General features: G+C 42.2%; 5 protein-coding genes across 7 annotated transcripts; 1 reads left to right on the top strand and 4 right to left on the bottom strand.

Moving 5' to 3' along the window:
* The first annotated feature begins 20,684 nt into the window (after positions 1–20,684).
* LOC146712812 (NACHT, LRR and PYD domains-containing protein 12-like) lies at positions 20,685–48,520 on the top strand. Of its 3 annotated transcripts, none has more exons than XM_085443800.1 (10): positions 20,685–20,744; positions 22,060–22,296; positions 26,371–26,502; positions 26,759–26,860; positions 30,782–31,017; positions 31,127–33,110; positions 34,042–34,215; positions 43,840–44,013; positions 45,176–45,349; positions 46,183–48,520. In XM_085443800.1, the coding sequence occupies exons 2-10, from the start codon at positions 22,187–22,189 to the stop codon at positions 46,190–46,192; spliced, it is 3,096 nt and encodes a 1,031-aa protein (XP_085299926.1). In that variant the 5' UTR covers positions 20,685–20,744; positions 22,060–22,186; the 3' UTR covers positions 46,193–48,520. The 3 variants fall into 3 exon arrangements, with proteins under 3 accessions (XP_085299926.1, XP_085299918.1, XP_085299934.1); XM_085443792.1 differs by having other exon boundaries at positions 31,124–33,110; XM_085443808.1 differs by lacking the exon at positions 20,685–20,744 and having other exon boundaries at positions 22,229–22,379; positions 31,124–33,110.
* Positions 48,521–56,294: 7,774 nt separating this feature from the next.
* LOC146712811 (nuclear factor 7, brain-like) lies at positions 56,295–57,885 on the bottom strand. Its single transcript, XM_085444300.1, has one exon. The coding sequence runs from the start codon at positions 57,871–57,873 to the stop codon at positions 56,476–56,478; it is 1,398 nt and encodes a 465-aa protein (XP_085300426.1). The 5' UTR covers positions 57,874–57,885; the 3' UTR covers positions 56,295–56,475.
* A 9,716-nt stretch (positions 57,886–67,601) lies between these two features.
* LOC146712810 (nuclear factor 7, ovary-like) lies at positions 67,602–69,852 on the bottom strand. Its single transcript, XM_085444017.1, has one exon. The coding sequence runs from the start codon at positions 69,799–69,801 to the stop codon at positions 68,410–68,412; it is 1,392 nt and encodes a 463-aa protein (XP_085300143.1). The 5' UTR covers positions 69,802–69,852; the 3' UTR covers positions 67,602–68,409.
* A 16,773-nt stretch (positions 69,853–86,625) lies between these two features.
* LOC146712809 (nuclear factor 7, brain-like) lies at positions 86,626–88,587 on the bottom strand. The gene is made up of 2 exons (XM_085437071.1): positions 87,613–88,587; positions 86,626–87,414 (listed from the first exon to the last, which is right to left on the bottom strand). Exons 1-2 carry the CDS (start codon positions 88,585–88,587, stop codon positions 87,004–87,006), a joined length of 1,386 nt encoding a protein of 461 aa, XP_085293197.1. The 3' UTR covers positions 86,626–87,003.
* Positions 88,588–100,686: 12,099 nt separating this feature from the next.
* On the bottom strand, positions 100,687–102,654 carry LOC146712808 (E3 ubiquitin-protein ligase TRIM35-like). The gene has a single exon (XM_085443969.1). It carries the CDS (start codon positions 102,652–102,654, stop codon positions 101,068–101,070), a length of 1,587 nt encoding a protein of 528 aa, XP_085300095.1. The 3' UTR covers positions 100,687–101,067.
* Between the last annotated feature and the right edge of the window lie 5,682 nt (positions 102,655–108,336).

The raw sequence follows: 108,336 nt of genomic DNA, 5'->3' as shown, positions 1-108,336 counted from the left end.
AGTCGTTGGTATGCGCATGCGCAGACAGAGTGGCGGGCCTTGACCTTTCGGGGGAAAAAACTCACGGACGGTGACAGCGAAACGGATAACAGTCTTCAGTACCTGCTGGACTTTGAAGCTCTGGATTCTGGACTGTTGGAAAAGGTAAAACATTTTCATTGAAACCTTATTACTGTTTTGTTTTTGTTACTCGTCATTGTAGCTTGCTGTTAATGTTGTGCTAACAGTAGCGATTAGCTAGATACGTTAGCCGTTGAGGTCAGCGCAATTTAGTATCTGGTATACAAAAACTGTTTTCCTAACAAAACCACTGTTATAATTAAGTGAAGGTGCTCCCAGCTAATTTGAACCTTTGGCTTCTAAAATATGTGGTTCAATTGCGTGCTGCGTACATAACCTAATGTCAGCTAGACCGAAATTAAAATTTAATATATTGTTAAAGTCACTAAAATGGCGCCTGAAGCCTGTTGTGACGTGAGCTCTGTGTCTGCTCTAGAAACTCTGAAAGTCTGTAGATCTTGTAACAAACCTTTTGGGTTATAGCACCACTAGGGGGGGAGTCTCCTAGGGGGTGTGTGAGTATAGCGTGGCAGCCATTACATGCTGCTCGTGTTCTGTTCTCAGGATAGACCTCACCATCGTAACGGCCTGGCACCGGCGACTATCGATCCCCGCACATGTATGTACGGACAGTGTAGAGCCGTGGAGACCTGGCTTGTATGGTCTTATGTTGCTGACAAGGAATAAAGGTCTGTTGTTTAATTTAACTGACCGGCTCCGTGTTATCCGGCTAACCTCCTCCCCCCATACCGCACCTCCCCTGCAAAGAAACAACTCATTGAAGAGCAGGTCCAGAAAATGCTGGAGGATGGCATAATTGAACCGTCCATGAGCCCCTGGGCCGCACCTGTCGTGATTGTTAACAGGTTGGGCGCTGACCCACGGTTCTGTGTGGACTTTAGGGGGCTGAACCAGGTGACTCGGAAGGACTCATACCCCTTACCGCGGGTCGATGAGTCTCTCGACTTCCTAGCGAGAGGTCGATTCATTTCAACATTGGACCTGGCGAGGGGTTACTGGCAGGTGCCGGTTTCAGGGGACTCACGTCCTAAAACAGCCTTTGTTTCCCATTGTGGGCTGTTTCAGTTTCGCGTGCTCCCTTTCGGCCTCTGCAACGCACCAGCCACCTTTCAGAGGCTGATGCACAACGTCCTCAGCGGCCTTGTTTACAAGACATGTGCTGTATATCTGGATGACATCGTGGTTGTGTCCCCAACCTTCGAACAGCATTTGTTGGACCTGCGGGAGGTCCTTGAGAGACTTAGGTCTGCGGGTCTCTCGTTGAAGCTTAAGAAATGCCAGTTCTGCCTGAAGGAGCTCACCTTCCTGGGCTACCGGGTTACCCCGGATGGCATTAAACCGGACGATGACAAAATCAAGGCTGTGATGCAGTTCAGAACTCTGTCCTCAATGAGACAGGTGCGGCAGTTTCTCGGTCTGACGGGATACTACCGCAGATTCGTAAAGGAATACGCTCGCCATGCAGAACCTCTGCACGCCCTGACAAGGAAGGATGTTACCTTTCAGTGGGATGACAGGTGTCAGGAGTCCATGGACTTCCTGAAACAGAGCATTGCGACAGCGCCTGTCCTGTCACTCCCTGACTTTTCCCGGCCTTTCTTCATCCATACGGACGCATGTGACCTTGGCTTGGGGGCGGCCTTAATGCAGAAGGATGCAGAGGGTAGGGAAGTAGCGGTCGCTTACGCGAGTCGAGCTCTTCACAAGGCAGAGAAACCATACTCTACGCCAGAAAAGGAGTGTCTGGCCGTGATTTGGGCTTTAGAACACTTTCGTCCCTATGTGGAAGGGCTTCATGTGACGGTCTTGACTGACCACAACAGCCTTAAGTGGCTGATGTCACGCCCAAACCCTACTGGCCGGTTGGCGCGGTGGTCCCTGCGCTTGCAGGACTTTGACTTTACCATCGTACATAAGGCGGGGGTGCACAACAGGGTGCCAGACGCTCTGTCTCGCAACCCACTACCTGCACCAGAGGGTCCTCCTATTGAAATCTTGCCGGAGCATGCTGTCATGTGGGGCATGGATCTTCGTGCCCAGCCTCCCCTTTTGTTAGAAGACCGAACACAACTAAGGCAGCTGCAGTTAGATGACCCAGGTGCAGGTCCAAAGCTCCGAGACCTGGAGTGTTCCCCCAACCTGGGTTCGGACGCCAGTCCTTCACCGTCCTTGGTGGTCAATGACGGCCTACTCTATTACCGAGGTCCGAAACATAAGCGCAATCTTCGCCCCCAGGAGGAGCTGAAGCCGGCTCTCCGGGGTACCCTGTGCGGTTATTATCATGACCACCCTACAGCAGGTCACCTGGGGATTGCTAAGACACTAGCGAGAATGCAGTCTAGGTTTTACTGGCCCAAGATGGCATCGGAAGTTAAACGCTACGTCTTGTCGTGCCCAGTATGTCAACTCACAAAACCCAGTCAAAGAAAGCCAGCGGGCTTCATGGTCCCCATTTCGCCCCAGCGACCCTGGGAATACGCAGGGGTCGATTTTGTCGGACCACTACCTCGCACCGCTTCGGGGAACTCGTACATACTGGTCTTCGTAGACTATTTCTCCAAGTGGATCAAAGTGTGTGCGGTTCGGGATGCGACGGCTCGAGTGGCAGCCAGTAAGTTCATTAACGAGGTATTTGCTAGGCATGGGGCCCCTAGGTACCTTATTTCGGACAGGGGCTCACCTTTTGTCAGTGAGCTGTTTGATTCTGTTCTCTCCACTCTTGGGTCCACCCACCGCCTCACGACGGTGTATCATCCGCAAACTAATGCGACCGAAAGAGTGAACAGAACTCTCAAAACGGCCATCCGCGCATACGTGGGCGATAAGCACGCGTCGTGGGATAAGTTCATGTCCCAAATCTGTTTCGCGCTGCGCTCGGCCCCCCATGAGAGTACAGGACTCAGCCCTGCTATGATGTTGTATGGTAGGGAGCTGGAGACACCCCTTGACTTGCTTACTGAGCCGTCCGGGGAGAGCGAGGAGTCATCCATGCCCTATCCGGAGACCCTTAAAGCGTCGCTTCAGGAGGCCCACGATCGGGCCAGGGAGACACTGGCTCGCAGCCATGCTAGGCAGAAACGCTACTACGACCTGAGACGCCGGCCGATGACCTACGCAGTCGGAGACTTGGTGAAAGTCAAAGCTCATCATCAATCGGACGCTCAATCTTGCTTCACGGCCAAGCTGGCACCCTTGTTTACAGGGCCCCTCCAGGTTACTCAGAAGCTTGGGGAGGTCAACTACAGATTAGCCAAGATTGACACTGGTGAAGACGCAGGAGTCTTCCACGTCGTGAACGTTCAGCCATTTTACTCCTGGGACTCCACATCTCCTTCAGGGCACCGGACTTCGGCCCAGGAGAGTCTGGATGAGACTGAAACGGGGGAACAGCCCTCATTCCCGAGTTCAGGGGATATCGAAACAGGCGGGCACCCCGCCGAGGGCGCCTCTGAGTCGCCACCGGCCGAGGGGGAACACTATCATTTGAGACCCCGCCGGTGCCCCAGAATCACTGAGGGTTGGACTGCTACCAGGTGGACTAACCGTCATCATACGGACAGACTCAATGTTGACTGAGGGTTGGTTTCATACATGTACATGCTGTAATTGTTCTGTTCATAAGGGGTGATTACTTGTTCTGTTCCACTGAGCCCTCGTCATCGTGGCCCGTGAGAGCCTTTGTTTGGTTTTCGGTTGTACTGATTTGTGTGACTGGTTGTGTTGTATGTCTGACTGTTTCCCTTGTCTATGACCATCTCTGGAAGATGGATTGGCAGTAATACTGCATGTTCTGTATTGTTTGCTTCAAGCACTAATTTTGTTTATTGACTGTACCAATGCATAAGGTAAGGGTGTCTAACAATTCCTCCACAACCTGCTTAGTACCTAATGTAACTATGTATAGTGAAGAAGGGTAGCGGGAGGAGGGTCACCTGGGTCCGGCTGAGGACAGCCTGCGAATTGCCGGGGGGGTGATGTAACAAACCTTTTGGGTTATAGCACCACTAGGGGGGGAGTCTCCTAGGGGGTGTGTGAGTATAGCGTGGCAGCCATTACATGCTGCTCGTGTTCTGTTCTCAGGATAGACCTCACCATCGTAACGGCCTGGCACCGGCGACTACCGATCCCCGCACATGTATGTACGGACAGTGTAGAGCCGTGGAGACCTGGCTTGTATGGTCTTATGTTGCTGACAAGAAATAAAGGTCTGTTGTTTAATTTAACTGACCGGCTCCGTGTTATCCGGCTAACCTCCACACCACATGCCCGCTGGACCGGCTAGCCGCTCCTTCCTCGCCAGACTGCTGTTACAATCTGAGCCGTACATTAAATACTCACATGAACCTGTACTTTGAATTCTGTATGAGCTGTATAAAATACAGCTATGCATAAGTGTTTTGAATGAATAATTAGATTAGATAACTCTTTATTGTCTAATCTAATTATATAGAAATGAATAGAAATGTGACATGAGAAGGTGTGTCTTTGACTGTTCCTGCATAACTTATTTTCGGACTAGTTGACAAGTTATGCTCCGGTCATTTGATGTTTCCAAGATAGATGTTCTGTCAGGGCTCTGTGTGTGGGCAGGCGGAGAGGAGGATCCAAACGCAGGACTCAGACACTAACGTGAAACTCAAAAACCTCAGCTTTATTGCTGGTACGAAAACAAAACATGAAGTGACCACTGAAACCAGAGAACAGGAACACACAGGCATAATCTGAAGGTACGACACGACACCAAGCATGGGAAAACACAGGGCTTAAATACACAGGGTAGTAATGAGGGAATGGGCCACAGAAGGGAGACACAGCTGGGTGAGATCAGGGCTAACGAGACGGGGGAGCTAAGCTGCACACACTAACATAAGACAAAGACTTTCACAATAAGACAGGAAACAAGAAGTACTAAACCAGATGCAGACATGACACTGAACAGAAACTGCAATACACATGAGAACCCAAAACCTAAGAACTGATCCCTCACCAAGAATAACAGAAACAGATCCATAATGATAATAATAAACAAAGGACCAGAACATCAGAAAACAATCCATAATGCAAAAATAAACCAAAACATAATAAACTCAAAATACTGGGTCCAACGGGCCCAGAACCGTGACATGTTCTTTTGTAATATAGTTATTTTTTAGTATATTTCATTTATCCACCATCATACATCATACATACAAGCTAAGAAGAGGTCGTTATACTAACAAGAGGTATCAACGGTGGGCCAAAGTTCAGCAAATAGTTAAAGTTTGTAATCCAGCCAGGGTATAAATATCACTCAGCAGCCAGAGCTGAAGCAGGTAGCATCAACAGATAAATCTACTCTACCCGGCTTAAATCACAAGAGCACCTCTGACCAAAAAGCTGCAGATTTTTCTTGTTTGCACAAATTAATCCAGATTCACATTAATTGTGTTCACAGCTCCAACAAAATGAGGAAGAGGAGGGGGAGAAACACAATTAGGTTGAATTACAATTGGATGGAAGGCGAGGACAAGGAGAAGGAAGCTTAGGATGAGGAGGAAGAGAAGCAGCAGGAGCATCTTTAGGGATCCCTATGATGTCATTGAGGTTTGTTTCATTAATATGGTCCTCTCACAAAGAACGATGACTTGTTTTAGTTCACCTACTTCCTGTATTAAATAGTGATGTGCAAAATGTTGTGAAAAACCATGGAGCAGGTGTTAGGTTTTGTATTGTTGATTTCCATTTATGCTTAGAAATATCTACTTATATATGCTTAGAGTTTTGTAATTAGTTGTAGATTGGTAGAGGTTTTGATCCTTGATAGTCTGCAAACTTTGTGTGCATTAGAGAGCACTTTGGGAGCATGAGAGAGGTCGTACCTTGTCTTATTGTTTTATGGTAGGATTAACGTAGCTACGTCTGTTCTAGTCTAAGTGCTTTTGGTTTGATGAACTGCTGGACTTCCTCACCGTGTTATCTAGGGTGAACCATTTAGGGTGAGGGGGAGACTACCCTCTTCCTGACCAAGGATGTTTGCTTTTGTGCTTTCATGTTATAGGACCCTTTGATCAGCAGTACCACACACACACACACGGTACTCTTTGTGTGTATGTAGACGTCATATGTTAATGAACCTATGCATATTCATGTAACCTCAATAAAAGAGCAGTGTTACGGGAGAAAGGACGAGAGCAACTGGGGTCAAGCGAAGGAATGGCGTTTGTCCGGTTCTCTCCCGTGCACGAGAAACATGAAGAACTTTGCCTACTCGTGTCTTGCTTTGCTGTGTAATTATATTGTCTTCAACGTTCCAGCAAATAGGTTCAAGCTAGAAAGCTATCATTAATTGGTCCTTCGAGAGCCGGAGCCCTGGAGTCGACATTCACCGAGGGGAGAAGAGACACGCTGAAAGACTGACGTCAGCCAGGAAGTTCCTGTGGATTAACTGTCTGTCTTTTCTCCTCGATGAATGACAATCGGCGGGATCCGAGGCTGATATTACACACTAAGCAACACCAAGTAAGTCCCTAGAGCCCGACTCTATAACCGTGTGGTTGTGAAGTCTCCGCCACTTTGTGAGACGTTGAAAAGTTCGCTACTTTGTGGAGCGATAAGTGAGTTCTTCGCTACTTTGTGGAGCGAGAGGTGGGTTCTCCGCCACTTTGTGAGGCGTTGAGAAGTTCGCTACTTTGTGGAGAGATAAGATAAGAGATAAGATAAGATAGAACTTTATTAATCCCTCGGGTGGGTTCCTCTGGGAAATTCGGTTATCTGGGTTCCTCGCTACTTTGTGGAGCGAGAGGTTCCTCGCTACTTTGTGGAGCGGGAGGTGAGTTCTCTGCCACTTTGTGGGGCGTTGAGAAGTTCCGCGGGGTCCAGACTGTGCTGGACGATAGGCCTATTTTGTGTTGTTGTCGTTGTTGTTTTCGTTGTTGTTGTTGTGTGAGTGCGTGCAGAGCGGAACACGTGGTCCGTGACACTAGCTGTTGTCGTTATCATGGATTCCTAAGCAACCAAGAGTGTGTCGGAGGGTAACAGACGTTTATGCTGGACTTTGCTCCTGGCAGCACAAAGTATTTAAATAAAAAAAAAAAAAGAGAGCGACGGCTCCTTAGCTGCGCGGGTTCACGTGAGCACGGTGGCGCGGGTTTCACGTGGTCCTGAGCCGTGCGGTTAATCGCAGGCTTATAAATGAAAGAGATTCAAATGTTAGAAGTTTTCAGAAAACACACCAGCCTTGAAGAGCGTGTGGAGAAGGCCAGCCCACATCAGTAGCACTTAAGATATGCTCTGGTGAATGGCTTTCCCCCACCCCCTTGCTGACACAAAATGTTTATTCTTTAGCTTGCCCTGATCGACAACAGCCTGTGTTCAAGACCATAGATTTAATTGAGGTGGATAATTGCTAAAAGTAATCTACATTAAGCTTGTGGTTGCTCAAATTCAGTACAATGACATATGACATGTAGTAAAATAGGCAAATATTTAAACTAATGAAGTGCATAGAGGCACTTGACCTGTGTGAAAGACTGCCGTCTTATTATGAGCCATTGTTGAGATATAGAGCACACCTGTGAAAACAACTAATATGCTGAACCCTGTATGAAACATCTAAAAGTACATGATGGAGAAGCTGAATTGAATATGAAAGTGTAAGTCTTTGCCACTGTGGGCAAAGCATGCAACCACTGTGTGAGGTTACGTTGCGGTTTTTTCTGAGCTGATGAGCAAGCTACACATTATCAGATCGAGAGCTGTCTGAGAACTCCTTGAAGAGAGGGAAACAGAACTATAACTATGATAACTGGAGTGTGCAGCGTTTCCGTGAGCAGTTTTTCTGCATCTTGACTCATGTGTGTAGAGTGTTCATAGCATCAGCATCATGTTTCTGTTTATTTGTTTTGTTGGGTTAAAAATAATTAAACTTGTGATCATGCCTATGGATCACCATGGCACACATCATCAGCCATATGATTTATTTATGCAGATGACAAAGTGAGTGTGAATGTGTTTGATGTCACAGTGTTTTTGTGCGCTGTGTAAAAGTAATTGCCTCTGATTGTGAGAGCGGTGATTCTGCAGGTCACCAGCTATTGTAAAAAAAAAAGAATGAAAAAGAGAAAGAATTTATATTGTAGATAAAAAAAAGCATAGGAAAAAGGTTTTGTGTTGATCAGCCAAGAACAACTACAATCTAATTTTCTGCTTTTAAGAAAGGACTGTTCACAAAAACAGAGAGAGAGAGAGATGTGTGTTGATTAAGCAGTGATAATAATAATGAAAATGTCTTAGTTTGTTAGTTTGTCACTTTCAGGTGAAAAGCAGACCTGAATCAATTTTCCACATGCAGCGGTCGGAAGAAAGTCATAGTTTAACATCATTGGAAACATTCAGGCCAAGTTTCTGGCTGACTTATTTACAGCGCCATGTGTCTCTCAACCTCACAAGCAAGCTCTCACTCCTCCCTGAAGACAAGGAATGCAGCTCCAAAGAGCAATAACATGGCAGATAAAGAGACAGCAGCAAAGTCCTGAGCAAAGAGTCCCAGCAAGCAGCAGCAGTGTGGACAAACAGCATCAGAGAAGAAGAGCAAACCCATCATCCTGCCTGATTGGATGAATGGCACTGTGTTTCCAACAAGCTGCAAATTCACTGTGCATGTGACAAGAACATTTGAGGAGAACTGAGGAGACTGTTGGAGTTTGACATTTGCCACCTTTGGAGTAAAATGGCAAGAAGAGACAGTGGAACACAGGACAAAGCTGAAGGAGAACTGCCGGCTATTGGACTGTTGAAGAGTGAGAGGACAACAGAGTGAGAGGAGTGGTGAGAACACATAGGAATTTTGTTATTTAATGTGGGAAATCAAAATTTGGGTTAGCAAACCTGGGGAAAACAAAACTGACTGCTTAAGTGGGAAAATTGTGAAGGAGTCTGAAACACTGCGAAAAAAGAAACGTATACAAAATCACACAGAACATGCATTAACCCTACTAACACAAACACAAGAGAGCTCATGAAGATTAGACAACATCTTAAGCGTGTGAGTCTGTTTATCATCTTGTCCAAGTCACCTCGTGTGACGCAAAGACCAGTGGACTCATAGCACATTAGTTAAGAAATGATCAAATAACAACAGAAGTGTGTAGGAAAGGCAGCTTTTAAGAACATGCTCTGCTGGATATGCAGCTCCACAGACATTGATTAAACCTGTCTAATAACACAAACACCCATGTAATGAAAATTAGCTTGTTATCTTTCATCAGTGTTAAAATAGTGTCAATTTAACAGACACTTGTTATCAAATACTGAATTTATCCAATGTTGACAATTAACTCTCTAGGTTGCAGGACAACAGTTTAACTTTCGTGGGAAAAAAGATTCTGGTTTGACCAACCAGTGATCAGACAATAAATTTAGTCGTTGATATAGTAAATTGGGTGAAGCTTGCTGCTTGATTGATGCAGCACAAGTAATTTACTGTATGAGGGAAATTCTATTTTTGTGATATTATTTTGAACATGCTTTTCTGTTGTCCTGTCAACTTAGTGGGTTAATAGCTGATATGCAAATTAGTTGATCGTTCTTAGATTAATGAAAGGTGACTGAATTCTAGCACGAGTGAATGAGATGTGTTGGAGTTTGTTGTGTGTTGAGTGGAGACTCTAAAACACTGAGTTTCCTGTTTTGATGTGCGAGTGAATCCTGTATTTAGATACACAACTCTGAATACATCAGAACAAACGTCTTTTGTGAAGTGCATGACAACATGTCACATGTTTTATGATGAAGGGAAAAAAGGAAAACTGAATAAAATCTGTGGCCTAAATGAGTGAAGAGCACAGACCTGGTGATTAAACTCATAGCTAATAAGACATTAGGGTTATGTTGTGTGTTGTGCAGCTGATGGTTGGTTTGGAGTGAATTTAGCTGATGATTTTTTTTTTGTTGTGAAGTTGAGCCTGCCAATTAGTATGATGGTATGATGAACCATGCTAATGGTATGATTTAACCTCCTGAGATGAGGAGCTTGTGTCATGACTTAACAAGGCCTTTTTATTTTAATACTTTCACAGTGCACTGAAAGTTTTGTTTGATAATCTCTGTCGTTTGAGCAGATCTGCACGATTAGAACAGAAAGCGCTGTACTACACGTCGTCGGGAAAATTGTTGCAAGTGAGTTTCTCCACATTAAAATGGGTTCTGGAGAAAGCCACTTATCTGGGACAATTAGAAAATGAGAGTCCCTGCCTAAAAAGGATTCAGCAAGGTAATCCGATCTAAAGTTCTTCTTTTTCTTTTTCAAATGACGTCATTTTGCTGAGAGTGGAAACTAAATGCGACGATAGGTTCCACTATCAGCAAGATAGACTTTACTGATGTAACACTACTGTGCGAAGTTAACCCCCACCTGACAAAGGTGCAGATGAATCTATGTGTATTTCCTTTTACAGGAGCAGAAAGATGACAGCAACATTCGAGGTTGCATGACGATTTAACCTTTTAAATGCCACTTTCTGTGTCTGTGCATCTACCAGGGGTGTTATTCACTATCCTGTGTTGCTCACAGAGGAAACTGTGAGAAAGTGTGTACACACCTGTGCAGTGCTAACATTTGCATTTCTTTTCTACAGCATTACAGTTCTTCATGTGATTTGATGATGCGATTTATACCAGGACAACTGGTTGATGTTTTTTCCTACTACAGGATTTCTGGGTTTATGTGTGAAGAAACTGTGTTTATAGGTTATGAGTGGGTGATGCTGTTACACTGTGTTTTTGGGAAAATGTGAAGGTTACTTTGATAATGTGAATAACATGTGAGAAATTTCCTGTGTTGAAAACTAGTGTCACTTCTTTCCACAGCTATGGATGGCTAACTTTATGGTGTTTTTATGGCACCTCTGGAACCTGTCGACCTGCGTCTGACCTGCGTCTGACCTGCGTCTGACCACCGTCTGACCACGGTCAATGTGTATTGCTAATGTTTGTTTTTCTGAGAATGCATGTAGAAGATTCAGCAGAAGCGGACAAGTGACATGAGAAAAACAAATAAGAGATGCAGTGTTTATGGAATAGTTTAATATGGAGCTCATTTGGTGGCCACTTTTGAGCTCCTAGTAATATATGAGCGGAGTGACTTTGCTTAAGGGAAGTCACCGATTACATTAATGTTAACTGAGCACATGGGATGATCCATGTCTGAGGCAAATTATGGTAATAGTTGTAGTTTACTGATTTGAGAAAACCTACACATGACACTTGTCTTGTTGATGTTGAATGCTTATTACTCTTATGATACAATTGTTTACAAGTGTGAAGTTTGATTTTACTTCCAGATTTTGCTTTCCAGGCCATGATGGTGTGTATGCAGGCTCTTGGCAGAGCCAGGTGTTAAGCAAATTTAATATGCAAAACACACTAACATATTTTATTGCAGGGTTACGGAGCTACTCCAGCGGAGATGCCCTGATGTTACCTGGGACATGATCTCGCTAACCTTTTTCTTTAAGACAGGAATCCAGGTTTGATGAGTTGACTCATGGGAGTGTCCATGCGTCAAGAGGAGGGGTCCAGGATTAACATGAAATAATGTTTTTTATGATTGTTGCAGTGATTTGTGTGATTAACCGTTTATTTACAGGTATTAAACCTATGCAAGTGGTGCATCCATGTTCAGATGAGGCTTTGATGGCCTATAAGTGAAGTTCACTGAACTAAAGAATGTGGCTTGATGATTGCTGACATGCTCTCCAAATAGAAGTTTTTCTTCCTAGCAAGGAAATACAGGTGCAGCAGTCTGCTGAAAGGGATCTCCTGAGAAATCTTCAGAGGCCCAGTGAGAAGCAAGAACCATTCCAGGCATAGCTGACAGCCCAGGCAGTGGTTGAGGTCAAAGGTCGAGCTGTTTGGGGCCCATCATGAGATCAGACTTTGGAGCCACAGCAAGGACCATGAAACTGCGTTGGAATGAGATCTGTGCCAAAGGGGATTTCCAGAGGCCAACAGAGGAGATTCTGGACAACAGACGGGCACCTGAAGGATGAGGGGAGCGTGCCAAGCTCCATTGACAGCCCAGAGGGAGTCTAAGGATGACATCATGATCCTGTGAAAGCACAGGAACCAGAAGCTATGGTGGTGATGACAGCAGTTTCCTATGAACATCACCTAATGCTGTGCCACTATACTGTGCATACGCTGGCACATTGAAGACTGCTGGGATCATAACAGCAGTAAGATAACTGAACCCTGCACCCTTTTCACAGAGGGGTTTTTCTGCAGTGCGTGGACAATGGAGGAGTCATAAGTATCCCCCTCACAAGACGAAGGCCTGAAGTGAGGTGATGGGGGTTGGTAGAGGCCATAAAACTAGAGTGCTGAAAAGAGGTCTGCAGCTTTGGAGATAGCTGAGACCCATGTTGACAAACAACAAAACCAACTGGTATGTTTGAATGTTTATTCTACATACATTTGGACTCTGGTCCTATGGACAGTGATGGAAACAACTGGAAGAGACATTTGTGATGCCCTGCAGAACGCAAACCACTCTGCAGAGAGACATGTGATTTGCACACCCGGAGGAAGCACCACCAAGCTGGAATGTTTTGAAAATGTTACTTTCTTATTTTCACTATTAAATTAACAATTCATTTGTTTGCTCGTAGGATGCAGTTTGCCATTGGATGAGATCAATGAGGAATGGGATAACTGCTAATACATTTTTCAAACTGTGTATTTTTACAGTAATTTAGGGTGATTGACATATGCTGTGTATAACAATGTTTGCATTGAAACTGGCTGCAAAGGCTTGGTGTGTATTCCACACTGGAATGCACACCTACATTCTGGGAGCATGGGAAGAGGTCGTACCTTGTTTTATTGTTTTATGGCAGGATAAACGTGGCCGTATCTGTTTTAGGTTAAGTGCCTTTTGTTTAGATGAACAGTTGGACTTCCAGACCAGCAGGTTTAGGGAAGTCATTTATGGGGTCACACACACACACACACACACACACACACACACACACACACACACACACACACACACACGAGTAACACGAAGAACTTTGCCTACTTGGTGTTCAATGCTTTTGCTGTGTAATTATATTGTCTTCAACGTTCCAGCGAATAGGTTCAAGCTACAAACCTATCAACAGTGACATCATGCAGTTTGTGTTTTGACCTCCAGAGGGCGACAAATCAGCACAGACAGAGAGCTCCATTCAAACTTTGCTGCCATCAGTAAGAATCCTTCAAATATAATCATCAGTGTTTGAGCAGTTGTGATATCAGGGACAATCTAGACATGTGTGACAATACTGAGCATGTCACATGACACACCTTAAACATCATGTGATCCACTCTCAGTCTGCACTTTCACTCATGACTTCAACAGGTTGAAATGAGCTTTGAAGAAACATTCAGTGAAATAAAGTTTTCATCACAGGATTTATGTGAGCAGCAGATGAACTTTACAAAGAATCAGTGGATTTATCTTCTGTTTCAGATCAACTTTGATCGCTTAGAGCATCTTAAGTCCGTTTGTTCTAACTTCTCACACACTAACTTCTCATATGGTTTCAGATCCCTGCTGTTCCCCACCTGCCCTGTAGGTGGCCGCAGTGTGTTCCTACTGTTTCCAGTCACCTGACCCCTCGTCCAACAGCACACCTTTCCCTGCTCCTCCACCTGCATGTACAGAAAATCTGAACAATTTGTGGAAAATTTTCATTAAAACAGAATGAAATGATCTGAAATCAGTTCAGTGACCAGTGATCAGATATTTAATGAAAATCGTTCAAAGTTAGCAGATTAATGTACAGTGAAGACAGAAAGGATGACTGGATCTGTAGACTGGAAACAGAGAAACTGACTGTCAGTGTTTGCAGTATAAATATTTATTCAGTAAATAAAGCCAGCAGTCTGGGTGTGGCTGTATTAGATGTCTGTTCACGCTGGCAGATACAACAAGGTTTCATGTTAACAAGTGAACTTTACTGTGAACCAGCCTGAAGTCAAACACACTGATGAAGCTCAGAAGCTGTAGTCAGATTAACATTAAATTATAAAACCAAAGATCTGTTTCTACAGAGTAAAGTCTCCACATGATCAGGATCCATTAAACATGTTGGACTGATTCCATTTGCCTTCATCACATGTTTATAATTTCCATAAATCTTATTAAAGGATGACTAATCTTAGTTGGAGAAACTGAATATAAGTCATAACTAAATGCAGTGTTTGTTGTTTCTTAATCATGATGTGGCTTACATACGACTTCTTTTGAATTCTTTTCTTATGTGTGTTAGCAAGAAAATAATTTGAGAAATGTCTAAAAGTTTTTTAACTTCATCCAGAATTAAGCACATCATGTTTTTTGCTGGCAGATGAAATGCTGTCTTCCTATTTTGAACAATCAGTCGAGTGGAACAGTGCTGAGTGTTTTGTCTTTTCTTTACTCTCACGCTCTTTGAGCCTGTCCACTAGTCATGGTAAATACACTGGTTATAAAGGACCTTGCTCTACCTGAGCACTCAAAGAGCTTTTTACAATTTGCCTCATTCAAAAGAATCTGTGACATGTCTAAAAGTCATATTTTTTGAAGCTCATCCAGAATTAAACCAAAAACACATCATGTTTCTCTGTCGGCACATGAAATGCTATAGGGCCCTTTTTGAACAGTTAGTCGAGTGGAACAGATGTGTTTTTTTTTTATCTTTTCTTGACTCTCACACTCTTCGAGCCTGTCAAGTACTCATGGTAAATGCACTGGTTACCTTTCTCTCCCTGACCAGTTAAAGAGCTTTATGCAATTTGCCTGATTCACCTCATACAAGCACCTTTTTCTATGTAAGTCTTTCTAATATCCACACACATTAATACGCTGACGGATGCATCAGAGAGCAACTTGGAAGGTTTATTGTTTAGCCCAAATATATTTGGCATGCAGACTGAAAAAGGCAGCAACTGAAGTACCTTCTGATCAGCAGATGAGATAGAATTAAACTCAGGGGGCACCAATGAGTAGGTCCCATATAGTAGTGACTTACCGTATTCTTCTGATAAAAACTGTTAATAACTGTAGAATCTGGCATTATATCTGACATTAATAAAAATTAAAAAAAAATAAATAAGAAGAATCATCTTCAGGGTTCAAGATCCTGAAACTGGAACATCCGGTTTCAGTGTTTAAAGTCGGATCTTGGAGCAGAAACAAACTGAGAGCTCGTTTCATTTTGTTTGTTTACACAGCACAGTTGAAGGTCATCAGGGTGAGGGGGGAAGTCACATGATGTGACTTCATCAGGTGGAGTCCAGATTATTCACAGACTTTAACATAGGTTTCCATGGTGATATACAAATGTGAAATATAAAAGTCACTAAATTCATAAACCTGAAGTCTGGTTTACACAAATGCACAAAGTACACAAAGGTGAGGTCCAAAAAGCTGCAGCAGTTTCTTTAAATGATGATAGTCTGAAATCTAAAGAAGGTCTGTATCACAAATCCTGTTCTTAAAATGACCTGTAATAACTGTGCCTATTTTTAACAAGCAGGGAGGTTTCTGTGCACATGAATCTCTGGATAAATGCTATGGCTATGTACCAGATGCATTTAAAGCCCTACCCCTCCCCCCCTCTCAGCTTAGCAACTACCACACCATCCTGCTGGCCCCTGCTTACACCCCAGCCATCAAGAGGATTAAAAAGGTCACCAAAAATATCAAGCAGTGGACAGAGGAAAGTATCCTCACCTTACAAGAAGGTTTCGAAGCCACTGACTGGGACAGCCTTCTTTCTCCCTCTGATGACATTGACGAACAAGTCGACACGGTGACATCATACATCTCCTTCTGTGTTGACAACATTATCCTCTCAAAAACAGTCTCCAACAACAAACCCTGGATCACCAAGGAGCTCAAGGAAATCCTTGATAAAAAAAAGAGGATTTTCTTCACCGGCTCTGCTCTGGATAAAAAAGAGGTGAAGAGGGCCATAAAAACTGCTAAACTGAAGTATAAAAACACAGTTGAAAAGAAATTGACCACAGGGGACCTCCACTCAGCCTGGCAGGGCCTCAAAATCATGGCCTCTGTGAATACTGCGATCTTCACCCCAGAACCATCCAGGTGGAGGGCAGCAACCCTTCCTCCCTCCCTGACGACCTCAACGCTTTCTACACCAGGTTTGAAACGGACAACATGGCCCAGCTTGAGGAGTCCAGATCCTCACTCAAACCTGGCAGCTCTGCACTCTGCACTGAGGACGTGGTGAGAGCTCTCAGGAGGACCAGGGCAAGGAGCTCACATGGCCCTGACAACATCAGCAATCAGGTTTTGAGACACTGTGTAGGGCAACTAGGAAATGTGTTCCGGACTCTATTTCAACACTGACAGTCACACCGTCCCCCAGCTGTGGAAACACTCCACAGTCATCCCCATCCCCAAAAGAAACAACCCAAAGTCTCTGAATGATCTTCGTCCTGTGGCCCTCACCTCCCTGGTGATGAAGGTCATGGAGAAGATCATAAAACAGCACATCATAAGAGCAACTGAGCCCTGATGGATTGACTCCAGTTTCCTTACCATGCCGGTGTCGATGATGCAAAAATCTTCATCTTGAACTCCATCCCCAAACATCTGGAGCTCCCTGACTCAACCGCCAGACTTCTCAACAGCATTCATCACTCTGCTGCCTCATATCCTGGCCACTAAACTTTCCTCCTGATATCACCTGGATGATCAGCTGATCCAGTGGATATTGGACTTTTTTGACCAACGTGTCAACTACTCTCTTTCCAGTCTCCGTTCCACCTCCACTGGCTCCCCCCAGGGCTGTGTGCTCTCCCCCCTGCTCTTTATCATAACATATTTACGTACATACTAGGGGTGCAATGATATTCGTATCGATATTGAACCGTTCGATACAGTGCTTTCGGTTCGGTACGCATATGTATCGAACAATACAACATTTGTAATTTATTTTATCAATTTTCCTTCTGACGATGCTGTCTGTGTTGAGCGCTCAGTGAATCTGTGTTCGACTACTCCGCCTAGGCTGCACTGTCGAGCGCAGATCCACTGAGCGCTCAACACAGACAGCATAGTCAGAAGGAAGAGCGCAGGGCAAGCTAGCGAGACAGAAGTTAAGCTCTCCTTGCAACAGGCAAATTGAACCTCATTCAGATCTGGCGTTTGGAATTATTTTGGTTTTCATGTGACGTATGACCCTGAAGGTAAGCGAGTCATGGACTAAAGTAAAACAGTATGTTGGATGTGCCGTGCAATGCTCAATTACATTGGTGTGAACTAGTGTGTTAGCGCAGTTAGCTCGTTAACGTGTTGGCCGTCTAGCCCCATGCACGGAGCGATCGGCGGTAGCTCGTTAACGGAGATTTGCCGTGTTGTGGCGTTAAGGTCATTTCAACGAGATTAACCTGAAAGCACTAGTGGGAACACAACGAATATGACTGCACATTTACATCATCCTAGTGCAAAGAGAAAAACAACAAGCATGCTACTAACTTTAGCCGAGTCATTTAGACAGCTGTTAGCACATGATTCTCCTTATGCTGCTGAGAATATAGCCCAGAAGAAGCGGATAGTATAGCTTTTATTTTGGAAAGAGACATTTCTCTGTAATAAACTCTCTTTCCCAAAGATGAGTGATTCCTCAATCAGATACAGGGCTTGCAATATCGCTAGCCCGACGTCCCGGAGCTAGCGATTTTTTCAGTCGGGCTACCAAAATCTAACTCTGCCCTGCCCGTCGGGCTATTGTACGAAAAATATATGTCAATGCTTTTGCATTCTTTCAGAAATGTAGCTGGGTAATTATGTCATTGGCATCGGTGAGCCACTGTCAATATGTGACATATTGAAGTCGCGTTTGAATTTGCGCTTGTTTTTTTGCTTTCACTTTGCAATCGTGCGAACTGTGTATAGAGAGCGACAGCACTGATCTGTGAGTGATGATAATTTGTGCACCAATTCCTCTGACACCGTCTTATTAATCGTTAGCTTACTATGCAAACATGACAAGTGAAATCTCCCGCAGCTTAAACATGTGAGAGGTTGATCGCGCAGAGAATCGCTGAGCTTATGTGAGTGCGTGTGTAAAACCAGCAGCATATATATTTTAGTTCTGCTGAGCCAAATAAGACAGGTCAGGGTGAAGAAGTGACAGCCAAAGAAAAGCTTACCACAAAACGGAGAAGTTATGACAAATCAGACTATAAGGCAAAAAGAAAGTGCAGCTTTATGGTTTCATGGACAAAAGAATTTCTGTGGCTGCAATATGATGAGCTAAATAACCAGGGCTGCACATAAGTGGTCCGCAGGTGCGCATTCGCTGTCAAAATAAAAAACACGCACAAGGGTTAGGGTTAAATTTAAAAACTGTACTTTTGAGTTAAAATATATATTTATAATTTTAATAAATGACAAATTAAAAATGCATGAACATTTTTTTTGTATCGAAAAAATATCGAACCGTGACACCAAAGTATCGAACCGAACCGAACCGTGAATTTTGTGTATCATTGCACCCCTAGTACATACATATACATATTATAACACTGATGACTGCAGACCCACACAGCCCAACTGTCACATGGTAAAATATGCTGACGACACAGTTGTCCTGTCACTGCTGTCAGGCCCCTCGCAACACCAAGGGCCCACTCTGCAGGAGTTTGAACTGAACGTGAGCAAAACCAAAGAGATGGTGGTGACCTTCCCGTGGCTGCTTCAGTCACCACCACCATCCACCGGAAGCCAGTGGAGGTAGTTGAGGAGTACAAATACCTGGGAACCATCTTTGACAACCTCCTGAAATTCTCCGCAGCACAGAGGAGATTCTCAGGAGGTGCCACCAACGGCTATACCTCCTTAGGAAACTCAACTCCTTTGGAGTCATGATGACTTTTTACTATGCCTTCCTGGAAAGCATCATGACCTTCTCCATCACCTGCTGGTTCCACTCCCTCAGCCTTCAGAACAGGAACAGACTGCAGCACACTGCATCAAAATTATCGGCCTGCCTGTCAGAACTCTGGCACAGGTTTTCAGCCAACAGGCCCTTAGACAGGCAGCCAAAATCATCAACGACCCCTCTCATATTCTTCACCCCACATTTCAATGTCTCCCCTCTGGGCGACGCCTCCGCTGCATTTCCTGCAGGACTAAGAGGAGGAGCGCCACCTTTGTCCCCAAACCCACTCTGCTTTTTAACTCCAGCCGATAAGAACATTTCCCACACCCAGAAACATAAACTACTCTGCACTCTTTTTATACTGCCGACACTTTATTCACTTTTAGTCACTTACAGTTATTTATTCACCTTTCAGTCAGTTTAATTTTAAAACTGTGTATATACTGTATGTTCTGTGTGTATTTATTGTCTTACTCTTATTGCCAGTTTATGCCCTGTCTTTATCTTCAACGTCATGCTGCTCTGTTGTATCTTAATTGCGCTTTGGGGATAAATAAAGTCTTTCTTATTCTGACCCTTGAGAAATTAAACTCTGTGAACCAGTTAGCTGGAAGGTTCAAAGCCTCGTGAAGGTTCATCTGAAAATCACTAACAAAAACACTAACAATACACAGATTGATTCTTTATTTCTGTACTACAGAGTTTGAACTGCTCTGTTTTTACATCACTGCCCACTTTACTTTATCCCGCAGACTCTCAGTCCCAGCACATTACTGAGAATTAGGAAACTCACATTTAAATGATTGCATCTGTTAAAGGAAATTTCCCCTGCAGCTGAACAAATAACCAAACCCTGTCACCACATTTGAATGAAGCGCAGGTGCTGATGATGCTCACTGTTGGTTTCAACTCTGCTCTCAGTCTTTACTTCACTGGGAAAGGTAGAAAGTGTGACTGGATCCATAGACTAGAAACAGAAACTCACTCTGAATGTTTGCAGTGTAAATATTTATACTGCAAACAGTGTGACTGTGTCAGAGCTGATCAGGTATCAGTGTGTTCACACTGCAGCTACATCAAGGTTTCATATCAAAACTTTAATCTAAACCAGTCTGACCAGTTTGAAGGCTACATTGAATAAAAAAAACACAAATACATTTTATTAGACATTCAGTAAAGTTTCTACAATGATCAACATCAATGAAATTAATGGACTGATTTGATTTGTCTTCTCCAAAGGAACATATTTAAATCATTCATTAAAACTCACTGTAGTTAAAGAAAGTGATTATGAATTATAGTTTAATGCAAAGGTTGATATTTTAAAGATCAGCTTGTAAAGAAGTGAAAGTGACTTCTGTTCAAACTTTCCTGTTTTTAAGTAAGTTTTTTAAGAGCAGTGAAACATTTTCTGGGGTCTAAAAGCCAAATCAGTAAAGATAAAATCTTGTGACAAACACATCTCTGTAATGGAGATGAACATGCAGCAAAAAATTCAAAAAGAAGTCAGTCACATCTGAACACAGAGACACACACAGGCACATCAAATGCAAATTTAATGGAAATGAAAGAGAATGAAATCAGAGAAATGTTCCAGTGTCCAGTTAAATGAACTCGACTGTTCCTGCTGAGCTCCGCCTGAGCTTCACATGGAGTCCCGCCTCCTTCCAGGAAGCAGCTCAACTGTGTGTCCCTGTTTAGTGTCCAGGTGTGGAGTGGAGCTCGTTGTTGCTGTCTCTGTGTGAAGAAACTGTAAGTTTGCTTTTTGTTTCTACTCTGTAATGTTTGGACCTGATGTTCAACTCTCATTCCAGGACAAAATTTATGTGTTTGAAGACAAATCCACGGTATTATAGATTATTGATTGATTGAATCGACACTGATTATCAGTCAGTAACTTAGCACTGAAACATTGGTTACTGTGATGAACAGTTTAAATAGATCTGTATGAAACTTTAGAGCCATCAAACACTAATCATTGGTCAGATAGATCATTGCGCTTCTTTTAACTGGAAAAATTACATAAACTCAGTTTGTTCTAAAAAATGTCAGCGTTCATATATCTGCCTGTGGAGGATTTGACTTGAGTCATAATATGAAGCAAAGTGTTTGGACTCTGCAGCTTTTGTGTTTTTAATCAGTGGATCTCAATTTTCTTTTAGCATTTGAAGCTTTGAACCATTAATAGTTGGTCAGTGTGTGTCTCTTGTGTTTCTAGTTTCTTGTCTTTGGGCTGTTTTGTCTAGGACTTTGAAAATTTGTTCCTTGTGAGTTTTCGGTCTGAATGACGCTACTTGATGTTATTCGAGTTACTCATATAAAGTTTAAGATCACCACAAAACACGCAGTCAGATACACAAAAGAACACGAATCAGTCAATTTTTAACCATTAATAGCAATAGCATAATATTTATAATAAACTAAGAATAATTTGTTATAAAGTCCTTCTACATCAGACAGTCAGTGAAGCCAGTTTGTTGGAAATGTTCAGGTGCAAAGATGTAAAACACTTTAACCCTTTAGAGCCGATCGGAGCGGACACGCTCTGTTTTGCGTTACTATTTTTAAATCCCAGTAGCACTGCAACCACGTAAGCTAGCGCAAAAATTTTTTTTGCATATGAAACCAGAGGAGTTGTACTTACATCTTATGCCATCAGCTTGTCCTAGGTCACGGTTTCCTTCCACATAAAGCTTTGTAAAAACTGCATAAAAAGCACTTGCAGGAACAAAAACATAATATTCCAGAAACACGCTTTGCCGATCCGATCAGCTGTTCAAAACACTTCCTATGTTGGAATAGACGTCAGCGCGAACTTTTGCATTTCCGCCATTACCTGCCCGAAACCGGAAGTGACGTCATTTTCACGGAAATGTAGTCTTTTTTACCATCAGGGCCTCAGGGCCTATACTGGTCTTTTTAAAAGTTATGTTTGACTTTATGAGTTTCTGTGTCGTTTCTGGGATGCTTAGGACTCATATTGCACTGCTGGAAATATTTTATTTTGACGCATATGCTGCTTTTTTGCAAATTTGCACTATAATATTTATTTTCGTTTTTCCTGCAGTGTATAGAAATTGGTGTATGTCACGGTCCGGGTCAGCGGCCGTGTGAAGAGTGGAAGGAGGACTCAAACGCAGCACTATTTCAGACGTGAAGGGTGATTTATTGACAATACTGAACATAAAGAGGAGATGGCAAACAGAACTAAGGACGAACTAAACTGGGAGAAACTACACAAAGGAGTGGCAAACCTGAACATGAAGGGAGAACAGCAGGGAGAGCACGCAGGGGAATTCACCGGGTATGAACACAGACGACGCGACGAGGAGCAGAGGAAAACACACACTATAAGTACACAGAGAGACACTGGGAAATCACACACAGGTGGGGGATACAGCTGGACCTGATTAACCTGACAAGACAGGGGAACACTAACACCAGGGACCAATAGAGGGAGCACAAACCCAGAACCCAGTACCTAAAATCCCAAAACACAAACCATCCCAAAACAGCCACGAATAATAATGAAAGTAATAACAATAAAGAACACAAACATAAAGTCACTGAGTCATGGTCGCAGGACCATGACAGTGTATTTCAAAAATAAAACTATGAAGACACTCAAAATAAATTTCCTGTGGTGGGAAACTATTTTGTGCAACTTTTTTTGTAGTTACAGTTTTGAGGGATAAGCCTCTTAAATTTCTCTAACTAGAAATATATGTTAAAAAACAAAAACGATTTTCAATTTTTTTGTAGTTTATCGCTTTTTTTTTGCAATTTATGTAATTACTATGCACTTCATGCATGTATATTATTAAAATTTAGGCTGTAATGGTTGTATTGATGTATAGCAACTTGAAATGCTCCCAAAAATGGCACTACAACTAGGGTTGCCAACTCCCTGAAAAATAAATAAGGGACACCTCGTGGCCAGGGCCGGGCGACCCAGTTGTCTTCACCCTTCCCAGTGTGGTGAATTTTCTAGCTCTTTTTTTGTGTGTGAAATTTTTTTTTTAACCATTTGACTTGAAGTTGATTTAAGTAGATGCATATTCTATTCTTTGTGATATGAACACATGTGAAACAAATGATCATTTAGACATTTATTTTTAGCTCAAAATGACAATATTAACACAGTAAAACAGGTCTCTTTCTTAAACAGAAGCTTGTCATGCTTAACTTTTGAGAATATAAGTAAATCTTTCTTTAAAAGAACTCTGTCCTGCTTAACTTAAAATAATAGAAAACAATAGAAAGAAAAACATTCTTGTAACAGTGCACATTTAGTGCATTTAGTACAATTGGCTTCAGTTGAGGTATTATTTCAGCTTTTCTAATGCTAATCAGCTGCTCCTGTTTGTAAACCCACTTGTTCCCATGATTACGCATCTTAACTCATCATCATTATTCATCTATGTATTACTTTTATGTATTAGTCATCTATTTGTTGTAATCATCTATCCTTGCAGTTGTTTATTACACAAAATAAGTTATATTATCACACTTCTGGCCACATAGCGCTGATATTCACTGCACATGTCCATATTAACTTTTTCCAGCCAGGTGTTTTCCTTTTCCCATTCTTCCCTTTCTCTGAGGGGAACAAACATTGCTGCTCTAATGCTGGGCTCACACTGTGCGGTTTTAGGCCCATTTTGAGCTGACTTTTGAGTCGTGCGACCGTTTTGGTGATCGGACCGATTTTGTCCTCTATCGTGCGTCGTGTAGTATACATGGGGTAACGAGAAGCGATTAACACCTCACGACCAGCTCCCGATCATCAATCGCTCGTGAGGGTGTCACCACAGCCGCTCACACTGCTCACGCGCAAACACATAAACGTCGGGGAAAAAGACGGAGCAGCACGACTGTGCAGCGTGTGATCTGGACACAAGCAATGGAGGCACAACTTGTAGAACTTTGGAAAGCTCATCCGAGCCTTTTCGATGTGGCATCACAAAATTATCACGACCACAACAACCGTGAAAATAGTTGGATTTACATTGCTGCTCAATCACATCTGCCCGATCAGTGATTTTATTTATTTATTTATTTTACCATCCCAGCCTTGCCGTAATGGTCCATTTGATTCACCTTTTATTGTTTATTTTATTTTCACTTGCTGAATACGGGACAGACTTGACTGGGAGAAAGAAGGGGAGAAAGAAAGAGGGAAAGAGAAACAGCTGAGAAGAGGGACGGGGGAGAAGGGCAAAAGACAAAAACCAACAGAACGGGCAGAGAAAAAAAAATGCATATATCAATCACCTGGATCACCTGTTGAGAAAGAAAAAAGAGAACAAGCAGAAGAAAACAAGAGTAATAGAATAAACAACATCACAATGATATATGGGAATATGACAGTAAATACTAAATATTAAACATTATTGTGCAGCACATAAGATCAACAGAACACAGTGTGCTTTGAGGTAGGAGCCAAAAAGGGTGTAGTTTGTGGGTGTGATCACCCGTGTGTACACCTGTGAGCATGGACGCGCTTGTTTTTAAAAGGTTCCTTCATGTAATGATCTGCTAGAGGGTGTGGGGGGGGGCCACAGCCCCGTCCTCCAGGGCATGAAGCAGGTATGGAGGAGATCAAAACTCCAGACATCCAGAGGCCCCCAGAACACAAGAGACCAAGGAAGACCAACAGAGGGGCAGCCGCGCCACTGTCCCAGAAAGAGCTGAGGAGAGTCCCAGATGAGGGCTCACTCAGCAGCCGCGGAGCAGAAGCCAGGGGGAGTTGCAGTGACGCGCCCGTGAGCTCCGCCGGCAGCCAGCTGTGCCTGAGTGACCGAGCCCCAGGCCGAGAGGTCGGGGGCACCCCACCTCCGAAGTGGCCCGAGCGAGCCCCAGGCTCCAGGCCCCGATAAGCGGCCGCCAAGGAGTGAGCCGGTGTGTACCTGGACGCCCATCCCCGGACACAAAGAACCACCAACGCACCGATGTCTGAGGGAGTCCGCCACTGGTAGGGGAAGTGGTGGTGGTGGTGGGGGGAGATAGGCCTTCTAATCTTGGAGGGCCTGAGATGTCCCCATAGAGGTGGCGTCTGATACCCAACCTGACATATAGACACAGACATACAGGCACACACAGATACAAACATCCATTCCCACCCTCATGCTCTCATATGCACTTAGCTGCCCGATCAGTGATTTAGCAAAGTTTATGGTGGTGGTGTGTGTGTCTGTGTGAGTGAAAGACAGAGGGAGAGAGAGTGACAGATTTTCTGTTATAACCTTAATTTTATGGACGCACAGTGTGAGCTCTCAGGTCGCATCAGAGCATCAGGCGGTATAGTGTGAGAGTACATCGTGACCTACCAACTTCTAACCCCTGCAAGTCAATCATGCATTGTGAGCCGGAGCTGAATAATGCGACTGAAAAAAATCGCACAGTGTCTGCCCAGCTTTAGGTGTACTGTCGTCCGAGACTTGCACCGCAGTCTCGGCGTTTGTTTCCCTGTTGGCCATGCTTCTTGTTGTGGTCATTTGTTGTCTTGTCTAGTTGTCGGTATTTTCTCCGTAAGCGACCTTTCCTCGACCAATGAGATGAGCGGTAATCTGAATTGTCATAATCGAATTGTCATAAGTGTGCTGTCAGCTCATTGGTCACAAAGCAGGGAATTATGTTTTCAAACAAAGCGTTAATTCCATTAAAAGTTATAGACTACTTTTGATTCTCACTGTATTACGGGACAAAGTGCGTCCCTTATTAGCTCAATATGGGACGTGTACTTTTGTTTCTAAATACGGGATGATTCCGTATTTTAAGGGACGGTTGGCAACCCTATCTACAACATGTAAAAATATAATATAAGCTCTGGCGGACTTGGTTCTATGGTAGGTCTTAAAGGGTTAAATTCCTCGTTTTCCTTAGACTGTTTGAATTCAGTGTGTCAGAGAAACAGAAACCTGGAGGTGTGTTCATGACATGACATGAATCCTGATGTCAGAGAGAAACTTTAGATTATTCAGCAGAGCTGATGTGGGACTGAGATCTGCATCAACATGAATGTTACATGTATGAAGTTCACATGTTAAACTACGACAGTCACAGATATCATGTGTGGACATCATGTGATCCTAAAGTGTCTTAGTGGCCATAAAAGAGCTTTAATTCATACTGAGGTCAGAGTTTGCAGTGAGCTGACTGTATCACACTCAGAGCTGTTCGTAATGTTCAGTCATTGTCTTGCGTTTTGTGTTTCGGAATGACTTAAATTTCTAAGTCAGCAGGTGAGATCATGTTTCTGTGATCGCTGCTCTGGATCATGTGACCTTTTTTCTAGGTTACATGACAGGTCAGAGGTCAGCGACTGTAACTCAGTTACTTCTGTTAATGTGAACTCACGGAGTGTTTGTGATTTCAGACTGACTAAAGTCCACAAGAAGATGATGATGGAGAAAGAGGAGGACAGAGCAGAGTCTGCAGGATTCAGCTGTGAAAGTGACGACTCCAGAGATAATCCTCCAGACTTCAGTACTGAACCTGGACCAACGAGGTCAGAGAGCTGAACTCACTGAGTAACAGAAATAATTCTGCACTGACATTATAATTAGTGTTGATTCTGGTTGAATTTCTGACTGTGTTTGTCAGCTGAGAGGAAATGAAAATGAATTTCTAACAAAACTCAGTTTTGTCCAGTTTTCCTGTAAAAAGTTGAACTCTAATCTAAGAGGACTGTTACTGACAGGAAACAGCTGCATTATCTGCAGTCTGTGTGATCACAGCTGCTTCAATCATGTTTGTGTCTGCAGAGGTCAGAGGTCACAGTCTGCAGGGTCCAGCTGTCCGTCTGTGAGGAGTGACTGGTCCAAACCTGAAAATCCAAACGTCAGTGGTGAACCTGGACCAACGAGGTCAGAGAGCTGTGATGACTCCTTTACATGTTTGTCTTTTCCTGGATAAATATGACCTGAAACATCCTTAGATTGTTACAAAGATTCATTAAAAAGAAAACAATGAAAGAGAAAAGATCAAAATATTATACTTGGTTATTTGCTGTTTGAGGACAGTGATGCTCATGTCTGTGGGGAAAGTGCGTACTGAGTAGTGTTGGGCAAGTTACTTTGAAAAAGTAATTACTTACAGTTACAAGTTACTTCATCAAAAAATTAACTTAGTTAATAACTGAGTTACAAGATTCTAAAAGTAATTACTTGAAAAGTAACTATAGCGTTACTTTAAAAAAACGTTTAACCCTCTGGGGTCCAGGGTGTAATTGGACATTTTTAATGACTTTTGAGTGGTTATATTTATTTATTTATTTTTATTTATCTATATTTCACCTTTAAAAACTTTTTATTTGGCTTGTTTGGTATCATTCTTTTCAGCACAACCTCATGTGTCTGAATTTACAGTTATGTTTTCATTTTGAATCTAGAATCAGACAAAAAACTTAAATACGAATACAAAAAGTTATATTTTTGAATGTGACAACCAAAGCAGCTAAAGCCTGGATCATAATTGCTGCTGTTAATGAGACTGCCATCATGACAACACTGAACAACAGTGGTGTGGATGTTGTGGATAAATCCCACGATACTGATGCTCAGATTTAATCACAGGAAACAAAACCAGATGTTTCCTTCAGATTGTAACCTTTGGATTGGACGATGCAGATTCCAATAGAGAATAAATGTTGTTTTTCAGCTGTGAAAAAATAATCAAATTTTCTGGATGGTTTGCTCTGGCAACCATCAAATCTATACTTGTGAATCAGATTGCTAGATGGAGAAGTGTGATTGGTCACTCCGGAGAACACATCTCCGCAGCTCCAGAGTCCAGTGGCCATGTGCTCTACACCACTGGACCATTGTGCTTGGTGATGTCAGGATTGAATGCAGCTGGTTGTCATGGAAACCTATTTCATGAAGCTTTGTTCTTGAACTAATCTGATGGCCAAATGAAGTAGTGATAGGCTCTGCAGAAACTTTGCACTTCAGTATCCACTGACTCCAAAAAAATAATCTCTCCATTGAACATTTCTTGTGATTTCCTGCCTATTTGGAGCTAAAAGAGGCGACCAAACATATGAGATATCAATGGAAAGCCCAGGATATCCTCTATCTAGTACATCAGGATTTAGTATGGCAGCTTGTCTGTGAAGGTTCTCAGTCATCCAGGTCATCGTAGTCAAAGGAGCTTGCAAAGAAAAGCGTCTGGACTTCTTTAAGTTACTTGAAGACGTTTCACCTCGAGAGGTGAAACGTGAAACGTCTTCAAGTAACTTAAAGAAGTCCAGACGCTTTTCTTTGCAAACTCCTTTGACTAGTATGGCAGCTTGAATAACTCAAAAGATATAGATAAAAAAAACAAATGTCCATTACAGATCACATTAATGTATAGGCTGGTTCTCAGAAGGATATTGTGTATATGAAGTAAATGTCAGGAGAAAGCAAGACAGACACAAAGCAAACAAGTAATTGTCGTCAAAGTAACGTAAGAAAATGTTTTAGAAGCACCAAACAAACTCAAACTGACATGAACGATCAACAGTTACAAAAATGTTTAGAGTTGCTGCACAAAGTTGTCACAGGAGATACTGTCAGCAATGTTTCATAAATGTCTTTGATCTCATAGATGTTTCGTACTGCAATGACTGATCTTCTAAAACATGTTTTTTTTTCTTTACTTCATGGATACAACTCATTCAAAATATATGTAATAATGTTTAAAAATTATGAAAAAAATTTTGAAAAAAAATGATATAATCTTTCATGTTGTCCTTTGAGAATAAGTTTCTAAAATAAAATTTTGAAATCTGTAGTTCTAGTTTAACAGTTGTAGTTTGATAGCAGAGACCAGAGCTCTGAAAATGATTGTGGTGAAGCTTATTCTGAAATATTTAGTATCCTTGAAGATGTCCTGGAGCCTTCATCTCACAGCTGCTGAACAGAGATGTCTAGTCTTATTAGTTTAACTCAGAGAAAAACTTGTCCTGATCAAAATGAGGTTGGGGGAAAAGAATATGAGAATTACACACCTAACTAATAAATGATTAAATAGATTAAGAGAAGCTACTGGAGCCAGTGTGGACACAGCGGCTGGTCACCAGGAGAACCTGGAGACGCTACAGAAGCTGATCTGTTAATGTTCCCTTTGATTGTTTCCTTTCCTCAGTCTTTCTTTCTTCTCCTCCTTCCTTGGAATTGTTGTGTGGTTTGACATTAGGACCAGTGTGCAGTGTGGGTTTCCCTCAGACTGAGTGGGAGAGGGTTGGCCCACTGCATGACCCCCTGACTCTTACCGAGTCAGCGGTGGGTTGGTTGTAATACTTGAGAGTGGGAACAGCGATCGTCTCCTCTCGCTATGCCAGCCCCTCAATACCAGTTTCTGACCACATTTCTGTTGCATATATGCTAACAATGCTAATGTTAAAGGCTGCATTATCAGAATCAGAATCAGAATCAGAATACTTTATTGATCCCTGGGGGAAATTATTTTTTGTTACAGTGCTCCATTTTAAACCAACATTAAGACAAGACAGACAATACGCTAACTAAGAATAGTACAATATATACATATATATACATACATAGATACATAAGTCACTTATAAATAAATAGTTGGAAAAGAAACATGTGTAGTTGTAGCAGCAAACAGTGTGTTAAGTGGATGCGTTGTACAGGGAGATGGCCACAGGCAGGAATGATTTCCTGTGTCGTTCAGTGGTGCTTTTCGGTAATCTCAGTCTCTCACTGAACGAGCTCCTGTGACTGACCAACATGTCATGGAGTGGGTGGGAGGTGTTATCCAACATTGTCTTTATCTTGGACAGCATCCGCCTCTCCGACACCACCTTGAGGGAGTCCAGCTCCATCCCCACAACATTGCTGGCCTTACGGATCAGTTTATTAAGTCTGTTGGCATCTGCGACCCTCAGCCTGCTCCCCCAGCATGCAACAGCATAGAGGATCGCACTGGCCACCACAGACTCATAGAAAATCCTCAGCATTTTCTGACAGATGTTGAAGGACCTCAGTCGCCTCAAAAAATAGAGACGACTCTGGCCCTTCCTGTAAAGTGCTGTGGTGTTTTTAGCCCAGTCCAGTTTATTGTCAATGTGTACTCCAAGGTATTTATAGTCCTCCACAATGTCAACACTGACCCCCTGGATTGAAACAGGGGTCAAGTGTTTCCTGGTCTTCCTGAAGTCCACGATCAGTTCCTTGGTCTTTGCCACGTTGAGCTGCAGATGCTCAACCAATGCTCAGCTGTGTTGTTCAATAATAAGAAGCAACAAAGGCAAAGATGTTTGGACTTCTGTTTGATCCTGCAGCTGGAGCAGCTGTCAGAAACCACATCTCTAATGTGGCACCGAGTACAGTCTGACTGACAGCTGGGACACCTTTTACATTCATTCATGTTTTAGCTGCTTAGAGTTTATGCTGGAGGGGTACCTGCTCACCTTGGATATGTTTCTGTAACTAATCAGTTACTTCTGTAAAGTAATCACAATTATTAACTAAACAAAGATAATCTGTATACACTGACTGGAAAACATGAAGGATATAAACAGCACCCTCCAAAGGAAGGCTTTTACTGTGAAGTCTTTGCGGGAAATGTGCAGTCACAGCAAACTGCAAGCAGATTGCTGAATGTTTAATGAGAAAGGCAGACAGAAAATGAGTTCAATAGTGTTGATGAAATCAATGAATCATCACTTTGTTTCCAGATTGAATGCTCTGACCCACAGGACTTCTGCACCATCTTTTAAATTTGGATATTTTGTGCAAAAGTCAGTAAATGATTTTAGTGATAAAGAAATGTGTTCACAGAGAGAGGAAGAACAGTGGCGTTTGTGAGGAGGAGCAGCTGCCCTGCTGTGCTTTGTGCCAGGACGTCCTGAAGGATCCAGTCTGTACCAGCTGTGGACACTGGTTCTGCAGACAGTGCATCTCCTCATACTGGGACCAGTCTGCTTCATCAGGAGACTCCTCCTGTCCCCAGTGTGGAGAAAGATCCAGAACCAGAGCTGGACTGCAGACAGCCAGTCAAAGCAGCTGTGTCCAAAGTAAGACTAAACATCTGTCTGCTGATGGACTCGTTTCTGAAAACTGGACTTTTTGTTGTGTTGTTCACACATTGAAGAGTTTTCTTTCTGTTTTTCTTTCTTTCAGCAGTTGTTGGTCTGCAGGAGCTTTTAGATGAACATAAGATCAGTCTGAGGAGGAGATGTGAACGTGTGGCAGAAGGATGTGATGAAACAGGAAGTAGAACCCTCCTCAACAGGATCTATACTGAGTTCCACATCACAGAGGGACAGAGTGAAGAGGTTCATACCCAACATGAGGTGAGGCAGCTGGAGACAGCTTCCAAGATGGACGCCCTCCATGGCATTCCAATCAGGTGCCAGGACATCTTTAAAGCCTTACCTGACCAACAGAGACCCATCCCCATCAGAGTGGTTCTGACTAACGGCGTGGCTGGTGTTGGAAAAACCTTCTCAGTGCAGAAGTTCACTCTGGACTGGGCAGAGGGCTTGGAGAACCAACATGTCAGTGTGGTGGTTCTGCTTTCATTCAGGGAGCTGAACCTGATCAGAGATGAGCAGTACAGTCTTCTGGAGCTGATCCATGTTTTCCATCCAACATTACAGAAGGTCACAGCAGAGAAGCTGGCTGTCTGTCAGCTTTTGTTCATCTTTGACGGCCTGGATGAAAGCAGACTTTCATTGGATTTCACCAACAGGAAGCTGCTGTCTGATGTTACACAGAAGTCATCAGTCAGCCAGCTGCTGACAAACCTCATCCAGGGGAATCTGCTTCCCTCGGCTCTCGTCTGGATAACTTCCCGACCTGCAGCAGCCAATCAGATCCCTCCTACATGTGTTGACAGGATAACAGAACTACGAGGCTTCACTGACGCCCAGAAGGAGGAGTACTTCAGGAGGAGATTCAGTGATGAAGAGCTGTCCAGCAGAATTATCTCCCATATGAAGACATCCAGGAGCCTCCACATCATGTGTAGAATCCCAGTGTTCTGCTGGATCACTGCTACAGTTCTGGAGCACATGTTGACTACAGAGGAGAGAGGAGAGCTGCCCAAGACCGTGACTGACTTGTACTCACACTTCCTGCTGGTTCAGACAAAGAGGAAGAAGAACAAGTACGATGAGGGACATGAGACAAGTCCACAGGAGCTGACGGAGGCTGACAGGGAAGTTCTTCTGAAGCTGGGGAGGCTGGCGTTTGAACATCTGGAGAAAGGAAATATGTTCTACCAAGAAGACCTGGAACAGTGTGGTCTGGGTGTCACAGAGGGCTCGGTGTACTCAAGAGTTTGTACAGAGATCTTCAAACGAGAGTGTGTGATCTTCCACAAACCAATCTACTGCTTTGTTCATCTAAGCATTCAGGAGTTTCTGGCTGCAGTCTACATGTTCCACTGTTTCACCAACAGGAAGACAGAGGTGGTGGAGAACTTCTTATGTCCCCAGGTGGGAAACTTCATCTGGGATGAGGAGGAAGAGTATGAAGATGATGATAGTGATACTGATAATTATAGTGATGATGAAGGATTGGTGAATGATTACGTGGATCCAAGAGAGGTCTGGGACCAGAGCACTATGATGAGAACGCAGATGATTTACTTCCAAAAGATAACTTCTATGACCAAGAAGCTTTTTGGAAGGGATCTCCGATCATACGATGCATTTCTGAACAGAGTCATGGAGAAATTCCTCCAGAGTAAAAATGGCCACCTGGACCTGTTTGTTCGCTTCCTTCATGGCCTCTCTCTGGAGTCCAACCAGAGACTCTTAGGAGGTCTGCTGGGTCAAACAGTGATCAGTACAGAAATCATCCAGAGAGTCATCAACAACCTGAAGATGATGAACAGTGATAACATGTATCCTGATAGAAGCATCAACATCTTCCACTGTCTGATGGAGATGAACGACCTCTCAGTACATCTGGAGATACAAGAGTTCCTGAAGTCAGAGAACAGATCAGAGAAGAAACTCTCTGAGATCCAGTGCTCAGCTCTGGCCTTCATGCTGCAGATGTCAGAGGTGGTTCTGGATGAGTTTGACCTTCGGAGGTACAACATATCAGAGCAGGGACAACTGAGACTGATTCCAGCTGTGAGGAACTGCCAAAAGGCTCGGTGAGTCCAGATGTGATCATTAACACACTTTATTAGTGTAGATTAGTAGTTTAGTTCTTCAGATGTACACAGTAACTCTCATTAGTTGGAGTTTCTCAGATAAAATTATATTTTCTGTTTATCAGGAAATGTGTATGTGCATTATCCTGCATTGGTAGTCATATGCTGTGTATTGTAGACTCACTTCTACATGTAGTTCATGTGTTGTGTCATTTGGGGGCAGTATTTTAAATCTGCGGCTGCTGTTGTTGGTCATTCAGACGCTCCTGTTATAGAGAAGACAGAAATAAGAATCTTTGTAGTGAAATGAACTATAATGTTAAAAATCGTGACAGAGAAAAAAAAAGAAAGATAAAATGAGCTAATCATTTCTTTTTTTAGTTCACTTGAAATCAGATATGATATCAGCAGCTCTGAGTTCAGTTGTCATTATTGTCCAGTGATGAGATTTCTGCTCCGTTTGGTAACAGTTACCACATTTTTCCTGCATGTCAAATTGAACAGTCGTACCTGACAGCAGCAGGTAGCAAACAAAGATCAGCTTTCTCCGCTGGAACTCTTCACTGAGCTGAACTCATTCAAAATGTTCTGGAGTCAGATTCAAAACAGGAAACAGTCCAAATGTCTGACTTTGGATCAGATCTGACTGACAGACCGTGAACATTATGGAAGCCTTAAAGTGATGCCATCTTCCCTCCTTCATCTGCACATTAAAGCCAAACAAAAATGCTCATTAAAAGTCTGCAGGTCTGAGAGAGACTGAGTCATTGTGTCATGTCAAACACAGTAAGAGGAGCTGAAGCACAGATGTAAAGAGCAGACGTTCATCAGATTGTGACGTCACTCCGTTTTGTCTTCATGTACATTCAGTCTATTTATAATGCAGAATTTCCTCTTTTATAATAACACATTTTATATTTTCTAATCACAGACTGACTCAGTGTCGACTCTCAGAGACTCAGTGTGAAGTTGTGGCCTCTGCTCTGAAATCCAACCCCTCCCATCTGACACAACTGGACATGAGTTTAAATGACCTGACGTTTTCAGCAGTGAAGCTTCTCTGTGCTGGACTGGAGAGTCCCAACTGTCGACTCAAGACTCTGAGGTGAGTTCACTGACAGCAGATGTTCTTGTTTTTCTATATTTCAGATCTTTGATTGATGTTCATAAATGTTCAGGATGTTGTCATGTAATTAATATACTCTTAGTGCTTGTTTTCTGATTATATTGTTTTATGTACTTTAATAATGAAGGGTTGTAAAGCAAGGCCACTTGTGACTCACAAACTAAGTGCTCAGCCAGACTGAAAAACAGGAAGTTAGTATAGAGCTATACTAGCATATTAATAAATACAGGAAGCCAGACAAAAAAGAGGAACTTGTACCATATAAGCAGTGTTTGTATCATCATCATCATCATCATCATTGTTTATTTATATAGTACTTTAAAAACACGCAAGGATGACCAAAGTACTGAACAATAGAAACATAATAGTTACCATAAGAATAATAAATACGATAAAATAATGAATAAAGCAAAAACAATAAAATACAAGTTAGTCAACCACAGAGTCAAAAGCCAGTGAATACAAATGTGTTTTCAATCTGGATTTAAAAACCATCACTGATGTCGATTGCCTAATGTGAAGAGGAAGATTATTCAAAAGCGTAGGAGCCACAATGGAGAACGCTTGGTTTCCTCTCAGTTTCAGCCGTGATTTGAGGACTGAGAGCAACCGCTGCTCAGCTGACCGGAGCGAACGAGTGGGGACATAGGGCTTCAGCAAATCAGACAGATACACAGGTGCCAGACCAATTAAAGATTTAAAAACCAATAAAAGAACTTTAAGATGAATCCTAAATTGAATTGAAAGCCAGTGCAAGGAGGCCAGGACCGGAGTAATGTGCTCAAATTTCCTTTTACTAGATAAAAACCGTGCCGCAGCATTTTGTACTAGTTGCAGGCGTGTCAGATTTTCCGGTCCAACCCTTATTAAAAGGGACTTACCATAATCCAAGCGTGAGGTTATAAAAGCGTGGATAACAGTCTCCTTGAAAGAAAAGGTTTAACCTTCGACAGACGCCTGTCATTAAAATTCGTTCATTAAAATTTAAAAAGTTTTGAGCCATCCATGACTTAACATCACTAAGGTAATCAAGCAGGAGTCTAATTTGGGAGCTATGAGAATGACTGAAAGGAAAATAAAGCTGGCAATCATCAGCATATAGATGAAATGCAACTTTGTGTTTACGAAAGATCCCACCCAGTGGCAGGAGATATAAGGAAAACAGTAATGGCCCAAGAATAGATCCCTGTGGTACACCCCATGACAGAGGGGCCACAGAGGACGATGACGAGCCCAACTTAACACAGAAGCTCCTGTTTGAGAGATATGATTTTATTCACAGGAGTGCCAAGCCAGAAAGGCCCACACAATGCTGTAATCAAGAGATCAGAAGGTCGTGATCCACTGTGTCAAATGCAGCAGTCATATCTAGTAGTATAAGCACTACGTGTTTACCACAGTCCGTCGCTACCAGGATATCGTTTATAACCTTTATAAGAGCTGTCTCTGTGCTATCAAACGGCCTAAAGCCGGACTAAAAAAATTCAAACATTTGAGAGTTGTTTAGATAATCCATCAGCTGAGTGTGAACAACCTTTCCCAAGATCTTACTCAGAAAAGGAAGTTTAGAGATGGGTCTAAAATTTGACATTACTGAAATATCTGAGCCTGGCTTCTTAAGTAAGGGATAAATAATTGCATGCTTAAAGTCACTTGGTACTTGACCTGACAAGAGGCTGGTATTGATTATGTTCAGAATATGTGGTCCAACAGTAGGAAACACCTCTTTCAGAAAACGGGGATGAACGACATCATTCGGAGAACCGCATGGTTTAGCAGTTAACACAAGCTTCTCTAGTTCAGGTAGAACAATTGGTTGGAAAGCAATAAGAAAATTTAAACAGGGAACATGCACAGCCGGGCCAACAGAAGATAAAATTATTACACCTCAGAAGATTGCAAAAGAACATGATCCTCTGCATTCAGTACAGAATTAATGGTATTATACAGAACACGAAGGTTATGTGAATTAACAGCAATAAGTTGTGAAAAATAGGAGTTTCTGGCGGTCTTTACTGCCCTCTGATAAGCTTTCCAGCTCGTCTTAAGAGCTTCCAGAGAAATGTACAGCATGTCCTTTTTCCATCGTCTTTCACATCTCCTACATTCTCTTCTAATGGCTCGAGTAAAATCGGTTAGCCAGCCCTTGGCTAACCGATTTTACTCGAGCCATTACTTGGGTTTACACTACCTGAGTCTTAGAGGTGCAACAACATCAAGGGCAGATTTACAAACAGAGTCCAGGTGAGATAATAATCTATTTACGGAGGACGACTCAGAGGGACTGGACACAAGTTGTTCAAATAGTGTTGGAAAATCCTCAGTAGTATCTGAGCCGAAGGCACAATAGCATCGCATAGGTGCAGCCGGTTTAACAACAGGACTAAGAGGAACAACGTCAAATAGAATGGGCATATGGTCAGAGAATACAGCATGCGCCACATGTAAGATACAGACAGATAATCCATATGATAACTCCAAATCCAATGTGTGACCACGTTCTTGAGTGGCACATTTATCAGATTGAACAATATTAAAAGAGTTCACCAGGTCCATGAATTCCTTAGCCAGGGGTTTCCCTGGGCAACAGACGTGTATATTAAAATCACAGAGTAGCAGGACCTGGTCATACCGAGATGCACAGTCAGCGAGAAACTCTGAAAACTCAGATAAAAACTCCTTGTTATGTTTAGGAGGCCGATAAACTATTGCACACAGCAATGAAGGCGAGTGGCCCAGTTCACACAGGCAAAGTTCAAAGCTGGTGTGACGTGTCCATGAGGATAGTTGCTTAAACTCAAAGTGTGATTTAAAAAAACAGCTAACCCCCCGCCATGACCAGAAGCTCTTGGAGCACTAAAATAAGCACAGCCAGCGGGCAGCAGTTCAGAAAAAACGCTTAACTCACCGGGTGAACTCTAGGTTTCAGTCAAACAGAGGAAATCCAATGCATGGGAAGAAAAGAAATCCTTCAGGATGAAGGTCTTATTCGCCACCGATCTGGCATTAAACCCAACCTGAGGGGAGCTGGAAGACATGTCAGTGAAATTAAGAGTCAGGGGATGAGGGGAATGACCCGCCAATTTCCAGAGGCGAGGTCACTGAGGCAGTTAAACAACTCCTTGGTGGCAGAGCCCCTGGTGTTGATGAGGTCCGCCCCGAGTTCCTGAAGGCTCTGGATGTTGCAGGGCTGTTCTGGTTGACACGCCTCTATAATGTTGCATGGAGATCAAGGGCAGTACCCCTGGGCACCCCGTGGTGGTCCCCATCTTTAAGAAGGGGGACTGGAGGGTGTGTTCCAACTACAGGGGGATCCCACTCCTCAGCCTCCCTGGGAAAGTCTATTCCAGGGTGCTGGAAAGGGGAGTTCGTCCGCTAGTCGAACCTCGAATACAGGAACAACAATGCGGTTTTCGTCCTGGATGATAGGTGTCAATAGGAAATTGTACTTAAAAGTCAGTAATTTTTTTAATTATATAAGTTTGTATATGGTAGAATACTGCATGTAAACATTAGTGTTTAGTTGGTGGCATAGTGAAAGAATGTCTCATCCTAGGGGGCCTGTAACACTTCAAGGTGTTTTAGCGTCCACCCCCACATCCTGGGAGCATGGGGAGAGGTCGTACCTTGTTTTATTGTTTTATTGTTTTAACGTAGCTATGTCTGTTTTAGTCTAACTGCCTTTTGTTTAGATGAACTGCTGGACTTCTTCACTGTGTTACCCAGGGTGAACCATCTAGGGTGAGGGGGAGACTACCCTCTTCCTGACCAAGGATGTTTCCTTTTGTGCTTTTATGTTATATGACCCTTTGATCAGCAGCACCACACACACACACACACACACACACACACACACACACACACGTACACCTCCACATTCTAATGTAAAGAACAAACGCTCACTGAAGTATAAATAAAGGCCGGGGCAGTTCCTCAGCACGAGTCTCAGTTCTGGAGGCTGCCCTTGCTAGCAAGAAGTTCTGTGTGTTTTTCTTCTCTGAGTCTTTACTGAAGAAGTGTTTTAGAATATATTTCTTAACAATAGGTTTGTTGCTTGAACCTATTCGCTGGTACGTTGAAGACAATGTAATTGCACAGCAAGCAAGACACGAGTAGGCAACGTTCTTTCTGTTTCACGTGCACAGGAGAGAACTGAACAAACGCCGTTCCTTCGCTTGACCCCAGTTGCTCTGGTCCGCTCTCCCGTAACACTGCTCTTTTATTGTGGTTACATGAATATGCATAGGTTCATTAACATATGACATATACATACACACAAAGAGTACCTTGCCTGTGGTTTTGTAAGTGTGTGTGTGTGTCAGAATGTGAACCTGTGAAGACTCCCCAGAGCTGGTGCCAGGAGTCTAGCGGTCCGTCTAAACCAGGGGTGCCCAATCCCGGTCCTCGAGAGCTACCGTCCTGCAGCTTTTAGATGCATTCTTGTTCCCACACACCTGAATCAAATGAATGGCTTGTTATCAGGCCTTTGCCAAACATGATGGCATGCTGAAGAGATCAAACCATTTGATTCAGCTGTGTTGGAGTAGGGATGCATCTAAAAGCTGCAGGATAGTAGCTCTCGAGGACAGGGATTGGGCAGGCCTGGTCTAAACAAAAGACTCTTATACTTAACCAGATACAGAGTAGGTGTCCTCCTATACCATAAATCAGTAAGAGCAGATATAACCTCTCTCCTGACCTTAAGTGTGTGTGCATGCCAGAGCATTCTGGAATGCACACAAAGTTTGCAAACTATTAAGGATCAAACCTCTACCAATCTACAACTGATTATAAAACTCTAAGCATATATGGGTAGATATTTCTAAGCATAAATGACAATCAACAATACAAAACCTAACACTGGACCAGCTCTCTATCCTCTCAAGGATACTGTAGGGTGCATGGGAGTTTGCCCAACCAGTCTACATATATTTTGTGGACTTGGAGAAGGCATTCGGCCGTGTCTCTTGGGGTGTCCTGTGGGAGGTACTGCGGGAGTATGGGGTGTCTGGCCCATTGCTACAGGCCATTCGATCCCTATACAACCGTTGCAAGAGCTTGGTTTGCATTGCTGGTAATAAGTCAGACTCATTCCCGGTGGGTGATGTGCTCCCCCAAGGCTGCCCTTTGTCACCGATTCTGTTCATAATCTTTCACTTTGGTAGCTTCAGAATCTCATCTCTACTTTTTGCGAATGATTTGGTTATGTTGGCTTCATCAAGTGAAGGCCTCCAGCTCGCACTGGAACGGTTCGCAGCCGAATGTGAAGCAGCGGGAATGAGGATCAGCACCTCCAAATCTGAGGCCATGGTTCTCAGCCGAAAAAGGGTGGAGTGCCCACTCCGTGTCGGGGATGAGTTCCTGCCCCAAGTGGAGGAGTTCAAGTATCTCTGGGTCTTTTCCGTGAGTGATGGGAGAAGGGAGCCAGAGATTGACAGACGGATTGGGGCTGCGGCTGCAGTAATGTGGACGCTGCACCGGTCTGTCATGGGGAAGAGGGAGCTGAGTGTAAAAGCGATGTTCAGGAGCTGTGTGTAGTGACCGAAAGAACAAGATTGCAGGTACAAGCGGCGGAAATGAGCTTCCTCCAAAGGGTGGCTGGCCTCTCCCTTAGAGATAGGGTGAGAAGTTCTGCCATCCGGGAGAGGCTCAGAGTAGAGCCGCTGCTCCTCCACATCGAAAGGAGCCAGTTGACATCTGACAAAGATGCCTCCTGGGCGCCTCCTAGGTGAGGTGTTGGTGAGGTGAGGCATGTCCCACCGGGAGGAGGCCCCGGGGCAGACCCAGGACACACTGGAGAGATTATACCTCTCGGCTGGCCTGGGAACGCCTTGGTGTTCGCCCGGATAAGCTGGAGGAGGTGGCTGGTGAGAGGGAGGTCTGGGCATCTCTGCTTAGGCTGCTGCCCCCACGATCCGGCCCCGGATAAAGCGGATGAGGATGGATGGAATTATAAATGTTTTGACCACTATGAGTAGGGTTTTCTCTGTTCTATCATGGCGATTAAAGAATAGGGTTTTAATAATGTGTCTGAAGATAAATGTGAAGAAATTTGAGTCCTTTCAGAAATGTTGTGTCTTTCCAAATAACTGAACAACAGTTTTTCCTTTTTGCTCCAAATAGAAGTGACATACTTGATCAGGGTTCATTTAAAGGCTGACAGAAGCGGGGTGGTGATGGAGAGATGTTTGACAGGACAGTTTTTCAGCCTCCACAGGTTCATGTTGTGCTCCATCAGTCAGTGAAGATCAGGTCAGTACTGATGAGGCTGTAGAGTGTGTGAGTGATGAGAGTGAGGCTGCTGAAGATCTGATGATAGCAGATAAAAACCGGCTGCAGAGACTTTGAGCTTCTGTGGAAGCAGAGAGAGAGAAAAGAAAGACATGAATGTCAAAGCTAACAAAGGTGAAGTTTGGAGCTGTGATGATGTTCATGGTATCAGAAGCTGATATGGCTGCTTAAGACAACCCAGGTTAGGTGTGTGTTAAAGCAGAGGAACACAGTGCAGCCTAACACAGGCCCAAACATGACAACAAAGCAGGATTCAGGCTCTGTGAAACGATTTCAAACAGAAGCTGGAGAAGAGAAAGGACTCTGTTGGAATGACTACAGAAAGAAGGCAGCCGAGACCAGTGTTTCCATGGAGCCCAGTCTAACATTCATTTATACACTAACGCACAGAAGTGAATGGAAAATGAATCCCTAGTTTCAAATGTAGAAATAGTTCTCAGTTCATTTACAGAGTTTAATACAGTTCATGATCAAATGAGAAATGTTCCAAACAGCAGCTGAGAAGAAATCTTCATCAAAAAGTTGAATCCAAGATGCATTTGAATGCAGCGTGAGCAGTTCACTGCCTAACCCCATAAAGACTGTCGGTCTGAATTTTTCTTTATTTCTATTGGCTGTCAGTGAGATTTGTGATGGACCCTCGCCACCTGAGTTTGAATGATCAGCTTCTTTTCCTTCTTCAATAATTAGTCATACAGGACACACAGTGTGTCTACAGAAAAGCTGAAATCATTATGGAGGCCTCACTGGAATATGGTAATGAAATAAAGCAGTTTGAGCTTTTTCATGAGTGGAAATCCATTGTGATTGTGAGCTGCTACAGCCTCCAGATTAGCCAGCAGCTGATCCTGCTCAACATTTTCTCACCAACTTTAATGGAAGTGTGATGTTTTCAGCTGGAGTGATGGTGAGGGTGGCCTCCCTCTCCTCTCCCTCTCCTCTTCTTCTTCTCTCCACCACCATCATCAAGTTTGCTGACGACACCGTCGTGGTGGGCCTGATCTCTGATAACAACGAGACGGCCTACCTGAAGGAGATTAGGAATCTGGAGAACTGGTGCCAGAGGAACAACCTCCTTCTAAACGTCAGTAAGACAAAGGAGCTGATAGTGGACTTCAGCACTAAGCAGGAGAGGAACTACCAGACCCCCGTCATCAACGAGTGCCCAGTGGAGAGAGTGGACAGCTTCAAATACCTCAGAGTTCACATCACGCAGGACCTGTCATGGTCCTGTCACATCAACTCCGTGGTGAAAAAGGTCCGTCAGCGTCTCTACCACCTCAGACGCTTGAGAGACTTCCAACTACCCTCCAAGGTGCTCAGGAACTTTTACTCGTGCACCATAGAGAGCATCCTGACGGGAAACATCTTAACCTGGTTCGGGAACAGCACCATGCAGGACAGACGAGCTCTACAGAAGGTTGTGCGGTCAGCTGAGCGCACCATCCGCTCCGAGCTCCCTGACCTGCACTCAATCTACAGCAGGCGGTGCTGGACCAAGGCCAGGAAGATCGTGAAGGACCTCAGCCATCCCAACAACAGACTGTTCTCTCTGCTGAGGTCAGGAAAGCGATTCCGCTCCCTGAAGACCAACACAGAGAGACTGAGGAGGAGCTTCTTCCCGCAGGCGATACGGTCTCTCAATCACACCACCACACAGTACTGACCCACACATATGGTTCTTACACACACACTGGACTTTCTGGACATTGTTTTCACTTCATCACTTAAATCACTGCTGCTGTTATTGTGTATATGCTGCTGTTATTGTGTATATATTTATTTATATTTCTTCATACATTCTTATATAGTTCTATATTGTGTATTTTGTTGTACAGTTATTTTATTTTCAACTTTAATTTATATATTTTATCTTATTTCTTCCCAGTTAAATTTACCCTTCATTCTAATTTGTGTTGTACAGTTATTTCATTTTTAACCTTAATTTATATTTTATTCCTTCCTAGTTAAATTTACCCTTTTTAATTTTTCATATTTATTTCCTATCTTATTCATAGTCTTTTCTTTTTTTCTTTAGGTCACGAGCAGTTGTCCAAGCATTTCACTACATATCGTACTGTGTATGACTGTGTACGTGACAAATAAAAATTTGAATTTGAATTTGATTTGAATTTCTTCCTCTTTCATTTGTAAAGCCACTTCTGCTGCTTTTATTCATTTGGAAGTCACATAGCTGAGTTTGGGAGATGGTAACATATTGAAAAAAATCACATTTGAATTTCCAATAAAGGACTCCACAGCGTTGAGTAAAAATAATGACAGTAGATGTTTATGTGAAAGCAATAGAAACAAATTTGTGTCTGATGTTCTTTCACTGTTGCACTTTGGTCTTGTTAAGGGTTCAATATTGAGAACGAGAGTATAAACAACCATGGTCCAGAAGAGCTTGGTCAAACAATTGATTTTAATGAACACACGTGGTGAGATGTACACTGCATAACATCAGCTGTAGATCTCCCCCCAAAAAGACACTTCAGATTGCTTTTGATTCATCAGGGTTAACGTAGTTTCACTTCCTGGATGCAAAGCATGCTCTGCAAACCTACAGTTTCCTGTCAAGATTTTTAGGCCCAGACTATACTCAGAGTTGGGCCTTTCTTTTATAATGCAATATAATCTGCATATAAACATTTAAGATTATGAAAAGTATTCAAAAGCATTTAAGATTATAGATTCAACTCAACAGTTTAAAGTGGTTATAACTGCACCTGTAATAAAGGCTAATTGGGTGCCAATATGTTTAAACATCTGAATACAATATCAATGCTGTAGATTATATTATTAATGCAAGGGTAATGATAATGATTATGAACAGTAGCAGGAAAATATTTCTCTAATCTCCACAGTCTCTATGTGCAGCTGGCTGTGAGACCAGTGCTCAGGGACCGTCTACAGTGTTGTTAGTCCAGGTCAGAAGATGACTTGTTGGAATGAAAAGGAGCTTGTAGTTTGTCTACTTTAATGATGTGACTGGAAAAAGGTGTTGGACTTAAAATATGTCCATTTCTTCCTAACTTTACTTTTAAAGGTGAAGCCATGTGGTTCCTGGAATGAAAAACACGACTTTTTCATGTTTTTTGTGATAAATTTAGGACTTTAATTTGAAAATGCAGAGATTTATCTTTTGTTGTGTTTGTTTGAAGGTGCTTCTTGTTGGCTTCAGCTTTTTTGAGTTTCCACTTTCTAAACTTCTACATTCTGAACCTTCTTCAGCTCTGAACAGATGATGAAACACTGAATGATTTCAAGCACATACTTTGTCTAATAAACTTACATTTATTCTTCATACAGACTGGGGAGCTGTGGTTTGTCAAAGATCAGCTGTGATTATCTGGCAGCAGCGCTGAAGTCTAACCCCTCCCATCTGAGAGAGCTGGACCTTAGAAACAACAACTTGCAGGATTCAGGAGTGAAGCAGCTGTGTGGTTTTCTGGAGAGTCCAGGATGTAGACTTGAAATTGTGAGGTCAGTCACCATGTTTGTATGTAGTACACTTAACCTGTGTTTCCATATGCTAGGAACTTCCTGTTGTTCTAAGGAGGACTGGAAAATGTGTGAAAATCTCCCAGTCAGTTCACAGCACACTTCAATCATTTTCCTCCCATGTCTTATGCTGATTCAGTGTCACATTCATCTTTGGTCCTTGTTCTGCATCCCCACCATGGACTTCATTCCTTTCCAAGCCAGCCTTGAGTGTCCTTTATTCAGCTCATCCTCTGCTTTACTTTTAAATAATAATTTTGTGAATTTTAGTGATCCCTGTGGGGAAATATGTATGAAGCAGTGGGGAGCCACTAAGTAGGCACAGCGGGAGCAGTGAGTGCAGACGGTACCTTGTTCATGGGTACCTCAGGGTAGCCATTCAATGGATTCAAACAACCAACCTTCCGACAATGGAGCAATAACCTTGTCTACTGAGCTATCCCTGCCCCCCTTTTAGCTGCTTTATCTCTCTTTGAACAAGTTTATGTGCCTCAATCTTTTTCTTCTCTCCCTCATAACAAGACAGCTTCTTCTGCCTGAGAACATGTTGGAGTGATTTACTAATCCATGGCTGCTTATTGGGAAAATACTTCCTGTTTCCAAAGTAATCCCCATTTTTCCCCAGAAAGAAATGTAAGTAGAAATCGATGATCTAAGTGAGAACATGAGCCTTTAAAAAGTCCCAGTGGGTGCAGTCAAAGCAGTCCCTCAGTCCCAGTATAGAGTCTTTGGTCCAGACTGGAACAACTGTGTGCCCAGTTTGAGCTCTCTTCAGTCCTGTGATCTGACAGACCCAGAGGGGCCATCACATCACATTTAGAAGCTCCCCTAATGGAGCGACTACACACGTCTAATACTTAGTCTGTCTTGTTGGATCAACTGGAAGAAATGATTCAAGGACTTAGTCACAGAACAGAGATTTAAATCTCCAAACTCAAACTGGCGGCATCGGGGCATATAGTCTGAAAACTCTGCACAGTTTCCTGTTTGAAGCTGCTTCTTGTTGGCTTCAGCTGTTTGGAGTTTCCATTTTCTAAACTTCTACATTCTGAACCTTCTTCAGCTCTGAACAGATGATGAAACACTGAATGATTTCAAGCTCACACTTTGTCTAATAAACTTACATCTTTCATTCTTTATACAGATTGAGAAGCTGTGGTTTGTCGAAGATCAGCTGTGATTATCTGGCAGCAGCGCTGAAGTCTAACCCCTCCCATCTGAGAGAGCTAAACCTGTGGTTAAACAAGCTGCAGGATCCAGATGTGAAGCAGCTGTGTGACCTTCAGCAGAGTCCAGACTGCAGACTGGAGACTCTGAGGTCAGTAGCTTATTGATTGGAAACAAACACTTCCTGTTTCTGCCTTAATGGTCACTATAGTAACGGCTGACACACTCTGATCAAACACTGTCAACAGCCAATCAGCTCTCTGAAAAAAGCAGCACACAGACCAATGGCTGCATTCATTTCCAAGTTTAAAGCAGTGAAGAACACAGTCTGTAGGTGAGGAAGAATTTAGTGAGAGCAGATGTTTGGATGGAATTCCTCCAGTTAACAGCTGGAACCGTCCATCTGGATTGTTGGGGTTCCTTAAGAGCTCAGAGTTGAAAGACCAAGGCTATTGTGTTTTTACAATAACCTTGGTCAGACTGCTATACAAAACATAGAATACAAATGTTTCATACAGCATTTGTATTCTATTTTTATCCTATTGTATATAATATTTTATTTTGTTTTATTGTATATAGTATTTTATTTTATTGTATTATGTAAATTTGTGTACATTATCTTATTCTTATTCTATTCCAGTGTTCTCTAATTTTTGCTATATAATTTTGCACTGTCCACTTTCTATTGTAACAAAATAAATTTTCAACTTGTAGGACTAGTAAAGGTTATCTTATCTTATCGTATCGTATCTTGTCTTGTCTTATCGTATTCTAATGAATGAAAGTCCAAAAAAACATAGAAGTGAAAAAAATTTTCATCAACTTCAATAAAAATCCAAAGATTAGAAAAAGTGAAGCAACAATGAGTCCTAGTACAGTCCCAGCACTGAAGTCCCTGATGTGCTGCATCACTGACTGACAGCTGATGAAGAGTCTCTAAAAACACTCGTTTATCTCCTCTGCTCTTCCTTCTTCTCTCTGCAGGTGGAGCTGATGATGGTAAACAGGACGGTGAGAGAGGATGAGCTGTGTCCCGATTTGATTTTTTATTTGTATTTTTTAATGAAATATATGACATATACTCTCATATATACTATGTAATCAAATATACTTGTATACACCATACATATACATACACCTGAGTGTTTTATATGATGGAATCACTGAGCATTTAACCTACATGCTGAAATCACAAGACCCAAAGGTCAAATATGGAAGTCCTAGTACAATAATATTTGACCCAAAGGTCAAATATTATCTACAATTATATTAATAAAACTTTGTGCCATTTGCTTTGTGAACACATGTTGATCAATACTGTTTGAAACAATGTCTTAAGGCCAGCAGTGACTAGCCCAAACATGGGGTTAATTCAACTTGCCAATGCTAAAGTATGGGACCTCTTTTCTCTGCACTCATTTGTGCTTATCTATTTTGGCCCCACTGGGTATGCATCTGGGGTGCTGTTTTCTCACCTCAACCACCAGTAGGTGAGAAAATTTCTTTCTTAGCATAGATAGCAGTTTACTTCAGGTAAGCGCACCTAACAAAATTGTCGAATTGATTAACTTGAATTGACACTGCAACCTTCCACGCCATTCAAGTCACCATGTGTCCACCCAACGCGTAGTTACGTTTGTCAGGAGGTGAACGTCAGGTCACGTGGAAGGTTACGGCGTAAGTTACTCAGATTACTCACAGAAGTCTAAATCAACCGTCAGTCTGAGTCGAGTCAGCCGAGGTTCAGAACAGTGGATCCTCACATCGCTCATTCAGAGACTTCCTCAGGTGTTTGTGTGAGTACAGAGAGACACAGCTCTGCTTTATTCATAATAAATGGGCCTACAATCATTTTATAGCACAATCAAATGTACGAGTGTCATGTGACCTGGGGGAGAAAGATATAGAAGTCCTCCCTGACTGCGTCTACATCACAGCTCAGAGGTTCAAAGGTCTTAATGTCCAGCTTTATGTGATTAAATATGATCAGAGTGCTGAAACAGAACTTTTCTCTGTTTCCTAATAATAAAGAATTTTTATTGTTAATCAAAGATAAATGAGTCCTTTGTGAGAGGAGCAGGTCAGCAGGTTGGATCTAAGGTTCATGTTGAAGACTCCAGCAGAGACACTAGAGGGGGAACCTCAGTCCAACCTGTGAACCTGTCAACTGATTGTGTGATTTTTGGCTTCATCTGCTCATTGTTGCTGTGTTAGATGGTTCATTCAGTAGGATTTGGATGACATCACACTTCCACTGGAGGCCCAGCTGCTCTCCTGCTGGGGGATTATCATGAACACAGAACTCGGGGATAAGAGCATCTTTAGGCCTGGCTGACCTCTCCTCACTAAAGAGAAGAACAAACTCAGAGTAGCTTAGTTACATCAGTAGAGTTTAAGTCATCTGATTATTATCATTTGATTTTGCTAAACTGTTTTAATAAAGTTTCCTGTAATGAAAGTGTAAATTGTAAATTTTAAATCTTCTTCCACTGATCTGTGAAGTTGTCACTATATCAGTGAGTTCCAGCAGAAGCAGAAGGAAAGGATTCAGTAATGACTGAGCGTTTGGATTCAGGGATCAGTCCTGGAATCTGGACTGCTCTGATGATGCTCCTCCATCTAACTTATTCAATGAAATCATCTGTGTCATTTTCTCCTGCTCAGGGATCCACTCAAAGCTCAAATCCAAACCACTGAAGAAACTCTGCTGGAAAGAATTCAGCATTGATTTAAAAACAGTGACAGTTTATGAAATTAAGTCATCAAAATGATGCAACTTGCTTCAGATATTTAGGATGATGAACATTTCTGCCCTTTACTGAGGCCACTTTGTCCATTTAATGAAAGTGTCATGAACAGTTAGCTGTGACATCATCAGTAAGGAATAGTTATGGTGAAATCAAACTGTTTATGATATTTCATTGACAGCACTTTAAAGTCTGAAGGACGTCTTATTTTGTTGAATCCTGCTGTTGAGGGGACGAATCAAGCGTGTGCAGTTTGGGAAATGACAAATATGATATTGTACCATTTTAATCCTGCAAACATTTGTTTGATTTGATTTCTCATTGGAGGAGAAAGAAACACAGCAAAGAGCGTTTAAAGGCAGAATAACATAAGTCAAGACAGGATGGTGTTTAAAAAAGTCCACAGCTATGGAGTGGAGCTTGTTGTTGGTGTCTCTGTGTGAAGAAACTCTAAGTTTGCTTTGTTTCCTCCTTTAACAGTTTGTCTTTAGGAACTTCACTGTTTGTTCAGCTCATGTTGGATTTCTTCACACAACACACTGTGTGTGTTTGTATTAAAGTCAGTGTGTAATGTTTTCCTGGCTAGCATCAGCTGTGTGTCTTGAGCTGGGAGAGAAAGTTAACTGGTTCTTTATGTTCATGTAAACAGTTGGAGATAGAGAGAGGAACATGAGGGATTTTCTCGGTTTTCATACATGGAGTTCCAAAGTAGATGAAACATGTGTGACTTTGTTTCACACTATTATGAACTGTTAGCTCTGCTCTATCAGACTATTTATGGTGGAACAGGTTTCCCTGGTTTTAAACTGGGACTCAGACTCAGTTACATGTTGGTTCATCACTCAAACCATTTAAATATGATCTCACATCAGTCATCAAGTTTCTATTCAATATAAATCACAAACATGTTTGCATTTATTCACAGTAGATTTTCTGTCTCATTAACAGATACTTTCTGTTCATAGAAAAATGTAAAGTTCTCTTTATATGACCATTGTGATGGACCAAGTTAAGAAACAGGAGGAGTCCCAGGAATTATTAGAAAAATAGTTTTTCATTTATTTAACCCCCAAAAATTAGATTTACAAAAGTAATAAATGTTGAGCTCAAAGAAACAAAACAAAACTCAGGCAAATGTAACAAACCAAATGACGTTATATTTCTATACTGTTGGATTAAAACAATTCTTCTGCAGGAGAGGCATTATACACAGGATCATCTGACCATGGAGGACCTACCCAAAGAACTTCATACTGACATAAATGTCTACAGTGTGAAAATGGATGACATAAGTTATGGATACCTGGAAGTAGCAGAGAACAGTCCTCAAAAAAAAAAGGGGTGGTTGCCTCTTGCTAGTCGCCTTGTATGTCTGTCAACAGATGTGAACTATGCTTTGCTCATGGTCTCACCTGGGAGGTATGGATTATTTGATTCACATTCAAGAAGTGCAGGAGGTTTACCCCAGCCAAATGGAACAGCAGTCATGCTCACTTTCACTCATGTGAATGACCTGATCACCCACCTGCATAACCTTTTTCAAAATCAAGACAAGTATGCAAGATATGAGTTTGTGCCTGTTTCTTTCCAAAGAGTCAGCACTCACAATGAACAGCCTGCACAGTCAACTTGGGCAACACCAGGAGCAACAGCTACATCATCACCACAAAATGATGAACCACAAATCACAAATGTCACTGTGCAAGTGCCTCAACCAGAATCAGCCCAAACCTACATGACAATGTTAGAAAATGCTTTAAACTCACCACAAGACAAAATGGCTTCAAATCAAATTTGTGAACATCAATTTGAAACATCTGTTGATCTAACAAGCAACATCTGGACAGAACAACAAGAAAATCTTGAATTCAATAATGAAAGAGATAAAGTCATAGATAAAACCCCCCAAAAGCAAGAAATGTGTGCAAATTAAATAAACGACAACGTGGGAAAGCTATTCGTCAAGCTCAAAAAAGTCACAAGCAGCATGTAAAAGATAAAGAAAAATCTTCATCTGAAGAAGTGGCAAAGAAGATAAAAAAAGACACAAAAAGGAACAATATGCCTGCTGTCATGAATTTCGAATTAAAAAATTACAGACTGTGAAAACTCAATATGCTGAAAACTATCATCACCATAAACAAAAACTGTTATCAGCCAAAGATTATTATGCAAATCCTCATATTCAAGAGAAGATAAAAGCCCACAATGTGAAGAGATACCAAAATGATCCTCATTTTCAACAAAAAAAGAGAGACTACATTATCAGAAGATATACCACAGATCCTGACTTTCAAATCAGACAGAAAAAATATGTGGTTCAGAAGTAAATTACGGATGTCAGCTTTCGAACCAGAAAGAAACAATATGTGTTCCGAAGATACAACACAGATACTGACTTTCGAAGCAGACAGAAAAAATACATGGCCCAGAAATACAGAGAGGATGATGTCAGACAAAGGAAGAGGGCATACATAAGAACAAAATATGCATCTGATCCAAACTACAGGCACAAACAACAAAAATCAATTCATGCCAGATATCATAATGACTCACAATTCAGACTGCACCATATACAGCGGTGTGCCCAGTACCAGAGACACAAAATGGCTACCAATGCATATTTCACCCTTTATAAAAAGTTGTGTGGGCAGAGAATAAAGAAGAAATACAGACGACTTGTAACACAATTCCTGCAAGGTCCACAGTCTGAAGTACAGCCCCAGCTTGTAGCAAACAGTGTCATGCAAGCAGCCACATTAGCTTTCCGTGAAAGAATTCAATTAGGACCCACCCATGTCTGTACAGTGTGCCACAGAACTCTGTTTCCTAATCAAGTTAAACACTGCAAAAGATCAAATTATGTTAAAAATAGTTGCATTGTTGCCACTTGCTTGACAGGAAAATTTGTCCATGTTTGTAATAGTGAATGCTCAGCTAATTGTACCTTTCCAAAACAAAGAATGCAAGAGTGGATTTGCTACAACTGTGACGGCGACCTACAACGAGGAAAGATGCCATCCATCGCAGTGGCAAACAATTTAGCACTAGCACCCATTCCAATTGAACTGAGTGAATTAAATGTACTAGAACGACAACTGACTGCTAAAATTCTCCCGTTTGCCAAAATTATTGCATTACCAAAAGGACATCAAAGAGCCATACATGGGGCTGTTGTTTGTGTACCATCAGATGTGGAAACCACAGTAAACTGTCTTCCCAGACCTAGCAATGAAGCCCAGCTCCTGCAGGTACAACTGAAAAGACACATCAGATTCAAAGGATACCAACACTTCTACACTGTGAACATGAAGAATGTGTTAACAGGATTATCAAAGCTAAAAGAGATGCATTCAGAATACAAAGATGTATCTATTGATGATGAAGCTACTTTTGCTGATCCCACAAATAATCAGATAATCGAGACGGAACATGACACTGCTGATGCAGATATTCAAGATGCACTGCCCAGAAACTTCGACCACCAAATTGTACCAGAAAGAAGAACCACTGAAGATACAACAGCTGGACTGCTTGAGTCATGTCATGATGTAAATGAACTAATGGAGCCTGAACAGTAAAATGGAGAGCCATTACAAGATATGGAGAAAGAAAAGGAGGAACTTCAACCTGGTCTTGTTCTAGACACCTGTATGCAACCACCAGATATAGCACAGGAAAAGCTACCTATTCTTTGCACAGTTTGTAACAGAAACACACATGGCTACAAACAGCATGTCCATCCAATTGCGCAAAGGAAAAGGCAATCACCAAGGACTAATTTAAAAGCCTCACACGCTGAGCAACCACGCTCCTCGGAGTCTAACTCCTATCCTGGATTAATTTAAATACATTTAAAAGCACCACTGTGGGGATTCCACAGCTAAATTATCTGGTGCCCGAGGCTAACTCCGCTGATCAATACAGGAAAAGCTCCCTTAACCAAATATCCTAAACTAATATCTCTTTTCTTAGATGACGTCACACTCAACCAACATAACACATCAACTTAAAATTCACCCCAGGATTAATCACAATAAATTTTGTCAAATGTCCCCAAACTTTACTTTTATTTATCCCAAATTACCCAAAATTATCATGGACATGTCACCTGAAATCTATTTAACAGATTTTATAATTTAGTTTAATTTCACCACCACTGAGCCAATTTAACGGTCACGATCATTAACTCAACAGACAAATATATTAGAATTCATCCAATATGCACAAATTTTGAACAGGCTTGTGCTTACCTTTAAATCTTTTTTAATATATGATATGTTGTCCGCCTCATATCATATCGTACCTTCAGCCACATTTGTTCTCTCTGTTACAAAGGAACCGGGCGGAAAACACCAAATATTAAACCAGATTCTTTGATCCCCATGATAGAACAGAGAAAACCTGACTCAGAGTGGTCAAAACATTTATATATTTTTATTCAATCATCTTCCGGAAGAGAGAGCCCTGCACAGCCCAAAGCCAGTTGCAGAATCTCTAACATTAGAAGCTCAACATGAGTCTCATATAGGTGTTATTTTGGTACTTCACACGTCACATAGTTTCGATACAAACAACTCCTTTTACTCCGTTCCTCTTTTCTTTGTGTCTTACTTACTATGCAGCTTGCAATAACTTCCCTTTTCTGAGGTTTGTTGTGCAGTGCAACCTGTCACCCTTCGTCTGAACTTAGTTTCACTCTCTGTCTACTCCTCATATGCTGCAAAAACATGCAGTTTCCTGTCAGCCTGTGACCTAGTCAAGTCTGGGCCTCTCATAAAACAATCTAATCAGCAAATAAGCATTAAGAATATATATTTATTTCTTAACAACAGTAAGATGAAGACCAGAGCTGACCACTGAGCAGGAGACAGTTTATCTGTGGAGAGACTTCCTGATATCAGGGACTGTTGGATCTCCTCCACTAGAGGCTGGGTCACAACGCTCAAAACGCTGAGGAAAACGCTCGAAAGCACTCTCCACCTGTGCAAACCCCTGCCCCCAGCCTTTCCTATTGGTGGAAAAATGTACCATGTCGACTAGTCAAGAAGTTTTAGGAGTGACAGCGTGTGATGTGACAGATTTGCGACGTTTAGCGCAAATCTTGTGTAGTTAGTGTGTAGTGTAGTCAATAGTTTTGTTATGTGTGTCAGAACAATGAGGCGACTGCTGAATGTTACAGGAGTTACAGCAGTGATACACCTGCTGCTCTCAGGCCTGCAGGTATCAGGCTGTTGTTCTCCTTTATCTCATAGTGGACAGAAATTATTTTTTTGGAGTGGCACAAATAATTTGTGTGGCATCAAATTTGATGCAGAACAGCTGATTGTTCTGTAAATAGTTTGAAATGTTTATTTAAAAAAAACTTGGCTGCATTTTTATGTAAACAGCTACAAAAACTTTGCTGTTTGCATAACTCAGTAACTTTTTTGAAGAAGTAACTATATAATTAATTGCCCAACATTGGTCTTTATATATGGTATTTGCAGACAGAGAGTTACAGACTCTCTCCCAGACCACAGACTCAGACTCATAATTCAAGTCAGAGCTTTATTAAAAATAAAAAAATAAAAATAAAAAGAAGAAGAAGAAGAAAAAAGTTGTGTTTTCAAAATTGGAGTTCAAGTTATTTTTACTTCCAATAGTGTTAACATGCTACACAGGTCATGAACTAGATTTTTTTTTAAATTTTCATTGTAAGTGGGCTAAAGCAGTTAATTAAAAGTAGTCTAACATAAATGTAAACGCTGTAATTAGATTATTTTAATGAAACCATGTAACTTGGATGGACTAGATCCTGGCGTGACCACAGTGCACACGTCTGCTGTCGCTCACAGCGGTCCAAGTGTCCACTCAGGGAGTTTGTGTGTTCGCTCAGACACATGAAAAATTAGAGGGAACATTGATCCTACCATGTTTTCAGGGGCATTATTAAATCTCAGTCGATTAGAGTACATCATATCTGTCTCTTTAAGGAGCGTATGGAAGAAGCTACTTCAGTGTTGTTTAAGGCTTTAAGACCTTGAGGTTACTCAGCCTGCTTCTTACCACATATTAAAAGTGAAGTGAGAACACGCTTGATCAGCCATCAGTCAGGAACAATAATCAGAGTCATTTGATTCTGTTTGCAGTCACCTTTTTTTAGACACATCGGAGTCTTGAATCGAGCTCTTAATACTTCTTTATTGATGACCCAACAAGCCCTTCCTCCTTTACAGCAATTGAAAAAGATTACAGCTTATAGAAGAAGTAGTAATCTAAAGGATATGCTGTTACGCAATAAATTGAATCCTGTGCCTTTAAATAATTTAGATGACAGTTTTAAACAAGTACTCTCCTTTACTATTCTCTAAACTCAGCCATTTCCCTTTCTCCACCTTTTTGTATTTATCTTTTCTTATTTCCTTCCAACCTTAACCCTTTTTCCTGTTTCTTTCTTAAACCTTTTTTCCCTTCCCTTTTATTTTAGAGGTAAATTCATTCATTCCCTTATCCTTATCTTATTTCTTTCTCGAACCTTTCTTTCCCTGTTCCCTGATATTTTACAGCTAAATTAATTTTCTTATTCTGTGTTTGTACTTTTGTTTACTTTTCTTATTCCCACTTATAGTTTTTTTAGGTTTTTTTTTATTCGGTCTTTCCTGTGACATTTTATGACAAATTCTGGTTGTGGAGGTCAGGAGGAAAATAAATCAAAGTTCATTTTTTCACTTTCATCTTTTTTATCTTAAAGAATAATTTCTTCTCTTTTGGTGTGTTTTATTTGGGATTCAAAATGTGATAAGATATTTAATTTTGGTTTGGATGTAAAAATAAATTGTGTGTATAGGTTGATTTGTTTCTACATTTTTCATCACTGTATTATATTTTCTCTCCTTTCACCTGTATTAATGAACGGCCCTAACATTAGTTTGGATCATTTTTATGGCTCAAATTGATGGATCTTAGTTTCTGACCCTCCTCCAATTTTTACTTCCTGTATTTCTCCAGGTGATGGCAGCAAATATCCACAAATAAATACGATGAATGATGATGTAGTGCCCCAACTCTGAGTTTTCACTCATTTAATTCTCTAATCTAACCCTAAACAAAACTATAACCTAACTGTAACCCTGACACTAAAACCATATTTTGAGTCTCAAAAGTACTTTCAAACTCGTGAGGACGGCACTTTGTCCTCATAAGTAACTGTTGGTCCCCACAAGTACAGTAGCATGCCAATTTTCTGAACTCACAAAGATGTCTAAACATGTACACACACACACACACACACACACACTCAGATGTGTTTAGAAAGAGATGATGTTCCTTTGGTATAACTGAGCTGCTCGCTTTGATCTTGCTAAACACACTGAATAATTGAAAGTTATGGAGTCAACAATAATGATACTCTTCACACATAACATGTCAAATGAAAGGGCCCAAAGGTCAAAATAATAATTATTATGATACTTTCCACAAAAACAGACAGAAGTAGGTCAAAGGTCAAAGTGGATGTAGTCATAAAACAGTCAGCAGTGTGTTAGGTTTGCACCGATATCAGTGGAGGACTTTACCCTGAAAAATGCAGAGTGTAATGTAGAGTTTGATGGTTTTCCCAGAAAAGGAGGAAGAAGAGATGACTGAGATTCTGTGGCTGGGATTTCATTGTGGATCGAGGTTTCTATCAAATCACTTTGAATGTTTGCGTGATGATAAGGTGTTCACAGCTGAAAATGACAAAGTGGGGTCTAGATCTTCTGACACTGGTTGGACAGCATGAAGGAAAATGGTGGAGCAAATTTATTTGTAAAGAGTTGCTTTGTTGGTGCTGTGAACGGACACTTTATTTCCTGCTTTGAACTGTTTGTTTTAATGACACTTTGAAATTGTTTATTCGACCTGACAGCGAGCGTTCTGTATCCACACACACACTTTCAGTTCTTTTTCTGCTGTAATGAAGGAAAAATTGATTAAATGAGCTCCGTCGAACTTCCTGCTGATGTTTCTATGTGAAGCAGTCAGAGACGTTCCTCCGGCTGGACGACACGCTCTGCTTTGATACTAAATAAAACTCCGATATTTTCCTCTACACTAGTTTATCTCATGACTTTGAATCCCCCTGAAGATACTGACAGTGAAGCACGTAAATAATACTCCAACCTTTCAACTCTGATCTTATTTAGTTCAACAATATATTTATTGTTGTCATAAACAGCCAAGAAGACAACAACAAACTGCTCCTCCCATTCAACACATGTCAGTCCATATCCCAGCAAACTAAATCATCTCCATTTACACATCAAATAGAAACATGAATCACTTGTAATGATTAGAAACGTGATAGAATTTCAAATCTAGTTTGGGGAGTCATTCAGTGAGAAACAGTGAAATGATTTTCCATGTGAAAAGGTGGACAGCAGAAACAGAAAGAAACAGTGAAACTAAAAGAGAAACAAAGAGCTTTGGAACAACGAGGCAGCAGGAGGACAGCTGCAGTTTAACAGCTTCAACTCACTGACAGGAAACAACATTAGAAACATCATCATCCTCAACTCATCTGCTGCACTGACACTGACACCTTCAACGGACACACCTTCACTTTACCACCATCAATAGTGCCAATGATTGGAAACATCCTGTGAGTGAAAGTGTGTGTGAAGGTGTGTATGTGTGTGTTAGTATCAGGATCAGAGAACGACAGCTTTCCTCTGTTCCAGTCCAGATTCACTCTGATCCTCTGGAGCTTCTTCTGGACTGAGAGATCAGTGGGTAGAGCTGATGGTGAGCGTGCTGAGTATTTACCTTCATCAAACCATATTCTCCAAAATCCAGGCAGCATGATTCCCTTCCTCTGCACAGACTCTGCTAACACACCCAGTCTCCACCATGTACTGTCTCCAACTTCAACATCCCAGCTGTGAGTCCCTGAGTTAAAGCCCTCAGAGCCCAGGACAGAGCCGTGAAAATCAAACCTCTCTGGATTATCAGGAAGCTGCTGCCTCTCTCCTCCTCGTCTCACACTGGTCAGATCTTCAGACAGGATGAGGTTTGGATGAGCAGTGTTTGGGTCCAGAATGAGAGGAGTGTAGGAGACCATGTCCTTCATGTTGTTCCAGATGTTGAAGGTCAGGTTGCCCAGGTGTTTGGCCTGGTCTATCAGAGCTCCTGAGGGCAGCTGTGGATCATCCAGCAGGGGGCAGCGCTGGACTCTTTCCACTGCAGCCTTGTAGTTGTGCAGGAATGAGACGTCTTCAGCTCTCAGCTCCTCCTCTGTGGCTCTGACTGTGTCTGAAAGAGCTGCTATCTCTCTGCTAAGAGGCTCCATCTTCTCCTTCATCATCCCACTCTTCTGCTCCTCTTCCTCCCTCAGTGCAGCCAGCCTGGCCTCCTCTTCCTCTGCTAGAAACTGGTGAAGCTTCTTAAACTGCTCCTTAATCTGCCTCTCTGTGTGTCGGGCCTGGACCTTAATGTGTTCTGCTGTTTGATCAAACTTCACTTGAACTTCTTCACAAACCTTTAACTTCTTCTTTAAGGGCTCCAGAGTTTCCTGAAGTTCCTTCTTGTGTTGTTGTGCAGCTTCATCGATGGGTCTGAATCTGTGATTGGTGTGTTTTTCTGAGTCTCTGCAGACGACACACACTGGCTGCTGATGGTCCAGACAGAAGAGTCTGAGTTTCTCAGAGTGCAGACTGCAGAGAGCCTCTGAAGCTCTCTGATCTCTCTCCTGTAAGAACGACTCACACAGGTTCTTTAAAGCTCGATTTAAAGGTGGTTCTTCCATTGAAGATCTTCTCTTACAAACTGGACACTCGTGTGTTGGTCTCTCTCTCCACCATCTCTTCAGACAGTCTTTACAGAAGCTGTGGCTACATGACAGAAGAACAGGATCTCTGAAGACCTCCTGACAGACCAGACAGCAGAGATCCTCCTCTGATCTGGAAGCCATTGAGTCTGTGAGTGAAGCTGAAAACAGCAGACAGGAAGTACAGTCAGTCCTGGTTCCCCTCCCTCCTCTACCACCTTCACTGAAACTTCCTTTGAGTCGTGTTTTTGCTCAAACTCACATTCAGTGTGTGGAGCGTCAGCAGCTTGAAGCAGCAGTGTTGGAGTTTTCCACTTTTCTCTCCTGTAGCTGGACTCACTCAGAGGAAGCTGCTAGTTTGGTCGGAGCTCAGTCTGATCGTCTGTGCGTCTCTCTTTACTGAGGTTGAATAACATCCTATTTACTGGTTTTTCCCAGGTGTGTCAGGTGATGGGCGGATTTTCATGGCACCTTTCTGTTAAATGTTTCTTTTCACCTGAATCTCAGGTATGTTAATTCCAGTGTTAAACTGTCATCCTTCTTTTACATCAAAGGTATAAAACAGGTTTTGCTCCATTTCAGGCAAGATGGGGGTGGCTTCGAGAGATTCCGTCAGGCAAGTAATCTGTCCGCGAGCTCGGAGGAAAATCAAGTGAACACTCTCATATATTGTATGGGAGATGGAGCGGATGACGTCCTGAGCGGACTCGAGTTATGTAGTGATGTAGACCAGCGGGACTATGCTAAAGTGAGAGATAGCTTCCACAACTTTTTCATTGTCAGGAAAAATGTTGTTTATGAGCGCGCACGTTTTAATATGCGCAAACAAGAGCCGAATGAGACTGCATTCGTGACTGCCTTGCATGCATTAGCAGAGCACTTTAACTATGGACCGCTCCACGATGAGCTGATAAGAGACAGAATAGTAGTGGGCTTGGTCGACACGAGGCTGTCTGAGCGCATGCAGATGGAAAAAGACTTGGACTTGGATAAAGCTATAAATATGGCCAGGCAGTCAGAAGAAATCAAAAAGCAACAGTCAGGTTTGAGAAGTGAAACAAATGTAATGCAAGTAAATACGAAAACAGTTGACAGAGTGATACAAAAACACGACAAAACGAAGTTCAACATGTTCAAAAATAAAACTGTCAAAACACAACAGCAGTATAGCAAGAGACAAAGTAATAAATGCTACAAGTGCGGAGGCTCTCCACATCCGAAACCCGAGTGCCCAGCGAATGATGCAAAATGTCATTTATGTGGAAAAAAAGGTCACTACCAGCGCGTCTGCAGGCAAAGCAAGACAGTGCAAAGTATTGAGGAGGAAGAGGAGCAAGGTTTCTTCCTAGGCTCAGTTTCCAGTGACAGCCAGGCGTGGAGAGCCATCATACAAGTGAAAGATGCAAAAAATCATTTTCAAACTGGATACTGAAGCAGATATGACTGTAGTAGCTGACTCGGACTTATCAAAAATTTTTGCTAATGAACACAGACCAGTTCTCCAGCAGCCAGAAAAACCTTTGTCAGGCCCTGGAAAAACACCACTGGACGTTGCTGGTTTTACAAAGCTACAGTTCAACTACGGAGCAAAACAGACAACAGAGAAGGTCTATGTTGTAAGAAACCTGAGCACTCCACTGCTAGGCCTGCCCGCCATTACAGTTCTTGGCCTGCTGGTGCGAGTTGACGCGGTTTCAATGAACACTCTGAAGACTACTTACCCTAAACTTTGCAATGGTCTAGGGAAAGTGCAGCGGGCCTATCACATTAAACTCAAACCGAACGCTGTGCCATACTCGCTCAAAACTCCGCAAAGGCTTCTTCTGCCTCTAATGGGAAGGGTAAAGGAGGAACTCCAACGAATGGAAGAGCTTGGTGTCATTACCCGAGTTGAGGAACCAACAGATTGGTGTGCCGGCATGGTTGTTGACATAGCTACGTTAATCCTCCCGTAAAACAATAAGACAAGGTACAACCTTTCCCATGTTCCTAGGATGTGGGGGTGAAGCCAGAACACCCTGGAAAGTACACACCGTTGTTACAGACTTCCTAGGATGAGACATTCTTTCAATATGCCACCAACTATATACTTCTAAACACAAATGATTACATGCAGTATTCTACCATATGCAAACTTATATCATTAAAGATTTAAAGATTATACTGACTACTAAGTACAATTTTCTATTGACAATATGTCAGCAAAGTCATTATTGTATTTTGGAGGTCGATAAACCATCGCACACAATACTGTGTGAGAGTAGCCCAGCTCAAACACAGACAAACATACACACACACACACACACACACACTGTGACATAATTGGTCTACAAATGCCGCCTCAGGAGGATACAGCCTACGTTTTGTGACACACCTAATGTTTTTGTTCAGCCTCCAAAATAAAGGTTCATATTTATTAATCATTCCACCGTTGTCACTTGGGTCCCCCCCTTTCTAGTATTGTTTTGACCACACTGAAGTCCAGGTTTTTTTCCCTGCCTCCTCTGATAAGAGCCAGGGAGCTGAGTAGCTTTAGAGGTCTATTGTTAACAGCCACACCTGTTGGAGGCAGCAACCTTCTCGATTGTTGCAATTGATAATCTGGGTTGATTTTAGGATAGGCATCATGGATCTGTTACTTTTAAAGGGCTGGAGTAACCTGTAAGAGCTAATCACACTAAAAAGGATTAATATTCAGATTTTTACTTTTACTGTTTCACAAAGACCTAAAAAGTGGCATATCCTAAATTTAGACTTCAATTGCAGGAAATTGTATTAAAGCAATGTTGCTTTAATGGACGTGGAGACAGACATAAAGAGACGCTGTACACACGATCACACTCCCCAAGCGTACTCTATGAACCGGGTCTAGGTACCCTTGCCCCTGGAGGGGGGAACTGCACCCAGACCCAGGTGGCGTTACCCTTTTCCCTGCGGTGGGGAGAGGCAGACCGCCCCGACTCCGCAGCAGCAGGGAGGCCCCACACCCCAGACCGCAGTCGGACGGCCAACTCCTCCTAGCCCCCCAATTCCAGCAGGCCGCAGAGAATGGGGGTGAGAGAAGACTCCAAACCTCCCTCCACCCGCTCATTGTAGTGTTGATGCATGTGTGTTCTAAGGTGCAATTAAAACCCAGGAGGGCATGGAGCTACCTGCCAGAGAGCAGCAGGTAAGCGCATAGTCCCTCCTACTAGCCCTCAATGTCTACGTGTATTTAAAATTGAGAGGTGGGCAACGATGCCAGGGGTGAGGTGTACACCCTGATGGTAACTTGGACTTCGTGTATCATGCCCACCCCCAAGATCCTATATGTATGTGTAATGAGGGTGTGAGTAATGTGAATGTCTAAGTTGTGGGATAAAATTGAGGCAGAGGCAGCCAGAAGGGGACAGAGGGGGGGGTAGCCTCCTCTGCACCCTGGTGACATACCCCTACTCAAAGGCCCTGCATGTGTGGGTGGTTGTGGTGGAGCGGGAAGAGGGAGGCAGCTGGAGATGGGGAGGGAAGGAAGGGAGGGGCAGGTGACCCCTCCCTGGGGCCAGCTCCCCCGCTGACCCCAGTAGGCACTCCCATACTCCGCGACCCGCCAGGGAAAGGGGGCCCCATCCAGACCGGGGCCCAGCGCAGCAGCGCCCCCCGGCCCCACAGAGCCCGGGACAGTCCACCCAACCCCACCACAGAGAAAACTGCACCCACCCCTCCATCCACTCATCTTCCAGACTACATGAGACAATAGACGCCCAGGCTGAGATCTTCCTCCACCTCTCCTGTATCTCCCCCTCCTGCAGAGAGTTCCTGAGGAGAGGAAAGCTCCTGCAAGGTGTGACAATCTCCCCCACCAGTTGAAGAGCCCCCGCAGGTGGCTCGACACACCGGCGGCACCCAGCGCCAGGGATGGGCCCCCATGCACCCACCCGCCCACAACCCCGGCAACACACAAACCAGGACCCAAGCCCCCGAGGCCCGGCCAGGGCCCCAGCCCAGAGACGGAGCGCCCCCAGAACCTCACGCCCATCCCGGACCCACCCAGGGGCAGACAGGCTACCAGGTCAGTAACCCACGTCCGTCAGTACAGACCCTCCCCTAGCCCCGCTGCACGCAGCCACGAGGAAACAGTCAGAAAAGAGCCCCCAACCGGACATGACCGCTACCCCGGGTTGAGCCCCCCAAGGAAGATGCCTCCGGGGAACCCCCCGACGCCCTAAGCCTGTCCCTACCCCCACACCAATCACAACATTGAAGGCGGGACCAAACTATGACCCCCCACCGCCACTAGGTGATGGAGCTGATCAAAGGAGCCCAGAGCAATTGATCTGATGTGGTGGCAGAGGCTGTATCAAGACTAATGTAATCTAATAGATAATTTCTATATTGGTTAGAATTAAGATTGTTTTTATTTTTCCAGTTCATCAGGACAGTTTTCTTGGCTATGCATAGGGCAGTGAAAACCATATGGGCTATATTCTTTTCTGAAGTGACATTATCTAAGCTGCCCAACAAACACACTAAGCGGGAAGTTGGAATGTTACATTTCAGACTCTTTGATAAGTCTTCACATATCTCGCGCCAAAACTTCTGCACTGGTGGACAGAACCAAAGAGCGTGAATGTAATTGTCTGGTGTATTGCCTTGACAGTGTGAGCAGTTGTTGGAAGATGTAAAGCCCATCTTGAACATCCGATGACCTGTATAGTGCACTCTATGTAGTATTTTGTATTGTATTAATTGCAGACTGGGATTTTTAATCAATTTAAAGGTTTTTAAGCATACCTGAGACCAGAAGTTTTGGTCTAAACTGACTGATAAATCCGTTTCCCACTTTGCAATAGGAAGGGATATTGATTCATCTAATTTAGAAAGTGTTCTGTATATTTTAGATAATAATTTGGGGGATTTAAGAGTAAGGAAGTGTGCCGCACTTGGTGGTGTTTGTAATTCAACTTGACTGAGGTTAAATTTCTTTTTTATTATGGATTTAATTTGTTGATATTCTAAAAATCTTTTCTTGTTGATCCCATATTGTGCAACTAGTCTGTCAAATGGAATAAATTCTGTTCCCTCTAATATATGTTCTAAGTATTTAATTCCTTTACAACTCCATTCTGGGAAATTAATCATATTATTGTTTTGTAATATGTCAGGGTTATTCCAGATAGGTGTACGTTTGCATGGGATTAATGAAGACTCCGTTATTTTTAGAAACTCCCACCATGCTGTCAGAGAGAAGCTGATGTTGATATTTTTAAAGCATTCATGTCTTTTGATGTTTGAGCTAATAAATGGTAGGTCTGAAATCTCTAGATCCTTGCATAGTGCCTGTTCAACATCTAGCCAGGGCTCATCTAGGAAGGTATGTTTTGACCATTCTGAGATGAACTGAAGCCTGTTGGCTAAGAAGTATTGGTGAAAATTAGGCAGATCTAATCCTCCTCTATCCTTGGTTCTTTGTAGCGTTTTTAAGCTGATACGCGGGGGTTTATCTTTCCAAAGGAATTTGGAAATATATGAATCCAGAGATCTGAACCAATCTTGTGATGGTTTGTTAGGGATCATCAAAAATAAGTAATTTATTTTTGGCAAGATCATCATTTTTACAGTGGCGACCCTTCCCATGAGTGATATGGGTAAAGATTTCCATCTAGTCAGATCGCCTTCTACTTTCTTTAGAAGTGGGATGTGGTTTAATTTAGTTAAGTCTGAAAGCTTAGGAGAAACATTAATACCTAAATATTTAATATTTCCGGATTGCAGTGGGCCAGAGGAACAATTATGGAAGGAGCAGTTAATGGGAAGAACTGTAGATTTTGGCCAGTTAATTGAATAATCTGAAACTCTTGAAAACCAGTTCATTAGAGTAATTACCTCAGAGAGGTTGGTTTGTGTGTTTTGCAGAAAAAGCAACACATCATCCGCATAGAGACTGATTTTATGTTCTATGTTCTTACATTTTATGCCCTTAATTGTTGTAGCCTGTCTAAATGCTGCTGCTAGAGGTTCGATAAAAATTGCAAAAAGTGAAGGGGAGAGTGGGCATCCCTGTCTGGTGCCCCTCAGGAGACAGAAGCTGGAGGATGTTTGGTCATTTGTTCTGATACGAGCTGTTGGGGAATTGTATAATATTCCTATCCAGTTTATAAAAGAGTTTCCAAAACCAAATTTGTGTAAAGTTGCGAATAAAAATTTCCAGTTAACTCTGTCAAATGCTTTTTCTGCATCTAGAGATAATATTATGGTTTCGATGTTTTTATTGTATGAGTAGTCTATTAAATTAAGTAATCTACGAGTGTTTGTTGAGGAGTGCCGACCTTTTATGAAACCAGTTTGGTCAGGATGAATTAAGAGGGGGGTTATTTTCTCTAATCTCTTTGAGAGAGCTTTGCAGATTATTTTAAGGTCTACATTTAAAAGAGAAATTGGACGATAGCTTGAGGGAAATAAAGGGTCTTTGCCTGGTTTTAGCAGGAGACTAATGTTGGCAGAATTCATATTTGGTGGTAGTCTGCCATTTTCCTCAATTTCCTGCAACATTCCGTGGAATACTGGTGCCAGAATTGTCCAGAATTCTTTGTAGAATTCTGCAGGGAAGCCGTCTGGACCTGGAGCCTTATTATTGGGCATACTTATCAGGGCTTCCTGGAGTTCACTTGGCGTCAGTGGCGAATCCAGTTCCATTGCTTGACTGTCTAGTAATTTTGGGAGAGTTACGTTGTCAAGAAACAGATCAATTTCATTTTTAGATGGGTGCAGAGTGAGTTCCTGAAGAACACCCTTATTCACAGTCTTCCTTACACACTGCTTCACCTTATCTCTTTTGATTAAGAATAAAGAATAAAGTTACTATTAGTAAAAGCACACAATCTATCTATGTCCCATGTCTCTCGACAGTCATGAAAAATGCAATCAAAATAATTTACTATACTTTTTAAAATCAGGTTATTTAACAGTAAAATGTGAAAGGGTTAAATAATTTTGCAACCAATCAGAAAGATTTCACTATTTCCCTTTTGTGCACTTATAAGGTATTTCCTATGCTCTTTTTCATTTTGTAGGTTAGCCTCCTGTCATGTACTCCCTGTTTTCTGGAGAATTTTGGATGTTTATTTTTTACCTCTGTGCATTGTGAAGGCAAATTTCTTTTCTCACGTATCAATCACATATTTAATCATATCACATTAGTTATAGTAATAACACTTTCTCACTTTACTATAGTAAGAGCACTCCTGTCACTAGTTTGCATGCATGTGGAATGTTAACACAGAGAGGCCATTGTAATGGGAGACATTGAACAGATAGTGAGACTCCTTCTGCTTATCAGGGATGTAAATCCTTAGGTGACGGCCAAGCAGAAATGAATCAAATAGACCAATACGGCAAAGCTGGGATGGCCCATTTGGTAAAGTAAATCCATTGGGAATCTTTTTTTGCCTTTAGACAATAATTCTGATGGCAAAAGAACCAAACGGGACAGGCAACAACAAAAAAAGTCTCAGATTTTGTGTTTTTATGACTTTATGGGTTATAAACAGTTAAAGCAACATGTTGATAAATTGTTTATTTGTCATTGTAAACCAAAAATCTCAAAATTCCCATGCAACCACCAAGTTTTAATCATCATCATACTATAATTTTCATGTGTGTGTGTGTGTGTGTCTCCAGATGTTCCCAAACTCCTCCTAGATTAAAACTGTATCTACACTCAACAAAAATATAAACGCAACACCTTTGTTACTGCTCCCATTCCCCATGGGATGGACGTAGAGACCTAAAATTCATTCCAGATACACAATATAACCATCCCTCCCAAACAGTGGTCACAAATCAGTCCAAATGTGTGGTAGTGGGCACATCTGCTATATTGAGATAATCCATCCCACCTCACAGGTGTGCCACATCAGGATGCTGATCTGACATCATGAGTAGTGCACAGGTGTACCTCAGACTGCCCACAACAAAAGGCCACCCTGGAATGTGCAGTTTTTTGCGCTATTGGGGGTCTGGGGACCCAGAACCGGTCAGTATCTGGTGTGACCACCATTTGCCTCATGCAGTGCAACACATCGTCACATGGAGTCTATCAGATTGTCAATTGTGGCCTGTGGAATGTTGGTCCACTCCACTTCAATGGCTGTGCGAGGTTGTTGGATATTCGTGGGAACTGGTACACGCTGTCGTATACGCCAGTCAAGCACATCCCGAACATGCTCAATGGGTGACATGTCCGGTGAGTATGCTGGCCATGCAAGAACTGGGACATTCTCAGCTGCCATCTGCCCTGAACAATGTGAACCATGATCCATCCGTGAAGCGCACACCTCTCCAACGTGCCAGACGCCATCGAATGTGAGCATTTGCCCACACGAGTCTGTTACGGCGACGAGCTGGAGTCAGGTCAAGACCCCGATGAGGACGACGGGCATGCAGTTGAGCGTCCCTGAGACGGTTTCTGACAGTTTGTGCAGAAATTGTTTGGTTGTGCAAACCAATTGTTCCAGCAGCTGTCTGGGTGGCTGGTCTCAGACGATCTTGGAGGTGAACCTGCTGGATGTGGAGGTCCTGGGCTGGTGTGGTTACACGAGGTCTGCGGTTGTGAGGCCGGTTGGATGTGCTGCCATATTCTCTGAAACGCCTGTGGAGACGGCTTATGGTTGAGAAATGAACATTCAATGCACGGGCGACAGATCTGGTTGACATTCCTGCTGTCAGCATGCCAATTGCACGCTCCCTCATTGCTTGTGGCATCTGTGGCATTTTGCTGTGAGACAAAACTGCACATTCCAGGGTGGCCTTTTGTTGTGGGCAGTCTGAGGTACACCTGTGCACTACTCATGATGTCAGATCAGCATCCTGATGTGGCACACCTGTGAGGTGGGATGGATTATCTCAATATAGCAGATGTGCCCACTACCACACATTTGGACTGATTTGTGACCACTGTTTGGGAGGGATGGTTATATTGTGTATCTGGAATGAATTTTAGGTCTCTACGTCCATCCCATGGGGAATGGGAGCAGTAACAAAGGTGTTGCGTTTATATTTTTGTTGAGTGTATAATTTGATTTTAAAATCTATTTACTTTCATACTTCCAAAACCTGTTTTCTACATTGGAATTCAAAAATGGTGACTGAAATTGTTGGAATGTGTTTTGCATTAATAGTTCAATTGAATTAAATTGCCCATAGGTGTGAGTGCGAATGTGTCACGATCCTGGGTCTTTTGACCCAGCATTTTGAGTTTTAGTTTATTTTGATGTTTATGGTTTATGTTTAAGTTCATTGGGTTTCCTAAGTTAATTTGTTTATTAGTTTCCTCTTGTGTTTTCAACCCCTGTGTTAAGTCTTCCTTGTCCATTTCATGTTTCCTGTTTTATTTTGAAAGAGGTCCTGTGTTTATTGTGTTTAGCTTTACGTTTCCCTTGTGACGTTGTTGTATTCATTTGTTTCAGCTTTTCCCCATGTGTTGCCACTTCTCCTGATCATCTCATGTGTGTATTTCCTGTGTTCAGTTTCGCGTCCTCCCTGATAGCTGTGTGATTCTCCCTGTGTTTTTAATCTATGATTTATTATTAGTTTTCCCACTTTGGTTTTGCACCGTTTTGCCTTGTTTTTAGCAAATAAAGCTGCATTTTTGAGTTCACATTCCGTCTTGGTGACTTTTACATTTGGGTCCTCTCCTGCCTACACACAGCCGTTTTGTGACAGAATGGTTGTTTGTCTCTACGTGTTAGCCCTACGACAGACTGGTGACCTGTCCAGGTTGCACCCTGCCTCTTGCCCTAAGAAGGCTGGAATAGGCTCCAAACCTCACAAGGATAAGCAAAAGAGAATAGATTGAATGTCTAAATAAGTAAAACAATCAAAAATAAAATTGTAAGTGAATTTACTGATGCATACTTTATTGCACAATTCATTATTAAAGCACAAAATGATTTATTTGGTGCATGTGAAAATTCTGGTCCTCTATAATGAATGATGATTAAGCTGTTTAGGCTTATGTTTTGTAGGTATTTTAAGGGTTACAAATATCAGAAAAGGTATGTATAACAATCACTATAAATAGCTGACTATAATATGAGCCACACCATATACAGGGTGGGACCATTTCCATGGTTAGTAAATACATTTGTTGCCTTTAAAATTCTCACTTTGATTTTGATCAAGGCCATGCAACAACTGCCTATATGGCAATCTTCATGCATGCGCAATCAACCATGTAAGCAGATCCCAAAAGGTTGATTCAGTTCATCTGGACGCAGCAGGTCAGCTGAGACTGAAGAAGTCACTTGTATGAGTGACGAATTTTTTCTCCCACTGAAAATGCCACATCCAGATCTTTCAATGTTCATGATAAATAAATACACAAAATTATCATTAATCATATTGGATCAATCAGTACATACTCGATAAGATCTCTTATAACAGTGTATAGTAATTACAATTGATTAACATTTTCTGAATATTTAAAATAAGTAAAATCAATTAAATTACTGTTGGAAAGACCATGATAATAGTACATCTGCTAATTAACAATGAGTAAACTAAGTCTCCTCAGGCTGGTTGTGCTCAGAAATTCCATAAACAAAGACTAAAACTGTCAAAATTTATGACAAACCGCAGGAGGACAGCTGCAGTTTAACAGCTTCAATTCACTGACAGGAAACAACATTAGAAACATCATCATCCTCAACTCATCTGCTGCACAGACACTGACACCTTCAACGGACACACCTTCACTTCATTCCTTGTATTAATGTATGGAAACATCTTCTCAGTGAAAGTGTGTGTGAAGGTGTGTATGTGTGTGTTAGTATCAGGATCAGAGAACGACAGCTTTCCTCTGTTCCAGTCCAGATTCACTCTGATCCTCTGGAGCTTCTTCTGGACTGAGAGAGCAGTTTCTGGACCTGATAGAGAGCGTGCTGAATATTTTCCATTATAAAATCCTATTCTCCATGAACCAGACCGTATGGGACCCTTCCTGTGGTCAGACTCTGCTAACACACCGAGTCCCCACCGTTTACTGTCTCCAACATCAACATCCCAGCTGTGAGTCCCTGAGTTAAAGCCCTCAGAGCCCAGGACAGAGCAGTAGTAATCAAACCGGTCTGGATTATCAGGAAGCTGCTGCCTCTCTCCTCCTAGTCTCACACTGGTCAGATCTTCAGACAGGATGAGCTCTGGACTTGCAGTATTTGGGTCCAGAATGAGAGGAGTGTAGGCGACCATGTCCTTCTTATTATTCCAGATGTTGAAGGTCAGGTTGCCCAGGTGTTTGGCCTGGTCTATCAGAGCTCCTGAGGGCAGCTGTGGATCATCCAGCAGGGGGCAGCGCTGGACTCTTTCCACTGCAGCCTTGTAGTTGTGCAGGAATGAGACGTCTTCAGCTCTCAGCTCCTCCTCTGTGGCTCTGACTGTGTCTGAAAGAGCTGCTATCTCTCTGCTCAGAGCCTCCATCTTCTCCTTCATCATCCCACTCTTCTGCTCCTCTTCCTCCTTCAGTGCAGCCAGCCTGGCCTCCTCTTCCTCTGCTAGAAACTGGTGAAGCTTCTTAAACTGCTCCTTAATCTGCCTCTCTGTGTGTCGGGCCTGGACCTTAATGTGTTCTGCTGTTTGATCAAACTTCACTTGAACTTCTTCACAAACCTTTAACTTCTTCTTTAAGGGCTCCAGAGTTTCCTGAAGTTCCTTCTTGTGTTGTTGTGCAGCTTCATCGATGGGTCTGAATCTGTGATTGGTGTGTTTTTCTGAGTCTCTGCAGACGAGACACACTGGCTGCTGATGGTCCAGACAGAAGAGTTTGAGTTTCTCAGAGTGCAGACTGCAGAGAGCCTCTGAAGCTCTCTGATCTCTCTCCTGTAAGAACGACTCACACAGGTTCTTTAAAGCCCAGTTTAAAGGTGGTGCATCCATTGAAGATCTTCTCTTACAAACTGGACACTGGTGTGTTGGTCTCTTTCTCCACCATCTCTTCAGACAGTCTTTACAGAAGCTGTGGCTACATGACAGAATAACAGGATCTCTGAAGACCTCCTGACAGACCGGACAGCAGAGATCCTCCTCTGATCTGGAAGCCATTGAGTCTGTGAGTGAAGCTGAAAACAGCAGACAGGAAGTACAGTCAGTCCTGGCTCCCCTCCGACCTCTACTACCTTCACTGAAGCATTATCTCAGTTCTCAAGTGTGCGAGTCTGTATTCACATTCTCGCTTAGTCTGGACCTTGTAAGTCCACACGGGAGTCCAGACTTGGCGAGAATGCGAGTACGGAGTCGCGATTTGTACAATTGGAACACCAGCGTACTTGATGATGTCACAGCTCCGGAGTTTTTACTGCCATCCTCTTAATCTAACTGCGATTAATATGGTATGAAGCTTAACTTTAATCTCAGCCAAACTGATTTACTCAGGAACAAATAAAAGACTGAAATAAACCAAACAGATTTAGAAGATATTTAGGAGACTTACATATCATGTTTAACCTGAGCCTCAACCTCCCGGTCTGCTCCTCTCCGAAAACGTCAGAGTACTCTTGCAAATATATGATATCTTGATAAATCGAGCAGATATTTGAAGCTTACACAGCTACAGTCTCACCTGAAAATATCTTCAAAGTTTATTTTGTGACCCAGAAAGAGTCTATTTAAAAGTCTTTAGCCACGCTCCTCTGCCATTGCCCATTTCAGTTTTGGACAAAATACATTCTGGGATATTTAGCTGTACCAAGTGCACACAAATCACCACCAACGCATGCTCGATAAAACGAGCAGAACGAGAACGCATCTGGGAATTTTTCGCGTTCTCGGCTTGACGCGTACTTTAAATTGCAACAGAATGGCACGCCATTTCAGCCAAATATCGCGAGTTTTGTAACACGTCTGGTTATGAAATGGTGTAAAAAAAAGAATGCCGTTTAATAATTCAGGACGCTGTAAAAAACAACAACAAAAAAAACAAAAATAAAACGGCCTTATGCCGTATTTTATGCCAGAGAGTGGCGCCTTGAACACCCCTTCTGAGCAGCTGAAGAGAACGCAGTTTTTACCTGTCTTTGAAAGCCGCTTTTTACGTCACTCAGCAGAAAACAGTGTTCAAAGATGAAAGATAAAAATGGCATTTTTTCCAGTGTTCAGCGTCAATCAAAGAAGCGCAGACCACAATAATTCATCACAGATTGTTGCTGTTAAGTGACTGTTTATTCGGTACCAATGCGTGTCACAGTTTTTACTTGTATTATAATCCCACTGTGCATTTTGATGTGTTTAAAGCACGATCAAACAAGCAAACGACAGAATGCTTTTTCTGAAACAAGTGGAGGCCTTAACGGTGTCTTTTACAGCAGCTCCGCTCATTTCTGATCTTCTTTCTTATTTTCCCCTTCACTTCTCTTAACCTTTAACTTAAGTCTTAGTACATGATGGCAGAATCTAATTGCTGTGGTTTCATGTTAGTTCTGGTCATTCAAGTGGAGTGTCGTCGCCCAAGAAGGAGACGTTACAGACCATCTCCTCCTTCTGTAATCATTGGAAATGTGAGATCGCTCCTGTTGAGGATAATAGATTGCTTAATATACATAAGAGTTACAGGGGCTATAGTTTGTGATTGCTTGCCATATTATAATATGGCGGTTGCTAGGGGATAAGAAAACATATAGAATAATAGCTTTGGAATGTAAACAAAGAACTAGGGTGCAGGACAGGTAGCAACAGTTACTTAGGGTGAGGGATAGACAAATGGCAAACGGATATTACCTTAAAAGGAGATGGGGGTTAGTGGGTCACTGCGCATGTGTTTTTCCATTGTGGGGGTGTTTACTGTACAGGGAGGAGACCAGGACTGTTGTGTGTGGAATTCTTTAGATCAGCCATTAGAATAAGACTGGGCTCATCTCCAGATGCATCGCTGGACTCCACACTGCCGACCTTCACCCAGTATGTGACCTGCCCCGCCATAGGCATTAAAACATGATACTTACTGTACGCCAATGCAAAAGAGGCATACAGTCCATCACCTCTCCCTCCCCTGGGAAGATCTGGTCACAACTGGTGCACCTTGTCCCTGTGTACGAGACCGTCATACGCAGGGAGCCACCAATCACCCACACAGTGCAGAGATGGTCGAAGGAGAGCATGATCAAGCAATAAATGACAGAAACTTTTATCAAACCACTGTTTTGCTTAGTTTAAAGTAATACCACTGGATAATAACCTTCGATTTTAAAAAATATTAACAGCATCTCAGGAATATTTTTGCCCTTTCAACATGCATTAAAAAAACGGATATGCAGTTTTAAAACAGACCTGTATGCACGTTTTCTGAACTGTGGTGTAAATAAGTAATCTCAAGAAGAAGAAAAATTGTTTTCCATGTAAACTGGAAATGTCCTTCTCAATGTCATCTGAGTACTCTGGAAGTCTTACACGAATTTTAAACTTAACACCAGAGAGTGGGACATCACACGTACTTCTCTAAAAGAGTGACTCAGGTGTGTAGCTCCAAAGGATACAGGAAATGCACTGATTTCCATGACAGAATCATGTTTGTTTAATGCAGTTTCCTCTGAGCGCTTGAAGATCACTGACATCATGACCCTTAGCCTCATTTTTTCTCCAGAGTCACTGAATCTTTTGATAAAATATATTTTGATGCTTCCAGAGGATGAAATATTTCAAGTCTTCACAACTTTACAGTGAGGAAAATTATTCTGAAATTGTTGCACAATTTGTTAATGGAGTTTTTTGCAGATTGATCAACCTCCCCCCGTATTTCTTTCAGATCATCTCTGCTTCTCTAAGATGTTCTTTTAATATTCAATCATGTTACTGACCTGTTGCCAAGTAACCTAATTACTTTTAAAATGTCCCTCCAGCCTTTCCTTTTTAGAACCACTTATTTTTCTAGCCTTGCCCCATACCAACTGTTTTGAAACATCATATTGAAAAGGAGTTATTTTAACGACATAGTCTAGGTTTAAACATTTGACATGTTTTCCATGTTCCACTGTGAATAAATTACGGCTTTGAGATTTGCAAATCACTGCTTCCTTTTTTTAAATTTATATTTTTACACAGGAGTCCTGTCAGACAGATGTATCTGCCTGGGAAAAAAAAGTAATCTGCTCTCTAATGTTAACACTTTTTTTGACCTGTGCACTGCCACAACACCGAACACTAAACCCCTCTATGTCCACTACACTACACTGAAACCTACTATACAGTTTTTTCTTCATTTAATAATTTGCTGTAAATGCTTTATAGCTGTGTTTATCAATATCCACTGCTGTAACGTTTAGATAAATTAAGTTTACTTTATGTCAGATATATATATAGATATCTATATAATGTCCTCCATTTCTATGTGCAATATTTTAAATTAAGTATTCAGCTCATTCACCTAAATGACTCATAAACCAAAACAGGGCAGATTTAATAATAACATCGGAGGTATTTGTTCTTTATTTTTATTATTTAAAGGTTAGGAGAAGTAAAGAGGAAAATAAGAAAGAAGATCAGAAATGAGCGGAGCTGCTGTAACAGACACCGTTAAGGCCTCCACTTGTTTCAGAAAAAGCATTCTGTCGTTTGCTTGTTTGAGTGGGATTATAATACAAGTACAAACTGTGACACGCATTGGTACCGAATAGGCAGTGGTCTGCACTTCTTTGATTGAGTGAAAGGAGTTGAAAGTAATTGGATGAGAGAACCATGGGGAAGGCCGTGTATGATTTCAAGAAAAGGGCGTTTTAAACACCGTCACAGCTGACACGGAACACCAGAAAAAAAAAAAAAAAAAAAAAAAAAAAAAAACACCGTTTTGCTCTTTGAACGCAGTTTTCTGCTGTGCGACGTAAAAAGCGGCGTTCAAAGACCGGTAAAAACTTTTTGCTCAAACTCACATTCAGTGTGTGGAGCGTCAGCAGCTTGAAGCAGCAGTGTTGGAGTTTTCCACGTTTCTCTCCTGTAGCTGGACTCACTCAGAGGAAGCTGCTAGTTTGGTCTGAGCTCAGTCTGATCGTCTGTGCGTCTCTCTGCACTGAGGAAGAGGAACAGCCTGTTTCCTGGTTTGTCGCTTTTGAATCACGTGAGGGGCGGAGCTTAATTCAACTGCCTTTTAGGTTTTGTTTCACCCAAAAACGAGAGTGTGTTTCATTGCAGAGTTCAGTCGTTTACCTGCCAGCAGCTGTGAAACAGCATGTTCAGGTAATAAATTGTGACTCAGTGGTGCAGCTGTTTGGTAGCTTTTCTTTTAGACTTTGTTCTGGTTATTTGTGGAATAAAATGATTAAATAAAGCTATTTTTTATGATTTTTATATACACATTGCTATGTGTTCATTAAAGAGTTGGCACTACATTAAAGCATGGTCAAAAGCTTCAGTGAGTGCTATTACTGAATTGAATTATCGTGATTAACATTTAGAAGTGCAGAGGGTTTTGCAAAACATGCTTACACATTATAAATGGTAAATAGCCTGTATTTTTAAAGCGCTTTACACATTCAGTCCTCCACCCATTCACACACTGGTGATGGCAAGCTATTGCCATCATAACTGGTTAAAGTCAGGGGGATATTTTCTGGGCCAAGGGAGTCTGAACATAATGTCCTGAACTTAGATAATAAATAGAACCAGTTAGTTAGTTTGGTTATCTGTTGAAGCTGGGTCTGTTTGTTGGTGTGAAGCCAAACGTACTTAAATAGTGGGAGTGACCCCCCACAGAGGGACAAAAGGACCCCCTGATGATCCTCTAATCGCCTGAGCCAAGGTGTGAAAATGGGTGTGGGCCCCAATCAGCCAGTTTCGGGTGAGTTCATTGTGAAACCTGGCCCCACCTTATCATGCGAATATCATGCGAAGTTTTCCCTGGTCATTAAACGCCACTTTGTACATCTCGCCGCGCTGTTTATGAGCACCATAAAAAACAGCTTATCCTGTCTCCCTCGTACTATCAAGATTTAACGTGTTTATCATCATGTGTACCAAGAAAATAAAGCATTTCTCTGTACAATGAAATTCTTTCTCTGCTGTCCACACACAGATGTCAGGTAATATGTACAATAGATACAATAAAATAGTACTACAATTTTAAAGTTTGAATGTATTTAATAAAGTAGATCTGTTGTCTCTTTTGGAACTACTTCCATGTCTATAAAAAGACTGTTTTGTATTAGCATTAAATCTTGTGAACTCACTGCATTCCTGCGGCTCATTTCCTATTTAAACAGCGTCTCCCACAGGTCACATTTACATTAACAGTATTTCTCATGTGCTTCTTTCTTCTTCTTATAGTGTGGACGCGGAGCGTTTTCAGACAAAAAGGCTGTTTTCAAATCTATCTGGGCTAGTGTGGACATAGCCTTAGTGACCAGCCAAAAATTATACTTTTTACAGCGCTCATTAAACAGAAACACTAGTCAAAGTTATATTGCCCTACAAAGGAAGTTCATTACATTACATTAAGTCCTTATCTCTCTTTCAGTCTTACCCAGTAGATATTGGAGGGTTCTGGAGCTGATGTGGGTGAGGGGGCTTGTCCAGCCTGACTGCCTTGACAACCAGGTGTCTTCCCTGCGTCCCCTGATATAAAGAAACCCGAGAAGCCTTGCAGGTCAAATCTTATCATTCCCACCTATTATGGCAGCTCCCCTCTAAATTGTGGCAGTTGTTGATATGGGATGGTTAGAGCTAAAGACTAGAGCAACGTATTAGAGCTATTTGGACTAACATAGATTTATACTCAGATTTATACTTTTATTGTTTTACATGGGTTTAAAAGGGAATGTCCATAGTTTAGACTGTAATTGCAGAAGATTTTATTAAAACAAATTGGCAGGAGCCAAGCAAAATAAAATAAATAAAAGCAATAATAAATAATAATCAAATCACCTCAAAACTACCGATTGAATTAACCCACTCTGAGATAATTCTATGTTCTTATCTTTGGGGGTTGAGAAGTTGGTGGTGGTGAGAAGATGTGTTCCATCCCAGTGCTCTGTGTTCATGGAAGTAATCAGGAAAGCAGGATCCCACTTCTCTCAGAGTTATAATCAGCAGTGAAAACCTTGGAAGTCTTGGAAATCTTTAATCCACCTGGAAAATAATGGAGGTCAAAATCCTTCTCAAAATAACAGCACATTGCAAGCAAGTGCTGTACAGAAAATAAGATAAACATAAAACTAAACAGCAAATAAATAAATAAAATAAAATGCATAAATTAATATTAAAAAACAGCCCTATATAAAAAATAAAAATAAAAATAAATAAATAAATAAATAAATAAAACATACAATCAACTAAAAAAAAAAAAAAAAGAACTGAAATAAAAATAAACTAAAAACCAACATCTCACAGGGTGTCAAAGGCCAGGGTGCAGAAATGAGTTTTCAGAAGTGATTTAAAAACAGGCAGAGAAGAGGTCTGTCTAATCTCTAAAGGCAGATCGTTCCACAGTTTTGGAGCTGCTACAGCAAAAGCATGATCTCCTCTAACTTTACGCTCAGTCCTGGGCACACTTAGGAACAGCTGACCAGCTGACCCAAGGAAGCGGGTGGGCAGGTGTATAAGGCCGTAGACGCTCAGAAAGATAATGAGTAATGTATGAAGCCCTGACCTCTATATAAAGTGCATTACAATAATCCAGCCAAGTGCTAACAAAGGTGTGAATAACTGTCTCAAAGTGCTGCTGTGAACCAATTGGCTTTATTTTAGCCAGCTGCCTCAGCTGAAAGAAGCTTGATTTTATGACTACCTTAATCTGACTGTCAAGCTTCACTTCTGAGTCCACTTTGACCCCAGGTTTGTGACAGTTGGCTTATTATATTGGGCCAAGGTATCTAAATACACATGGGGTCTAAGTGGTAAAAAACCTAAAACCTTTTAAAAGGGCTGATTCAGTGCTGATTTTAAGGATTTAAAACCAGATTGGAAAACCTCTAAAACATTTTCCTTTCCAGAAAGGTCAGTAAATATAGCTGTGAACTATGTTTTCAAGAACAATACCTACGAAACCTTAAAGCGAGACCCCACAAGCAGCTACAAAAAGAAAGTTATAGCTTGCCTTCAGGACCTTGAAAATGACAAAATCATTGACCGCCTTACATATCATCGCCTTTATCCAGGGGATGCCATACCCTGCATTTACGGATTTCCTAAAATCCACAAGGAAGATGTCCCACTCAGACCCATAGTCAGTAGCATAAACTCAGCCACTTATAACACTGCAAAACACCTTGCTACCATCCTTGCACCTCTTGTGCGGAACACCCCACACCACATCAAAAACTCCACTGACTTCACCGAAAAGGTCCAGAAACTTACCCTGGATCCAGATGAAACCATGGTGTCCTTTGATGTATTCTCCCTCTTCACTTGCATACCCACCACGGAAGCCGTGGAGACTGTCAGAAAACGACTACAAGAAGACAGCTCCTTGGAAGACAGGACCAACTTCACACCCGATCAGATTTGCACACTGTTAGACCTCTGCCTCACCACTACATATTTCAAATACAATGAAGGCTTCTACAGACAAAAACATGGCTGTGCCATGGGCTCCCCCGTGTCACCTATTGTAGCCAACCTTTACATGGAGGAAGTGGAAAGAAAGGCTCTTGGCTCTTTCAAAGGAAGAGTACCCAGCCACTGGTACAGATATGTAGACGACACCTGGGTCGAAATCGAGACACAAGAAGTGGAATCCTTCACTGCGCACATTAACGCTGTGGATAAAAACATCAAGTTCACCAGGGAAGACACAAAGGACAACTGTTTGCCTTTCCTGGACTGCGCTGTGCACATTGAAGAGAACGGCAACCTCAACATCGAAGTTTACCGGAAGCCCACACACACTGACCAGTACCTCCTCATTGACTCCCATCACCCTCTGTAACACAAACTTGGAGTAATTAGGACCCTACACCACCGGGCAGAACATGTTCCCTCTAAGCCTGAAGGAAAAAAGGAGGAACACACACACACACACACACACACACACACACACACACACACACACACACACACACACACGTAAAGGAAGCACTCAAAACATGTGGTTATCCTAATTGGGTGTTCATAAAGTCAGCAAAGAGGCACAGAAAAGAAGATCTGACACCAGCGAGGGAGGATAAGAAGGACAGACGCAACAACATTGTCATCCCCTATGTAGCCGGTGTATCAGAGAAACTCAGGAGAGTTTTCTCCAAGCATGACATCCCGGTGCATTTCAGACCCAGCAACACGCTCAGACAAAAACTGGTTCACCCGAAAGACAAAACTCCTAAACACAAACTTAACAATGTGGTGTATGCTGTACAGTGCAGCGAGGAATGCCCAGACCTCTACATCGGAGAGACCAAACAGCCACTTCACAAGCGCATGGCACAACACAGAAGAGCCACCTACACGGGACAAGACTCAGCAGTCCATCTGCATCTTAAGGACAAAGGTCACTCTTTCGAGGATGCCAATGTTCACATTTTGGACAGAGGACAGATGGTTTGAAAGAGCAGTGAAAGAAGCCATCTATGTCCACTGTGAGTGACCATCTTTGAACAGAGGCGGTGGTTTACGACACCAACTGTCTGCCATCTATAATCCAGTTTTGAGTTCCCTTCCCAGACGCCTTAATGCCCACTCACATCCTGGGCCATCTGACCTCAGGAATTTGCATGATAAGGTGGGGCCAGGTTTCACAATGAGCTCACCCGAAACCCTGGCTGATTGGAGCCCACACCCATTTTCACACCTTGGCTCAGGCGATTAGAGGATCATCGGGGGTCCTTTTGTCCCTCTGTGGGGGGTTACTCCCACGGTTTATATCTGGGACTCTCCACCATTTGACCTTAGAACTGAAGAAGCTTCTCGGATGAGAGGTGAAACGTCTTCAAGCAACTTAAAGAAGTCCAGACGCTTTTCTTTGCAAGCTCCTTTGACTACGATGACTGAGAACCTTCACAGACATCTTTTCAAGAAGTTTTGAAGGAAAATGTACTTTGGAGGAAGGGATTTATTTTGCAAGAAATGTGGGATCAAGAGCAGGTTTTTAATCAGAGGTTTGAGTACAGCATGTTTAAAATCTTTATGGACTACACCTGACAAAAACATGTCGTTTACCATCTCAAAAAACCAAAGGTCCAAATGTAGGTAACACCTATTTTAAGAGTCGTAGAAGGAAAACATAATTTGAAGTTCCCGCAGGCTTAAAACAACCAGAAATCTCCTATAAAGAGGTCAGAGTCACTGGCTTAAACCTATCAAAGACAACAGAGCAAGGAATAGAGACTAAGAGGTCATGAGCAGAATTAGAGATTTTAGCCCTGGTGGAGGAAACCTTCTTAATAAAAAAGTAAAAAAAAAAAAAAAAATGTTCACAGGCTGGAATGGAGGGCTCGATGCAGTCAGTATGCCGTGCACTAAGAAAAGAGTTTATAGTCTTAAATAAAATGCGGGTTGTGACAGTTTGACAGAATAATGTCATCTGGAATGACACTTGTAGGTTGTCCTTTTTTCACTTGCGCTCAACTCAATGGCATTCACGTCTGACGGCTCAAGTCATGTCAGTCAGGGCTCAAATTTCGTTTTATGCTACCTAATATCCAAAGAAGTGGAACAAGTGGAATAAAACATTTCCTCAGTCTGGCTGCATAAAAACTTCAGGATTTTACACTTCTGGTTAAAAACTGTTCCAAAACTGCTCAACCCCACATAGCAAAATTGGTATGGCCCTGATCTGGCCCACACAATGTGCTTACACATGGCCTCATACAACAAAGAATGACAAACCTTTGGTGGCCCAGATCTGGTTTGCCAGAGGTGGCCCACACATGGGCCAGCACAGGGCCAGTTGCAGACACACTGCTGGCCCTGTGCTGGGCCAGATCAGTTTCAGCTCTGGCCCCAGATGTCAGCCTTATGTGTACCTTAATCAAGCCATGTAATAACAACATGTACCAGAACATAATAGTGCAAAAGTAACATGACAAAACTCTGTTCAGACGGTGAATGTACTAATTCTTATATAATACTTTGCTACTCTCGCAGATTACTCAAAGTGTTCAATACAACATGCCACACTTTCTCTAAACTGAGTGCTTCCCAACTTCATTCATACACATTCACACTCTTGACATACGGACTGGTGGAGCCAGGGACCGAGCCACTAACCTTCCGATCAATAGGGGACCTGCTCTACCGCTGAGCTACAGCCACCTGTGGTAAACATGAGTAAAGCCTCACTAGGTTTTGGATAAAGTGTACACTCATAAACCTGTCAAACCTGCATTTGAAACATTGGTTACCATAGCAGTATAGTATTGCAACATGGCATTTGGGTCTTCTAACTAAAATAGGAAAATAGAAACATAAACAGTGCCATCATTGCCAGGCCTGGCCAAATCTGGATGACATACCACTTATCATACCAGCAGTCAACCAGCAGTGCCGACTTGACACCAGATCCAGGCCAGACCTGTCTGCTATGTGGGGCAGTAAATGAGTTTTAAAAAAAAAAAAAAAAAAAAAAAAAAAAAAAAACCCGACAGTGTCACGGCGAGTGAAAAGAGCCGTGTAGAAAAGGAAAAGGAGGACCCAAACGCAGGCAGTCGTGAAGGTGTAAAGGTGATTTATTGAACACAAAAAGTGAGGCAAACGGCAAAACGGAGAACTAAACTATACTGGGACAACTAAACTACTGAGCACGAACACGAACCTGAACATAAAGGAAGGAAGATGATGGTACATGATGATGACAGCAGGGAACACACGGATGAAACATGGTGGATACGCAGACGGACCAGCAACTACAATGACAGAGGACACGACTTAAATACACACAGAAAAACACAGGGGAATTACACACAGGTGGTGGACACAGCTGGGAATAATCAACAAGACGAGACAGAACTGAACACACTCACATGAGACGCAGACCTTCACAATAAAACAGGAACAAGAACAAGAAACCATCACACTAAGACGCAGACTTGACATAGAGAGACAGACAGAAAATGACACATGAAACTAAACCCACACAAAACATGAGGGCACAAATCTTAAACCCAAATAAACAGAAACATGGAACTCTAACAATAATAATAATCATCGCACCCAAAACCACAACAATCATTCAAAAAATAAACTAACAATCAAAACTCAAAATACTGGTTCGAAACTGACCCAGAACCATGACAGACAGTGCTGAGCAGCAGCACAAGGTTTAACTAAGGTACAGGCAAGAGAAACCTCAAACATCACAGGACTATGGTCAGAAAACAGCATCACAAATCTCAACGTTAAACAGAAAAAACATGAGATAAAAAAGATCAAGTGTGTCCACGTTCATGTGTGGGACTGGGCACACATTGCACCAGATGAAAAGAATCAATATGGTTTAAAAAGCCCTTTGCCATGGGCATATCAGGACAACACGATGAATATTACGATCCCCAACAATAAATTTTGTCATATTTTGACCTGTATTCTGCCAAGAAGTCAGCGAAGTTATTCACAAAGTCCTTGTTGTATTTTGGAGGCCGTTAAGCCACCTCACGCAACACTGAGTGAGAGCAGCCCAGCTCAGAGATCAGTCTGTAGTGTCCAGTTTCTGCTTACAGGATCCTGTACATTGGACAAAAAGAACAGCAGATAAAATCTTTAATAAATGGTTGGATCAAATAAACTTGGACAGATCCCATACATGATTACCTCAATACCTTTCGATAAATTACATAATTTAACATCTATGGAACAGGATGCTTTGAAAAATCTTATACAAGAAAAGCACATTGTTATAAAAAAATGCAGATAAGGTTGGTCAAATCTGTAATCTGGATAAAAAGGATTATTTACAGGAAGTCTACTGACAATTACAAGACATAAAATATTAAAATGTTTACAAGCTCCATTAAAACCAGAGACTCAGAATCTTGTCAAAAGTATTGTGAGGGAGCTAAGAAAAGAGGGTTATATTTCAGGAAAAATATATGTCTGCTCCAATTTTTCCTCGTCCTCGCTTATTTTTTCTTTGACCAAAGATTCATAAATCTCCAGAGACTTCTCCAGGTCTGTTGCATTTAAAATCCCTGTAGGATGACCAATTGTTACTGACTGTGACTCTAAATCACAGAATCACAGCATATATAGACTCTTTTCTAAATGCCAGTTATGTGAAAGATACGTAGAGACTTAGACTTACAGCTTTTTATTGTCATTGTGCAGTTTCTTGCACAGCGAAATTGGGTAGCTGGACCACAAAGGTGCTAAATTAAGAAGAGAAACCAATATACAACGAAGGTGGAAAAATAAATAAATAAATAAATAAATAATCAATTAAATAAATAGAATAAAATAAAAAGCAGTGTATTTGTATACATAGGTGAGTGGAACTATATACATGGTGTATGTGTAGAAAACATTGAAGCAGACTGAGACCAAAATAATTGCACATGAGCCAAAAATATTGCACAGAACATGAAAACATATGACTTTATTGCCAAACTGAAAGATGTGAATGATCCATATGATGCCTTACTTTTTACAATAAATGTAGAGTCCGTCTGTACCAACATAGACACAGGGTTGGGCTTACTGGCAGTGGATAAAATCTTTAACCCTTTAAGACCTACCATAGAACCAAGTCCGCCAGAGCTTACTTTATATTTTTACATGCTGTAGTGCCATTTTTGGGAGCATTTCAAGTTGCTATACATCAAAACACCGTTATAGCCCATATTTTAATAATATGTATGCATTAAGTCCATAGTAACTACATTAATTGCAAAAAAGTGCAATAAACTACAAAAGAATTGAAAATCGTTTTTGTTTGTTTCTTTTACATATATTTCTAGTTAGAGGAATTTCAGAAGTTTATCCCTCAAAACTTTAAATACAAAAAAGTTGCAAAAAATAGTTTACAACAACAGGAAATTTATTTTGAGTGTCTTCATAGTTTTATTTTTGAGATACAGCAATTTTTATATACTATAGGAAAAATGAAAAACAACCCCATGATGCAAATTTGCAAAGAAAACAGCATGTGCATCAAAATAAACTATTTCCAGCAGTGCAATTCGACTTCTAAGCATCCCAGAAACTATTCAGAAAAGCATAAAGTCAAACATGACTTATAAAAACACCAGTATAGGCTTTTAAGGCCTACAAGTAAAAAAACGACATTTTCCGCAAAAATGACATCACTTCCGGTTTTGGACAGGAAATGGTGGACATGCGATCATTTGCACTGACTTTCTTTCAATGTGGGAAGCGTAATGAACAGCTGATCGGATCGGCAAAGCCTGTTTCTGGAATATTATGTTTTTGTTCCTAGCGCTTTTATGCAATTTTTGCAAAGCTGTGGAAGGAAACCTTGACCGAGGACAAGCTGATGGCATAAGATGTAAGTACAACTCCTCCGGTTTCATATGCAAAAAAAAAAAAAATATTGCGCTAGCTTACGTGGTTGCAGTGCTACCGGGATTTAAAAATAGTTACGCAAAACGGAGCGTGCCCGCTCTGACTGGCTTTAAAGGGTTAATAAAATCTGAATTTTAAAGGCCCTGATGATCAAATTTTATTCAACTATATACTAAGGTTTATTTGAAGGATACAAACAGACACATACTGTTAAATAAAAATAGTTATCCTAGACATTTTCCAGGGGCATTATTAAATCTTAGTCGATTAGAGTACATCATATCTGTCTCTTTAAGGAGCGTATGGAAGAAGCTACTTCAGTGTTGTTTAAGGCTTTAAGACCTTGAGGTTACTCAGCCTGCTTCTTACCACATATTAAAAGTGAAGTGAGAACACGCTTTAATAAGGATCAGCCATCAGTCAGGAGCAATAATCAGAGTCATTTGATTCTGTTTGCAGTCACCTTTTTTTTCAGACACATCGGAGTCTTGAATCGAGCTCTTACAGTTTTTTCTGATTGCTTAAGCACATTTTTTGTAACTATTGGCTAATTTTGCAAAACTCTTCACACAAATAAGAAAACCTGTCACCCAATCATCAAAACATTGTAGTTCTCTTGCAAAAGCAAACACAGCTAGATTAACTCTTCAGTATTTCAGTATTTTTACATCAATGGTATTGGTGTGTTTCTCATTGGCATATGGCAGTGCTACAAATCTTTGTGCAAAGTGACTGTACTAACCGATTCTCATTTCAAAATGTCCTTATGGTACTTGCTACAGTGTAGCGGCTCGAGTTAGCTGGCCAACGGGTCCAGCCACCCTCAGGGTCATTCCACGGTTGATTACATGGTCCACTATTGTAGCTCTGATGTCATCAGCAATTCTATTTCTTACTCTTCTTACCCTTCCTCTCCCCCCTCCTCGTCTTCCTCTTGCTCCTCCTTGTCCTTGTCGTCCTCTTCATCCTACTTCTTCACCTCCACGTCCTCTTCCTCGGCCTCCTCTACTTCTCACTCTTTCTGCTCCCTCCATTGTACTCCGCACACACAGCTTACCTGTATTATAGTGCTTAGGCTGATTGCAAAGTGGACTAATTATCTAAAACAGTTTTCACATGTGAAAGTGTGCCAGACAGTTGGCAAATTAGTGTTAATGATAGCCATGCATGTGTATACTTTTGCTAGGAGTGTGTTGGTAATTTGGTAATTGAGTGTTGTGCAGTGAATTGTGCCTACAGTTTTGCAAAGTGTGTGTTACAAAATTGCAAACTGAGTGCAAAGCAGTTTTTGTGCTTTTAGTTTTGCAAACTCAGCGAGTGGTTTTGCTATAAGTCTGAATAGTTTTAGGAATTGTGCTACAGGAATCACAGTTAGGGTTTAAGCATTCAGAAAAAACTGTAATACTTCTTTATTGATGACCCAACAAGCCCTTCCTCCTTTACAGCAATTGAGAAAGATTACAGCTTATAGAAGAAGTAGAAATCTAAAGGATATGCTGGTACACAATAAATTGAATCCTGTGCCTTTAAATAATTTAGATGACAGTTTTAAACAAGTACTCTCCTTTATTATTCTCTAAACTCAGCCATTTCCCTTTCTCCACCTTTTTGTATTTATCTTATCTTTTCTTATTTCCTTCCAACCTTAACCCTTTTCCTGTTTCTTTCTTAAACCTTTTTTCACTTCCCTTTTATTTTAGAGGTAAATTCATTCATTCCCTTATCCTTATCTTATTTCTTCTCGAACCTTTCTTTCCCTGTTCCCTGATATTTTACAGCTAAATTAATTTTCTTATTCTGTGTTTGTACTTTTGTTTACTTTCCTTATTCCCACTTGTAGTTTTTTTAGATTATTTTTTTATTCGGTCTTTCCTGTGACATTTTATGACAAATTCTGGTTGTGGAGGTCTGGAGGAAAATAAATCAAAGTTCATTTTTTTCACTTTCATCTTTTTTATCTTCTTCAAGAATAATTTCTTCTCTTTTGGTGTGTTTTATTTGGGATTCAAAATGTGATAAGACATTTAATTTTGGTTTGGATGTAAAAATAAATTGTGTGTATAGGTTGATTTGTTTCTACATTTTTCATCACTGTAATATATTTTCTCTCCTGTCACCTGTATTGATGAACGGCCCTAACATTAGTTTGGATCATTTTTATTGCTCAAATTGATGGATCTTAGTTTCTGACCCTCCTCCAATTTTTACTTCCTGTATTTCTCCAGGTGATGGGAGCAAATATCCACAAGTAAATACGATGAATGATGATGTAGTGCCCCAGCTCTGAGTTTTCACTCATTTAATTCGCTAATCTAACCCTAAACAAAACTATACCCTAACTGTAACCCTGACACTAAAACAATATTTTGAGTCTCAAAAGTACTGTCAAACTCGTGAGGATGGCACTTTGTCCTCATAAGTGACTGTTGGTCCCCACAAGTACAGTAGCATGCCAATATTCTGAACTCACAAAGATGTCTAAACATGTATACACACACACACACAACCACACACACAAACACACACTCAGATGTGTTTAGAAAGAGATGTTCCTTTGGTATAACTGAGCTGCTCGCTTTGATCTTGCTAAACACACTGAATAATTGAAAATTATGGAGTCAACAATAATGATACTCTTCACACATAACATGTCAAATGAAAGGGCCCAAAGGTCAAAATAATAATTATTATACTTTCCACAAAAACAGACAGAAGTAGGTCAAAGGTCAAAGTGGATGTAGTCATAAAACAGTGAGCAGTGTGTTAGGTTTGCACCGATATCAGTGGAGGACTTTACCCTGAAAAATGCAGAGTGTAATGTAGAGTTTGATGGTTTTCCCAGAAAAGGAGGAAGAAGAGATGGCTGAGATTCTGTGGCTGGGATTTCATTGTGGATCGAGGTTTCTATCAAATCACTTTGAACGTCTATGTAGTGATAAGGTGTTCACAGCTGAAAATGACACAGTGGGGTCTAGATCTTCTGACAGTGGTTGGACAGCATGAAGGAAAATGGTGGAGCAAATTTATTTGTAAAGAGTTGCTTTGTTGGTGCTGTGAACAGACACTTTATTTCCTGCTTTGAACTGTTTGTTTTAATGACACTTTGAAATTGTTTATTCGACCTGACAGCGAGCGTTCTGTATCCACACACACACTTTCAGTTCTTTTTCTGCTGTAATGAAACAAAAATTGATTAAACGAGCGCCGTCGACCTTCCTGCTGATGTTTCTATGTGAAGCAGTCGGAGACGTTCCTCCGGCTGGACGACACGCTCTGCTTTGATACTAAATAAAGCTCCGATATTTTCCTCTACACTAGTTTATCTCATGACTTTGAATCCCCCTGAAGATACTGACAGTGAAGCACGTACATAATACTCCAGCCTTTCAACTCTGAGCTTATTTAGTTCTATTAATACACTGAAATCTCATTTGTGTCATGAAGAAAGTCTTTAATCAAACAGAATTCAAAGAGCAGAAACATTTCATATATGGAGTTAAACATGAATCATTGTTTCAACAACATATTTATTGTTGTCATAAACAGACAAGAAGACAACAACAAACTGCTCCTCCCATTCAACACATGTCAGTCCATATCCCAGCAAACTAAATCATCTCCATTTACACATCAAATAGAAACATGAATCACTTGTAATGATTAGAAACTTGATAGAATTTCAAATCTAGTTTGGGGAGTCATTCAGTGAGAAACAGTGAAATGATTTTCCATGTGAAAAGGTGGACAGCAGAAACAGAAAGAAACAGTGAAACTAAAAGAGAAACAAAGAGCTTTGGAACAACGAGGCAGCAGGAGGACAGCTGCAGTTTAACAGCTTCAACTCACTGACAGGAAACAACATTAGAAACATCATCATCCTCAACTCATCTGCTGCACTGACACTGACACCTTCAACGGACACACCTTTGCTTGACCATTAGTGCGAATGTATGGAAACATCTTCTCAGTGAAAGTGTGTGTGAAGGTGTGTATGTGTGTGTTAGTATCAGGATCAGAGAACGACAGCATTCCTCTGTTCCAGTCCAGATTCACTCTGATCCTCTGGAGCTTCTTCTGAACTGAGAGAGCAGAATCTTCTGATGGTGAACGCGCTGAATATTTATCTTCATAGAAGCATATTCTCCATAATCCATCCAGTATGATTCCCTTCCTCTGCACAGACTCTTCTAATACACCCACACCCCACCCTTTACTGTCTCCAACCTCAACATCCCAGCTGTGATACCCTGCATTAAAGCCCTCAGAACCCAGGACAGAGCAGTAATAATCAAACCCCTCTTCCTTATACAATCCAAAATCTGAAAAATTTGTAAAAATACTGGCTATCGATGATTCACTGGTCATAGTAAACCGTACAAAACTCCTTGACAAAATTGATTCTGAGAACATAAGTGTACCCTCAAGTTCTGGAATCTTTGAGTTAAAGTTAAAGTTATCTTGTTCCAGTATAGAGTAGAGCCAATCAAACCTCTCTGGATTATCAGGAAGCTGTGGCTTCTCTCTCCCTACTCTCATACTGGTCAGATCTTCAGACAGGATGAGTTTTGGATGAGCAGTGTTTGGGTCCAGAATGAGAGGAGTGTAGGAGACCATGTCCTTCATGTTGTTCCAGATGTTGAAGGTCAGGTTGCCCAGGTGTTTGGCCTGGTCTATCAGAGCTCCTGAGGGCAGCTGTGGATCATCCAGCAGGGGGCAGCGCTGGACTCTTTCCACTGCAGCCTTGTAGTTGTGCAGGAATGAGACGTCTTCAGCTCTCAGCTCCTCCTCTGTGGCTCTGACTGTGTCTGAAAGAGCTGCTATCTCTCTGCTCAGAGCCTCCATCTTCTCCTTCATCATCCCACTCTTCTGCTCCTCCTCCTCCCTCAGTGCAGCCAGCCTGGCCTCCTCTTCCTCTGCGAGAAACTGCTGAAGCTTCTTAAACTGCTCCTTAATCTGCCTCTCTGTGTGTCGGGCCTGGACCTTAATGTGTTCTGCTGTTTGATCAAACTTCACTTGAACTTCTTCACAAACCTTTAACTTCTTCTTTAAGGGCTCCAGAGTTTCCTGAAGTTCCTTCTTGTGTTGTTGTGCAGCTTCATCGATAAGTCTGAATCTGTCCCTGGTGTGATCTTCTGAGGCACAGCAGATGACACACACTGGCTGCTGATGGTCCAGACAGAAGAGTTTGAGTTTCTCAGAGTGCAGACTGCAGAGAGCCTCTGAAGCGCTCTGATCTCTCTCCTGTAAGAACGACTCACACAGGTTCTTTAAAGCCAGATTTAAAGGTGGATCATCCCTTGAAGACCTTCTGTTACAAACTGGACACTCGTGTGTTGGTCTCTTTCTCCACCATCTCTTCAGACAGTCTTTACAGAAGCTGTGGCTACATGACAGAAGAACAGGATCTCTGAAGACCTCCTGGCAGACCGGACAGCAGAGATCCTCCTCTGATCTGGAAGCCATTGAGTCTGTGAGTGAAGCTGAAAACAGCAGACAGGAAGTACAGTCAGTCCTGGCTCCCCTCCCTCCTCTACCACCTTCACTGAAACTTCCTTTGAGTCGTGTTTTTGCTCAAACTCACATTCAGTGTGTGGAGCGTCAGCAGCTTGAAGCAGCAGTGTTGGAGTTTTCCACTTTTCTCTCCTGTAGCTGGACTCACTCAGAGGAAGCTGCTAGTTTGGTCTGAGCTCAGTCTGATCGTCTGTGCGTCTCTCTGCACTGAGGACGAAGAACTTCCTGTTTCCTTGTTTCTCTCAAGTGTGTCAGGTTATGGGTGTAGCCTGATGACACTGTACTTAAAAATGTTGCTTCACCTGTAACTCAGGTGTGTTTCATTCCAGAGTTAAAATGTCATCCTGCCGTTTCCTCAAAAGCTATAAAGCAAATAGTGGTGCAGCTGTCTGGCAGCTTTTTCTTTTTCAGACTTTGTTCTGGTTCTTGTTCAGGTTCCCCAGCAGTGGGAGTGTAATGCAATCACACAAACACAGGTGGTGTTAAGGTGGATTCACTTGATTACAGACTATATCAGAGACTGTTTAAAGTCTGTTTAGACCTGCAGCTACCTTTTCAGTGAGGTTGATTGTTAGGTTTTGTATTGTTGATTGTCATTTATGCTTAGAAATATCTACTTATATATGCTTAGAGTTTTATAATTAGTTGTAGATTGGTAGAGGTTTGATCCTTGATAGTCTGCAAACTTTGTGTGCATTAGAGAGCACTCTGGGAGCACGAGAGAGGTCGTACCTGGTTTTATTGTTTTATGGTAGGATAAACGTGTCTATATCTGTTTTAGTCTAAGTGCCTTTTGTTTAGATGAACTGCTGGACTTCGAGACCAGCAGGGTTAGGGAAGTCATTTATGGGGTCACACTCTGACCACACACACACCTTAATGAACCTATGCATATTCATGTACCCTCAATAAAAGAGCAGTGTTACGGGGGAGCGGACGAGAGCAACTGGGGTCAAGCGAAGGAACGGCGTTTGTCCGGTTCTCTCCCGTGCACGAGAAACATGAAGAACTTTGCCTACTTCATGTCTTGTTTGCTGTGTAATTATATTGTCTTCAATGTTCCAGTGAATAGGTTCAAGCTACAAACCTATCATTGATCCTGCAGATAACCTCTGACTCTTTCTGTCACCCTCGCTCTCTCTCACTTTCTTTCGCTTCACTCTGCAGGTGATGGACCGATTTAAAAACTATGAAAAAATTCATGTTAGGAAATTTGATTGTGATTAAAAATTTTACAAAATTAAACTCAAAATTTTCTGTCCTTCTTCTCTGTCTGTGTGTCCAGAGAAGAAGAGGAAGATGAGGGGTGACCACTTCAAGCAGCATTTCAGGAAGAACTTCACCACATGCTGGAGGAGGAGGTAAGTCACACGCCCTCGCTCCTCCTCCTGAATGTCTGAGAGATGGTGATCAGCTGACCCACTGTCTCCTCTCCTCTGATTGGTAGAATCTCTCAGAGAAGCCAGAGCCTAACTACCCTTCAGCAGCAACCCCACCCTATTATATCAATATTTTTTTTCGGTTTCATTTCAAGTTGGCATCATTGTGATCCCATACTTATCAACATACAGTTTAAAGGCTTGCATTAGGGTGCATTGGTGCACACTTGGGCATCTTTTATTTAATGTGGTTATACCACTGTGAATTTTGCTATATAAATATGCTCAAGAGTCTATCATATGTTTGACATCCAGCAAAAAATTCAAAAATATATATTTTTAAATCAATAACTTTGCAAATTTAGAGGAAATGTTTTTGGACAACAAATGAGTCACGTTTTAAACAGGGTTTGAATAATCAGCTCTGACAGACAGACATTTATGAAGCGCAGGCCTTAACAGACATGCTTACCATGTGAAAGGATGTCTTTGAGCAGAGAAACACGTTGTATTGTTGCTTTTCTCTTATGCATAAGCACCGCCCGACTGACATAAACAGTTGGTCTACATTTTCCAGAAAGACCACACAGTTAAAAGACGTAAAAATACTGAATTAAGAAAAAAGTTTCACACTATGTTTCACCAAGTTAAAAACAAATCTGACAAAGCTGCTTCTACAACAAACATTTATCTTTCAGATCAGTGTCTAAAAAGCACCTTTAAAGAAAAATTATCCTGCATTTACAAAAGTAAGTCCTGTTTGTATATATTCACACTGAAAACCAAAACGCACACACTGAGGAAACCTTCTCAATAAAAAAGTAAAAATTGTTCACAGGCTGGAATGGAGGGCTCGATGCAGTCAGTATGTCGTGCACTAAGAAAAGAGTTTATAGTCTTAAATAAAATGCGGGTTGTGACAGTTTGACAGAATAATGTCAGTGAAGTGTTTTCTTTTGGCATCTTTTACAGCTGTTTGATATTGACGCCAACAGTTCTTTTGCATCTGGAATGACACTTGTAAGTTGTCCTTTTTTCACTTGCGCTCAACTCAATGGCATTCACGTCTGACAGCTCAAGTCATGTCAATCAGCCAGGGCTCAGATTTCGTTTTATGCTACCTAATATCCAAAGAAGTCGAACAGGTGGAATAAAACATTTCCTCAGTCTGGCTGCATAAAAACTCCAGGATTTTACACTTCTGGTTAAAAACTGTTCCAAACTGCTCAGCCCCACATAGCAAAATTGTATGGCCCTGATCTGGCCCACACAATGTGCTTACACATGGCCTCATACAACAAAGAATGACAAACCTTTCGTGGCCCGGATCTGGTTTGCCAGAGGTGGCCCACACATGGGCCAGCACAAGGCCAGTTGCAGACACACTGCTGGCCCTGTGCTGGGCCATATCAGTTTCAGCTCTGGCCCCAAATGTCAGCCTTATGTGTACCTTAATCAAGCCATGTAATAACAACATGTGCCGGAACATAATAGTGCAAAAGTAACATGACAAAACTCTGTTCAGACAGTGAATGTACTAATTCTTATATAATACTTTGCTACTCTCGCAGATGTAAAGTGTAAAGTAACTTAGACATTCACATTACTCACACCCTCATTACACATACATATAGGATCTTGGGGGTGGGCACGATACACGGAGTCCAAGTTACCATCAGGGTGTACACCTCACCCCGGGCATCGTTGCCCACCTCTCAATTTTAAATACACGTAGACATTGAGGGCTATCAGGAGGGGCTATGCGCTTACCTGCTGCTCTCTGGCAGGTAGCTCCATGCCCTCCTGGGTTTCAATTGCACCTTAGAACACACATGCATCAACACTACAATGAGCGGGTGGAGGGAGGTTTGGAGTCTTCTCTCACCCCCGTTCTCTGCGGCCTGCTGGAGCGGGGGAGGCTAGGAGGAGTTGGCCGTCCGACTGCGGTCTGGGGTGTGGGGCCTCCCTGCTGCTGCGGAGTCGGGGCGGTCTGCCTCTCCCCACCGCAGGGAAAAGGGTAACACCACCTGGGTCTGGGTGCAGTTCCCCCCTCCAGGGGCAAGGGTACCTAGACCCGGTTCGTAGAGTACGCTTGGGGAGTGTGATCGTGTATACAGCGTCTCTTTATGTCTGTCTCCACGTCAGTTGAGTGTGGAGTAAGTGCATATGAGAGCATGAGGGTGGGAATGGATGTTTGTGTCTGTGTGTGCCTGTATGTCTGTGTCTATATGTCAGGTTGGGTATCAGACGCCACCTCTCTGGGGACATCTCAGGCCCTCCAAGGTTTGGAGGCCTATCTCCACCCACCACCACTTCCCCTGCCGGTGGCGGACTCCCTCAGGTGTCGGTGCGTTGGTGGTTCTTTGTATCTGGGGGTGGGCGTCCGGGTACACACCGGCTCACTCCTTGGCGGCCGCTTATTGGGGCTCGCTCGGGCCACTTCGGAGGTGGGGTGCCCCCGGCCTCTCGGCCTGGGGCTCGGTCACTCAGGCACAGCTGGCTGCCGGCGGAGCTCACGGGCGCGTCACTGCAACTCCCCCTGGCTTCTGCTCCGCGGCTGCTGAATGAGCCCTCATCTGGGACTCTCCTTAGCTCTTACTGGGACAGGGGCGCGGCTGCCCCTCTGTGGGTCTTCCTTGGTCTCTTGTGCTCTGGGGGCCTCTGGATGTCTGGAGTTTTGATCTCCTCCATACCTGCTTCATACCATAGAGGACAGGGCTGTGGCTCCCCACACTCCCTAGCAGATCATTACATGGAGAAACCTTTGGAATGCAAGCATGCTGATCCACACAGGTATGCACACAGGTGTACACACGGGTATTCACAGACGCGGACTACAGCTTTCTTGGCTGCTGCCTCAAAGCACATTGTGCGCTGTCTATCTTGCGTGCTGCACAATATCGTTTATTATTTAGTAACTATTGATATCTACTGCTAGCTAGTTTATTGTGATGGTGCTTTTTTTTTTATTATTATGTTGCTCTTTGTTGTTTGCTTTCTCTTCTGTTTTTTTTTCTCCATACAGGTGACCCAGGTGTTTTGTTTTGTTTTTGTTTTTTTTCTCTCTTCCCCCCCTTCTCACCGTCTTTTCTCCCCTTTGGTTTTCTTTCTCTCCCTCTCTTTCTTTCATTCTTTCTCCCTGTCCTATCACACAGTCCTGTCTGTCCCGTTTGTAGCAACTGAAAATAAAATAAATTCATAATTATAATAAAGGTCAATCAAATGGACCAATATGGCAAGGCCATGATGATCCACTTGGTAAAATAAATCCGCTTGGCATCTTTCTTGGCCTTAAGACAACAATTCTGATGGCTATAGATCCAAACGGGACAAAAAAAAAAAAAGTGTAAAGTAAAGTGTGCGTGTTAGTCCCCATAGGGAAATAGTTCCTCTGCATTTAACCCATTCACCCAGTGAAGCAGTGGGCAGCCACCAATGCAGCGCCCGGGGAGCAGTGTGTAGGGACGGTACCTTGCTCAGGGGTACCTCTTCAGTGGAGTCGAACCCCCGACCTTCCGATCATGGGGCCACCACTCTACCTACTGAGCTATCCCTTACTCAAAGTGCTCAATACAACATGCCACACTTTCTCTAAACTGAGTGCTTCCCAACTTCATTCATACACATTCACACTCTTGACATACGGACTGGTGGAGCCAGGGACCGAGCCACTAACCTTCCGATCAATAGGGGACCTGTTCTACCGCCTGAGCTACAGCCACCTGTGGTAAACATGAGTAAATCCTGACTAGGTTTTGGATAAAGTGTACACTCATAAACCTGTCAAACCTGCATTTGAAACATTGGTTACCATAGCAGTATAGTATTGCAACATGGCATTTGGGTCATCTAACTAAAATAGGAAAATAGAAACATAAATAGTGCCATAATTGCCAGGCCTGGCCCACATCTTGTTGACATATACCCTGCCATGACACCAGTCAGTAAGAAGTGCCAGCTTGATGCCGGATCTGGGCCAGACCTGTTTTCTATGAGCCTGAGCCACATACACTAAACCACAATTGGGCCAGATGTGACATGCCATCACATAAACAGTGCTATCATTGCCAGGCCTGGCCAAATCTGGATGACATACCACTTATCATACCAGCAGTCAGCCAGCAGTGCCGACTTGACACCAGATCCAGGCCAGACCTGTCTGCTATGTGGGGCAGTAAATGACTTTAAATAAAAAACCCGACAGTGTCACGGCGAGTGAAAAGAGCCGTGTAGAAAAGGAAAAGGAGGATCCAAACGCAGGCAGTCGTGAAGGTGTAAAGGTGATTTATTGAACACAAAAAGAGAGGCAAACGGCAAAACGGAGAACTAAACTAAACTGGGACAACTAAACTACTGAGCACGAACCTGAACATAAAGGAAGGAAGACGATGGTACATGATGATGCCGGCAGGGAACACACGGATGAAACATGGTGGATACGCAGACGGACCAGCAACTACAATGACAGAGGACACGACTTAAATACACACAGAGAAACACAGGGGAATTACACACAGGTGGTGGACACAGCTGGGAATAATCAACAAGATGAGACAGAGGTAAAACTGAACACACTCACATGAGACGCAGACCTTCACAATAAAACAGGAACAAGAAACCGTCACACTAAGACGCAGACTCGACATAGAGAGACAGACAGAAAATGACACATGAAACTAAACCCACACAAAACATGAGGGCACAAATCTTAAACCCAAATAAACAGAAACATGGAACTCTAACAATAATAATAATCATCGCACCCAAAACCCCAACAATCATTCAAAAAATAAACTAACAATCAAAACTCAAAATACTGGTTCGAAACTGACCCAGAACCATGACAGACAGTGCTGAGCAGCAGCACAAGGTTTAACTAAGGTACAGGCAAGAGAAACCTCAAACATCACAGGACTATGGTCAGTAAACAGCATCGCAAATCTCAACGTTAAACAGAAAAAACATGAGATAAAAAAGATCAAGTGTGTCCACGTTCATGTGTGGGACTGGGCACACATTGCACCAGATGAAAAGAATCAATATGGTTTAAAAAGCCCTTTGCCATGGGCATATCAGGACAACACAATGAATATTACGATCCCCAACAATAAATTTTGTCACATTTTGACCTGTATTCTGCCAAGAAGTCAGCGAAGTTATTCACAAAGTCCTTGTTGTATTTTGGAGGCCTTTAAGCCACCTCACGCAACACTGAGTGAGAGCAGCCCAGCTCAGAGATCAGTCTGTAGTGTCCAGTTTCTGCTTACAGGATCCTGTACATTGGACAAAAAGAACAGCAGATAAAATCTGTAGTAAATGGTTGGATCAAATAAACTTGGACAGATCCCATACATGATTACCTCAATACCTTTCGATAAATTACATAATTTAACATCTGTGGAACAGGATGCCTTGAAAAATCTTATACAAGAAAAGCACATTGTTATAAAAAATGCAGATAAGGTTGGTCAAATCTGTAATCTGGATAAAGAGGATTATTTACAGGAAGTCTACTGACAATTACAAGACATAAAATATTAAAATGTTTACAAGCTCCATTAAAACCAGAGACTCAGAATCTTGTCAAAAGTATTGTGAGGGAGCTAAGAAAAGAGGGTTATATTTCAGGAAAAATATATGTCTGCTCCAATTTTTCCTCGTCCTCGCTTATTTTTTCTTTGACCAAAGATTCATAAATCTCCAGAGACTTCTCCAGGTATGTTGCATTTAAAATCCCTGTAGGATGACCAATTGTTACTGACTGTGACTCTAAATCACAGAATCACAGCATATATAGACTCTTTTCTAAATGCCAGTTATGTGAAAGATACTTAGAGGCTTAGACTTACAGCTTTTTATTGTCATTGTGCAGTTTCTTGCACAGCGAAATTGGGTAGCTGGACCACAAATGTGCTAAATTAAGAAGAAGAGAAACCAATATACAACGAAGGTGGAAAAATAAATAAATAAATAAATAATTAAATAAATAGAATAAAATAAAAAGCAGTGTATATGTATACATAGGTGAGTGGAACTATATACATGGTGTATGTGTAGAAAACATTGAAGCAGACTGAGACCAAAATAATTGCACATGAGCCAAAAATATTGCACAGAACATGAAAACATATGACTTTATTGCCAAACTGAAAGATGTGAATGATCCATATTATGCCTTACTTTTTACAATAAATGTGGAGTCCGTCTGTACCAACATAGACACAGGGTTGGGCTTACTGGCAGTGGATAAAATCTTTAACCCTTTACAGTTTTTTCTGAATGCTTAAACCCTAACTGTGATTCCTGTAGCACAATTTCTAAAACTATTCAGACTTATAGCAAAACCACTCACTGAGTTTGCAAAACTAAAAGCACAAAAACTGCTTTGCACTCAGTTTGCAATTTTGTAACACACACTTTGCAAAACTGTAGGCACAATTCACTGCACAACACTCAATTACCAAATGTCCAACACACTCCTAGCAAAAGTATACACATGTATGGCTATCATTAACACTAATTTGCCAACTGTCTGGCACACTTTCACATGTGAAAACTGTTTTAGATAATTAGTCCACTTTGCAATCAGCCTAAGCACTATAAACAGGCCACAGGTAAGCTATCTATGTGGAGTACAATGGAAGGAGCAGTAAGAGTGAGAAGAGTGAGAATCAGAGGAGGCCGAGGGAGAGGACGTGGAGGTCAAGAAGTAGGATGAAGAGGACAACAAGGACAAGGAGGAGCAAGAGGAGGACGAGGAGGGGGGAGAGGAGGATGAGGAGGGGGGAGAGGAGGATGAGGAGGGGGGATAGGACATAGTACACATATGACTGTGTGGCCACTACCAGCTCCACCACCATCATCAAGTTTGCTGACGACACCGTCGTGGTGGGCCTGATCTCTGATAACAACGAGACGGCCTACCTGAAGGAGATTAGGAATCTGGAGAACTGGTGCCAGAGGAACAACCTCCTTCTAAACGTCAGTAAGACAAAGGAGCTGATAGTGGACTTCAGCACTAAGCAGGAGAGGAACTACCAGACCCCTGTCATCAACGAGTGCCCAGTGGAGAGAGTGGACAGCTTCAAATACCTCGGAGTTCACATCACGCAGGACCTGTCATGGTCCTGTCACATCAACACCATGGTGAAAAAGGCCCGTCAGCGTCTCTACCACCTCAGACACTTGAGAGACTTCCAACTGCCCTCCAAGGTGCTCAGGAACTTTTACTCGTGCACCATAGAGAGCATCCTGACGGGAAACATCTTTTCCTTTCTTGTTTTCTTTAGGTCACGAGCAGTTGTCCAAGCATTTCACTACATATCGTACTGTGTATGACTGTGTACGTGACAAATAAAATTTGAATTTGAATTTGAATTTAGGAAGGGTAAGAAGAGTAAGAAATAGAATTGCTGATGACATCAGAGCTACAATAGTGGACCATGTAATCAACCGTGGAATGACCCTGAGGGTAGCTGGCCAACGGGTCCAGCCTAACTCGAGCCGCTACACTGTAGCAAGTATCATAAGGACATTTTGAGATGAGAATCGGTTAGTACAGTCACTTTGCACAAAGATTTGTAGCACTGCCATATGCCAATGAGAAACACACCAATACCATTGATGTAAAAATACTGAAATTGTTACTTTACAGAATTGCTAGATGACCAGATGCTGGGGGCAGAGGAAGCATGTTCACTGCAGACCAAGTAACCCATATAGTCATTATGGCGATTGCAAATAATCCTATACTTGGAAATAAACACTTGTGTTTGTTTTGATGTGTTTGAATAAACACCAGTACTTGAAGTTTGGATCCCTCTATGCTTATGGATCTATGACAGAAGTATGAGCTCAAACTGACATAGCCTACCTTGTGCACAGAGAAAGCAAAAGCCAGATGTGTTTTGTATTCATACCATCAGTGTGCAGTTGGCGCATTGTGTGCTTAGTAGATGATGGCTTGTGTGTACTGTTTGATACGGAAACACCATTTTTACAAAGGTGTGAAAAGTTAATCTAGTGTTCGCTTTTGCAAGAGAACTACAATGTTTTGATTATTGGGTGACAGGTTTTCTTATTTGTGTGTAGAGTTTTGCAAAATTAGCCTTTTCTTTTCTTATTTCCTTCCAACCTTAACCCTTTTTCCTGTTTCTTTCTTAAACCTTTTTTCACTTTCCTTTTATTTTAGAGGTAAATTCATTCATTCCCTTATCCTTATCTTATTTCTTTCTTGAACCTTTCTTTCCCTGTTCCCTGATATTTTACAGCTAAATTAATTTTCTTATTCTGTGTTTGTACTTTTGTTTACTTTTCTTATTCCCACTTATGGTTTTTTTAGGTTATTTTTTTATTCGGTCTTTCCTGTGACATTTTATGACAAATTCTGGTTGTGGAGGTCAGGAGGAAAATAAATCAAAGTTCATTTTTTCACTTTCATCTTTTTTATCTTAAAGAATAATTTCTTCTCTTTTGGTGTGTTTTATTTGGGATTCAAAATGTGATAAGACATTTAATTTTGGTTTGGATGTAAAAAAAAAATTGTGTGTATAGGTTGATTTGTTTCTACATTTTTCATCACTGTAATATATTTTCTCACCTGTCACCTGTATTGATGAACGGCCCTAACATTAGTTTGGATCATTTTTATGGCTCAAATTGATGGATCTTAGTTTCTGACCCTCCTCCAATTTTTACTTCCTGTATTTCTCCAGGTGATGGGAGCAAATATCCACAAATAAATACGATGAATGATGATGTAGTGCCCCAACTCTGAGTTTTCACTCATTTAATTCTCTAATCTAACCCTAAACAAAACTATACCCTAACTGTAACCCTGACACTAAAACCATATTTTGAGTCTCAAAAGTACTGTCAAACTCGTGAGGACGGCACTTTGTCCTCATAAGTGACTGTTGGTCCCCACAAGTACAGTAGCATGCCAATATTCTGAACTCACAAAGATGTCTAAACATGTATACACACACACACAACCACACACACAAACACACACTCAGATGTGTTTAGAAAGAGATGTTCCTTTGGTATAACTGAGCTGCTCGCTTTGATCTTGCTAAACACACTGAATAATTGAAAATTATGGAGTCAACAATAATGATACTCTTCACACATAACATGTCAAATGAAAGGGCCCAAAGGTCAAAATAATAATTATTATGATACTTTCCACAAAAACAGACAGAAGTAGGTCAAAGGTCAAAGTGGATGTAGTCATAAAACAGTCAGCAGTGTGTTAGGTTTGCACCGATATCAGTGGAGGACTTTACCCTGAAAAATGCAGAGTGTAATGTAGAGTTTGATGGTTTTCCCAGAAAAGGAGGAAGAAGAGATGGCTGAGATTCTGTGGCTAGTATTTCATTGGGGACTGGGGTTTCTATCAAATCACTTTGAGTGTCTCTGTGGTGATAACGTGTTCACAGCTGAAAATGACACAGGGGTCTAAATCTTTGGACAGTGGTTTGACAGCAAGAAGGAAAATGGTGGAGCAACTTTACTTGTAAAGACTTGCTTTATCGGCGCTGTGAACAGCCATTTTATTTCCTGCTTTGAACTGTTTGTTGTGGCTTGAAAAAATCAGAGGTTAAAGCAGGGTCTAAAATCAAAATCGACAAACCTCCAGTCTGTATCCCTTCCAGTCAACTAGAACTGACCCTTGCCCTCCTGTTGCACATCTAAGACACGCCGGACTGAGTAGGCCGGCTTTCTGTGGATGAGCTGGGTGGGAGGCAAGGGGTCATAACGTGGGCACAGAGGACATGAAATCAACAGTTTTATTTGGGGCATGTGTAACATGGGATGAACCTGCATAAATGAGTGAAAGCTTGAGCATGACAGCTGTAGGACTTAGTACTTTGTCAATCTTGAACGTGCCGATGAAATGAGGTGAAAGTTTGCGAGAAGATGTCCAGAGGGGAATTTGTCTTTTGCAGGCAGCCATAAGTCTTGTGGGAGTATGTAGGAGCCGGTGTATGCTGTTGGTTGACATAATGAAGCTGCTGTATCACCGAACGAAGCAGGGCCTCCCGCGTCCATGACCAAGTTTGGTCCATGACCAAGCCCGACAATCACTTTGAACGTCTATGTGGTGATAAGGTGTTCACAGCTGAAAATGACACAGTGGGGTCTAAATCTTCTGACAGTGGTTGGACAGCATGAAGGAAAATGGTGGAGCAAATTTATTTGTAAAGAGTTGCTTTGTTGGTGCTGTGAACGGACACTTTATTTCCTGCTTTGAACTGTTTGTTTTAATGACACTTTGAAATTGTTTATTCGACCTGACAGCGAGCGTTCTGTATCCACACACACACTTTCAGTTCTTTTTCTGCTGTAATGAAACAAAAATTGATTAAACGAGCTCCGTCGAACTTCCTGCTGATGTTTCTATGTGAAGCAGTCGGAGACGTTCCTCCGGCTGGACGACACGCTCTGCTTTGATAGAAAATGAAGCTCCGATATTTTCCTCTACACTAGTTTATCTCATGACTTTGAATCCCCCTGAAGATCCTGACAGTGAAGCACGTACATAATACTCCAGCCTTTCAACTCTGAGCTTATTTAGTTCTATTAATACACTGAAATCTCATTTGTGTCATGAAGAAAGTCTTTAATCAAACAGAATTCAAAGATCAGAAACATTTCATATATGGAGTTAAACATGAATCATTGTTTCAACAACATATTTATTGTTGTCATAAACAGACAAGAAGACAACAACAAACTGCTCCTCCCATTCAACACATGTCAGTCCATATCCCAGCAAACTAAATCATCTCCATTTACACATCAAATAGAAACATGAATCACTTGTAATGATTAGAAACTTGATAGAATTTCAAATCTAGTTTGGGGAGTCATTCAGTGAGAAACAGTGAAATGATTTTCCATGTGAAAAGGTGGACAGCAGAAACAGAAAGAAACAGTGAGAACTAAAAGAGAAACAAAGAGCTTTGGAACAACGAGGCAGCAGGAGGACAGCTGCAGTTTAACAGCTTCAACTCACTGACAGGAAACAACATTAGAAACATCATCATCCTCAACTCATCTGCTGCACTGACACTGACACCTTCAACGGACACACCTTTGCTTGACCATTAGTGCGAATGTATGGAAACATCTTCCCAGTGAAAGTGTGTGTGAAGGTGTGTATATGTGTGTTAGTATCAGGATCAGAGAACGACAGCTTTCCTCTGTTCCAGTCCAGATTCACTCTGATCCTCTGGAGCTTCTTCTGTACTGAGAGATCAGTGAAAGGATCTGATGGTGACCATGCAGAGTATTTATCTTCATAGAAGCATATTCTCCATAATCCATCCAGTATGATTCCCTTCCTCTGCACAGACTCTTCTAATACACCCACACCACACCCTTTACTGTCTCCAACCTCAACATCCCAGCTGTGATACCCTGCATTAAAGCCCTCAGAACCCAGGACAGAGCAGTAATAATCAAACCCCTCTTCCTTATACAATCCAAAATCTGAAAAATTTGTAAAAGTCGTGGTTATCAATGATTCACTGGCCATAGTAATCAGTACAAAATCCCTTGAAAGAAGTAAATCTGAGACCATAAGTGTAGCCTCAAGTTCTGGAATCTTTGAGTTAAAGTTAAAGTTATCTTGTTCCAGTATAGAGTAGAGCCAATCAAACCTCTCTGGATTATCAGGAAGCTGTGGCTTCTCTCTCCCTACTCTCACACTGGTCAGATCTTCAGACAGGATGAGTTCTGGATGAGCAGTGTTTGGGTCCAGAATGAGAGGAGTGTAGGAGACCATGTCCTTCATGTTGTTCCAGACGTTGAAGGTCAGGTTGCCCAGGTGTTTGGCCTGGTCTATCAGAGCTCCTGAGGGCAGCTGTGGATCATCCAGCAGGGGGCAGCGCTGGACTCTTTCCACTGCAGCCTTGTAGTTGTGCAGGAATGAGACGTCTTCAGCTCTCAGCTCCTCCTCTGTGGCTCTGACTGTGTCTGAAAGAGCTGCTATCTCTCTGCTCAGAGCCTCCATCTTCTCCTTCATCATCCCACTCTTCTGCTCCTCTTCCTCCCTCAGTGCAGCCAGCCTGGCCTCCTCTTCCTCTGCTAGAAACTGGTGAAGCTTCTTAAACTGCTCCTTAATCTGCCTCTCTGTGTGTCGGGCCTGGACCTTAATGTGTTCTGCTGTTTGATCAAACTTCACTTGAACTTCTTCACAAACCTTTAACTTCTCCTTTAAGGGCTCCAGAGTTTCCTGAAGTTCCTTCTTGTGTTGTTGTGCAGCTTCATCGATGGGTCTGAATCTGTGATTGGTGTGATCTTCTGAGGCACAGCAGACGACACACACTGGCTGCTGATGGTCCAGACAGAAGAGTTTGAGTTTCTCTGAGTGCAGACTGCAGAGAGCCTCTGAAGCTCTCTGATCTCTCTCCTGTAAGAACGACTCACACAGGTTCTTTAAAGCCAGGTTTAAAGGTGGATCTTCCTTTGAAGACCTTCTGTTACAAACTGGACACTCATGTGTTGGTCTCTTTCTCCACCATCTCTTCAGACAGTCTTTACAGAAGCTGTGGCTACATGACAGAAGAACAGGATCTCTGAAGACCTCCTGGCAGACCGGACAGCAGAGATCCTCCTCTGATCTGGAAGCCATTGAGTCTGTGAGTGAAGCTGAAAACAGCAGACAGGAAGTACAGTCAGTCCTGGCTCCCCTCCCTCCTCTACCACCTTCACTGAAACTTCCTTTGAGTCGTGTTTTTGCTCAAACTCACATTCAGTGTGTGGAGCGTCAGCAGCTTGAAGCAGCAGTGTTGGAGTTTTCCACTTTTCTCTCCTGTAGCTGGACTCACTCAGAGGAAGCTGCTAGTTTGGTCTGAACTCAGACTGATCGTCTGTGCGTCTCTCTTTACTGAGGACGAAGAACTTCCTGTTTCCTGGTTTGTCACATTTGAGTGACGTGAGGGGAGGAGAAAAATGTTGCTTTACCTGTTACATAGTTTAGTTTCATTCCAGAGTTAAACTGTCATCCTGCCTCTTGCTCACAATTTATAAAACAGACTTTTCATGTCCACAGATCACAGCATAAAGCTCAGATGTGACTCAGTGGTGCAGCTTTTTGGCAGATTTATCTCAGACTTTGTTCTGGTTATTTGTCAGATTCCACAGCAGTGGGGGTGTAATGCAGTCACACAAACACAGGTGGTGTTAAGGTGGATTCACTTTGTTACAGACTTGTAAAAGTTAAATGGATTGCATGGGTGGGCAACTCCAGGTCTCAAGGGCTGCTGTCCTGCAGGTTTTAGATCTCACCCTGGGTCAACACACAAATCAAATGATTAGTTCATTACCAGGCCTCTGGAGAACTATAAGACATCTTGAGGAGGTAATTTAGCCATTTAAATTAGCTGTGTTGAATCAAGGATACGTCTAAAACCTTCAGGACATCGGTCATTGAGGCCAGGAGTTGCCCACCCCTGAGTTACTTTAACTGCAGCTACTTTTCAGACCAACATCAAATTCTGTCTGACACAAACAACAGCTCTAGATGAACCTTTGTCCTCCTTTTTACTTTCTGAAGCACAGTTTAATCAAGTTTAGCTTTTTAATTAATGTTGTTTAAAACTTTCTGCTGGAATTCTTTCAGGAAGATACCCACATAGCAAAATTGGTATGGCCACGATCTAGTCCCACATACCGCAAAGAATGATGGCCCTCCGGTGGCCCAGATATGGTTTGCCAGAGGTGGCCCACACATGGGCCAGCACAAGACCAGTTGCAGACACACTGGTGGTCCTGTGCTGGCCCAGAACTGTTTCAGCTATGTGGGAAATACCTGCTAAGAAACCACTACCAGGGAAAAGCAACAAGCAGAAGAGATTTGTTTAGCCCAAGAAACACAAGGAATGGATATTAGACTTGTGGAAACTGTGCTCTGGTCCAAATTTGAGATCTTTGGTGGAACCAAAGTTCTTTGTGTCTTTGTGCAAAACAGAAAAGGTGAAAGGTGTGATCGTGTGGGGGTCCTTTGCTGGTGACTCTCTATGGGATTATGATTGAAATCTCTTTATTTTATGTATTTATCACATTTTAGTAATAATAATAATAATGGATTGGATTTATATAGCGCTTTTCAAGGCACCCAAAGCGCTTTACAATACCACTATTCATTCACTCTCACATTCATACACTGGTGGAGGTATGGGCAGAAATCTGTGCCATCAGAAACTGAATTTGAATAAGTTAAATTTGAATTTGAATTGCTCAGATTGAATCTGAATTGTAACTTGAATAAATGCTTTTGAAAACTGAATTTGAATTAGTCTAATTTGAAATTGAATTTATGGTTTGAAAATGATCATCACTAAATTGAAATTGAATTTTATATTTTGAAAATGAATTGATTTGCTTTGAAACTGCATTTTATCCTTTAAAAATTCAGCTCTCGAATAATTTCAGTTTCACTTCTCACCATTCAATTTCAGTTCTACAATTCAATTTCAGTTCTACAATTCAATTTCAGTTCCAAAATTCAGTTTTTTGGGACTTACATCCGGTTCCGGTTCAAGCGCAGATTAATAGAACTACGTTTTACTAGCGGACCGAAAGTGTTACCGACGGGAATCTACAGCATCTTGAGCTGAATTAAGACTTCAGAAGTCATTCGTCATGTCGAATGACCAGCGGATAAACTCTCAAGTTGGTAATAAATGTATTACATGTGTAAGAACAAGCGTCATGTTAACAAATCATAGCCGTACGATAACTTTCATGCTTATTGTAGCTGCTAGCTAAAAACGCTAATTTAGCGTAGTTTGCCCTGAATTCAACTTTGACAACAAATATGATCGACTGTTTCTAGTAGAATTCCAAAGTTGTCATCTTGGACCCTCTCAGAGTACCCCCTCTGTATGCTTGCAGAGACCCCTACAGTAGGGAAACATGCAAAACGGTGTCCAAACCTTTGTATTTTAGCTTTATTTATGTCTTACACAGCATCCCAGCTCTTTAGCTAACTTAATAGGCGACCGTGGCTCAGGGGGTTGGGAAGCGTATCTGTAACCGGAAGGTCGCCGGTTCGATCCCCGGGCTCTCTGTCCTGGTCGTTGTGTCCTTGGGCAAGACACTTTACCCTACTGGTGTTGGCCAGAGGGGCCGATGGCGCGATATGGCAGCCTTGCTTCTGTCAGTCTGCCCCAGGGCAGCTGTGGCTACAACTGTAGCTTGCCTCCACCAGTGTGTGAATGTGAGAGTGAATGAATAGTGGTATTGTAAAGCGCTTTGGGTGCCTTGAAAAGCGCTATATAAATCCAATCCATTATCATTAATAACTTTAGCTAAAGTGAATAGTTAGTCTAATTCATTAGTGCAGCATTACTGGATCACCTCTGTTTGAAGTGATATAATATGATATACAACTATCACTGAAACAGCAAACTTTGTAAATAAGCAAACAACACTTCTCATTCTCTAAACGTTTGGCCACAGCTGTAGATTACACTATCAGTGCTTGTTCACTCTTGGCAATAATTACATTTCTAAATTTACTTTGTGCATTTACAGGTAAACAATATCTAATATTTTATCTAAATGACAGGTCTGGCCCGGATCCAGCATCAAGCTGGCACTTCTGACTGACTGTGTCATGGCAGAGTATATGTCAACCAGATGCAGGCCAAATCTGGCAATGAGGCACTATTTATGTTCCTATTTTACTATTTTAGTTAGAAGACCCAAATGCCATGTTGTAATACTATACTGCTATGGTTGCCAACATTTCAAATACAGGTTTGACAGGTTTGTGAGTGTACTTTATCCAAAACCTAGAGAGGATTTACTCATCCTTAGAGCAGGTCACCTATTGAATGGAAGGTTAGTGGTTTGATCCATGGCTTCTCCAGTCTGCATGTCGACAGTGTGAGTGTGTATGAATGTAGTTAGGAAGCACTCAGATAAAAGAGTGTGTGGTTGGGTGAATGTGGCATGTTGTATAGAGCACTTTGAGTAATCTGGGAGAGTTGAAAAATACTATATAAGAATCAGACCATTCACTGTTCAAACAGAGTTTTGTCATGTGCTTTTGCACTATTATGCACATGTTTTTATTACATGGCTTAATTAAGGTACACATTAGGCTGACATCTGGGGCCAGAGCTTAAACTGTTCTGGGCCAGCACAGGGCCAGCAGTGTGTCTGCAACTGGCCCGTGGCTGCACACAACTTACACATGGCCCACATAGAGCAAAGAATGATGGCCCTTTGGTGGCCCAGACCGGGTTTGCCAGAGGTAATCTACACATGGGCCAGCAAAGGGCCACTAGTGTGTCTGCAGCTAGCCTTGTGCTGGCCCACATGTAGGCCACCTTTGGCAAACCAGATCTGGGCCACCAAAGGGTCGTCATTCTTTGCAGTATGTGGTCCATGTGTAAGCACATTGTGTGGGCCAGATCCAGACCATACCAATTTTGCTATGTGGGTATCATATATCTCTACATCTTCAGTCTAGCTCATCCTTGCCCCTCTGCCACTTTAAAAGAGTTTGACCATCCGTCACCTCCCTAAAAACAGGCTGTCTGGAAATCTTCAAATCTATAATACACCCTCTGTGCAGGTGCAATAAAACCTCAGGCCCACATGTGATGACATTCGACATGCATGCACACACTTGGTGTCAGGAGAGATCTTGCTATACTAAAGCGATATGATTAAAATATGTGATTAATACATGAGAAAAGATATCGGCTACCACACCACTCTTTCAAAGATGAGGATGTACACATGCTGGACAGGGAGGAACACTGGTTTGAGTGGTAAGTCAAGGACACCATTTACGTGAAAAGGGTGTATTGGAATTTCTTTCATTTATGTATTGGTCAAAATGTTTTATTGTATAATGCTTTGGTGCCACTGGGGTGTCTACCTCACACCCTATTCAAGCAGTCAGATAGATGGTGGGGTTCTGGTAAGGAAATGGGGACATTCACACAGGAAGCCGGGCACCAATGTTTGGAGAGAGAGAGTCTGCCGGTCACGCTCCCTGCTATGGCTGCTCTCTCACCAAACTTGGTTTTGTTCTTTATTAAAGGATGTTAGCTACCGCTCACAGTTTGTCTGCAGGCTTTATTAAATGAAAACTTCAATAACAAAGGAATCGAGGAGGGGGCCTAAGGGTACATCTTTCACCATCTTACAATACTGTGATGGCAGCGATTCCCCAAATGGTAATCATGGCCGTTGATCAATAATCATTTTTTTCTTTCCTTTTTTTTACTTGTCCCATTTGAGTCTTTAGCCGTTAGAATTGTTGTCTGAAGGCCAACAAAGATACCCAATGGATTTAATTTACCAAGTGGATCGACCTTTGTTGTTATTATTTATTTATTTTATTGTTAGTTGTTACAGATGGGAAAGACATAGCTGAGGGATAGGAAAGGGGGGAAAGAAAAAGAGGAAGGAAAAGAAAAACAGGGTGGGTTGTGCGAAATCCCAGAAATAAAGTCTAGACAAAGCATATCTGTGAACTAAGGTGTAGGTCTATTAGGTTATGTTCTGGTGATCCTTGGGTTGGGGGATGGGTGTTGTGTATCAGTTTATTTAATCTGCTGGCATCTGTGACCCTCAACCTGCTGCCCCAGCATACAACAGCATAGAGGATAGAACTGTGTATTTTTTTACTCTGATTAAATTCAGTATGGTTCCGACAACTGTTTTTACAATGTGCTTTGAGGTAGCAGCCAAGAAAGGTTTAGTTTGTGCCTATGAACAGTGAACATCTGTGTGGATTAGCGGGCTTGTATTCAAAAGGTTTCTCCTTGTAATGATCTGCAAGAGGGCGCGGGGAGCCATAGCCCCATCCCCCAGGGCATGAAGGAGATCCAGGCCCCAGGAATTCAGAGGCCCCAAGAGTGTGAGAGAGGGGGCACTGCAGAGGGGGCTGCAGTGATGTGCCCATGGGCTCTGTTGGCAGTCAGCTGTGCCAGAGTGAACCGAGCCGCATTGTATAGTATACCCCATAGTAATAGATACAGAGAAAAACCCAACAATCATATGACCCCCTATGAGCAAGCACTTTGGCGACAGTGGGAAGGAAAAACTCCCTTTGAACAGGAAGAAACCTCCGGCAGAACCAGGCTCAGGGAGGGGCGGGGCCATCTGCTGTGAACGGTTGGGGTGAGAGAAGGAAAACAGGATAAAGACATGCTGTGGAAGAGAGACAGAGATGAATAACAGATATGATTCAGTGCGGAGAGGGCATCATGGGAATCCCTGGCAGCCTACGCCTATTGCAGCATAACTAAGGGAGGATTCAGGGTCACCTGGTCCAGCCCTAACTATATGC

Source organism: Copadichromis virginalis, linkage group LG3, assembly GCF_057382275.1.
Source record: "Copadichromis virginalis isolate Kocher_CV1m ecotype Utaka linkage group LG3, C_Virginalis_male_GT1.1, whole genome shotgun sequence".
NCBI lineage: Eukaryota > Metazoa > Chordata > Actinopteri > Cichliformes > Cichlidae > Copadichromis > Copadichromis virginalis.
The sequence above is the reverse complement of the archived record's forward strand: the minus strand, read 5'-3'. Positions and strand labels throughout refer to the sequence as shown.

What these genes read in the sequence shown, in the direction of transcription:
- LOC146712812 (XM_085443792.1), top strand. Translation starts at nt 22,187, where the DNA reads ATGGCAAACAGAACTAAGGACGAACTAAACTGGGAGAAACTACACAAA. An exon ending in TCAAAGCAGCTGTGTCCAAA is followed by an intron (nt 31,018 to 31,123) that starts GTAAGACTAAAC and finishes TCTTTCTTTCAG; the next exon opens with CAGTTGTTGGTCTGCAGGAG. An exon ending in TGTCGACTCAAGACTCTGAG is followed by an intron (nt 34,216 to 43,839) that starts GTGAGTTCACTG and finishes TTCTTCATACAG; the next exon opens with ACTGGGGAGCTGTGGTTTGT.
- LOC146712811 (XM_085444300.1), bottom strand. Translation starts at nt 57,873, where the DNA reads ATGGCTTCCAGATCAGAGGAGGATCTCTGCTGTCTGGTCTGTCAGGAG.
- LOC146712810 (XM_085444017.1), bottom strand. Translation starts at nt 69,801, where the DNA reads ATGGCTTCCAGATCAGAGGAGGATCTCTGCTGTCCGGTCTGTCAGGAG.
- LOC146712809 (XM_085437071.1), bottom strand. Translation starts at nt 88,587, where the DNA reads ATGGCTTCCAGATCAGAGGAGGATCTCTGCTGTCCGGTCTGCCAGGAG. An exon ending in TTCCTGATAATCCAGAGAGG is followed by an intron (nt 87,415 to 87,612) that starts TTTGATTGGCTC and finishes GAAGAGGGGTTT; the next exon opens with GATTATTACTGCTCTGTCCT.
- LOC146712808 (XM_085443969.1), bottom strand. Translation starts at nt 102,654, where the DNA reads ATGGCTTCCAGATCAGAGGAGGATCTCTGCTGTCCGGTCTGCCAGGAG.